Source organism: Helianthus annuus, chromosome 4 (assembly GCF_002127325.2).
Source record: "Helianthus annuus cultivar XRQ/B chromosome 4, HanXRQr2.0-SUNRISE, whole genome shotgun sequence".
Classification (NCBI taxonomy): Eukaryota; Viridiplantae; Streptophyta; class Magnoliopsida; order Asterales; family Asteraceae; genus Helianthus; species Helianthus annuus.
In genome coordinates this window covers 9,580,173-9,724,351 of record NC_035436.2, presented here as the reverse complement: position 1 = coordinate 9,724,351, position 144,179 = coordinate 9,580,173, and the positions used below count along the sequence as shown (strand labels likewise).

The window sequence follows — 144,179 nt, the reverse complement described above, 5'->3', positions numbered from 1 at the left end:
AAAAAAAAACGTTTCTTTATGGTAACAAAATATAGCAATTTTTTTAAGAAAAATATTAAAAAAAATAAAAAAATATTTTGAGTGCTTTTTTGAATTTTTTTTTAGAATTTATTTTGTGTTCACATTGGTTCTCGCAATAAGGGTGGTTCGAGTAACAATTATCGATGCACATGTGCATATGTATCATATCTTTGACAAATTCCGTAATACATTACCAGTATTATACAATTGCACTTTCATTTACACTACTATCCGTAATACACTATTTTTTACATTAACAATATTAAAAATGCAAATGTGGATCATTATGTATAACCATATGATATAACGTGTTTTGGTACAAAAAATTGTGATTTTGAATGATGAAGTAGGCTCATATACATGTTTTTGGTTCTATCTAGTGGTTGATGGTTTGGTCATGTTTGTCACTTTATGATGTAATATGTTGTTTGGATGGTATGAAGGGCTTTGATGTACATGTGCATAAAGTGAAAATATTATACATATTGGTAATGGTATTGTATTATAGATGATAGGAGGTAATGGTAGTGTATTATGGATGGTATGATAGATGAAAGAGAAAGTGTGTATTCAAATTAGTGTACAAAAACACGTTATATCATGTTCATACATATAGATGCACATGTGAATTTCTAATATTAGTAATGTAAAAAGTAGTGTATTACGAATGATAGTGTAAAAAAGTGCAATTGTCTAATACTGGTAATGTATTACGGAATTTGTGAAAGAAATGATACATATGAACATGTGCATCGATAATTGTTACTCATTTTTTTAATGAGGAAATATAGCAAAAATTTTTTAAATATTAAAAAAAATTATGTGTTTTTTAGATTTTTTTTGGTATTTTTAGTTGTGTTCACATTGATTCTCGGGGTTCTCGCAATAAAGGATGGTTCCTAACGGATCCTTACCCTCTCTCTCTCTCTATATATAGGGGAAGGTTCAAATGAAAACCACTAGTTATTGTGGAAACTCGAAAACTAATTAAAAAAGCCAAAAAAAACATACCAAAATTTTTTTTTGTATACCAATTTTCGCCACTTTTTATATATATAAAAAAAAAAAATTTGTAGTGCACATGTGTAATACTACACATGTGTATGTGTACTACAAATTTTTTTTTTTTGAAAAAAACTTTTTTTTATATAAAAAAACCTGCAAGTTTTATAAAAAAAACTGAAAAAAAAATTAGTGTATTTTTAGGCTTTTTTTAGTTAGTTTTCGAGTTTTCACAATAAAAGTGGTTTTCATTTGAAGCATCCCCTATATATATATATATATAGGGTGGGGTTTGGCTACGAAGTCCATTTTTCCTACAAAGTGTACAAAGTCATAAAACACCACAATTTCAACCATAAAACACACTCAAAACACAAAAATAACAGAGTGAAGATCACTAAAGCACAATATTCAAACCTTAACATTCCACAAAAACTTCAAAACACACCATCGTAGAATATAAAACACAACATGATGATCATCATAAAACACACTAATGTTAGTCATTCGAAAATCAAAGCCTTATCTTCCAAAACACAACACAAAACCCACAAATATGACGTTTTAATAATCTTCACTTTGTTATTTGTGAGATTTGAGTGTCTTTTATGGCTGAAATTGTGGTGTTTTTTGACTTTGTACACTTTGTAGGAAAAATGGACTTTGTAGTATAGAGTAGGAGTTGTGCGGAAAGTGCATTTTTCCTAGAAAGTCTAGGAAGCGATCTGGGCACTCCGATTGGTGTTTTTAATGGCTTAGATCAAATGGATGACATTTTCGTAATATCTTAGTTATATAATTTGAGACTTTTAATATAGTGAGGGTATTTTGGTAATTGTAAGTGTTTTAAATCAAGAAACTGCCATATCAATAACCAATCCCTAAAATTATGGGATTTCCTCTTTCTTTCTCTCTCTCTCTCGATGGCGATGTATGTTGCGAAAATGCCAGGATTTCTAGGAACAATCACAAAATCATCATCAACACTTGTTTTTTACGGCAGCCAGATGTTGTGACAACATCATACATCATCATCGACAACAGGTTTTGGAGGGCACGATTTTTTGAGAAGAAAAACATGATCATCATTCATATTAGCGGCAACATCATATCAAGTATTAATCATCATCACGTGAATAAGGAAGATTGTAAGTTATTAATTTTGTCATTCTTCTTTTATATTATATTATGAGGAAGATGATGATTTTAATTGTTGGTCGGCCGGTCATGTTTCCCTATCGGTTGTTGTTTTTCATACATGTTTCAATTTTTTTTTATCTATCATTGAATCAGGTTCTTTTTTTGACATCTGAATATGTTGATGATGGCAGTGTGTTTTAAGATTTATATGTTTACCAATTTAATGTTGATGATGAAAGTGTGTTTTAAAATGACATCTGAATATGTTGATGATGGCAGTGTGTTTTAAGGTTTATGTGTTTTACCATTTTAATGTTGATGATGGCAGTGTGTTTTAAGGTTAAAGTGTTTACCAATTTAATGTTAATGATAAAAGTGTGTTTTAAAATGACATCTGAATATGTTGATGATGGCAGTGTGTTTTATGGTTTATGTGTTTTACCATTTTAATGTTGATGATGACAGTGTGTTGAAGACGAAGACACTGGGTTGTGTTTGAAGACGAAGACACTGACAGTGTGTCCAGCAATATGCTTGCTGTTAAAACACAATGTCAATAAATCTGCTTGATGTTAAAACACAATGTCCATCAATCTGCTTGTTGTTAAAACACAACGTCAAGGAAATCTTCTTGCTGTTAAAACACAATGTCAAGAAATCTCTTGCTGTTAAAACACAATGTCAAGAATCCTCCAACAATCTGCTTGCTGTTAAAACACAGCGTCAAGAAATCTGATTGCTGTTAAAACACATCGTCAAGAAATATGCTTGCTGTTAAAACACAATGTCAAGAATCCTCCAGCAATCTGCTTGCAGTTAAAACACAGCGTCAAGAAATCTGCTTGCTGTTAAAACACATCGTCAAGAAATCGGAATCTGCTTGCTGTTAAACACATCATCAAGAAATCTGCTTGCTGTTAAAACACAATCGTCAAGAAATATGCTTGCTGTTAAAACACAACGTCAAGAAATCTGCTTGCTGTTAAAACACAGCGTCAAGAATCCCCCAGCAATGTTGTAAAATCCTTTTTTACGAATTCCTGTGAATATGTTGTATGGATTTTATGATTTAAATTGAATTAAATGGAATATTTAGTTTCCATAATTATAGGTTAGTTAGTTATCCTAATAAAATAATCCATAATTAAAATAATATTTAAATTACACAATTGCCCTTTTAGTTAAAATCCTTCAATGCCACATGTCACGTTCTTATTGCTTCCTAGACTTTCTAGGAAAAAAAAGCATCCCCTATATATATATATATATATATATATATATATATATATATATATATATATATATATATATATATATATATATATATATATATATATATAGGGTGGGGTTTGGCTACGAAGTCCATTTTTCCTACAAAGTGTACAAAGTCATAAAACACCACAATTTCAACCATAAAACACACTCAAAACACAAAAATAACAGAGTGAAGATCACTAAAACACAATATTCAAACCTTAACATTCCACAAAAACTTCAAACACACCATCGTAGAATATAAAACACAACATGATGATCATCATAAAACACACTAATGTTAGTCATTCGAAAATCAAAGCCTTATCTTCCAAAACACAACACAAAACCCACAAATATGGCGTTTTAGTAATCTTCACTTTGTTATTTGTGAGATTTGAGTGTCTTTTATGGCTGAAATTGTTGTGTTTTATGACTTTGTACACTTTGTAGGAAAAATAGACTTTGTAGTATATATATATATATATATATAGGGGGCTGCTAGAATGAGAACCACCCCGAGTTGTAAGAACCGCGAGAACTACACCCCACGGAGCGCCGTTCGCCGCGATTTTTTTTACAAGTAGATGTGTGCATTATAAACACGGCCGTAAAAAATCACGGCGAACGGCGCTCCGTGGGGTGTAGTTTTTTACACCTCAAGTTTGGTGTTTTTTAATTTTTTTTTTCTTTTTTTTTCACCAAACTTGAGGTGTAAAAAACTACATCCCACGGAGCGCCGTTCGCCGTGATTTTTTTACGGCCGTGTTTATAATGCACACATCTACTTGTAAAAAAAAATCGCGGCGAACGGCGCTCCGTGGGGTGTAGTTCTCGCGGTTCTTACAACTCGAGGTGGTTTTCATTCTACCGGCTCCCTATATATATATATATAGGGGAAGGTTCTATGCAGAACACTAAATATTGCAAGAACACGCAGAACAAAATGAATCACTCATTTTTTCAATCATAAAAGCCAAAAAAGTAAATGAAAATGTTATAAATGTAAGATTTATCGTTTCTCACACTAGAATTTAAAATAAATTATGAAAAATCTTCGGTTTTTAACTAACTACACACATGTAGGTTATGTGTAGGCTAAATTACCTACATGAATGTAGACTATGTGTAAGGAAAAATACATGATTTTTTTATGTATGTATAACACACATATAAATGTACGAAACATAAAATTCAAGAAATATGAACCTTAAATCCCAAAATTTAGTGATTTATAGTTGTTCTTTTTGTTCTCACAATAATTAATGTTCTGTAATGATCCTTATCATATATATATATATATATATATATATATATATATATATATATATATATATATATATATATATATATATATATATATATAGGGAGCCGCTAGAATGAGAACCACCTCGAGTTGTAAGAACCGCGAGAACTACACCCCACGGAGCGCCGTTCGCCGCGATCTTTTTTTTACAAGTAGATGTGTGCATTATAAACACGGCCGTAAAAAATCACGGCGAACGGCGCTCCGTGGGGTGTACTTTTTTACACCTCAAGTTTGGTGAAAAAAAAAAGAAAAAAGAAAAAAAATTAAAAAACACCAAACTTGAGGTGTAAAAAAGTACACCCCACGGAGCGCCGTTCGCCGTGATTTTTTACGGCCGTGTTTATAATGCACACATCTACTTGTAAAAAAAAAATCGCGGCGAACGGCGCTCCGTGGGGTGTAGTTCTCGCGGTTCATACAACTCGGGGTGGTTCTCATTCTAGCAGCCCCCTATATATATATATATATATTCTCAATTTACAAGAATGGACCATTTTATAAATGTGTCCAAGTTGACCATTGACCTACCAAGCATTATGTCATATCCACAAAGTAAAGGTTGTGTGACTCGAAATGCATTTGTCTTGATAACAAAATTGTGATTTATATTTTTTGAAGTATTATGAGTCCTTCCTTTATGAAGTATCATTAATATTTTATTCTTTAAGATATGACTTTTGTTAGAGTATTATGCTTTGATATTATAGAGTTAATTGTCATTTTGGTCTATATAGTTTGTTCAATTATAGCAGTTCAAATAAATTTCAAATTTGTACCATTGACGTTCAAGAAAGCATGTGTTAACTGTCATTTTTGTCTCTGTGATTTGTCCAATTATTCGATTAAACCTTAGTTTTTTGGATGGAAGTGTCATTTTTAAGAATGTAAGAGACGAAAATGGTGCAAATTTGAAATTTAGCCTGAATTGTCGTAACTGAGCAAACCATAAAGATGAAAATGGCAGTTAACTCGATATTATAATATTCATAGTCACTTTGAAACACATATTAACCCAAGTTCCTAATATTTATCTTTATCGCAAAAAGAGTTCGTGTGTTGGCCTATTCAATAAAACGTAAATCATAATTCTTTTAACCATGAGACTAGTAGTATCGAAAACTCACTCACATGACTTTCGATACATGTAAAATGCGGATGCACTTGTCAGGTGGATTCAAACCTGCCTTATAGTGTGTTAACAACATAAAACCAGTGAAGCTGGATTCAACCCTAAGACTTTAGATAGCGTTGCTCAATTGCTTTACCACTTTGCCACCTCTGAACAATTCAAAGTATTGGTACATCAAAAAGTTTTGTTGTAAGGTTAGGTCTTGTGGTGTACTCTAACACCTGAGGTGTTAAGGCGATATGACATGTTAATTATATGGCACACCACTCGTTTCTTTTGTTAAGAGATTTTGTTAAGAGACGTTAAAGGGTTTACTTCCCTTTAAAAAAAACCACTAAAAAATAAGATTATGTGGATTTTATGGGAGTAAATTAACCATTTCCCTAGGATAAGATTAAGTAAAATAGGGAGAAGTGGGTAATGTGACATCTATATGGATATGGAGTTGAGAAAGCTTAAAGTGTACCATAAGGCCTTATACTATTTTCCTTTTAAAGCGAATATTTAAGTAACTGGGTAGGATCAAATTTCATCATCTCTTTAATCATAAAGTCAAGAACGTTTTGTGAGGTTATTCTTAGTATTATATTACAAAAATCTTAGTTAAACTGATTCAGTTGACTAGTCTACTGTGAAGTCCATGTATTTCCTATCCTATAACACTATATTCTTTTTAGGCGAAAAATAATTATCATTTATTATTAGTTATCATAATTAAATTGTTTATCGGCGAATTTTGTTATAATGTAGCCAAGCCAACTTGTATTCAATATGTCCACTGTGCCGGTAATTTCGAAAATTCAGATTCAGAGGGTTTCGGGTAATTTGTAAAATTGGATGCAATCTTATCTGTACAAGAGGGACACATATGAGAGTGGCTGGAAAAGGATTAAGCAAGCATCCATTCAAATTGACTACTGACTTGTTGACTTGTTCCAATGCAATCTTATCTCCACAAAATAGACAACATGTGACTAACATTGTATCGAGGCGCATTTTGTATTCGGAATAGACTTTTCTTTTTATTTCATGGAGAATTTGTGAAATAATAAGATAAAACAAACTAAGATTTATATTGTAGTTGGATTTTTTTTATATTGTTTTCAAAATAACTTTAGATAAGAATGATCCAAATAGGTGATATTACCTTATTAGTGTCACATCCAGTTATTATATGGAACTTCAGCTTTCTTTACTTCAATCATTGAATGCCGCATGAACATCAATCTTTAGATGACTTTCCATGACCGCATATAGCATGTTGAGCTGATTATCTTTCATTACTTTATCAGCCTTCATGGCTTCCATCTTCAGCTTCATTGCTTTCATTTCATTCACTGGTGCTTCAGAAAGTTCACTAATCAATTGGTTCATTGTCTGATTGATGTCGTTCATCTTTGCTAGCTTTTTATTCATCTCAGAAATTTCTTCTTGCATGACATTAAAGAGCTTTGTGTTGTCTTCAACATCATCTTCCATGTTATTTATCTTTTCTTCTTGATCTATCAAGACCATTCTAATTTGATCACTTGTTTTCATCAGTTCTTCAATCTGCATCTTTAAAGCATCATGCTCTGCTTCAGCTTTAGCTTTTTCCTTTTCTAGTTCAACAATCTTCTTTGATAATTCTTTCACAGCTTCATTGTTGAACATATCATAGTCTTCTTCTGGAATATCTTCTCTGAATACTCCAGTTGCAGGTGGAAGATCTCCAAATATATTTTCAAAGGTTGTATTCTTTTGTTGAGAGGATTCGGGTTGATCTAGTGGTGGTGGTGGAGGTGTAGCAACTTTATACCCCGTGATTTCAACATAATCATCACCAACTGTTTTCTTTTGAATTTTAACCTCAGGTACTTCAACATTCCGCACCTCTGGTTCCTTCAGAATCTCAACACTTTGAATCTTTTATGTTTCAGCAACCTTTGACGTTTCAACATGCTTTTCTTTCTTTCCATCTTTGTCTTTAGACAATTCAGCACCAGTTTTCTTTGCCCGTACTCTTCTAGGAATCACACCTGTTTGAACTGACTTTCGCTTTGCTCTTTGCTTCTTTGGCTCATCAGGTGGCACATAAGTAGAATCTTCTTCATCAGATCCTTTTGGCTTCTTTGTAGGCTTCTTCTTTAACTGTGCCTTGCCTCTTCCAAGTGCTGTTGGGTCCAATTCTGATTCTGACTCAGTAGCCTCAGAATCATCTTCACTTGAATCATCTTGAACCTCACCTTCAGGCTTTGCAGCTTTGACAACTTCAGCTTGAACATTTGAACTTTGATCTTTCTGAGTAGCACGTGCAGCTTCATTGAGCTGTATGAATTGTTCCAATGTTACCATTGCCAGATCAATACTTTCTTGTGGAATGTTTGAAGGATCTATCAGTGTTTCATCCACCAATCTTTGTTGTGGCTCTACAGAAGGCCCTGCAAAACAAGCATTGACAAAATTAGAAACATATAACAAATTGAATTTCTAACTACCTTATGACTCCCCCTTGCACTATACCCTTTACTACAATCTTCGGAACTGGTTCCTTTGGAATAGGAATTGCAGGGGACGTCTTTGGCATTCTCTTTCTCTTTACATCTCTTACAAACCACCATCTGTTTTTCTTCTTAACCATCTCACTCATCCTTTCGTCTTCATTATCAGAATCACTTTTCTCATGTCTCCATCTATCATTTTCTGGAGCTACATAAGCTGGCCGGCTGATTTTACATATCATCCCCTTATCTCTTTCATCAGTTCCTTTGGTCAGTCTAGTAATGGTTTCAGATGTCATGTTTCTCAGACCCAAAATATCACCATTTTCCTTCGGAATATCCTTGAACTGATCGTCAATCATCATCATGATGAATCGTGGATACATAATATATCTATTACTTCCAGCTCGTATGTTCTCCAACATGTACTCAAATATCACTTGTGAAACATTGTACGGTATATTCAGTATCAGATATGTGATTGTGTTCATGATGTAATCGGATGCTTCGTCGTATGCTCCCTCCTGTGAGATAGAGCATGTATCACACTGTGAACCATGAACCTGTAAGCACTAGAGAACATTGTTTTTATCATCTTTCCATTGGTATGCCCCATGAATCCTATTCTGCACCATAATCCTTTAGCTAGACGTTCAGGAATGATAGTCGGATCTTTTTCAGAATCTCCTAAGTCTAAAACTCGTCTAAGATCTTCAACACCAAACTTCATTTCCAAGTCAATACCGTTTCCATTCTCATCCTTCTTTGTTACGACTGAGTATATCATTTTTTTGTCTGACTTTTCATATCTTGCTGAGTTCCAGGACTTTCTCACATGAGATTCATACACGATGGTCTTGTCAGTTAAAGCTTTACCAATCCTGCTTTCTCTCAAGATCTTGGCTATTTTCGCAACTACAGTTTTGTCTTTAAACGTTGCGTCTAACAAACAATAAATGTTATGACCCTTGTCCCAGTCTGAACCTTTTCCCTGCAAAAATATTCATTTTAAATCATTATGCACAAGGTTCAAGACATAAAGGTGAATGATAAAATTTTTTGAAAACTTCAAAATTTTCTAACACATGAACTCTCTATGTGACAGTACTGATGGATCGGACTGTTGTCTGATCAGATTGCTGTCCGATCGGATTGCCATTCTTGTGCAATAAAGAAGTCAACATAGTTAACTGTACATGAATCGGATGATCGCTCGATCGGAGTGCTGTCCGATCGGGTTGCCACTTCACTTTTGGCAAACTTGAAACAGTTGAAGTGTTTTGTCGTTTAGTGATTGTCCGATCAGATTGCAGATGTTGTCCGATCGGTTTTCCACTTGTCATGAGTGCACAATTTTCAAGAAATAGAGATGTGGAATAGAATGGTTGTCCGCTCGGACCGTTGTCCGATCGGATTGTCACTCTTTCCATGACATGTAACGATTAGTGACAAAGTGTTTTGAGACGAACAGCTGCCCGACCGGATTGTCGTCCGATCGGGTTGCCAGTTTCAATGATGGCACACAAAACAAGATAAACATTGAATATGAAATGTTATGAGGTTTGGAGCCACCCGATCGGAGTGCTGTCCGATCGGATTGCCACACTTATTCAAAACACTGTGACAGTTAAAGGCACCCAATTCAAGGCAAAAATCATTTTAACACTTTAGGCATATGTTCCTAGACATGCATACTTTAGGCATGTATAGAATCTGGTGGTCGCCCGATCGAACTGCTGTTCGATCGGGTTGCACCTCTTCAAGCACAGTTCAAGAACAACTATGAACATCAAAAATTATTCTAAGTGTAATCATCAAATTGAACATAGATCTACGTAGAGAATATTATCGCGATCAAAAACCTATGTTCATTGTGTTCTAATTCAACTTAAACATTGACCAATTTCACTAAAACCTAGCCGACTACCGTATCGTTCAAGCATCAAATCTGCTAGATTTAAACATGTTATGACACAAATTGGACCAGTAATCTTGTAGATCTAGTCATTGCGAACAAGACCTCATGCTTGGATTTCATTAAAACAGCCTAAATCTTCCTAGATCTAACAATGAAGATCCGACAGATGACGTCATGAAGAACAAACATACAAAACATCAATTTCTAACATATGTGAGCAAGAAAAGCTTTCCTTTGCCATTGTAAAAGTTATGCTAACCAACAATCCAACGTTCTTGTGCAAAGAGAAAGTGAAGAAATCAGATCAAATGTGACAAAGTGTGAGAGAGAATAGGGTGGTCGGTCGAACGATTGAAAAGTTTAACTTGAACCCTTGACTCCCTATTTATAGTGTCATTAAATCAGAGTGCTGTCCAATCGAACAGCTGTTCGATCGGGTTGCTGCCCGAGCCAAGTTCACTTTTGACTTTCAAAACTTTGACTTTTTGACCGTTTGACTTTAATTTTATCAGATTTTAGAAATCCACTTAAGTATCTAGGTCCAAGTTAATGACACTAGGCACTTTATTTGCCGACCAAGTCCAACTTAATAACCTTGGTTGACCCGGAACAAAGCACACTAACGTTTTGTTCAATCCTTTTCAAACATTTTTGTTTTGAAAATTACAAGTTTCAACTTAATGAACTTGCATTGACTTTGCATTTTCTCAGGTTTAATCATGATAAGCTCCCAACCCATCTGTCCAGGTCAGAAACTTCCTGCATCTGCCTCAAATTGCGAGTCTGAAGATCAGCTTTCCACTTTGGTTTGTCGATAAAACAAAGTAAAAATGTAAAATCTTTTTGGATTTTAAGAAAGTTTCTATACTAGAAAGCTATCAAACCTTTTTGGGTTTTGAATGATAAACTGTAATGAAATGCAATAAACATAAACTATTTACAAACATGTTTTTGGTGAGCGTGTTAGGGGATCATATCAGCTGCCGACAAGCTACTAGTACCGTTAAGTTGTATTTCATACTAAGCATTAAACAAATCACAGTGATTGCCGATATATTGATCTACTTTAAATTTTCACACAAATTTCAATCTATTCAGGATATGAATTAGTGAATTAAAAACTTAACTTATACGCGTGTACCACCTCAGAATATACTCCCGTATCCAGACTTTCTATATTCAGTCTTACAGGTGAACGTACAATAATGATATCTGTAAACGAGTAATGCGAGGCCATGAGAGCTCAGGTTGGAACTTCCGTTCAGACAGATAGATGCTCAACTCTCGGTGTGTCCCGTTTGGGGATCTTTTCTTCAACAGCACATGATTAACATTTTTCAATGTTTCATCATTTTTATGTTGAGGGTGAGCTTTATGAATAAAGAAGTGCAGAGTATTATACGAGGACTAGGCTATTGCTTCCGCAAAATCAGAATTCCTGGTATAATACCCCAGATATCATTACGCACATAGACCTAGTATGTCAGAAATAGAGTCTTTCAAACAGGATTTCAGGGGTTACCTATATATCCGAGAGATGTTCCCCACGTAATAAGCAAGAAATGATTTATGTTTATATCCCGAACAAACTTACTAAATGTGTAAAAACCTATCGGCATATCATTAGTGAGACTGCTTAGCACTTTTAAAGTTTACATTTCTTTAGCATACTGCAACTATCTAGCTGATGTACTGTAAGGCCTGCTAATCCAAGATCTCACTCAGCTAAAGCAACCAACAGGTGTGCGGAATCCACCTGATGATCAACCACTGTAGATGAAACACAAGAATGCAAGGATTTGAGAGAGAAATCAAGAATACACTGAGTATTCTTGATGAAGATGAATGGCGTCACTCACACAAAGCAGCCGCCAGACAAAACACAATGATTAGGGCACAGAAATTCACATAGAAATCGTTACCTTGTCTATTCCATATTAAAGTATATATACAAGGTGAAACCCGGACTTTCAAGACTAACTAGAAAGCCCAGACAAACATAGAGCACAAAGCTCAGAGCTTTTGCCACAAAACTCAGACAAAAGCTACAACTATACAAAAACTCTGACTAAAGAAAATCCTTCCAAAACTTGGACAAATTGTCCCTAGGAACTTCTTGGGACTAACTTTGGGCACTTGTACAATAAAGACCCTAAATATTGGAAGACTTGAACTTATCACCAAAAGTGCATTAACAAACTCCCCCTTGATCAGTGCATGGTCTTCATTGGACTTGAGATCTTCATCCTTTCATTGGTAACATGGGAGTCATGCACTTATGACCTAAGGTGCATTAACAAACTCCCCCTTGATCAGTGCATGGTCTTCATTGGTCTTGAGATCGTCATCCTTTCTTTGAGAGCTGCTTCCTGCCCAGACCTTGCTCTTCACACAAACTTGAACTACCTTGATGAACTGATCAGCTAGCACACGATCTTCTTCAAGCTATTTCAGAGGAAGGCGACGAAGCTTCTTCAAAACTTCCATCTTGAGATGAACGAACCGGATACACACAGCTTCTCCAAATCTTCCATCTTGAGATGAACGATCCAGATGCACACAGCTTCTCCAAACCTTCCATCTTGAGATGAACGATCCAGACCTGAAACACTTAACCCCGGATTAAGAAACTTGACCCTGAAGACATCGGCCCCAACCCTGGATCCCAAAAATAAATTCCAATACCCCAGAATAAACAATTGAAATATTAAACAACCAACATTTAATAACTTATATAAACGATTTTCACAACCCTAGAGTATTCTTAATAAGATAACTCGCACATAGAAACAAGAAAGCAAAATCTTTTTGTGATTTTTCAATTTAAACAAAATTAAAGATTAAACCTAAGAACATATTTACACTAATTATCTTTTTGTGAAGTCGGAGCAAATGAATCATATCGGTTTTACTGTCAGTACCCAACACAAGAACTATATCATTTAGCTTTAATCTTTTAGAATGATGTTGACAGTTCAAGACGTTCAACGGTATTGTGGTCCACTTAAGTTTTAGCACGCTTTCGAACACTGTTTTTGAGATATGAAATTAAGTGTATTAATAGCTGACAGTAACCATGTTTACCCACCTCAGAATATACTCCCGTATCAAGGTATGCACGAGAGATCATCTTACTGCTGAGTATACCATTTATCATCTGTTTTTGACGTATAAGCCAATGTGAGATACTCACTTATTTGGATTTCAGATGCAAAGGGCACAGGAGCAAGTCATTTGTGATAGGATCACTTATTGAAGATAAACTTGACTCCCGCATGATCTTGTGGGACATGTGATTGTTTATCACTTATTTGGGTCGGATGCATCAAGAATTAAAGATATTTACACGTATGTATGGTATCATGGAAGATCTAGACTTGCGTCCCCGTTATTTTCCGGTAAAAGAAACAACCATGATACACAGATGATAAACAGCATAAAGACCACGTATCTCAGAACCTCGGCAATCTATCAAACAAAATTACGGTACCAAGACCATATATCCGAGAGATGTGCCACACAAGTTACGCAGTTCATTATGTTTATATACCAAAAACAGGTTCTTATTTACGCGTAAAACCTACCGAAGCAACATATAATGAAGCTGTCACACTTAACGGTTAATTTTATATATATAACCATAGTCCTGCACCAGATACGACTAACCGATGTACTATCATTTCCCTTATATCTCAATACGACTTCATTTTAAATTTTTCAAATGTTTTTGTATTTTTTCTGAAATTTATCCTACAACTAAGTAAAATATTTTTGGAGTTTTTCAATTTTTCGAAAGCGGTAAGAACTGTACAGAAGGATAAAATAAAGTTTCTATGCGAGTTTTTGAAAGCATTTTACTCTGGGTTGATCATGCCAATCATTCGGACCAGATTTTCAAATCTAGCCCGATCGAATGTTTTTGTAAACAGGTCGGCAAGATTATCCAAGGTGTCTACCCTAACCACTTCAATTAAACCCTTCTCAGCACAGTCGTGAATAAAGTGATGCCTAACATCTATGTGCTTAGTGCGTGAGTGATTAACTGGATTGTTTGTTATGGAAATGGCAGAGTTATTATCGACAAGGATAGGAGTTCGAGTAAAATTCAAACTGTAGTCCCTCATTTGCTGCTGAATCCACAAAACCTGAGCACAACAGCTTGAAGCAGCAATGTACCCGGCCTCGCACGTGGATAAAGAAACGGCAACTTGCTTTTTGCGTTGCCAAGAGACAAGACGATTTCCAAGAAGTTGTGCGCCGCCTGAGGTTGACTTTCTATTCATCCGGCACCCTTCGAAATCTGCGTCAGCATACGCCATCAAATCCAGACCACCTTCAGCTGGATACCACAATCCAAGCTTAGGCGTCCCTTTAAGATATCTGAAAATACGCTTGACAGCTTTCAAGTGCGACTCCTTCGGAGTTGATTGGTACCTAGCACACAAACAAACAGAGAACATAATATCTGGTCGTGAAGCAGTAAGATACATCAATGAACCTATCATTGCTCGATATAGAGTCGGATCCACTTCAGGATCTTTCTCATCATCGGGTGAAAGCTTGAGATTTGTCGGTAGAGGCGTGTCATAGGGTAAGCTATCTTCCAATCCAAATCTTTTGAGAATCTCGTGGACATACTTTGTCTGATGCACGTACGTCCCGGTTTTTTCTTGACTCACTTGAAGACCTAAAAAGAATGATAACTCGCCCATCGCGCTCATTTCAAACTTTGACTTCATCACCGTCTCAAACTCACGACACAACTCTTCATTTGAAGAACCAAAAATTATGTCATCAACGTAAATTTGCATAATCAGAAAATCTCCCCCTTTCTTCAAAATGAACAGTGTGGAGTCAATCGCACCACGCGAGAACCCATGCTCCAAAAGATGCTTTGACAACGTCTCATACCATGCTCTAGGAGCCTGATGGAGACCATAGAGAGCCTTGTCCAACAAATTGACCTTGTTGTCTAACCCTGGAGCTTCGAAACCCGGCGGTTGGGACACATACACAGTTTCATGCAATTTCCCGTAAAGGAAGGCGCTTTTCACATCCAACTGATAGACTTTGATACGCATGTGTGCAGCAAAGGCTAGAAACAAACGAATAGCTTCCAGTCTTGCCATCGGTGCATAAACTTCTGTATAATCAATCCCTTCTTCCTGATTGAAGCCTTGAACAACCAACGGTGCTTTGTTTCTGACAACGACACCCTTATCGTCTTTCTTGCACTTGAAAACCCATTTCGTGTTGATTGCATGCTGGCCCTTTGGAAGATCGACCAAATTCCACACTTTTAACTTGAGGAACTGAGCTTCTTCTTGCATCGCCTCACACCAAGAATTATCCTTCAGAGCCATTTGATAGTTCTTCGGCTCTATCTGAGAGATAAAACTTTCGTGCAGGCTAAGATTGTAGATTTCTTCTTTCTTGATAGCAGAGAACAGACATTGCATCTCTAAAATACTCCTTCGCGTTTGCACTCCAGCACTTGGATTCCCAATAATATTATCAACAGGATGATGAACATTTGTTCTAGGAACTGGGATTGCCGGAGCTTGAAGATTGTTTCCCAAATTCGATTGAATCTCCCCCTCAGCATTTGCATTACTACTAGAAGCTCCACCATTACCAGAAGACGCATTAACATTTGGATATGCTGAAAAGTCAACGTATAGATCTCCACTTGTAGTTTGAGCAGCTGCATTGGGGATCTGCTCGGCAACAACATCATTTACGGTCGAAGAATCAGCGACTGGAACATTCGAAGACACATTTGTAGGAATACTTGCTCTCCAGCTCGCATCTACTTCATCTTTGTTCACAAGATGTGTGTATACAACCTCCGAATCTTCTTCTGAAACATCAGGAAGATCAAACGAATCAAATAATTTATCATAATCATAACCGCTTTTGGGACCGAATTCGGACGGTGGAGGATCGAAACTTAAAGGAGTTATATCAAACACGATCTCCATTGTTCGCTTTTTGATGTTATAAACGCGTTTGTTTGGAGCTCCATTGGCATAACCCAAAAAGAACCCAATTTAACCAACTTCCCCCATTTTCGGAGTATCTTTGGTGCGTTTGATAACACACTTAATCCCAAAAGGCTGAAAACCGGATAAGTTCAGTTTCCTGTTTTCAAGCAATTCATAACAAGTTTTATCTTCTATTTTGACAGTAAGCACATGATTTAACACATAACATGCAGTGTTTACCGCATCGGCCCAGAAGAAAATTGGCAATTTTGATTCAGAAAGCATAGTGCGGGCTGCCTCAATTAGGTTACGATTCTTCCGTTCTGCAACTCCGTTCCGTTGAGGAACATATGGAGCGCTGAACTGATGAATTATTCCCATTTCATGACATAACTCATCCATATACTGATTTTTAAACTCAGTGCCATTGTCACTTCGGATTTTCTTAATAGGAAGTGAATAATTTTTCTCAAGTTGTTTGAATAAATCTCTTAAAATACCAGCGGTTTGATCCTTTGTTTTTAAGAAAAATACCCATGAGTAACGTGAGAAATCGTCAGTGACAACTAAGCAATAAGACATACCACCAATGCTAGCAACATGGATCGGGCCGAAAAGATCCATGTGAAGCAATTCAAGTGGCTTTTGGATTGAGTTAACTATTTTCGGTTTATGAGGCTTTCGTCTAATTTTTCCTTTTTCACATGATTCACATTTGTTGTGCATATTGAAACTACGTAAAGGAACCCCCAACACCAAGTTCCTTTTCACTAAATGGTTCATCTTTCGCAGATGCACATGGCCCATTCTCCTATGCCAGAGATACGATTGATCTTCAGTCGCCTTTGAAAGTAGACAAGTCACTGGAGCAGATGAGTTAACCAACGGGCGCATGTCCATGACATATGTGTTATTCACCCTTGGAGCCCTCATAACGATCCAATCTTCAGGAACGACAAATCCCGGACACAAAACAAAGCAAGCTTTATCAGTGAACAACATCGTGTACTTGTTATCACAGATTTGAGAAACCGACATCAAGTTATGCTTCAGTTCTTCAACATAGTTCACTTTATGCAGCGTGATTTTTCCATTTGACACAGAGCCTTCACCGGTGATGTAACCACCCTTTTCACCGGCAAAATTCACATAACCACCACGAAATTGTTTAAAATTGTTCAATAATTCTTTATTTCCTGTCATGTGTCTGGAACAGCCACTATCGATATACCAAATATAGATAGCCAGGGGCGGACCCTATGTGTACCAAGCCGTAGCACGGGCTACGGCTCAACTTTTTATCGGTAGCGTAAAAAATTATTTTTTTTTCGGTTTTTATACCAAGGATACCCCTGAACAACTACGAGGACACCCCTAAAAAAAGTATGTAAGCCCAAATCAATGGAAAATAATAGGCCCAAATCTCAATTGCCCAATATGTTAGCCCAAATCAATTGAAGATTGTAAATAATAAGCCTAATTGCCCAATATGTTAGCCCAAAATAATAAAAGATTGTAAATAATTGTCCAATTGCCCTGAAGTTTTAATGCACGACACAACTACGAGAATACCAATTAATTGAAAATAATAAGCACAAATCCCAATTGCTCGTTTCGTCACACTATAAGCGATGATGATAAATTTGCAAACTTGAATGGAATAAGTGATCTAGCGCGTGTTATGGTTGAAACGGGAACGCATAGTTCTTGTCCTTCAGTTTATCGGGTAGTGAAGCTAGCTTTGCTTGACCAATTGCAACCGCAACCGTTGAAATATGTTTTTTCGAAATTGAAGCTTGTCAAAACGGATTTACGCAATCGAATGGGCCCAAAATTTTTGAACAATGCTATGGTTTGTGCGGTCGAAAAGGATTTTTTACGTGAAGAAAAAGATGACGATGTGATGAAACGATTTCAAGCTATGAAAAAAAGAAGAGGACAAATTTATTAGGTATTTGTTTTATTTTATTTATTTATTGTCGTTTTTTTTAGTATTGTATGATTGCACGGTGAAAAAAAAATTTGGGATACCCCTGAGTTAATGTTCTAGTTCCGCCACTGTAGATAGCCCTCTTCAGCTGCTCCTACACTCCCCAACAAAAATTTAGTTAGAGTGTGGGACCCAAGCCATGATGGTCTTGGGTCGTCCTGATTCGTCAACATAAGAAAACTCTTTGAAATAACCGTCATCGCCTCTGTGTCCACCATTTCCATTTTGGAAATTGTTGGAATGAGTCCCCGCAAATCGTGGATTATACGGAGTTGACAATCTGTTGGTATAACCAGAGTTTCCATACCCTCGGCTTCCATAGTTTTGGTAATTGTAATTTTGATTCCTGGGAGGCTCAAAATTCCTACCAAATCTAGGAGCATCTTCGTGTCTTGAGAATGATCGTGGATGATTATCCGAATGCGGTCTTTGATTTGGAAATCGGGGGGGTGACACATTTCGATCATTCACGAATCTGTTCTGTGCATGAGGTCTAGCAGAGTTGTTGTTCGAACCTCCAGAACGTTTGTCATTCTCAACTCCTTGAAAGGTGACATGATTTTGTCGTCTGTGAGGGGTTTTCTGACGAGTATCATGTCTTTGAGGTACATTTTCTGATCTGTCCCCACGGTTAATAACAACGGGTTTCTCCTCTTGATCCTGATTTTGTTGTGATTTAACAACTGGTTTTACTTCTTGTTTAATCACTTTCTTTTTCTCAACCTTTTGATTTTTACCATTTTTCTTTTCAACATTAACTGATTCATTTTGTGGCTTGTCAACAAAAGGTTTCTTTTGATCAGGATCAACAAGTGATTTACCCCTGTCATCAGGACAGTCTGCTGCTAAGTGTCCTTTCCCACGACACTTGTAGCATTTGCGAATTTTCGCAGCGTTCTTCGGACGTTCCTCATGATCGGTCGAAGAGGATGAGGCGTTGGTGGAATTTTTCAAAAATTCGTTCACAAACTGAGAGTTGGAACCTGTTTCAATTTTTACTTCTTCTTTGACAAAATCCTCCCCTTTAACAAACTCAGTTTTAGGGACATTTTTCAAAGCCTTTTTATTTTTCCCACGTGACTTTGGTTTTGATTTCTCATTTTGAACTTGATTGAAAATTTCCAAAATCTTGTTGCTTATCAAATTTTCAATGTTTTCAAGGTTCACCTTATTTTTCTTAGAAATTCCACTCTTCTTCGACTGATCTGAGTCTGTAACTTCATCTGGCTCAGATTCTGACTCACTTTGTGGTTCAACTGTCAGAGGGGTTGTTGGCACAAAGTTTGCCAATTCAGGATCAATGCTTGGCATTGATGTATAATTATGGTTTACCGGTGGAGGCACCTTATTATAACCAATGCCGAACATTCCTTCCTCAGAAATTCATCACTTCAGATGAATCCCTGAACTTTTCAATCTTTCGTTGCAAATCCAAAATCAGATTATCTTTTTCCAAAATGATTTTGTTCTTTTCCAAAACAGAATTTTGACTTGTTTCAAGTTCAGAGTTTAATTCCTGATTTCTAAGATTTCCCTTAGCCACTAGTCTCTCAAATTCAGAGATATCATTTTTCAGCGCTTTTATCTTAATTCGGTGTTCTTTATCCGAATTAGACAAAACCGCAATGAGTTCTCTGGATTTTTCTAAATCTGCAATTAAATTTGTGTTATGAAGTGCATATCTATCAATCTTAGTCGCAAACTCAACACATCTAGCACAACGCTTATCTACAGAAGATGATTTTACCTCAATGCCAGCCATGAATGCACAAGCCTCGTTTTCTACGGAGTTTTCTTCCTACCTTTTAGCTTCTGCATCCGCAAATTGCTGCATTTCAGCTGTGGAGATGTTGAATTCAAAGCGTTCTCCCTTTTTCTCCATCTTCTGTCTTGCTAGACTTCTCAACAGTCTCTTCGATCGAAGGACTTTCATTTTCAGCAACATTTCCGGAATCCAACTCTTCCCCTAAAACCTCAGCTACAACCGCAAGTTCCTCAATGCTAGTCTCTTCAACAACCTCTTCACACACTCCTTCGTTCACAATTTCAGCTATGAATGCTTGTGACACGATTGCTCCTGAGATGTCTTCCAAAGCACAACCCCAGTCATAAGGCTCAGTCACACTCTGTAGAGGTTGAGCCACCATAGCATTGTTTGTCGAAGGTGTAAGATTTTCAGACCCACTTGAACGAGCACTTGAGTTAGAGGCAGCATTTGATGCATTGTTTTGAGGTCTTGAATTGTTTCCTCGGGAGTTGTTGTCTCTATCAGATCTTTCCATCTTCGGTTTTCGACAATCACGTGCGAAATGCCCGTAGATACCGCAGTTGTAACACTTTACTTTGGACATATCGACTCCCATTCGAGTCTTTGTCTGACCTCCTATGAACTTCCTACCCGTCTTCAGCAGAAACTTCTTCGCTCTACGGACTAACAGTGCCATATTGAGTTGTAGATCAAGTTCTTCCATTTCGTCTTGATCTATTTGATCAAAGTCCTCATCGAGACTTGATGGTTCAACGAGTTTCCCAAGACAGAAGTTCTCGTATGCAGTCATGAAGGACGCCAACAGACCCATATTTTCTTCAATCAACTTCAAACCGCTTGCATCTATCTTAGGAATGTTCACACTTGTTCCTTGAGATTTCTGAGCTCCACTAGAAGAGTACATCCCTTGATTTGAATTGGTTGTTCCACTTGAACTGACACTGTTGCTTATAAAGGCGTGTTCACTTGCAGAGCCTTCATTTTCCGAATACAAAGCAACACCGACACCACCATTACTACCCTTATCCGTTGGTTTCGAAGCCTTATATAACTGAGGATCTTGGATCTTCTCAAAATCAGATGCTTGATCTTCCATATTCCAAGCATAACCCCTCAGTTTCTGAACAGTTTCTTCCAATGAAAGCTCTTCGTAGAGAACACCCTCTCTGATCAAAGCGGTGTACATATTCCATTCTCTGGAAAGACAATTCCGAAACTTCTCAACCTTCTCGAATTCAGTGTAGATATCCTCTTGACTTCTATCAAGTTCGCTCAGCAGATGATAAAATCGATTCACTGTGTCATCAAATGATTCATTCTTCAAAGCCTTGAACACAACGAATTGAGTCTTCAAACGTTCGAGACGTCGTTTCTTGTACATTTCGTTTCCTTCATATCGCTGGATCATACTATCCCATAATTCCTTTGAGCTATTTCTCTTACGGAACGTATGAAGTATAGATTGTGTCATTGCCATTGTTATCATTGACATAGCTTTCTCTTCACAATCATAAAATTTCTTTTGATCATCAGTGAGAGCCAAATACGTATCAATCGTCAACGTACGTACCGGAGTAGCTCCACATCCTTTAACGATACACAACCAGATTTTGATGTCTTTTGCTCGTACATATCTTTCAAAACGCTCCTTCCACTCAGGAAAATCAAGCTCGTTTATCAACAAAGGAGGTTTGTCGTTACTCCCTACCTCAGCATTGTGCTTGAGGTTTTGCACCATTGTAGTCAGATTGTTGTTTGCCATTTCAGAAAACAACAGAAGACCTTTTCCCAGTTCAAAGTGAAATGTCTGAGCTTTTATCAGAGTGTGAAACCCGGATCACAGAACCTGAAATAAAACACAAACAAACTCGGACTACACTGTTAGAAAAAACACAAACAAAGCTCGGATCCAATTCGGACAGATTCGGACTTTAAACTCAGACACCTATTAATATTCGGACTTACTTTTAAAACCAAAAAAAAAATCGGAGACTGATTAATTATAAAAGTCGGACTTAAATAACTTAAATAAAACTCGGACACTAGACCCTTTAATGAAGTTCGGACTATATATCTAAAGCAAAACTCGGACTAGGATATGTTAAAAACAAAAACTCGGACTAGAATATATAATAAAAATCGGACACAATATAAAAATAAGATTCGGACTCTAGAGATCAAAACTTGGACAGAAACTATATTTAAAAATTCGGACTTAAATTACTGAAGAACTCGGACTAAATATATCTATATAAAACTCGGACCCTAATTACTGAAGAACTCGGACTAAATATATCTATATAAAATTCGGACCATATAGCTAATAAAATTCGGACTAGACAAACTCAGACACTAAATTACCTAAAAAAAGGAAAAATTCGGACAAAGCTAAAAAGAAACTCAGACTCTAATAACTCTAAAAGGAAAATTGGGACTAGGACAAAGCTCAGACTGAATGATTTAAAACTCAGACAAGTCTCAAAACTCAGAAGGAACCAATCTTCGGACTATCTCCCCAATGTGACTACACACTGGTTCAACAATACCCCGGAGACACAAACATAAAGTGTAAACCACGGACCAAGCTTTCCAAAGATCAAACTCAGAATCTTTTTCTCCTTCAAAGCTCTGTATGAACAAGAACAAAAACCCCTGTAAAACCCAGATGAAGAAAACACTAAAAACTCACTAAACTACTCAAAATCCATCATCAAATCACTAGAAATGAATGAAGAATCATGAATAAAACACAAAAACTCATTAAATCTCACTAAACCCTATCAAAGTATGAACTATTCTCACCAAAACCTTCAAACTAAGAACACCTATAGTAGTATGAGCACACTGCTCTGATACCACTTGTAAGGCCTCCTAATACAAGATCTCACTCAGCTAAAGCAACCAACAGGTGTGCGGAATCCACCTGATGATCAACCACTGTAGATGAAACACAAGAATGCAAGGATTTGAGAGAGAAATCAAGAATACACTGAGTATTCTTGATGAAGATGAATGACGTCACTCACACAAAGCAGCCGCCAGACAAAACACAATGATTAGGGCACAGAAATTCACACAGAAATCGTTACCTTGTCTATTCCATATTAAAGTATATATACAAGGTGAAACCCGGACTTTCAAGACTAACTAGAAAGCCCAGACAAACATAGAGCACAAAGCTCAAAGCTTTTGCCACAAAACTCAGACAAAAGCTACAACTATACAAAAACTCTGACTAAAGAAAATCCTTCCAAAACTTGGACAAATTGTCCCTAGGAACTTCTTGGGACTAACTTTGGGCACTTGTACAATAAAGACCCTAAATATTGGAAGACTTGCACTTATCACCAAAAGTACATTAACAAACTCCCCCTTGATCAGTGCATGGTCTTCATTGGACTTGAGATCTTCATCCTTTCATTGGTAACATGGGAGTCATGCACTTATGACCTAAGGTGCATTAACATGTACTATCATTTCCCCTTTTTACACAAGCTCTTTTACGGTTTTCTAATGTTTTTGGATTTTGAAATATCTCATATTTTTGTGTTTTTGGATTTTTAATGTTTTTGTATTTTTTGAAAATATAACCTATCTCCCCCTAAATACCAAAACAGCTAAAAAATCAACAAACCATTGCAGATTGCTTTTCAACATCATCTACAGTGGTACCTTTATCTACGCCAATAATCCCCTCCGTGACCGATAAAAGGCTTCATACCATTAAGTTTCAAAAGATATTGAAAATGAGTTTTGTCAAATGCTGTGGTATGTAAGTCAGTTTTTTGTTCATCGATGTGGATTTTTTCTATTCGCAGTTGCTAGCAGATACATACTCAGCTTTACATGTAGATAAAGCAACAGAGGTCTGCTTCTTACATTGCCAGGTAACCAATCAGGGTCCGAAAAACAGGCATCCCGCAGTTGTTGATTTAGCGTTCACTTTGCAGCATCGGAAATCGGAATCCGAGTACCCTTAAGCTTGAAATCGCCATCCTTTGGATACCACAACCCCAAGCTAGGAGTTCCTTTCAGGTAGAGCAATATCCGTTTGACGGTCGTCATATGCGATGCTCTAGGACTCGATTGAAAATGGGCCGCGAGGCAGGTTGGATACATAATATCCGGTCTTGATGCCTTTAAATACATCAGCGAACCGATCATGGAGCGATACAACATTTCATCCACCCTTTCTCCGGTGAGATCAGGGTTTATTCCATGGTTCGTCGCTAACGGTGTGGAATTTGGAGCAGTTCCAGACATCCCAAATTTCTCTAAGACATCGTGAACATACTTCGTCTGATGTATGAACGTTCCCTCGGGCAGTTGATCAACCTGAAGCCCTAAGAAGAACTTCATCTCACCAATTGATGACATTTCAAATTTCTGCTTCATCACTTTTTCAAAGTGTTTGCAGAGATCTTCATTTATCGACCTAAAAATTTTGTCATCCACGTAAATCTGGACTATCAGAAGATGGCCGTCGACTTCTTTGTGAAGAGGGTGGCGTCTATCTTGCCTCGGATGAAGTTGTTGGCTAGCAGATGTTGAAAAGGCTGGTAGAAGAGGTGAAGATTCTGGCCAAGAATGATGTTGAAGAAGAACGGAAGATGGAAGAAGAAGAGAAGAAAGAAGAAGTCCAGAAAGTTGAAACAAAAGAATCATCGGTGCTGAAAGAGACTGAGGTAAATGAATCTTCTGATTTATCAAATGCTGAAACTGTTGATAAAAATAAAAACAAGTGCATGAATTGCATAGAAATGTGCAAAGCCTGTACTGAAAAAGATGAATTGATAAAAACAAAAGATATTGAAACAAATAAACTTGAAAATGTTTTCAAAATAAAATGTTAAGAAATGATTGAAAAAGAAGAAATGTTGAAACAAAAGGTTGAAAAGCTGACACTGAAATGTTAAGATTTTGAGAAGGAAAATGAAATTTTAAGACAAATGTGTATAGCAAAATGTAAAGGTTGTGTTGAAAGAGATAATGAGTTTCAAGATTTTCAAAAAGAATATGATAATTTGAAATGGTCAAATCAGAGGGTACAAGAAGCTTATGATACTTTGAAGAGACAAGTCAAATGCTTTGTTGAAAGATTGTCTGAAACATTAACAACCAAGGAACTTTATGAGGAAACGTTTAACGAAAAGCAACTTGAACTAAACAAGTGTGTTGATGAAGTTTCTAATCTCAAACAATTATGGTTGAAAAAGAAAAGATTGTTACAAAACTTCAAAGTTATCATAACTCTTCGTACATTCTTGAACGCATTTTCAACATCACACCAGATGACAAAGATACTGACAAGAATAAAAAAGGTATTGGTTCAGAATATCATCGGGTACCTCTACCATTGAGAAATAACTATACTTTTTATGATGAGGAAAAGGTGCCAAAAGGTCTGAATATCGTTGACCAATTACCTGAAAGTATCGATGTGACTTACCCCAAATCTGATGAAGCTAATGATTCAGAGGTGGTAAGTAAGGTTGTTGAAAGCATTTTAAAAGATGAGTCAACCAAAGCTAAGTCTGAATCACATGATGAAAATGAGGGAAATTTTCATGATGACTATATTAAACAGTCAAAATCTGAGAAAGTTGTGAATGATGATTCAAAAGGATTGGTTTATACCATGATTAGATCAGACAAATTATTCTTAGATATTGTATTCCCGATTCAAAATGTGATTTCAGAAAAGATTGATAAAGTTTTAAAGATGGTTTCAAAAAGAAGAATATAAAGGCTGGTTTGGGTTATAAAAAGAATCAAAATTGGAAACAAAATGAAAAACCGAATTTTCAGCAAAAGACGAACTTTGTTCATGGGAAAAGTTCTGAAGAAGAGAAAGAACTCCAATTTAGACGATAATCTAATGAAGAGTTCTATGCTCAGAAAAAGAAACAACAACAGGATAAAGATGTTTCAAAGAAAACGTGTTTTAAATGTGATCAAATTGGACATGTTACACGCAAGTGTCCAAACAAAAAGCCTGTTAATGTTGAAAAACAGAAATCTGAGAGTGTGAAACAAAGAACTACCAGACTTGATTCAAAACAAACTTGGAAGTACAACACAAACAAGTTTGCTTCGAATCAAACCTGGAAATCAAACCAGACTAGGTTTGATTAAAGACAAACTCGAAATTTTCACACATCCAGATTCAGAACAACACAAAGTTGGCAAACATCAGTTGATATGACAAAGCCTAATCAATTTTGGAAACCAAAAAGTGTTGTTCAAAATCAAAACACAGAGTCACGATTTTACAAACAAAATGCGACAAAAGGTCAAAACTGGGTGGTTAAGAAACAAGTGACTTCTGTGAAAGAGGAAAAAGTTAAAGTCAAAGATGAAAAAGTTTTTGTACAAGATGACAAAGATTTTCCATCATTAAATGAATATTGTATTGAAATGTCTAAGGTCAAACAGTATGGGTCAAATTGTTCAAGTAATTGAGTTGTTGTGAATGTGTAGGTGCTCATGAAGTTTAATTGTCAAGAAAAAGAATTGATGAGCAGCCTGGCACAGGAAGAGAAGGCTGCTGAACTCTGGTTTGGTTGAACAGAGAGTTTATCCGTTTCTGTACATAAATAAACAATATTTCAAAAACCTTAAAAATTGAAAAATTTAAAAAAACCAAAAATATGTTTGTTTTTAAATTTGTCAAAAATCAAAATTTAAAAAATATGTTGATTGAATATGCCGAAACCCTCACGACGGAACAAACATGATTAATTTCACATGATTGAAAAACGGTTTTCAAACTATAAAAATCAATGTGTTGTAAATCATGGGGGTACGTTATATTTTCTGCAATTCGAGAAGCAGAAAATGGATGGCGAGACAAAGCTATCTACAACGGTTTATCAAATTTTCTTTAAATGGTTTTGAATTTTAGGGGGAGTAAGAATATTTTAAAAAATCCAAAAACATTAAAAATTTGAAAAAGCCAAAAACATGATAAAATTCAAAATGAGTTTTGTGTAAAAAGAGGAAATGATAGTACATAAGTAGACAATCATAGTACGCTAAAGAAATGGAATGTTTTAATGTGATAAACGGTTTCACCGATGATATGCCAGTAGGTTTTTCACGCTTAATAGATTGTTATATAAACGTAAATATCAATACTTTACTTATCTCGTGGGGAACATCTGTCGGATATATGGGTAACCCCCGAAATCTTGTTTGAGCGATTGCCTGATTCTGAGATACTAGGTCTTTATACTATTTGATATCTGGGGTATTATACCTGGTCTTCTGATATTGCGGAAGCAATGGCCTAGACCTCGTATAATACTTTTCGCGCTTTTAAAGCTTACCCTCTGCATAGAAACTGAAAAATATCGAAAGATATGAATCAATTGCAGTTGAAGAAAAGATTCCCTAAAAGAAACACACCTAAAGTCGAGCCTTCATCTCTTTGACTGAACGGAAGTTCATACCTGAGCTCTCAAGGTCTCGCACTAACCCAGAGAACAGATATCAAATTGGTATACTCACTTGTAAGACTGAATCTAGGGAATTTTGATACGGGAGTATATTCTGAGGTAAGACACGTGAATAAATTTAAGTCCTTAAAACATTAATCTCGTATCTCGAATCAGTTGAACTTTGTGTGAAAATTTAAGTGGATCAGTACACTGACAATCTAAGTGAATCGTTTAGAACTTAAAGTGTTTAAAGCTCAACGGTGCTAGTGATTTGTCATAAACTGATATGATCCTCTGACACGAACTCAAACAAAAATATTGTCTGTAAATATTTCTTTATTGCTTTATATTTCAGAAAACTACAAAAAGATTTTGATTTCTGCTTTATTTTCGACAACCGATATCTGAATGCTGAATTTCAAAATCTAAGTATGCTAATCATGTTTCTGAAAATAAATAAGTTCATTAACTTGAAACTTGTAGTTTTAAACTCAAAAATCAAAAATAGTTTGTGATATCTCCAAGGTTATTAAGTTGGACTTGGATGATAATCTGTGAGGGAGTTGGTTGCTTAATCTGTTAAAATTTGTTATATAGAGATAGTTTTAGATTTGGTTGCTTAAATCGTCAAATCTTTGAAGTTTGTTGATAGGGGAAGTTGAAATGTTTTTAAAAGTGCCAGGTTATGATTCCTAGACAACTGAAAATGCTTTCAATGTAAAAATATTTTAGCATATGTTTGTAAGAGCCAGGTCATAAATCATGGACATTCTATTTGATGTTACTTATAAATGTTTGAGTGTTGCAGATGGTATTCCAGATTATGATCCCGACAGCTGAGTCTAAGGGGGAGTCTGAACACAAGCTCAACGAAAGGGAGAGCGTGCATTCAAGGAGCCAGGTAACTATCCTGGAGGAGCTTGTATCCGGAAAACCTGGTTTCGATCCCAAAAGCATGGAAGCATGACGAAAGGGGGAGCCTGAAGGAAGAGTCTATCGAGAGAGAGTGCAAGGGATGCCCGAAGACAGATCCATAGGGATTCTATTCGAGAAAGAGGGAGTCTATGGTTGTTGATTCCGTCAGAGAGAGAGAAAAGACAAGACGCTACAAGATTGACTGCGGCAATATCCAAGGGGGAGTCTGTTAGTGCAGTATGTCTGTCGCCTCCGTTAATCAGAACCGTAGTAGAATTAGAAGAGAACTAGAATTTATGTTAAGAGATGTAGTTATAAAGACAAGGTGACAATCTTGTAAATAAGGAGAAATCCTTATAAGCCTTGGCCTATAAATAGATGCCTTAGGGATTAGAATTAGAACTTTTGGCTCATTTGGCATTTGAGAGGTTTGGAGGAGCTTGTTCTAGAGAGAGAAAGTCTAGAGAGAGAAAGTTCTCCAAAGTGATTCACGGTATTGTACTCGTCATATCTTTCAATAGAATCACGTTTATATTACGTTCTTGTGTTCGGTCACATTCGTGTACGGATTCCGCACGCCACACGTTCGGTTCACAATCGTTTCGGAGTCTAAAACCGGTCCTAACACCATCCGATCGGACAACACTTAGTATCCTCCTGAGTTGCCTATAAATACCCCATCAGGGTATGTCATTTAGAACTTTTAGATCTTCTGACACTTTGGTGTACTCTGTCAAGTCTGACCTCTACTTGCACTCTTGTACTTTCATATCATCTTAATAGAAAGTTCAGACGGTGTTTAAACGTTGAATACTTTGTCGTACTTCTGTGACTTGATCTAAAGGATTCCGCACTTTGATCAAGATCGGTTCATCTACGTTTGTGTCAATCAGATACAGTACAAACCGGACCTAACACTATGTGCCCCAATGATGTAATGTTTTGAGTGAATCAGATGATGGTTACAAGTATTGTTTACAAAGAAACAACTTTGTATTGATTACAAGATCTTTACAAAGGAGAGTTTACAAGTACAAGTATGATAACTTGCTAAGATGTTGGGTGATCTCCAAATGAGACCCCATCACCTATTTATACTAGTCTTAGGCTAGTTCTAGAGAATTCTTCATCTAGAGATTTCCTTGCATAATACTACCTCCGTCCCACTAAAAGTGTCCTATTTTGAATTTTCAAAGTCTTTATTTATAAACTTTGACTTTCATTATATATTTTTGTGTTATATAAAACTTGATGAAAATTAACCCGATAAAAACACTTGTAAATCACACTCAAATCATATAACTTTCATCAAGTATTATCTAACACAATTAAAATTATTTAAGGTCAAAGTTTATAAATAAAGACTTTGAAAATTCAAAATATGACACTTTTAGTGGGACGGAGGGAGTATATTTCTAGGCTGGTTTTTATGGGTTATTCTAGAGAATTCCATGGCCTAGAATGACCTAGATGATCCTTGCATCGTTCTTGAAAGTTCCAGCAATATTCTAGCCCATTTCTAGCCCTTTCAAAGCTGATCTAGAATGTTCCAATGGTGCCGATATGTTCCAATAACTTGTAGGCTGTTCCAGAAACTTCCGGGCAGCACTAGACACCTCTTTAGTGTTCCGGAATCTTTCGGAACTCGCGAAAAAAGTTTTGTATTTAGGCGATCGTGACATTCTCCCCCACCTAAATTCACGAGGTCCTCATCGTGGTATTTGCGTGGCTGATGCCTTGTTCTCACGATCCGCATGGCGGATAATGCTTTGCCTTGGTACCTTGTATCCGTCTCCAAGGGTGTCGTGTGAACTTCTTTGCCCTTAATGATGTACATTGTGTTGAGAAAAGTTGCTGGAATGGCGTCGGTTCTCCGGAAGAATGCCCCACCGAGCACAATCTTGTAGTCATCCAGGGGAACGAACGAAAAAGTGACCTTGCCGTTCTATGTCCCGACCTTGTCCTTAGCGTTATAGGTGACTCCTTCGATTACTTTGGGGTCTCCGCCAACAACCTTTATCATTAGTCCTTCTTGTGTGTTGATTCGTAAGACAAGTCTTTTTTCCTCGTCCCTAGTAATGAAGTTGTGACTGGCTCCGCTATCAACTAAGGATTTAGCGTGTTTCCCATTAATCACAAGTGTTATGAATCGGAGACCCTTTGGGTCCTCATTTGGAAATTTTCCTTATTCTTGCTCGAGTGGTCATGAGCTATTCTTACGGGCTTTCCTTGTAGTGTCCTTAAAGCATTAAGGACTTGAAGCTTCATTGCTCCTAGGCGAGCCTCCCCGCTTCCCTCCGCTTCATCATCTTCAATCCTGATAAGGGCTGCTAACTTATACTTCTTTGGACTATCACGTGCATCATGCGACCCTTCGCAAATGAAGCATTATCCCCTTGCGGGCTGGTTGTTGTTATATCTTGGGGGTTTTAGACCTTCTGTCCTTCGAGTGTAACTTGGTTTTGCTCCCCCACCTATGTTGTCATCAGGTTCTTCGACTACGGGTTTAGTTGGGCATTTTTCCTTAAGATCGATCAAGCTTTCAGTTATGGCGATTGCTGTAGCTAAGTGTTAAACGTTGCGACGGTTTAATTCTGTTCTAGCCCAATATTGTAACCCATCGAGGAAGTAGAAAAGGGAACCCTTTTCCGATAGATCGGGGATTTCAAGGACAAGTGTTGTGATTTCTTTGACATAGTCCTTGAGGGTTCCGGTATGCTTGAGCTTTCTCAATTTGTTCCTAGCTTCGTGCTCAACATTGACCGGGTAAAATTGTTTTTGGAGTTCTTGGATGAATTCAGCCCAAGTGTTAATAGTGCACGTACCTTTCGTGATGTCTGTGTATCGACGTCTCCACCATAGTGTTGCCGTGTCTTTCAGGTACATGCTAGACGTCTTGATTTTGGTGGCATCATCCTTGATTTGCACCCCACCCAAGTATTGTTCCATCTCCCACACAGAGTCGTCAACCGCTCGTGCTTCTCTTTGGCCAAGGAATGGAGTTGGCTTTGGGATCTCGACTCAAGGAGTGAAGAGATCGGTATTGGCTGAATGCACAACTACTTGTTTATTTTCCTTCACTTTTGCTTCTAGGTCCAAAAAGCTGTGGTGACGATCTCGAATACTATTCTCTACCGCATTTCGTAGCTTCGACATTTCCTCCTTGAACACTGTCGTAAGCTTGTGGCACCAAACGATCATGAGTGACTTGACGTCTTCCTTGAAGGTTTCAAAATCAGTTTCCAACGTTTGTAATCGTTGGAATGCATGATCGACTTGTGCACCCAATCCGGTGACCGCTGCCTCGGTATCACCAATGTGCTTGTCATATGTTGCCTCTCATTCTTTCTTAGTTGTAAGTCTTTCATCGCCTTTTGTTTCGGTCGCCATCCCGAATGAATCGTCCCGCTCTGATACCACTTGTCACGGAGTAAACTTCTAACTCATGTGTAGCGACTTACAATCTATCTAAGTTAAGCTTTGTGCCCCAACGATGTAGTGTTTTGAGTGAATCAGGTGATGGTTACAAGTATTGTTTACAAAGAAACAACTTTGTATTGATTACAAGATGTTTACAAAGGAGACTTTACAAGTACAAGTATGATAACTTGCTATGATGTTGGGTGATCTCCAAATGAGACCCCATCACCTATTTATACTAGTCTTAGGCTAGTTCTAGAGAATTCTTCATCTAGAGATTTCCTTGCATAATATCTTGGATATTTCTAGGCTGATTTTGATGGGTTATTCTAGAGAATTCAATGGCCTAGAATGACCTAGATGATCCTTGCATCATTCTTGAAAGTTCCAGAAATATTCCAGCCCATTTCTATCCCTTTTAAAGCTGATCTAGAATGTTCCGATGGTGCCAATATGTTCTAATAACTTGTAGGCTGTTCTGGAAACTTCCGGGCAGCCCTAGACACCTCTTTAGTGTTCCGGAATCTTCCAGAACTCGCGAAAAAAGTATTGTATTTAGGCGGATCGATTTTGCTAATTTGATGATTTTATGGGTTCATTTTGATCTATTCATGTTATACAATCAATCAAAGTCAGTTTTTCTTATGATGTTTGCTAACTTTGAACGATCAAATTGACCAACACCACCCATCACCAGTCTCTGGTGCCACCAAATATCTTCGCTGACACAAGCCAGTCGCTGAAATTATCACACATCTCCATAAAAATAAAAATATCCAGGTAAAAAAACTAAACTTAAAACCTCCAGACATAGAAAAGGACTACTCTAAATTAACTAATGGGGTGGTGGTTCATTGGCACATAAAAAATCATTAAACACCATGAGAGAAGAGGTCTTGGGTTCAATTCTCACAAATAACAGTAATAAAAAATTTAACGTTTAAAAAAATTTATTCTAAATTAAATACTCTGTTAATGCATTTAATAATTGTATTTAATATGATTATAAAACAATTGATATTGTATTCCCCATCTTTAGCTAATTTAATTAAACTAATAATTCATTTTCAAATTATATATCTTTTCAAAACAAACTTAGTTTATAGTGAAGGATAAATGTCGGTATGTGTAGGAGAACAGGTCCAGGATATCAAATCTGTCGAATATCCCGGATAGTCAATCATGATCCAGAATATTGGCCGAAATATTCACCCATAACAATTATCCCAAAAAATAGGACATCTGGTATATCTATTTCCAAGGTGGCCTATTTTTCAAACTAACTCATATGTTTTCAGGTGTATGTAGAAGAATTAGACCCGCTGCAATTTCCCATACACAAAATGCTATTGTTTTGATTCAAATTCATCTATATTATCTCATTTAATATCCCTACTTCAACTCATATTGTGACAACTCGTACATTTAACCCTGGCCGTCGAAAGAAGGGTATTTGGTTTTTATTATTACTCTTATTATCATTATTATTAACTATTAAGTAATAATAATACGCACTCGCATGTCGAATTTAACGCGCGCACACTCACACACACACATATATATATATACATACATACATATATATATACATATATACATAAATATATATATGTATATATATATATATATATTTATATTATTATATATACATATATATATATATGTATATATGTATACATGTATATGTATGTATATATATGTATATATATGTATGTATGTATATATATATGTGTGTGTGTGTGTGTGTGTGCGCGCGCGTTAAATTCGACATGCGAGTGCGTATATATATATATATATATATATATATATATATATATATATATATATATATATATAGGGGGCTGCTAGAATGAGAACCACCCCGAGTTGTAAGAACCGCGAGAACTACACCCCACGGAGCGCCGTTCGCCGCGATTTTTTTTTACAAGTAGATGTGTGCATTATAAACACGGCCGTAAAAAATCACGGCGAACGGCGCTCCGTGGGGTGTACTTTTTTACGCCTCAAGTTTGGTGTTTTTTAATTTTTTTTCTTTTTTCTTTTTTTTTCACCAAACTTGAGGTGTAAAAAAGTACACCCCACGGAGCGGCGTTCGCCGTGATTTTTTACGGCCGTGTTTATAATGCACACATCTACTTGTAAAAAAAAAATCGCGGCGAACGGCGCTCCGTGGGGTGTAGTTCTCGCGGTTCTTACAACTCGAGGTGGTTCTCATTCTAGCGGCTCCCTATATATATATATATATATATATGGTCAGGATTTAGAGAAGACGGTGAATAGTGTGAGAACGGAGAGGACGGTTATGGATTGTCAGATCAAAACAATCTATGGACTAGATGGCGCAGTGGCGTTTTCGTAAATTACCGCCATCTAATGAATAAAATGCCATTAAATTACCGCCTAAACATACATAGTGTCACACCCAACCATCGGGGTGAGGCACTGAGCGAAGTCCAGGAGAAATCCGTAACAACTAAAATTACCGGATATTTAACGTTATGTCTCATACCATACCATAACATATCAAATAAAAGCAGTTATTACAGACATAGTTATCTCAAAGACAAATCATAGCTTCGACAACTCATAAATTAATTGTTTTGTTTCTAGACTCCCCTATGCTCGATTTCCAAAACATCCAGCAATCCTAGCATATTAAACACCTGCCACATACGTTAAAATAGAGGTCAATACACATAGTGTAAAGGTGAGCATACAAGTTTAATATTATAATAGATAGCGAAAGTCAGTTTATGCATAACCAACATTAACATTTTGAAAAGTGAAGCTAGCATATTATCGACAATGAAATATGCACAAACCCGACTGCGAGTTGTAGAATGCGTAACACATATCACCACTGTGACACGTGAAGTAAAACCCTTAACAACCCCTATCCACAAGAGGTGCTGAGTCCAAACTATAGTACTGTCGTTGCTAAGGTGTCAGCCAACAATCACTGTGTAAACATAACAAACAAGCATTCATCGAGTAACACGTATAACATGCAATAACGGTCAACGTATAAAAGTGTTTGCGTTGTGTGTCGATTGTGATTTGAAATAGGTAACGTATGTAACACCCAAAAGTCCGTAAAGCAAAAAGGGTGTGAGTATACTCACAGATTGTCTTAAATGAATAATACGGCCTTGGATTGGATTGGATTGAAGGGAGCATTGGAAAGTTACAATAATTACAGAATGATAACATAAGCGATGAACGGTGTGTTAAACGGTGTTGATGGAGTAAATGACGGATAGTAATCCAATCGGATGACCTTCCGGATGGATGGTCATCCGGACGGATGTCCATTCGGTCGGAGGGTCGTCCGTCTGGGATGGATGTGTTTGTGTATGATGTGACTTTGAAGTTTTCGTTGTAGCATTTTATAAAAAGAGAAGTATCTCTACCTTTCAGGTCGTCCGGTCGAACGGTCATCAGGTCGGAGGGCCGTTCGGTCGGATGGTGATCCATCCAAGTGAAACATTTCTCATATTCAAGTTTCTTGATAGAATAGTCATGCGATCGGATGGTCATCCGATCGGATGACTATTCGCTGGAAACTGATGTTTTTGAAAGTTTCAAAATAGTTTAAGTGTTGAACATCATAAGTCACCCGGTCGGATTATCGTTCGATTGGACGGCTATCCGATTAGACGGAAATCCATTCGGTAACCTGTTCATTGTGAAATCTTGTAAAAATTGTTAAGTTAGAAAGTTTTGCGTTTGAACTGAGACGGTATGACAACGTGTCAAACAACGGGAACTCCACCAAGTCCAAGTCATTCGATGGGATGGGAATCACCCCGTCCGATCAGTTAACTGTTCTTGACGGTTGTTCATGTTCAACCCGTTAAGTCGTTCATCTCTTCGATAGAAATTTGTTCTCAAACCGGTACTTCACTAGAGAATGAGTAGAAGGCCTGAACGAGGTCAGATTCTATCGGGTTTTTAATGAAAACTTAAGAACACTTGAAGAAAAGTGGAAATCAGTTGGAAAATGTTTGGATTATGACGAAATCAATGTTTAATCATGTTGAAATCTCTTAGATATGAGTTGTTCTTGGTGAGATGAGGTTACACTTTGAAGTTCATGAGAACCCATGATGACATCATTCTAGAACAGCCCAAATCAGCCGATTTCATGGTGAAAAGTTTAGATTTGATGGTGAAAAGTTTAGATTTGATGGTGAAAATGATGAGAAAGAGTGTGTAGATGATAGAAGTACAAGATTTGAGTTGAAAACTTACAAGAATCGCGAGGAATCGAGAGCAAATAGGCCAAGAGTGTGTTGGTCGAATGAGAGCTGTCACATCACATGAACATTGATGTGACAGGTGATATTTATAGGTGGTGAGGAAGAAAGGCGGTGTAGGTGCTTCGATCGGAGGGCCTTCTGATGGATGGTCATCCGAACGGATGACCATCCGATCGAATGATCATTCGATCGGATGGTTGTTGCGAGTTGGTGTCGGACTTTTGTTTCGTGCGTTGAGCGTTACGATGCGTTTTAGCGAGTGTCGATTAAGCAATGTGATAGTTTTAAATAATAGTTACACAAATAACATAACCAACATACAACAACATAAATAAACTTGCGTTTCCAGTTCGTGATGAGATTGCGCTGCGATAGAGTTGCGATTGCATTTGCGACTAATCACCACAAACATATTATAAACATGCACATGTAACACATAATAACACACACACGTAAAACAATATCCAGAACATGCGATTCGAGTTGCGATGAGATTAGCGTTAAATAGATTAGTGATAAACTCCGATTAATGTATAGATACTCCACATAATACAACTAAAGTAACACAAATTAAAGTATCAAATTACAAGTCAAAGACTACAATCAATAATTAAGCAAGGAATGATAGATCAAATTAGTAATCTTTTCTTCCTTTGACTTTGACTTTGACTTCAAAAAGGCGGGTTGTTACAGCCTCCCCTACTTTAGGGAATTTTTCCCGAAATTAGGATGCAGGCATAACGAATAGCTGTGGATACCTAGCCTTCATGTCACTTTCGAGTTCCCAGGTGAACTCTGCACCGTGTTTGCCTTCCCAACGAACCTTCACTATGGGAATGCGTGAGCGTCTAAGCTTCTTGGTTTCTCGATCTATGATCTCGACAGGATTTTCCACGAAGTGTAATGTTTCGTCCACTTATAGATCCTCAAGTGGTACGTGTAAATTCTCCTCAGCCAAACACTTTTTGAGGTTCGAAACATGGAAAGTCGGGCGGACGTTACTAAGTTCCTCCGGTAGTTCGAGTCTGTAGGCCACCTCGCCAATCCTTTCCAGAATTTTAAAGGGTCCAACTTATCGAGGCACGAGTTTTCCTTTCTTGCCGAATCTGATCACCCCCTTCCAAGGTGAAACCATTAGGAGTACGTGATCGCCAACGTCAAATTCAAGGGGCTTGCGGCGTCTATCGGCGTAACTTTTCTGACGACTCCGAACTTTCAGCTGGTTATCTCGAACCTGAAGGATTTTTTCATTTGTTTCTTGCAACAGCTCAGGACCGGTAATTTGCGCGTCTCTGATCTCGTGCCACACAATAGGCGATCGACATTTTCTTCCGTACAGTGCCTCAAATGGTGCCATTTGAATGCTAAAATGATAACTGTTATTGTACGAGAATTCGACCGAAGGTAAGTGCGCGTCCCAATTACCACCGAAATCTATGACACACGAGTGAAGCATGTCTTCAAGGGTATGTATCGTGCGTTCCGTCTGACCGTCGGTTTGGCGATGGAAAGCGGTACTTAGATTAAGAGTAGTACTGAGAGAAGATTGAAACGTTTCCCAAAGACGCGAGGTAAGCCGACCATCGCGGTCAGAGATGATATCACGAGGCGTCCCGTGTGGACAGACTATGTCGTCGGTGTAGATCCGTGCTAATCGTTCTACCTTAAAGTCTTCTTGTATCGGTAGAAAATAAGTAGATTTCGTAAGACGGTCCATGATAACCCAGATGCTATCAGGATCTGACGGCGTGCGCGGAAGTTTCGTTATAAAGTCCATGGCTATACTCTCCCATTTCCACATAGGGATCTCAGGTTGCACGAGTAAGCCAGAGGGTCTTTGTTGTTCAGCCTTGACTTTCGAACAAGTCAAGCACTTCGAAACGTAGACAACGATATTCATTTTCATTCCAAGCCACCAATACCATAGATGAAGGTCATGGTACATTTTGTCAGCACCAGGATGAATAGAATATTGAGACTTGTGCGCTTTAGTCAACAATATATCTTGAAGGTTATTGCGACTTGGAATCCAGATACGATCTAGATAGTTGTAGATACCGTTTGATTTGGTGACAATGTGCGATTTAGCACCACACTTCTTCATTTCCTCTCGCAAGGTATTCTTAATGAAGCAGGCGTGCTGACTATCACGAATCAAGGCTTCGAGGTCGTGCTAGGCGTGAGTATCACGAACGCTATGCAAATAGCTTCGTCGACTTAGAGCACCGGCCACGACATTTGCTTTGCCAGGGTGGTAACGAATCTCACAATCGTAATTGTTGAGAAGTTCTACCCATCGGCGTTGGCGCATATTCAGTTCCTTTTGGTTGAGGATGTGTTGTAGGCTCCTATCGTCGCTGAAGACCGTACACTTGGTACCGTATAGGTAGTGTCACTAAATCCTCAACGCAAAAACAACTGCACCCAGCTTGCGATCATGGGTTGTATAGTTCTTCTCGTGGATCTTGAGCTGACGAGAGGCGTACGCGATAACCTTATCCCGTTGCATGAGAACACAAATGAGACCAAGGTTCGAGGCATCGCAGTAGACAACGAATTCATCATTTCCATCGGGTAGCATGAGAATAGGACCATTGCAGATCATATGCTTCAGATTTTGAAAAGCTTGCTCTTGTTCAGTTCCCCAAACAAAAGACTTGTCTTTATGCGTCAGAGAAGTAAGCGGAACAGCGATTTTAGAAAAGTCAGCGATGAATCGACGGTAATATCCCGCCAATCCGAGGAACGAACGAACTTCGGACAGTGATCTTGGTGTAACCCAACTCTTAACAGCTTTGATCTTCGTGGGATCAACGTGGATGCCTTAACTATTGACGATGTGACCGAGAAATTGAACCTCCTATAGCCAAAATTCACACTTGGAGAACTTGGCATAGAGTCGATTCCCTTGGAGTAATTCGAGAACCAAACATAGATGTTGCGCGTGTTCGACTTTCGACTTCGAATAGATTAGGATATTATCGATGAACACGATGACGAAACGGTCAAGAAATGGTTTACACACGCGATTCATCAAATCTATGAAAACCGCGGGTGCATTGGTTAAACCAAAGGGCATTACGACGAATTCATAGTGGCCGTATCGGGTTCGGAAAGCGGTTTTAGGTATATCTTCCTCCTCGATTAGTAACTGGTGATAGCCTAAGAGTAAATCGATCTCCGAGACGCACGTGTCACCTTACAATTGGCCAAACAAATCATCGATTCGGGGTAGGGGATAGCGATTCTGGATAGTAAGCTTATTCAACTCTACAATCGATGCACATCCGGAACAACCCGCCCTTCTTTTTGACGAAAAGAACTGGTGCGCCCCAAGGAGAGGTGCTAGGGCGAATGAAGCCTCTGTCAAGCAATTCCTCGAGTTGACTCGAGAGTTCGCGCATTTTAGACGGAGCGAGGCGATAAGGAGATTTAGCAACAGGATTAACTCTGGGAATGAGGTCAATACGGAAATCAATATCACGACTCGGGGGTAAACCAGGTAAATCATCAGGAAATACGCTAGGAAAATCACGAACCACAGGAACCTTATCCATTGCCTTCTTTTCCTTTTACTCCGCTACTACGATGTGTGCCAAGAAAGCTTCGTATTCGATACTTGCTCGCCTGGATACACGACATAAGTTTGAGATTCTTCGATGCGACTTCGCCAAAAACACAAAGTTGATCACCATTAGCGAGCGAGAAACGAATCATTTTATCAAAGCAAACAACTTCAGCACGATTTTCACGAAGAAAATCCATGCCTACTATGAATATCAAAACTACCAAGCTACATTGGGATAAGATCGATAGGGAAGACGTGATTGTTGAGTTCAAGTGTACAATCACAGAGAACAGACAAACAGTAACGGTTCTTCCACTGGCAACTTCAACGTCAAATGTCTTCGGGCGGTTAGCGCGCTTAAGTTTTAGGAGCTTTTCGAATTCTAACGACATAAAACAGTTATCGGCTCTAGTGTTAAATAAACACGAAGCAGATATACCATTGACAAGTAACGTAGCATTATCCACGTTGTTGTCTGCTTGAGCCTGGCGGGCGTTGATGTTGAAGGCATGCTCGCGAGCTGCTGGTTGCTGCTGAGGCTTGTCAACATATAAAACCACATAAATCACATAATCCCACATAAAAAGCGATATATAAAAGAGTAAGCGGTTGCAGGCTCTGAATCGAAACACATAATTTCAGCGATTGCTGCTCAAAGGTTGCAGGCTCAAAATCGCAACACATAATTTCAGCGATTGCGGCTCAAAATCGAAAATAGATTGTCTCGGCTGATAGACGTCGACTACCCAAAGTGATCTGGCTATTCTCAAGGACTTCGAGTATACGCTTTGGCCTAATAGACTGTGCTTTATCACCGACATATGGTGAATGGCACGCATCCTTTCGGTTGTTTACGCAACTCGAGTCATTGGAATCCATCGAGACTTTGGTGAGAGTTTTTGTAAAACCAAAATAGAGAGCGGAAGAAGTCATCAAGGTTCCCGTGCTAAGAAGAAGGGACTGCAGCCCCAAGGCGGTTTCACCCCTAGCTTAATCGACTTTATTCCTGTTTGTGTGATAGAATCACGAGATAGAGAGGAAGAACTGCGTTGAAGTATGGATTTCACTCCTGATTCAACGCAAATTCTCGTGTTTATAGTAACAATGCGCATCGTACAAGCGATCTAATCGAGAGTTTGCGGTTTTCACACCTAGTCTCGATCTAATCACTCGTTCATTTTCGAAAAATAGTGTGTGGCGTGCCTGCCTTAGGAAAGGCAGAGTGATAGTGCTCGACCTTAGGAAAGGTCGATGGGATGTTAGTTGATCGATTAACAGAAATAAGCTTGCGCGGAACCTCTACCGGGTTCGCACAAGGCGGTCTGCTGGTACTTAGACTATAGACTAGGTTGTTTCCAAGACATCGACCAGGACTAGGTCGAGTCTTGCCTAATTCCCTATAGTTATGGCTCTGATACCAATCTGTCACACCACAACCATTGGCGGAAACATCGGGGTGAGGCACTGAGCGAAACAGATTGTCCAGGAGAAATCCATAACAACTAAAATTACCGGATATTTAACATTACGTCCCATACCATAACATATCAAATAAAAGCAGTTATTACAGACATAGTTATCTTAAAGACACATCATAGTTTCGATAACTCATAAATTAATTGTTTTGTTTCTAGACTCCCCTAAGCTCGATTTCCAAAACATCCAGCAATCCTAGCATATTAAACACCTGCCACATACGTAAAAATAGAGGTCAATACACATAGTGTAAAAGTGAGCATACAAGTTTAATAGTATAATAGATAGCGAAAGTTGGTTTACGCATAACCAGCATGTAACATGTTGAAAAGTGAAGCTAGCAGGTTATCGACGATGAAATATGCACATGACTGCGAGTTGTAGAATGTGCAACACATATCACCACTGTGACACGTGAAGTAAAACCCTTAACAACCCCTGCCCACGACAGGTGCTGAGTCCAAACTATAGAACTATTATTTCTAAGGTGTCAGGCAACAATCACTGTGTAAAGATAACATACAAGCATTCATCGAGTAACACGTATAACATGCAATAACGGTCAGGGTATAAAAGTGTTTGCGTTGTGTGTCGATTGGGATTTGAAATAGGTAGCGGTTGTAAGAGCATTCACATCCATTGCATCATATTTTCACCCTAAATTACACTAAAAACACTACATTTTCTCTCTCCTTTTCAATTAAATAATATTTTTTATTCCTTTATCATTACCTTTCCTCTCTCCTTCACTCACAACCACTTTCAAAGTATATTAAAAATTTATAGGGGGTGAACATTGTCCCCCCAAATATACAGATGAACAGTAACATTTTCTCTATCCTCCACTCACAACCACTTTTTATACTTTTTATATTTTAAAAACACCACACACACAATTTGATTATTTGGATGTGAATGCTCTAACACCCAAAAGTGTGTAAAGCAAAAAGGGTTCGAGTATACTCATAGATTGTGTTAAATAAATAACACAGCCATGGATTGGATTGAAGTTAGCGCTGGAAAGTTAGCCTGATTACAGAACGATAACATAAGCGATGAACGGTGCGTTAAACGGTGTCAAGGGAGTAAGTGACAGATAGTAATCCGATCGAATGACCTTCCGGACGGATTGCCATTCGGTCGGAGGGTCGTCCGTCTGGGATGGATGTGTTTGTGTATGATGTGACTTTGAAGTTTTCGTTGTAGCATTTTATAAAAAGAGAAGTATCTCTACCTTTCAGGTCGTTCGATCGAGCGGTCATCCAGTCGGAGGGCCGTTCGGTCGGATGGTGATCCGTCCAACTGAAATATTTCTCAGATTCAAGTTTCTTGATAGAATAGTCATTCTATCGGATGGTCATCCAATCAGATGACTATTCGTTGGAAACTGATGTTTTTGAAAGTTGCAAAATAGTTTAAGTGTTGAACATCAGAAGTCATCCAGTCGGATTGTCGTTCGATCGGACGGCTATCCGATCAGACGGCTATCCGTTCGTTTTGAAATCTTGTAAAAATTGTCAAGTTAGAAAGTTTTGCGTTTGAACCGAGAAGGTATGACAACGTGTCAAACAACAGGAACTCCACCAAGTCCAAGTCATTCGATCGGATGGGAATCACCCCGTTCGATCAGTTAATTGTTCTTGACGGTTGTTCATGTTCAACCCGTTAAGTCGGTCATCTCTTCAATAGAAATTTGTTCTCAAACCGGCACTTCACTAAAGAATGAGTAGAAGGCCTGAACGAGGTCAGATTCTCTCGATTTTTGAATGAAAAGTTAAGAACTCTTGAAGAAAAGTGGAAATCAGTTGGAAAGTGTTTAGATTATGACGAAATCAGTGTTTAATCATGTTGAAATCTCTTAGATCTGAGTTGTTCTTGGTGAAATGAGGTCACACTTTGAAGTTCATGAGAACCCATGATGATATCATCCTAGAACAGCCCAAATCAGCCGATTTCATGGTGAAAAGTTAAGATTTGATGGTGAAAAAGATGAGAAAGTGTGTGTAGATGATAGAAGTACAAGATTTATGTTAAAAACTTACTAGAATCGCGAGGAATCGAGAGAAAATAGGCCAAGAGCGTGTTGGTCGAACGAGAGCTGTCACATCACATGAACAGTGATGTGACAGGTGATATTTATAGGTGGTGAGGAAGAAAGGCAGTGTAGGTGGTTGAATCGGAAGGCCTTCCGATCAGAAGGCCATCCGATGGACGGATGACCATTCGATCGAATGGTCCTTCAATCAGATGGTTGTTGCGAGTTGGTTTCCGACTTTTGTTTCGTGCGTTGAGCGTTGCGATGCGTTTAAGCGAGTGTCGATTAAGCGATGCGATAGTTTTCACTAATAGTTACACAAATAACTTAACCAACATACAACAACATAAATAAACTTGCGTTTCCAGTTCGCGATGAGATTGCGCTGCGATAGAGTTGCGATTGCGTTTGCAATTAATCACCACAAACATATAATAAACATGCACACGTAACACATAATAACACACACACACATAAAACAATATCCAGAACATGCGACTCGAGTTGCGATGCGATTGCGATGAGATTAGCGTTAAATAGATTAGCGATAAACTGCGATTAACGTATAGATACTCCACGTAATACAACTAAAGTAACACAAATTAAAGTATCGAACTACAAGTCAAAGAGTACAATCAATAATTAAGCAAGGAATGATAGATCGAATTAGCAATCTTTTCTTCCTTTGACTTGTACTTTGACTTCAAAGAGGCGGCTTGTTACACATAGCACACACCGTCCTAATCTAAAACGCTATTAGATATAAAGCACCAAAATTTTTTTAAACGATAAAGCTAAACAAACAGTTACTGAAACGACGAGACTTAATTACTAGCATTTATTATAATAAAGTCCCGCCTAAGACAACCGTCAAAAAACATCCTATATATACAACATCTCAGACCTTCCATTAAATCACACAAAACCCCAAATGCCATATTCATTATATACCATTCGTCTTAGCAACGCCAAAAAACCCAAACATCAAATATCCTCTAAAACAAAACGTTTATTTGAAATTCAGTTTGGTTGTCGGTAAGGTTTCGCTCAATGTACTGGACAAAATCCTTAAATAAGGATATTGTCCATTTCATTGAGTAAAATCTAACTGACTTTATCCTCAACTTCCATCTAATTTATAACACCAAAACATAAAAAAAATTATTGAGGTTTGTTCTCAATAAAGTTTAGATGTCTGGGGTGGACAACATTGTTAGACATCTTTCTTAACTGAGGTTTAACAATGTTGTCCATCTCATACTTCAAAACATTATTGATTTTAGCATGATCAAATTTAGAGGTTTAATGTACTTTTGTTTAGTGGCGTTCTTTTTCTCGGTAAAACACCAAAAAGTTAAAAAATCAAACATCGTTCCTTGGAAATTCAATATTGTTCTACGCGAAGTTTCGCCGAATGGATTGTTAGCTGAAGGGTGTAACTCAATAACATGTTGACATTAATAGTACACAAGTCAACATGTCTAAAATAACATGTTAAAAAATCGCGCACGGTGTCGAATGTCTAAAAACGTTTTCTATCACACACGATAAAAAAAAAATTTATACCCTTGATTGCCGGCCTAAGGATAACGAACAAAAACAAGAAGATCAAGATCAGGGATTGAAGATATTTTCTTTTTATTCATGTTGTGTAATTTTTTTGTATAAAAATCATGTGTTATAATTAATTATTTTTTTTAAATAGATGAACGTAATTAATGTGGACCTGAAGAGTGATGTAGTCTATGATGTTTGATTGTCAGTTTGACAAGTTGACATGGATAATACACAAGTCAAATTGTCTAAAATACCCTCCGTGTACTATTTATTCTTTTTTAATCAATAAAATCACTACAAGAAAATCAAACTTAAACAATTCAATCTCAACCACTCATACATGAGAGATCTAGTGTGGATAATGGTTCCTACGGTTCTCGCATCAAAAGGTGGTCCTATTTTATCCCATCCATATATATATATAGGATCAAGATCAAGAGAAAACTCCACCGAGTTGTGAAAACTTATAGAACTTGACCTTCGTATGCGAGTTTTGCCCTCATTTTTTTCACACACCCCTAGATTAAAATGATAGAAAAGACTGTCGTAAAATAAATTAAAATAAAAATTTCGAAGTGGTGTTTTCGGTCCTTACAGTAGCTATAAAAAGGTGATAACATAAGCATGATCTCACTTTTTATAGCATTTACGGCTGCCGTAATTAAAAAAATATTTTTTTTTGGAAAAGATGATTTTTTTTAGCATTTTTGGTAAAAAAAATTTCGAAAAAAACTTTTGTAAGATCGATTTATCTTAGTTCTCACAACTCGTATATGTTTTCATTTTACCCTAATCATATATATATATATATATATATAGGGAGAGAGAGAGAAAGAGAAAGAGAAAGAGAAAGAGAAAGAGGGAGAGAGAGAGGGATAGGGAGGGAGGGATGATTAGACTTACGCGTGGAAAGTTGAAGATTGACTTGATCAATGACGTAGAGTTGCTATCAAATGCGTAAATGCATTTTTGCCTGGTAAAAATAGTTCATTTTTCTTGCTGGTGAATATTTTCCTGTATTTAAGAGCCACCCAACAACAGAAGTTCAACATTTATTCACGAGTCTTTACAAAGCCACAAATACAAATTCAACCCTTTTATGTGTCGCACTATAATGGAGAGTCCGTGTATAAGTAAGCACAACTCATCATTGTTAGTATTAATGATGTTACTGAGTTTCATGGTTGGATGGATAGAGGGTGTTTGTATGGAAGATGAGAGGAAGGCACTCCTTGAAATCAAAGCCTCCCTTCGCGAGATACCATACTTTTCTAAAAGCGACTTTCTTGGTCTCTCCACATGGGTTGGTAATGGCACTAGTGGCGAATGTTGTGATTGGGAGAGGATAACATGTGACCCAACCACCGGGTATATCACAGACCTATATTTGAGCGACATCACCTCCATGGAATACGACGACTACTCATATTATGTGAGGGCTCAGACTGAGAGAACTTGGTCGTTGAATTTTTCATCCTTCGCTCATTTTAAAGAGTTAAGAAGTCTTGATTTGTCATGGAATTATATTAACAATACGAAAGGTATCATGTTTGCCAATTTATGTGGCATATATTTCCACTCATGCCATTCAACCTTTTCTTATCATTGAGGACATCATAAATTGTTTTTTTCTCAGGACTTGAAAGGTTGGAGAGTTTGAAGAAGCTGGAGATACTAAACCTCAGCACTAATTATATTGAAACCAACATATTTCCTTCATTGGGTGCACTTACTTCACTCAAAATTTTGGATCTCAGTCTCATGAATTGGGGCAGACAATTCCCACCGGCTCTCGGCATGTTCTTTCCCTTTTAAGTTTCTTAGATTTTGTTATAATATGTGTTCACATTCTAATTAAAGTCTGATACTCCTACACTTGTGCAGACATTTCTGAATTTTCATCTCTGGAAAACTTAGAGTTATTGGATCTTAGTGGATGCGGCTACAATGGTAGCTTTCAAAGGCAAGGTAATCATAATGTATCATCTTAAATCCCTTAACATGTTTTTTGGAGATGTTTAAGCAAATGCTTCCCCACTGTAGTTTTTGTCTCCTTTAAAATTCAATTGCATACTTATAAAACTAGTTTAAGTTCCAATGTCACAATCAACTATCGCTTGTGGGGCTGTTCTTTGCCTCACGCCCCTATTCACATAATCTAACGCCCATAGCGGCGTAACACCTCTTCATTAACTAAATGGAGGGGGCATTATAACTATTAAGCTTAACCTTAGGACATAAGGGTTTTTTAGGGTTTTTTACTGTTTAACATAACACTGTTTAACATAACACTTAATAAATAGTTAAAAACTACAAAAATGAATACTCTGAAACCACAAAAACAAATACATGCACATTAACAAACGAAATTTGTTATCGAAAACATTACAGAAACTGAAAAGCATAAAAATGAATACATGTACAATATCAATATAATTTTGTCGGTATTGGTTCGTTAAACTTAATGATAAATGAAATATTATAATAATCTGAAACCAGAAAAAGAAATACATGTACATTAACGATGTTGTTTACTCGGTATTAGTTTGGTATGGGGTTGATACGGTAATGGTACTCAATATAACTTATGATATCAAAAAAAAATTATTTTAAATATAGCTCCGTTTTAAATTAAATTAATATCATATATTGAGAGAACAAAAGTTAAACACAGTTTGTGTTTTAAATTTTTGTAAAGAAGCTTAATGAACAAAATTTATTAAAGAAAATAAAATTAAATAATAAATAGAAAAAAAGTACAGAGAAACATGAGGTGAAAAAAGTTAAAATGGCTTTTCTAATTATAAAATGGCTTTTCTAATCATATATTGTGAGGTTTATTAGGAGACACTATAAAATGGGAAATCATGAATTACTGTATTTAAGATGTTAAATAAATCATAAAACTTCAAAAGCTCTGAAAAACATGTATTTATTAAAAATGTTTCTACGTTTATTTACATGTAAAGGTTCCAAAAAACATTAAAAAATGTTTTTTTACATATTAAGTTGATTTTTTAACATGTTAAATACATGGTTTTCGATTCCTCACTTTTTTAGTGTTTCCAAATGAACCCATGATATATATATAGGGTCGGAGTTGGCTCCAAAGTCTATTTTTCCTACAAAGTGTACAAAGTCATAAAACACCACAATTTAAGCCATAAAACATCCTTAAAACCCACAAATAATAAAGTAAAAATTACTAAAACGCTATATTTGTGGGTTTTGTGTTGTGTTTTTGATGATAAGTCTTTGATTTTCGAATTACTAACAATAGTTTGTTTTATGTTGATTATCATGTTGTGTTTTATGTTCATAGTTCTATGATGGTGTGTTTGATGTTTTTATGGACTGTTAGGGTTTGAATATTGTCTTTTAGTGATTTTCACTCTGTTATTTTTGGGTTTTGAGTGTGTTTTATGGCTGAAATTGTAGTGTTTTATGGCTTTGTACACTTTGTAGGAAAATGGACTTTGTAGCTGAACCCCACCCTATATATATAGGTGAGGGTTCAATTGAAAACCATTAATTAGAGTGAAAACTCAAAAACTAACTAAAAAAGTCTAAAAAACTTACCAAATTTTTTTAGAAATTCTTTTATAAATTTTCGCTACTTTTTTATATATAAAAAAACTTTTATTTCAAAAAAAAAAAAATTGTAGTGCACATGTGTAGTACCTGTTTTTTTTTAAAGGTTTTTTTTTATATAAAAAGTAGCGAAAATTTGTAAAAAAATGGCATGATTTTTAAGTTTTTTTAGTTAGTTTTCACTCTAATTAGTGGTTTTTAAGTGAACCCTCCCATATATATACATACACACACACACATATATAGAATTGCGCTAAAATAAGAACCACCTCGAGTTGTAAGAACCGTGAGAACTTTTTGATCCGGGGCGAGGTGGACCAAAATTTTTTTCGGATGCATGTATTATAAACACATTTGTAAAAAAAAATTCAAAAAAAAAACGTCGTATGTGTAGTTTTGAGCACCACAAGTTTGTGTTTACGGGTACCCTAAATTTTCCGGTTAGATTTACGGTACCCGTAAACACAAACTTGTGGAGCTCAAAACTACACACCCGACATTTTTTTTGAATTTGTTTTTACAAATGTGTTTATAATACACGCAACTACGTCTATGAAACAAAAATTTTGGTCCACCTCGCCCCGTACGGCGTAGTTCTCACGGTTCTTACAACTCGAGGTGCTTCTCATTTTAGCGGTCCCATATATATATATATATATATATATATATATATATATACTACTTTAATAAGGATATGTGAAGGACAAGATGGTAATTGAACAAGGTGTTGAAAAAACACTTAATGCACAATGTACAACTGTTAAGGCACAAGAAAACACAAACCCTTTTACCCTTTACAAGGGTATACATCTGCCGTCCAAATGTTTTACTTTCTCACACGGATCAACATCGGGACCGTCCATTTGACTTCACACGGATCACCATATGCTTTCTCTCTCAATGCTCACACATCTCACAAAACAACATCAGATCTTCTTCTCTCTCTCTTCTCTCTCTCTTCTCGGCGATCTAGGGTTTCATGAGATCTATCACCAGATCCGTTTGAATCTATCACCAGATCCGTTTCATGAGCAGATCTAGGGTTTCATGAGATCTATCACAAGCTTTATCTGGCAAGGGATCCGTTTGATGTTCTGATGTTGTTGCAATGAGTGTTATATATCTTACCATGTTCTTTTGTGATTCTTACTTTTCTGGTGAAGCGGTTGACGGATGTTCGAACGACGAAATCTGAGGTTTACGAAGGATTTTCGCATGTGTTTTGTGATGAATCGACTCAGGTTAGGTTTATCTTTAATCTTGATGTGGATTTGTTAGTAGATAGATGCGGTTATTTCAAATTAGGTTGAAATTTTTGTGATATTTGAATTTGTATTTTTGGTGATGATAGTTAGGTTAATTTCAGATATGACATAGTGAAAGGATAAATTATTTTTGTAGTTTTGATTTTACTTTGTTCTGTTATATTTTGATCTTTTCCTTCATTTTTGGGACTGATATGTGTCATGGTTTTGCGAAAATCTGAGGTTTACGAAGGATTTTCGCATGTGTTTTGTGATGAATCGACTCTGGTTAGGTTCTAAATGTTGATTTATCTTTAATCTTGTTGTGGATTTGTTAGTAGATAGATGCGGTTATTTCAAATTATGTTGAAAGTTTTGTGATATTTGAATTTGTATTTTTGGTGATGATAGTTAGGTTAATTTCAGATATGACATAGTGAAAGGATAAATTGTTTTTGTAGTTTTGATTTTACTTTATTCTGTTATATTTTGATCTTTTCCTTCATTTTTGGGACTGATAAGTGTCATGGTTGTGTGATAATTATGATATTTAGGTCATTTAGATATGGAATAGTGAAAAGATAGATTGTTATGTATTTTTGATTTTAGTTTGTTCTGTGGGATGCTCGATGAGCAGATCTAGGGTTTCATGAGATGTATCACGAGCTTTATCTGGCAAGGGATCCACAGATTTGAACAAGGGATCCGTTTGATGTGGATTTGTTAGTAGATGCGGTTATTTCCTACATCCGATGTTTTAGTTAGGATTTACCTTTTTAATTTTTTTTATGTTTACTTGTTTGTTTATATGTCACATGCAGATTAGTAAGACAAAGGTGTTTCTAAGGGCCGGACAGATGGCAGAGTTTGATGGTTGTCGGACTAAGGTCCTAAGTTATACGACCTAGATGGCTTGGATAAGCTGAGCCTGTGAGGGTATGATGCATAAGCTGAGCCTATGAGGCTATGATGCATAAGCTGAGCCTGTCGACTCTATGATGCATAAGCTGAGCTTGTGTTCTTAATATGTCTGAACTGAAACTGTTAAGGCTATGATGCATAAGCTGAGCCTGCGGGGTTACATAACACAATAGACTGTGATGATGATTGTATTTTGAGGGTACATAGAAGATCCGAGTAGCATCTTGGCGGGGCAATATCCAGGTTGCATAGTTCTCACTTTGCAACCGTGTGTTGCAGCCATGGCTTTACCTGTAGTTGTGTTCATCTCTCAATTACATGTCTGAGTCTTCCAGTTGTAAAAGTATTATCACAGATTCACAGATCTAAAAGTACATGTCTGAAAGACAGATGTTGATTTATCTTTAATCTTGATGTGGATTTGTTAGTAGATGCGGTTATTTCAAATTAGGTTGAAAGTTTTGTGATATTTGAATTTGTATTTTTGGTGATGATAGTTAGGTTAATTTCAGATATGACATAGTGAAAGGATAAATTGTTTTTGTAGTTTTGATTTTACTTTATTCTGTTATATTTTGATCTTTTCCTTCATTTTTGGGACTGATAAGTGTCATGGTTTTGTGAAAATCTGAGGTTTACGAAGGATTTTCGCATGTGTTTTGTGATGAATCGACTCAGGTTAGGTTCTAAATTTTGATTTATCTTTAAGGCTATGATGCATAAGCTGAGCCTGTGAGGTTACATATGTGTTTCTTGTGCTTAAAACACTTGTACATCATGCTCTAAAGGTTGTTTAAGTTTAGTGGAAAATTACTCTTGTACATCATGCTTTAAAGCGGTGTTACATAACACAATAGACTGTGATGATGATTGTATTTTGAGGGTACATAGAAGATCCGAGTAGCATCTTGGCGGGGCAATATCCAGGTTGCATAGTTCTCACTTTGCAACCGTGTGTTGCAGCCATGGCTTTACCCGTAGTTGTGTTCATCTCTCAATTACATGTCTGAGTCTTCCAGTTGTAAAAGTATTATCACAGATTCACAGATCTAAAAGTACAAGTCTGAAAGACAGCTTGCTTGCTGCAGTCTCTATAACGTACTATACGATATATCACTTGGATGTTTCCCAAGTGTTCTATGATGCATAAGCTGAGCCTGTGAGGCTATGATGCATAATAGACTGTGATGATGATCCAGGACAAGATGGTAATTGAACATCCGTCAGGCTCTTCCTCACTGTGATGATGATCAATGGAGAAGATCTGATGTTGTTTTGTGAGATGTGTGAGCATTGAGAGACAAAGCATATGGTGATCCGTGTGAAGTCAAATGGACGGTCCCGATGTTGATCCGTGTGAGAAAGTTAAACAACCTTTAAAGCATGATGTACATCATGCTTTAAAGGTTGTTTAAGTTTAGTGGAAAATTACTCTTGTACATCATGCTTTAAAGCGGGGTTACATAACATAATAGACTGTGATGATGATTGTATGTTGAGGGTAATAGAAGATCCGAGTAGCATCTTGGCGGGGCAATATCCAGGTTGCATAGTTCTCACTTTGCAACCGTGTGTTGCAGCCATGGCTTTACCCGTAGTTGTGTTCATCTCTCAATTTATCCGTGTGAGAAAGTAAAACATTTGGACGGCAGATGTATACCCTTGTAAAGGGTAAAAGGGTTTGTGTTTTCTTGTGCCTTAACAGTTGTACATTGTGCATTAAGTGTTTTTTCAACACCTTGTTCAATTACCATCTTGTCCTTCACATATCCTTATTGACGGATGTTCAAAGGACGAAAGCTGAGGTTTACGAAGGATTTTCGCATGTGTTTTGTGATGAATCGACTCAGGTTAGGTTCTAAATGTTGATTTATCTTTAATCTTGATGTGGATTTGTTAGTAGATGCGGTTATTTCAAATTAGGTTGAAAGTTTTGTGATATTTGAATTTGTATTTTTGGTGATGATAGTTAGGTTAATTTCAGATATGACATAGTGAAAGGATAAATTGTTTTTGTAGTTTTGATTTTACTTTGTTCTGTTATATTTTGGTCTTTTCCTTTAATTTTGGGACTGATAAGTGTCATGGTTTTGTGATAATTATGATATTTAGGTCATTTTTGGGGATGATAAGTGTTGTAGTTCAATGAAAATTATGATAGTTAGGTCAATTTTAGATATGGAATAGTGAAAAGAAAGATTGTTATGTACTTTTGATTTTAGTTTGTTCTGTGGGATGTTTTGATATACTTTTTCATTTCCCAAGTGTTCTATGATGCATAAGCTGAGCCTGTGAGGCTATGATGCATAAGCTGAGCCTGTGAGGCTATGATGCATAAGCTGAGCCTGTCGACTCTATGATGCATAAGCTGAGCTTTGTTCTTAATATGTCTGAACTGAAACTGTTAAGGCTATGATGCATAAGCTGAGCCTGTGAGGTTACATATGTGTTTCTTGTGCTTAAAACACTTGTACATCATGCTTTAAAGGTTGTTTAAGTTTAGTGGAAAATTACTCTTGTACATCATGCTTTAAAGCGGGGTTACATAACACAATAGACTGTGATGATGATTGTATTTTGAGGGTACATAGAAGATCCGAGTAGCATCTTGGCGGGGCAATATCCAGGTTGCATAGTTCTCACTTTGCAACCGTGTGTTGCAGCCATGGCTTTACCCGTAGTTGTGTTCATCTCTCAATTACATGTCTGAGTCTTTCAGTTGAGTGTAGTTGAGAGTTTGTAAAGTGTGAGTAGAGTGTAGATATCTCTGAATTATTTATAGAGACTGAAGCAAGCATGCTGTCTTTCAAGCATGGTGTCTTTCAAACAGTGTATGGAAGAGTGTTGATATATTATAGAGACTGCAGCAAGCAAGCTGTCGATCACACAAAATTAAAGTGTTGCTTTTTCCTGAACTGAATTTAATTAGTTATACCTTTGGTTAACGACTGTCACGATCACTATTATTACAGAACAAGCTCACTCCGATCTTCTGGCAGCCGGAGAAAGTGTATCTGCTTGGAGAGTCTCGGAATCGGCTTTAGTGACGCTGAACGCTGCTTCATTAGAATAAAGGTTTTTATATTTGCAACTTGACAAAATGTGATTTATATTAAATTTATTTTAAGTTAATAGTGTACTGGTTATAACTAATATCAAATCTTTACTAATACTTGATTTCTTTTTATGATGGTTGACTTTGCGAGAACTAACGGAGCTTGTGTTCTTAATATGTCTGAACTGAAAGTGTTTGAGGCTATGATGCATAAGCTGAGTCTGTCGGGTTACATATTTGTTTCTTGTGCTTAAAACACGTGTACATCATGCTTTAAAGGTTGTTTAAGTTTAGTGGCAAATTACTCTTGTTGTGTACTCCGGATTTTGTGTTCTTAATCTGTCTGAACTGAAAGTGTTTGGCTGTGATGCGAAAGCTGAGCTTGTGTTCTTAATCTGTCTGAACTAAAAGTGTTGAGTCTATGATGCATAAGCTGAGCTTGTGTTCTTAATCTGTCTGAAGTAAAAGTGTTTTGAGGCTGTGATGCAAAAACTGAGCCTGTGTAATCTATCTGAACTGAAAGTGTTTGAGGTTGTGATGCAAAAACTGAGCCTGTGCAAGGTTCGCTCGGTCCAACAACTCAAGCAAATGTTTTCTTTGCATTTTAGGGGGAACATGGGTGCTTCTCTCCACAGGGCATACAAAACACAGGTTATTGGCGGCAACCCGCCATATTTAACACATAAAAAAACTTTATATGTTAAATTTGGCGGGCTTCCGCCAACAACCTGTGTCTTGTATGCCCTGTGGAGAGAAGCACCCATCTTCCCCCTAAAAAACATAGAAAACATTTGCTTGAGTTGTTGGACCGAGCGAACCTTGCATAATGCGTCAAGGGAAACTATTGGTCGAGCGAGACATTTGTTCAGGTATCCTTATTTCATGATAAAATGATTATGAATAGCTGTGCATAAACTAATCGCAAGTTTGTTTGGTATATGCAGGGTAATAGGGAACAGCAGTGTTCAGCACTGTGTCATTCTTGCTTGGTGCCATCACCTCAGTTGTCTCTGGCTTACCATCCGTGTACTTTACTAAAATTTGATCGGTGCAGTGAGCATGCGAGCGCAACAAGTGCAGCCGCAGCGGCGCGGTGAGGGCAGCCGCAACGAGCGCAGCGGCATGGCTAATAAAAAAATAAAAAAACTGCCACCTCTAAGTAGATATGTATCAGAATGTACAAATTCATATTTATTGTTTTGTTTATGCGTTTAATCGTTTGATTAACGACTCGATTGATTTGTTTGTAACCATTTGTCTGTAAACGAACTTATTTATCTTACTTTAATTTTTGTATTAAGCATCATCTATCGCGCCTTTGCTGACTGACTTTTATAGATCACTACTTTAGGGAGAATGAACAATTATCCAAATATGGAGATACTAAATCTGCTCGAGGTATGATGCTGGTTGAACTTAAGAAACTAATTGAAGGAAATCCTTTATTTTGTGACAAATTTCAGTTCCAAACCTTAGGAATTCAAGATTAAGGACTCTTACAAACCTAAGACTGTTTGGGAAATTTTTGACTATGTTTTGTACATCTTACAATATAGTAGTTAATGTTAGTTATTTGTGAATTTGTATCACAATTTGAACCAACAAAAGCCTAGGTAGTCCGTCTATTTCAGGTAACATAACTAGAATCAAACAATTTTCTTTGTTTTCTCCTGAGTCGCACAATAACCACCAAACGCCATCACGAAACCACCAATCGCCGCAAATCGCTGATTCTCGCCGCTGAAGAAGGCCTCAACCGACCATCACATTCTGCTACACTACCACCATCGTCGTCACAAGCCACATTGGAAACTACATCCCCGTAGATAGCCCTAAAGTCACCAACTTAAGTGATACCACTCCCGCCGCATCGCGCGGGTAAGTGACTAGTATATATATATATATATATATATATATATATATATATATATATATATATATATATATATATATATATATATATATATATATATATATATATATATATATATATAGGGGAAGGTTCTATGCAGAACACTAAATATTACGAGAACACGCAGAACAAAATGAATCACTCATTTTTTCAATCCTAAAAACCTAAAAAGTAAATGAAAATATATAAATGTAAGATTTATCGTTTCTCACACTAGAATTTAAAACAAAATATGAAAAATCTTCAGTTTTTAAATAACCTACACACAAGTAGGTTATGTGTAGACTAAATTACCTACATGTATGTAGACTATGTGTAGGGAAAATATATGATTTTTTATGTATATATAATACGCATATAAATGTAAGAAACATAAAATTCAAGAAATATGAACCTTAATCCGAAAATTTAGTGATTTAGAGTTGTTATTTTTTTGTTCTCGCAATAATTAGTGTTCTGTAATGATTCTTATCCTATATCTATACTACTTTAATAAGAATATGTGAAGGACAAGATGGTAATTGAACAAGGTGTTGAAAAAACACTTAATGCACAATGTACAACTGTTAAGGCACAAGAAAACAGAAACCCTTTTACCCTTTACAAGGGTATACATCTGCCGTCCAAATGTTTTACTTTCTCACACGGATCAACATCGGGACCGTCCATTTGACTTCACACGGATCACCATATGCTTTCTCTCTCAATGCTCACACATCTCACAAAACAACATCAGATCTTCTTCTCTCTCTCTTCTCTCTCTCTTCTCGGCGATCTAGGGTTTCATGAGATCTATCACCAGATCCGTTTGAATCTATCACCAGATCCGTTTCATGAGCAGATCTAGGGTTTCATGAGATCTATCACAAGCTTTATCTGGCAAGGGATCCGTTTGATGTTCTGATGTTGTTGCAATGAGTGTTATATATCTTACCATGTTCTTTTGTGATTCTTACTTTTCTGGTGAAGCGGTTGACGGATGTTCGAACGACGAAATCTGAGGTTTACGAAGGATTTTCGCATGTGTTTTGTGATGAATCGACTCAGGTTAGGTTTATCTTTAATCTTGATGTGGATTTGTTAGTAGATAGATGCGGTTATTTCAAATTAGGTTGAAAGTTTTGTGATATTTGAATTTGTATTTTTGGTGATGATAGTTAGGTTAATTTCAGATATGACATAGTGAAAGGATAAATTGTTTTTGTAGTTTTGATTTTACTTTGTTCTGTTATATTTTGATCTTTTCCTTCATTTTTGGGACTGATATGTGTCATGGTTTTGTGAAAATCTGAGGTTTACGAAGGATTTTCGCATGTGTTTTGTGATGAATCGACTCAGGTTAGGTTCTAAATGTTGATTTATCTTTAATCTTGATGTGGATTTGTTAGTAGATAGATGCGGTTATTTCAAATTATGTTGAAAGTTTTGTGATATTTGAATTTGTATTTTTGGTGATGATAGTTAGGTTAATTTCAGATATGACATAGTGAAAGGATAAATTGTTTTTGTAGTTTTGATTTTACTTTATTCTGTTATATTTTGATCTTTTCCTTCATTTTTGGGACTGATAAGTGTCATGGTTGTGTGATAATTATGATATTTAGGTCATTTAGATATGGAATAGTGAAAAGATAGATTGTTATGTATTTTTGATTTTAGTTTGTTCTGTGGGATGCTCGATGAGCAGATCTAGGGTTTCATGAGATGTATCACGAGCTTTATCTGGCAAGGGATCCACAGATTTGAACAAGGGATCCGTTTGATGTGGATTTGTTAGTAGATGCGGTTATTTCCTACATCCGATGTTTTAGTTAGGATTTACCTTTTTAATTTTTTTTATGTTTACTTGTTTGTTTATATGTCACATGCAGATTAGTAAGACAAAGGTGTTTCTAAGGGCCGGACAGATGGCAGAGTTTGATGGTTGTCGGACTAAGGTCCTAAGTTATACGACCTAGATGGCTTGGATAAGCTGAGCCTGTGAGGGTATGATGCATAAGCTGAGCCTATGAGGCTATGATGCATAAGCTGAGCCTGTCGACTCTATGATGCATAAGCTGAGCTTGTGTTCTTAATATGTCTGAACTGAAACTGTTAAGGCTATGATGCATAAGCTGAGCCTGCGGGGTTACATAACACAATAGACTGTGATGATGATTGTATTTTGAGGGTACATAGAAGATCCGAGTAGCATCTTGGCGGGGCAATATCCAGGTTGCATAGTTCTCACTTTGCAACCGTGTGTTGCAGCCATGGCTTTACCCGTAGTTGTGTTCATCTCTCAATTACATGTCTGAGTCTTCCAGTTGTAAAAGTATTATCACAGATTCACAGATCTAAAAGTACATGTCTGAAAGACAGATGTTGATTTATCTTTAATCTTGATGTGGATTTGTTAGTAGATGCGGTTATTTCAAATTAGGTTGAAAGTTTTGTGATATTTGAATTTGTATTTTTGGTGATGATAGTTAGGTTAATTTCAGATATGACATAGTGAAAGGATAAATTGTTTTTGTAGTTTTGATTTTACTTTATTCTGTTATATTTTGATCTTTTCCTTCATTTTTGGGACTGATAAGTGTCATGGTTTTGTGAAAATCTGAGGTTTACGAAGGATTTTCGCATGTGTTTTGTGATGAATCGACTCAGGTTAGGTTCTAAATGTTGATTTATCTTTAAGGCTATGATGCATAAGCTGAGCCTGTGAGGTTACATATGTGTTTCTTGTGCTTAAAACACTTGTACATCATGCTCTAAAGGTTGTTTAAGTTTAGTGGAAAATTACTCTTGTACATCATGCTTTAAAGCGGTGTTACATAACACAATAGACTGTGATGATGATTGTATTTTGAGGGTACATAGAAGATCCGAGTAGCATCTTGGCGGGGCAATATCCAGGTTGCATAGTTCTCACTTTGCAACCGTGTGTTGCAGCCATGGCTTTACCCGTAGTTGTGTTCATCTCTCAATTACATGTCTGAGTCTTCCAGTTGTAAAAGTATTATCACAGATTCACAGATCTAAAAGTACATGTCTGAAAGACAGCTTGCTTGCTGCAGTCTCTATAAAGTACTATACGATATATCACTTGGATGTTTCCCAAGTGTTCTATGATGCATAAGCTGAGCCTGTGAGGCTATGATGCATAATAGACTGTGATGATGATCCAGGACAAGATGGTAATTGAACATCCGTCAAGCTCTTCCTCACTGTGATGATGATCAATGGAGAAGATCTGATGTTGTTTTGTGAGATGTGTGAGCATTGAGAGACAAAGCATATGGTGATCCGTGTGAAGTCAAATGGACGGTCCCGATGTTGATCCGTGTGAGAAAGTTAAACAAACTTTAAAGCATGATGTACATCATGCTTTAAAGGTTGTTTAAGTTTAGTGGAAAATTACTCTTGTACATCATGCTTTAAAGCGGGGTTACATAACATAATAGACTGTGATGATGATTGTATGTTGAGGGTACATAGAAGATCCGAGTAGCATCTTGGCGGGGCAATATCCAGGTTGCATAGTTCTCACTTTGCAACCGTGTGTTGCAGCCATGACTTTACCCGTAGTTGTGTTCATCTCTCAATTTATCCGTGTGAGAAAGTAAAACATTTGGACGGCAGATGTATACCCTTGTAAAGGGTAAAAGGGTTTGTGTTTTCTTGTGCCTTAACAGTTGTACATTGTGCATTAAGTGTTTTTTCAACACCTTGTTCAATTACCATCTTGTCCTTCACATATCCTTATTGACGGATGTTCAAAGGACGAAAGCTGAGGTTTACGAAGGATTTTCGCATGTGTTTTGTGATGAATCGACTCAGGTTAGGTTCTAAATGTTGATTTATCTTTAATCTTGATGTGGATTTGTTAGTAGATGCGGTTATTTCAAATTAGGTTGAAAGTTTTGTGATATTTGAATTTGTATTTTTGGTGATGATAGTTAGGTTAATTTCAGATATGACATAGTGAAAGGATAAATTGTTTTTGTAGTTTTGATTTTACTTTGTTCTGTTATATTTTGATCTTTTCCTTTAATTTTGGGACTGATAAGTGTCATGGTTTTGTGATAATTATGATATTTAGGTCATTTTTGGGGATGATAAGTGTTGTAGTTCAATGAAAATTATGATAGTTAGGTCAATTTTAGATATGGAATAGTGAAAAGATAGATTGTTATGTACTTTTGATTTTAGTTTGTTCTGTGGGATGTTTTGATATACTTTTTCATTTCCCAAGTGTTCTATGATGCATAAGCTGAGCCTGTGAGGCTATGATGCATAAGCTAAGCCTGTGAGGCTATGATGCATAAGCTGAGCCTGTCGACTCTATGATGCATAAGCTGAGCTTTGTTCTTAATATGTCTGAACTGAAACTGTTAAGGCTATGATGCATAAGCTGAGCCTGTGAGGTTACATATGTGTTTCTTGTGCTTAAAACACTTGTACATCATGCTTTAAAGGTTGTTTAAGTTTAGTGGAAAATTACTCTTGTACATCATGCTTTAAAGCGGGGTTACATAACACAATAGACTGTGATGATGATTGTATTTTGAGGGTACATAGAAGATCCGAGTAGCATCTTGGCGGGGCAATATCCAGGTTGCATAGTTCTCACTTTGCAACCGTGTGTTGCAGCCATGGCTTTACCCGTAGTTGTGTTCATCTCTCAATTACATGTCTGAGTCTTTCAGTTGAGTGTAGTTGAGAGTTTGTAAAGTGTGAGTAGAGTGTAGATATCTCTGAATTATTTATAGAGACTGAAGCAAGCATGCTGTCTTTCAAGCATGGTGTCTTTCAAACAGTGTATGGAAGAGTGTTGATATATTATAGAGACTGCAGCAAGCAAGCTGTCGATCACACAAAATTAAAGTGTTGCTTTTTCCTGAACTGAATTTAATTAGTTATACCTTTGGTTAACGACTGTCACGATCACTATTATTACAGAACAAGCTCACTCCGATCTTCTGGCAGCCGGAGAAAGTGTATCTGCTTGGAGAGTCTCGGAATCGGCTTTAGTGACGCTGAACGCTGCTTCATTAGAATAAAGGTTTTTATATTTGCAACTTGACAAAATGTGATTTATATTAAATTTATTTTAAGTTAATAGTGTACTGGTTATAACTAATATCAAATCTTTACTAATACTTGATTTCTTTTTATGATGGTTGACTTTGCGAGAACTAACGGAGCTTGTGTTCTTAATATGTCTGAACTGAAAGTGTTTGAGGCTATGATGCATAAGCTGAGTCTGTCAGGTTACATATTTGTTTCTTGTGCTTAAAACACGTGTACATCATGCTTTAAAGGTTGTTTAAGTTTAGTGGCAAATTACTCTTGTTGTGTACTCCGGATTTTGTGTTCTTAATCTGTCTGAACTGAAAGTGTTTGGCTGTGATGCGAAAGCTGAGCTTGTGTTCTTAATCTGTCTGAACTAAAAGTGTTGAGTCTATGATGCATAAGCTGAGCTTGTGTTCTTAATCTGTCTGAAGTAAAAGTGTTTTGAGGCTGTGATGCAAAAACTGAGCCTGTGTAATCTATCTGAACTGAAAGTGTTTGAGGCTGTGATGCAAAAACTGAGCCTGTGCAAGGTTCGCTCGGTCCAACAACTCAAGCAAATGTTTTCTTTGCATTTTAGGGGGAACATGGGTGCTTCTCTCCACAGGGCATACAAAACACAGGTTATTGGCGGCAACCCGCCATATTTAACATATAAAAAAACTTTATATGTTAAATTTGGCGGGCTTCCGCCAACAACCTGTGTCTTGTATGCCCTGTGGAGAGAAGCACCCATCTTCCCCCTAAAAAACATAGAAAACATTTGCTTGAGTTGTTGGACCGAGCGAACCTTGCATAATGCGTCAAGGGAAACTATTGGTCGAGCGAGACATTTGTTCAGGTATCCTTATTTCATGATAAAATGATTATGAATAGCTGTGCATAAACTAATCGCAAGTTTGTTTGGTATATGCAGGGTAATAGGGAACAGCAGTGTTCAGCACTGTGTCATTCTTGCTTGGTGCCATCACCTCAGTTGTCTCTGGCTTACCATCCGTGTACTTTACTAAAATTTGATCGGTGCAGTGAGCATGCGAGCGCAACAAGTGCAGCCGCAGCGGCGCGGTGAGGGCAGCCGCAACGAGCGCAGCGGCATGGCTAATAAAAAAATAAAAAAACTGCCACCTCTAAGTAGATATGTATCAGAATGTACAAATTCATATTTATTGTTTTGTTTATGCGTTTAATCGTTTGATTAACGACTCGATTGATTTGTTTGTAACCATTTGTCTGTAAACGAACTTATTTATCTTACTTTAATTTTTGTATTAAGCATCATCTATCGCGCCTTTGCTGACTGACTTTTATAGATCACTACTTTAGGGAGAATGAACAATTATCCAAATATGGAGATACTAAATCTGCTCGAGGTATGATGCTGATTGAACTTAAGAAACTAATTGAAGGAAATCCTTTATTTTGTGACAAATTTCTGTTCCAAACCTTAGGAATTCAAGATTAAGGACTCTTACAAACCTAAGACTGTTTGGGAAATTTTTGACTATGTTTTGTACATCTTACAATATAGTAGTTAATGTTAGTTATTTGTGAATTTGTATCACAATTTGAACCAACAAAAGCCTAGGTAGTCCGTCTATTTCAGGTAACATAACTAGAATCAAACAATTTTCTTTGTTTTCTCCTGAGTCGCACAATAACCACCAAACGCCATCACGAAACCACCAATCGCCGCAAATCGCTGATTCTCGCCGCTGAAGAAGGCCTCAACCGACCATCACATTCTGCTACACTACCACCATCGTCGTCACAAGCCACATTGGAAACTACATCCCCGTAGATAGCCCTAAACTCACCAACTTAAGTGATACCACTCCCGCCGCATCGCGCGGGTAAGTGACTAGTATATATATATATATATATATATATATATATATATATATATATATATATATATATATATATATGTGTGTATATAGGGTAGGGTTAATGCGAGAACCACCTTTATTGCGAGGACCGCGAGAATCAATGTGAACAAAACAAAAAAAAACCTAACACCCCAGTCGGTCGGTCAAAGCCGCCCTAGTCGGCCCATTTGAAATCCTTACAAAACAGGCCCAAGATTATAACTTTAGCCCATTTTCCTTATCCATTACCATAATATGACCAAGAATTTGAGTCAAAGAAAGAGGATGAAGTAGACGGGGAGATTGAATACGAGTCTGATGGTGTCGAAATCATTGAACACTATGGGGAAGACGATTACATTTTAGCTATTTGCTAATGTTTGAATTTTAAGTACAGAGATTTGTTATGTTATGACTTATAGGTAAGCTTAGTTTGTATTTTGAACTACTTTTACCTTTTAAGTATTTTATTGATATGGATGTTTGAGTATATATATACATATTTATAAAAATACTAAACTTTACATATAAAATTTCCGATCCGATTAATCCCGAGTAATCACGAGTAATCCTGAGTAGTCGCTAGTCCCTACCTCATCGGCCAACTAGCGACTAACGAGTTCTCCAACCTAGGTTTTTGTAAAAAAAAATTGTAAAAAACTTTTTGGAAAAAAAAGTTTAAAACCGTAAAAAAAGTATTTGTAAAAAATGTAAAAAAAATTAAAAGCGTGTGCGTAAAAAAAGGTTTTTGTAAAAAAAGGGTTAAAACCATAAAAAAATTTTTGTATAAATTTTTGTCTTTTGTAAAAAAAGTTTTTATTAAAAAAAATTTTTTTGTAAGAAATTTTTGGTAAAAAAGTTTTTGTAAAAAAAAGTTTAAAACTGTAAAAAATGTTTTTGTAAAAAAAACGTAAAAAAGTCTAAAAACGTGTGTGTAAATTTTTTTTTTTGTATAAAGGTTAAACTGTAAAAAAATTTCCGTATAAATTTTTGGTTTTTTGTTAAAAAGTTTTTGTAAAAAAAATTTGCAAACGTTTAAAACCCTAAAAAAATTTAAAAACGTGTATGAAAAGAACAGAACAGCACGTAAATACGGGGTGAAAAAACGACATGTAGAAAACGACGCGTAAAAAAATAACACGTAAAAAACAGGGTGTAAAAAACGGCGCGTAAAAACGGTTCGTAAAAAAACCGGGTGATAAAACGATGTGTAATTACGGGGGGTGAATACGAGGGCGTAAAACGTCGCGTAAAAACGGCGCGTAAAACCGGGCGTAAAAATACGGCCCGTGAAACCGGGCGTAAAGAACGGCTCGTCAAACCGGGCGTAAAAATAGCACGTAAAAAAACGGGGCGTTAAAACTGACTCGTAAAAACGTTTTTTTTTTTAAAAATCCTGACAAAATTTTTTTTGTTAAAAAAATCAGAGTTTAAATTTTTTTTAATTAAAAAATCTGATTTTAATAACAAAACAATTAATTTAATAAGACAAAAAAAGTAATAAAACAATATATACAATAAGATAAAACAAGCAAATATACTAAGCTAGCATTTTGACATTAAAATATTAAAAACATAATAAGAAAAAAAAATTAATATTGTTTTTATAACTTTTAATCTCATCCAATCATCTTCAAAGATCAATGGTTGTAAAGTGCTTCTCGTGGTTCTCTTAACAGGGGGTGGTTTTCATTTTAGCGCCCCCTATATATATATATATAGGAGAAGGATCCGTTAGAAACCACCCTTTATTGCGAGAACTAGTGTGAACATAAACAGTAATACCTAAAAAAATCTAAAAAACACCAAATTTTTTTTACTATTTTTTTTGAAAAAATCGCTATATGTCGTTCATAATAATAAAAAAATTCAAAAAACAAAAAAACAATTTTGAGTCACAATTATCCATGCACATGTGCATTTGTATCGTTTCTTTGACAAATTCCATAATTCATTACAAATATTAGACAATTGCACTTTCATTTATACTGTCACATGTAATACACTACTTTTTACGTTAACAATATTAGAAATGCACATATGCATCTATATGTATCAAGATGAAATGAGGCGTGTTGATACACTACTTTCTCTTTCATCTATCATTCCATCCATAATACACAAACATGCACATGTGCATTTGTATCATTTTTTTTGACAAATTCCGTAATTCATTACAAACATTAGACAATTGCACTTTCATTTACACTACCACGTGTAATACACTACTTTTTACGTTAACAATATTAGAAATACACATGTGCATCTATATGTGTATCAACATGAAATAAGTTGGTACACTAGTTTGAATACATTTTCCCTTTCATCTATCATACCATCCATAATACACTACCATTACCGCCTACCATCCATAATACAATACCATTACCTCCTACCATCCATAATACAATACCATTACCAATATTTTCACTTTATTACATGTATGTAAACACCATTTATACCATCCAATCAACATGTTAGATCATAAATTGACAACTATAACCAAACCATCAACCACTAGATATAATAACCAAAAAAACATGTATATGGGCCTACTTCTCCATTCAAAATCACAAATTTTTTGTACCAAAACACGTTATACCATGGTTATACCTAATGATACACATGTGCATTTTGAATATTGGTAACGTAAAAATTAATGTATTACGGATGGTATTGTATATTAAAGTGCAATTGTTGATAACGTATTACCGAATTTGTCGAAGTAATGATACATATGCACATGTGCATGGATAACTATTACTCGAAAAAAAGGTTTTTTTGGTAACGAAAAATAGAGAGGTTTTTCAAAAAATATAAAAAAAAAATTTGAGTGCTTTCTTTATTTTTTTAGATCTTATTTTGTGTTCACAATGGTTCTCGTAATAAAGGTGGTTCTCACATGAACCTTACCATATATATATATATATCTATACTATATATAATATACATATCCAAAGGACTTCTTAAAGTCATTAAAATTTCTTTAAAACACCCCTAAAGCATGATGTACAAGTCTTTTAAGCACCAGAAAACTTCACTTTCCACTTATACCCTTTCACTAAAAACTAAAAAAAAGGACACGGATGATCTTCACCACCAGATCTAGGGTTTCACATCCATTCATTTCAAAACGTTTCAAAACATATCGCCGCTCCCTTGCTCCTCTCTCTCTCTCTCTCTCTCGCGATTTCACCAGATCTATGAAGTTTCAACAGATCGATGAAGATTCAGACCTCCTGGTTCCGATTTCTGGCTTTTATTGGCTTTATTTCATCCCTAATTTCTCTTCCCTTTCGTCTTCCTTCTTACGAAGAGCAATATCCATCTTCAAGAGGTTACTCATAGGCTTGCTCAGGTATTCCTTGTATGATTTCGTATTCCTCGTATGATTTGTTGTTGATTGTTGTTATTTCCTTTGAAGATTTGATGATTAAACATGTGTTCACCACAGATCGACGGAGAAGAGTTGCAACGGAGAAGAGGTGCAACTGAGACTTTTAGATCTGCGATCCCCAAACCCTATCTATACTATATATAATATACATATCCAAAGGACTTCTTAAAGTCATTAAAATTTCTTTAAAACACCCCTAAAGCATGATGTACAAGTCTTTTAAGCACCAGAAAACTTCACTTTCCACTTATACCCTTACACTAAAAACTAAAAAAAAGGACACGGATGATCTTCACCACCAGATCTAGGGTTTCACATCCATTCATTTCAAAACGTTTCAAAACATATCGCCGCTCCCTTGCTCCTCTCTCTCTCTCTCTCTCTCGCGATTTCACCAGATCTATGAAGTTTCAACAGATCGATGAAGATTCAGACCTCCTGGTTCCGATTTCTGGCTTTTATTGGCTTTATTTCATCCCTAATTTCTCTTCCCTTTCGTCTTCCTTCTTACGAAGAGCAATATCCATCTTCAAGAGGTTACTCATAGGCTTGCTCAGGTATTCCTTGTATGATTTCGTATTCCTCGTATGATTTGTTGTTGATTGTTGTTATTTCCTTTGAAGATTTGATGATTAAACATGTGTTCACCACAGATCGACGGAGAAGAGTTGCAACGGAGAAGAGGTGCAACTGAGACTTTTAGATCTGCGATCCCCAAACCCTAATACGGTAAAACTTTTAGATCTGGTATGTTTATATGCAGGTTGGGGGATTTTGATTTCAGGTTAGTGGTCTGATTTATCATATTGCGATTTTATACATGTTTAATTACATGAGCGAGTTTAATACCTGGGTCAATTTTGTTTTTTCTTTCAGGTCATTTCCGGCTGTTGTTCTATCTTTATCGCAAACTTAAAGGTATGCTTTAAGATAAACTGAACAATTACGATTGTCTCTTCATGAATTCAGCTAATATTTGCAGTTGTGATGTAGTTTTGTGGTTTTATAATGCGACTCTGAGTTTTTAGTGATTTTGTTGAGAATTACAGTTCAATGTCTGGACCACTCGATTGATTTGAAAGACCTTGTAAGTCCTGAATTTTATTACTTGATCATGTTTATAAATAACAATGTAATTCTAGGGATTCATCATAGTTAAGTTATAGTTTTTGTTATACGAGTCGGATTGCTGTATAATTTTGTATTTATGTGTTTGCATTCTGGTGGTTTGACTAGATGTTTGTATTATTCTGGTTAGGTTTTGTTTTCCGTGTCAACACGGTCAACGAATATGCATCTTTTGTTCTGAAGGATGTGGTGAGAACCAAGACTTATCTAAACATCTTCTGCAAGAACAAATTTTTATTCAAAGAAAAGATTGTTCTTGACGTTGGTGCCGGGACCGGAATATTATCCCTCTTCTGTGCAAAAGCTGGGGCAAAACATGTTTATGCTGTATGTATCTTTTTCTCGCTGTCATATGATTCAGATAACATTTAAATGTTTTTTTTTGGTTGTTAATTTGACCTATATAGTAAACACTAATATGTTACGCTACTTGTTTGTAGATTGAGTGCTCACAGATGGCTGACATGGCACCAGAGATTGTTAAGGGGAACGGTTTTTCAAATGGTAATTAGCATCTTTAAAATTCAAGGTCTTACATTTTTTAAAATCTTGGTTTGACAAGTCAACTGATTTCTCATTTTTGCGCTTTAAATAGTGGAGGTTGTAAATGGTGGAAAAGACCTGCACATCTCTGCTACCATGCCCTGCCATGCCATTGAGGTATTCATAGTTCACCATTAATTCTACGATATTTTCTATTTCATTGCCAATTTTGATTTAGATATATGACATTAAATGTACACAAATATATAATTTCATTTTTTTTGAAAGGAAATTATATAATTTCAATTAACATCTTAATTTTTTGAGTAAAGATTTAAAAAGATTTTATGCATTAAAAATATACAAATGAGGGTATTTTCTGACTTATTTCGACCCATATGACCTGTTCCTCGCTAGCTCTTTTTATTTAACCCGTTTGTGACCACAAAATTTAATTTATGACATAAACATGGTTAAACGGATCGGGTTGACACGAACCCAACTTGTTTAATTGATAGCATGTTCCGAACTCATTTTCGCTCCAATCGATGAAATGTTTCCCGATGATGCATCGCTCATACCATCGGGATTTCGTATAATCGCATTAGATTCCACATCAGTTGAGTTCGTTAATCATAATTTCATTTTTCTTTTTTTTTTTGCAGCCTGGTCCGGATTCGGTTGGGATCTTTACGATTTTATAGAGTTGTAGTGGAGTGGCAGCTAGAGCCTTCGGTATTGTTTCTTAGCTTTAACAAGTATAAAAAATCTATTCGACATTGTTTTCGTTTAATAGTTTAATAGTATGATTGATTTCCATGATTTTAGATTTTAGAGATTCTTAAAGATGTGGGCGCCTTATGCGCGTATCGGAAAGCAGTCGGTGATTTGGTCCAGCGGTTTGTCTAACGAGTGGATTGAAAAGGGGCGGCAACTGGCAGAGGTGCTTCCTCATGCGGCATTTGTCACACATTCTGGTGGCTGCTGGCCACAGGTGAGAATTTAGATCTTTGGCAATTGGCAGGAACTTGCAGCCTCAAAACCCATTTCGCAGCTGCCCCATAAAGCCCGAAATCTTCATAAGTTTTCATCTGGACCAATCCGAATTAATCAACAATCACCAGAAGATGTTCATGGAGAGGGTGAAGCAACTGAAACACTTTTATTATCGATTTCATGCAATTACTGTGAATAGAACAGTGAAGCAAACTGTTTGAAATCGTTCTATTTTGATTTTCAGACTCGCGATTATCTAATGAATCTGTTTTTGCCAGCTGTGAGGATGATCGTTGAAACGCCTCAAAACGTTGCAAAGAGTCAAGAGCCTTCAGTTCTGGCGAATTGAGACCGTCAGTTAATTCCTATAACCATGAGGATAAAGGAAGTGTTGTGGTTGATAATGTTAAGAAGAAACTGTGTAAAAAGGGTTTCAGGTTCCTCCTCCCCCGAATCTGCGCGAAACGAAAGCCAAGGTTCATTAGAGCCAGTCTTCTGTTACTGAGTCTCCTGTACCTGTGCCACGGTTGTCGCGAAGAACTGCATACAATTGACCATTGACTCAAGTCTTGAGAAGGTAATCTTGAGACTTTTATGTTAAATTTTGTTTGAATGGTATTACTTAATCCGAATAACTGAATACGATAACGGGTCAAACGGTTGAATGAGGCTGTCTAATGTGTGTCCTAAACACATTATTATATCACTAACGTTAATGCACTTACCTTTTCAGCTAAAACAATGCCTTGTCTCTTGCCATTGTTTCATCGGGCAGTATGATTTAAGTTTTGATTTTAGTTGAGGGTATTTTGGACATTTGGTAGTTACTAAAACAATTTATGTTTTTTTATTGTTTTAGATACTTCTGGATCTGGTTTTCAGGCTAAAGATTTTGATTCAATAGTCTGATAACTTGCTTTGGTCAGTACTTGTAGCACTGTATCACTTCAGTTCAGGGCAGGCAACTTGTAATTGTGAAAACTCTCCTTTTCTTGATTATTTCCAACTTTTAGTAAATTAAAAAGGTTAGTTATTATGAAATGCATGAATCATTCATAAGAATAAGTCTTGCAGGTTTGATACAGCCATTCTATCAGGTGTGAAACTAACACTAATGTTGTTCGCTTGGTATAATTGGAATAACCATCAAAGCTATTGTCAAAAGATCAAGTTTAAGAGCAGAAACAGTGTCTCAACTTATAGCAACTTATAGCTGGCAACGTTGAAGATCAGATATCAAAAAAAAAAAAAAAACAAATTACTTTAGGTTGCTACTATTTTAATTAAAGAATTATATGAATCTCATGGGGTTTTAACGTTGGTTGGGCCGAAAATCATGCGGGGATTATTTAATTGTGCTATATGGGCCATGTTATATACCAGGTTCAACCGTTCAAGTGTTTAGTTAAATGAGATCATATACATGAAATATGGGGCTTGTATACTTGGAATAAACAGTGGGCTTACAGGCTATAATTGAGTCATGGGTCTTGTATACTTGGAATAAACAGTGGGCCCTTCCAGATTTTCATGTAGAAAGCTGGAGTCCAATGTTTAAGTGTTCATAATGATTGGACTGATTGTGTTAGCCACAAGTGATTGGATCGTTTCCTTTATTGGAACAAAGTTCAAACGTCGTTCGAGTGTATAAACATGTTGCGAGGGTGTGAGGATTGCAAAAATCAATGGGCTTAAATTTATAAAATTTGTTGGGGCTGTGCTCCCTTTACCAAAAAAAAAAAAAAAAAAAAACCTAAAGATGAGGTACCTTAAAACTATTGTTTATGCTAGAAGTTGTAAAATGGACAAGTCGATATCGGGTAGTGGGTAAAAAGGGTTTGTATGGATTGGCAAACACTTATTTTGTCCGGTTTTATGAGTTAATTATGTTTATTGAAACCATAAAACGTATATTGAAGAGCAACGTGAGTAAACCCAAAGCCTTTTCAATGTAACATTGGCCCATTGGCTAAGAAACCAGTATGATGACAAGGATTAGTCTTTAGATAATGAAGGTTTTCAGTCTTAATTTTTGGTTTTAACCTAAAACCAAACTGAGCTGACCCAAGTTATATAACCGATAGCTGATTTAAAATGTAAGCAGATGATGAAAGGTTGAAATTTAATAGTCAGATTTTTATTATTTTCTAACTAAAATGAAAAGAATAAGAGAAATAAATTAATTAAAAAATGTGAAAATATAAGAAATTACATAACAAGTTGTCTTAAGCTTTTGGGCAGTCTTATAAACATGCATGTGTTTTCAACTCTTTTTTTTAAATAAATTTTCTAAAAGATATTATTGGTATGTTAAGCAATGTGTTTGATTTACATGATATAAATAACCAATTTTTTTTAATTGGTTCTATATATATTTTTTAAATTAAAATTACAACATATTAGTAACAACAATGGCGTTTTTCATATTCTACCTACCATCCATTTGAAATTTTGAATCGTTCCAGTATTATTTACGTTGCATCTCAATCTTGTTAAGTAGTATTAACTAGATTTTATTTACGTGGCATTTAAAAAAAATACTTGTTCAAATAATATAGATATCGGTAACGATGTTGTTCGGTTAAAGTCAGTCTGAGCGTTGTGTTTTAGTAATTTATAATAATTTGTATTGATTAAAAGATTCAATGGGTCTAATGAAACCCGATTCCTTGTACCGTTTTGAATGTATGAATTTTTTAGTTATTTAATTATTATCTATAAAGCTCATGACACACCAATGCTATGAATAAAAAAAGCCAATAGAAATAGTAAGCAAAATATCACAAGAGGATTGATAAACTAACAGAAAACGAGTACCGCGTCATGAATTGTAACCCCGCCGGTTTTGAAGTACCTTAACCGAAAATTTAGATTTTAGTTATGACACAACTGAACTGAACCTTCTCATGCACACCGTTAGAATTACTAACAAGTGTTGTGTTTTCCGTTGCATTGCGAATTTGGTTTTAGTCATGGCTCAAAACTGAACCGCCCCGTACATAGCCCTAAACTCACCAACCTAAGTGATATGTTTCCCGCCGCATCGCGCGGGTAAACGACTAGTATATATATATATATATATATATATATATATATATATATATATATATATATATATATATATATATATATATATATATATATATATATATATATATTCGCTACAAAGCCAATTTTTGCTACAAAGTGTAGGAAGCCACATCCTAATAACATGTGGATTAGTTATTTAAATGAAAAGGGCAAGAATGTAATTTGACATTTATTTTATTTTTTGGATTTATTATATTCTAAACTAACATAGGAAAAATTTAAGAATACCAAATATCTCATTGATTTCGAACTGATGGTTATATTACGACTGATACCATGTTTATCATTCCATTCACAAATAATCTTCTTCTAAATCATATTCAATTCGTCTTTCATCTGGTTCGTCACATTGTGTTTCATCACTAAAATACACTACTAACTACTATGAACACATGCAGTATTCAAATTCAAGTGTAGTAAAACACAATACTATTATCAAACTTAAACAAAACACATTGTCTTCAACAAAACATATTGAATACGTTGTATATGCAGGATCTAATAACAATGTAGCTTAAACACACCAATTCTTAAAACAATATCAATGTAAAAAACAATACTTTTACCAAGACAGTCACTTTGTTGGTCACATTGTGTTTTATCACTAAAACACACTACTATGAACACATCTAGTATTCAACATCAAGTGTAGTAAAATGCAGTATTATGATCAAACTTTAAAAAACAACATTGTTTAAAAAAAACATATTGGATACATGTATATGCAGGATTTAATCACAATGTAGCTTTAACACATCATTCCTTTAAACAATATCAATGTAAATAACACTGTCGTGACGTTGTGTTTTATCACTTTCTTGTTTCTTCACATTGTGTTTTATCATAGTATTGTGTTTTACTATACTTGAAGTTGGATACTGGATGTGTTTCATAGTAGTGTGTTTATTTGATAAATCACGATGTGACGAACCAGATGAAATACGAATTGAATGTGCTTCAGAAGAAAATGATGAATTGCGAATGGAATGATAAACATGGTCTCAATCGTGCTTATATATCAATCTGAATTTGTTATCTTGATCCATGATTCTAGCTTTTTTTGGTATGAAAGAGGGTTTTCTATAATTGGTGTTAGAAAGAGAGGGGAAATCATGAGATTGTAGGCTCGTGTCTTATTTATGATTTGATTGATTTAAAACACGTAAATGACCACACTACCCCTAACCTATTACGAAAATTAATTAATGACACGCAAATATTATAAAAATGTCACTGACTTGATCTCAACCATTAAACACACCTATAGGAGGGTCCAGATTGCTTCCTACACGTTGTAGGAAAAACACACTTTGCACAGGAACCCTACTCTCTCTCTCTCTCTCCCTCTCTCTTTATATATATATATATATATATATATATATATATATATATATATATATATATATATATATATATATATATATATATATATATATATATATGGTGGAGTTCTAGAGTAAACACTAGTGTATTTGTGAACTGAGTTAACAAAATCCTGGCCATTGATTTACATCATCAATTATAAAAATGATTTGATGTGTAAAAACTGTATTAGCAACAGTTATTGACTTTTCTCAAGTTTTTTTGAAAGGCAAACAAAAACCATTTATTAATCACCAAAAAAATTGAGAAGCTATCAGACATGTTAATTAGCACAGCATGATATAACAGAAGAGAAACAAAAATACTTCTTAAATCCCCAAACATGTTAACCAATACTTAAGCCAATTTTTCCAGGTTATTGCCCCACCCTTTGACAAGTTTCTCATCAACAAAAAAGCCAATTGTAGGTCCCTCTTCGGAGGATGACGAACCTAAACCTTGTTATACAAACCCACTAGCGAGTGCGGAATCCAAGCTAGCGAGCAAACCGGGATGAAGCAAGTATAAACACAAACACACAAGGGTTCACCGATTAACACCACTGTATTAATACGTATGAAGGTTCCGGTTACAAGCACAATGTTTACAAATAAGCTTTGCAAACTCTCAAAGTGTGTGTGTGTGTGTTTCGGACAGAATGCTCTCAAGAATACTCTCTATCTCTCGGTGTGCACTCTTCTTACCAGTCTCTCTAACACATACACTGCATGGGTATTTATATACCCAGCCCAACATGTCTGATCCGAAAGATCCGATAGATGGTCCGAAGGATCATCTATCGATGACAAAGTGTTCGAATGATCTCCAAATACTTCGAAGGATTGCATATCCTTCGAAGTCCAACAGTAACCTTCGTAACATATCTTTCGATGTCATCGAAGGATAGATATTATCCTTCGATGAGCTATCCTTCGACACAGAACATATTCAACCAATATTCTAACTGTTTGACCAAGTCAATCCGGAGGATGGTTGACTCTGTCAACTTACAGACTAACTAGGACATCGTTTACATACAGACCGAATACAGACAAAGTACAGACACAAGTGCACCAACAAACTCCCCCTTGGCTGTAGCTTTGTCTTTATCTTCTATAGTTGTAGACTCGTCTCGAACTTCGATGGTCTTTGGTCTTCGAGTTCTCAAAACTCTGATGTCCTTTCAAGTCTTCAATGTCGGAGGATCTTCAAAGTCTTCACGTCTGGAAAGCAGAGAGTGTATCAACAAACTACCCGTATCATGTAGGAAGTGTGTTGACAAACTCCCCCTTAACATAAGCTCCCCCTTGAGTTATTCTCGTGAGATACTTTATCTTTATGAAGTGAGATCCTCATGGTGTTGATGATGGCCAGCGGCAACTCGATCATCTTCATCACTTGAGTGCCTTCACATCGTGTCTTCATTCCGAAGCTTGTTATCGACCATGTTCTCCTTGCCTTTAGAATCTGCACATGCAAGAAATCTAAACGCGTAATGAGAACAACTGCTTGGAATATAGCTAACATAAACCAATGACACAAATGACCATGTCACAAATCAAACACCGTCCGACAGTTGAAAGTTTAATAAAAATTCGACAATTTCAGCCTTTAACTTTCAAAAACTTGCAAATTCCGACCGTTTATGAAGATTTAGTCAATTTCGGTTTTCGTTCAGGTTTCAGGCAACGAAGACTCGAGTTCCAACATCATACGATCGAAAATAAAGTAGAAATAAAATCTTTTTGGTATTTTTGAATTTTTCAAATGTAAAGACTGAAAGCAGTAAATAAATATATACAGACATTCTTTTTGCGAGTTTCGAGGGTAAGAGAATCATATCAGTGTACGGTCATGCCAAAACACTCTTGTTGTTCAGTTAGTTAACATTAAGATAAGCATCCTATAACAATTATCGGTATTGTTGTCCACTTAAGCTCAATTTATCAGATGTAATCATGTTTAGAAGATACATTAAGGTATGATTTATACTTACCGACCGGTGTTCATCCACATCACGACACATTCCCGTATCAAGGTATGCACGAGGGTTCATCTTACCGGTGAGTATACCGATTATCATCTGTTTGACCGTATATGATGTGAGATTCTCACTTATTTTGATTTGAAAACAAGCCCTATGTGATAGAATCACTTATTGATGAGGAACTTGATTTTCATATGCATGAGGGCACAGGAGCAAGTCCGTGAACAGGTCAGTACTTTCGTACAGCAGAGAGACGAACTTGACTCCCGGATAAATGTGATATTTTATCACTTATTTGAATTAGACATGTGATTGTTGATCACTTATTGAGGTCGAATGCAGTATGTATTATGTACACGTATGTATAGTATCATGGAAGATCTTAGACTTAGTCTATTTATAGAAGCAACCATGATACCCAGATGATAAGCAGCATAAAGACCGAATATCTCAGAACCTCGGCAATCTATCAAACGAAATTTCGGTACTAAGACCATATGCCAATGAATGGTTCCCACCTGGTCTTCAGTCGGTTTAAGATGTATATCACCCTGCACACTTTAAAATGATTGTGAGCCTACCGATACATCTTATATAGAGTTGCTTATCGTTTTTCATTTAAGGTTAAAAAGAGGTTTGGATAGACCACTGATGTACTATCATTTTCTCTTTTTCTCGCCAGGAAACTCATTTTTTGATTTTCTATTGTTTTTGTGTTTTTGAAATTTTTCGATGTTTTTGGATTTTCATATTTTTGGATTTACTCCCCCTAAAATCAATAAACTAAGACAAATTTAAAAACACAAAGATATTTACAAAAAAAAATGATTTTCCGATGTTGGTTTTACTCTTGCTTGACCTTAATGCCGTTTACCAATAATAAAAAGCCAAATCTTGATTTGTCAAATGCTTTGGTAAATAAGTCAGCACGTTGGTCATCGGTGTGGACCTTAACAACATCGATTAATCTTTTCTCAAAGCAATCACGTATGAAGTGATATTTGATTTCGATGTGTTTGGTCTTTGAATGCTGCACAGGATTTCTAGTGATATCTAAAGCAGCAGAATTATCAACGTAAATAGGAGTAGTTAGGAATTCAAAACCGTAGTCCCGCAATTGTTGTTGGATCCAAAGAACTTGGGAGCAACAACTTGAGGCAGCAATGTATTCAGCTTCGCATGTTGATGTAGCGACGCATGTCTGCTTCTTACACTGCCATGTGACTAGGCGATTTCCTAAAAACTGACATCCAGCCGTTGTGGATTTGCCGTCGATTTTGCATCCGCCAAAATCAGAATCACTGAATGCAACCAATTCAAAGTTATTATCCCTAGGGTACCACAGACCGGTGTCCGGGGAAGCCTTCAAATAACGAAAAATCCTTTTAACAGCTGCAAGATGTGAGGCCTTCGGATTAACTTGATATCTGGCAAGCAGGCACGTTGGGAACATTATGTCTGGCCTTGATGCTGTGAGGTACATAAGAGATCCGATCATTGCGCGATAGTTTGAGGGGCTAACAGCTTCACCCTCGTCTGGAGTAATTCCGTGATTAGTTGGCAATGGGGTACCAATGGGCGTTGCATCAGACATCTGGAACCGGTTCAAGATGTCACCAACATATTTAGTCTGATGGATGAATATCCCAGACTCCGTTTGTTGCACTTGTAGGCCCAAGAAGAAGGTCATTTCCCCCATAGCACTCATCTCGAATTTATCCTGCATAATGCGCTCGAATTCCCTACACAAGACATCATTAGTGGAACCAAAAATAATATCATCAACATATACCTGTACCAGAAGAAGATCTCCATCTTGTTCTTTGATGAAGAGAGTACAGTCGATAAGACCCCGTCGAAAACCGTTCTCCAGCAGATAGTGTGATAAGGTTGCATACCAAGCTCGCGGTGCTTGATGTAGACCATAGAGAGCTTTGTTGAGCAACCAAACCCGATCGGGATGGATAGGATCTTCAAAACCTGGAGGCTGTTCGACATATACCTCTTCTTCAACCACACCATGTAAAAATGCACTTTTCACGTCCATTTGGTAGACCTTGAATCCCTTGAAGGACGCATAGGCTAGAAAGATTCGAATTGCTTCAAGACGTGCCACTGGTGCATACACTTCGTTGTAGTCGATGCCTTCAATCTGACGAAAACCTTGAACGACTAAACGCGCTTTGTTTCGGATAACAACTCCGCGGTCATCCTTTTTGCATTTGAAGACCCAACGGGTACCAATCTTCTTGTATCCAGGAGGTTTCTCTACAAGTTTCCAGACACCCAGCTTCTGGAACTGTTGCAATTCTTCCTGCATTGCTTCCACCCAAGAGTTATCTTTCAAGGCTTCTTTCCAAGTTCTTGGCTCTTCCTGTGAGACATAACACGCGAAAGACCAATCGTTTTGTTGCCCGGATTCTCGAATGGCTGCATACAGACCTGCATTGTTGTTGTTCCGCAACATGTTTCTCGTTTGAATGCCACTCTGCACATTTCCAATGATGTTTTGTTGAGGATGGGTATTGTGAATCCTTGTTTCAGGATTATCTCTGACTGGAATATTTATACCCAGGTTGTTGAGATTAAGATCAATAACCAAATCAAGACCCGGAATAGACGAAGAGGATGATGCAGTAGCTTCAGCTGTTCTGTGGGCATCCACTGGAGGAGTACCCTCTGAAGTACCATGAACAGCTGTTGTAGGAGCTTCTTGATCTGCATCTAAAAATTCATCATCCTCTGAAGATTCGTTCAATTCGGTTGCATCATGAAAATCCTCATTGTTGAGAGTGTTATTGTTCACCGAAGAAGATGCTTCTTGATTAACAAGAATTGGACGAACCACCGGTGAAACTGTTGCATTGTCACTCTCGAAAAACATCCTTGCCGCAGCATTTTCTTCAACGGCTTCAACATTGATCGAATTGAAAAAGTCATCGTACTCAAACATCCAAGGTTGACCGGGACATTTGACTGGCAAGGTGTGCCTTTGTACTCTGACCTCAGACCATTCTTCGACCCTTTTTGTCTCTAGATTCCAGACACGTAAGTTAGGGGTGGCATACCCAAGAAAGTATCCCTCAATTGCTTTTGCCCCAAACTTTCCATTAGGATCGATCATTGTGCAAGGAGCTCCAAACGGTTCAAGATAAGACAGATCTGGTTTCCGTTTGTTGATAAGCTCAAAGCAGGTCTTGTTGTGCCTTTTGACTGTAAGGACTCGGTTCAATGTATAACATGCAGAGGCCACAGCTTCAGTCCAGAATGGAATGGGCAACTGTGACTCTACCAACATTGTCCTAGCAGTCTCGATCAATGTGCGGTTCTTACGTTCAGCGACGCCATTTTGTTGAGGAGTGTAAGCTGCACTAAACTCATGAAGAATACCCTTTTCAGTGCAAAACTCCGCCATGGCATGATTCTTGAATTCAGTACCATTGTCGCTACGTATCCGCCTAACCTTTAGCTTGTACAAATTCTCAATCTGAACAATCAAGTTTTTGATAATTCCAAAGGTTTCACTCTTGTGTGCCATGAACGCCACCCAAGAAAATCTTGAATAATCATCTGTAATCACGAGACAGTATTGATCACCCCGAATACTTTTGTGCTTGACAGGACCGAACAAATCCATATGCAAACGTTCAAGGGGAACTGCCACCGTGTTGATCTTCTTTATAGGGTGCTTCTTCTTCGCTTGTTTACCCTTCTAGCACGAAACACAGACGTCTTGAAGATGGAAATTTTTGAGTGGAACACCATTCACCAATTCATTTGAAACCAAATGATTCATTTAGCGCAAGTGAATGTGACCCATACGTCTATGCCAAGAGATAGTGTCTTTTTCTGTGGCTTTGGAAACGAAACATGTTGCTTGTGCAGACGTAGTAATAGCCTGGCTCATATCAAGCACGTACAAATCATTTATCATTGGAGCTGATAAGAGAATCCAATCTTTTGGAATTTTGAAGCCCGGCTTCAGCACATAACATCCATTAGCATCAAAATGCACTGAGAATTGCTTGTCACAAATTTGAGAAACACTAAGAAGATTGTGATCAAGTTGTTGCACGAAATTGATCTTGTCAAAGCTGACAATCCCGTTGGATATCATTCCTTCACCTGTTATGTATCCACCTTTATCTCCAGCAAAAGCAACATATCCGCCTCTAATAGATCTGACGTCGTAGAGAAGCTTCATGTCGCCTGTCATGTGCCTGGATGCCCCACTATCAACAATCCAGTGACTACTGATAGTTCCTCCTGGAACACCCTGCACATGAACTCAAATGATTAGTTGGAGATGGGGACCCAAGCCATTGTGGTCTTGGGTCTTCCATTTTCATCAATAACAATAACTTCTTGTCTTTGATGATTGGTGTATTGTGATGGTCCCCCTGATTTAGTAACCGTTTTTGGTTTCCAAGTCTGTTTTATGTCACCAGTGTTTTTCTTTAAAATTTTAACTTCTTGATTGTTTGAAGTTTTAGAATTGTCTGGTTTTACAGCAACAGATTGTTTTTGAACCACATCGGTTTTAATTGCCTTTTCAATTCTTTTTACCTGTTGGCGTTTCTGCTTCTTTTCCTTTTCTTTTACAAGGCGGGGATCTGGTCTCACAGAAACAGATCGCTTACGGTCATTTTGGTCACGGAGAGCATCAACTTTCTCTTTTTGCTTATGAAGATATGGGCAATTTCGAATTATATGCCCAATGGTTCCACACTCAAAACATGATCTTCGTTCAACAAACCCCGAAGTATCATGTATTTGTCTAGCCGATGATGTTGAACTTTGTGAACCCGAGGTACTAGGTTTTGAACTACTTGGTTCATTTCTTTTCTGTACAATCGCTTTCTTGACAAAATCTAAGTTGGATTGATTTTCAAACTTTTCAATTTTGTCTGTTCCCGTCGACTTCACAAAGTTAACATTTTTCTTCTTTTTCTGATTCGGCTTCTTTTGGGCTTGAGCCGGTGATTTTCCTTTCGGCTTGGTGTGATTTTGCTGTTTTGGCACTGTTGGTAATTTCTTGTTGCCAAATTGTTTTCGAACTTCAGCCTTTGGAATAGGAGGACACTGTGTAACTGTAACATTAAGCCCTGTCTTTCCCAAGAACCTACTCGTCGAATTTTCAAAAACTTTGCTGATTAAAGATTGATTAACGTTTTTAATCGGAAAGTCTTTGTCTGAATAAATTTTATCATCACCAACCAAAGTGTACAGCAAATTCACACTCTCCGACTCTTTCTCAGACACAGGCTCGAATGCAACAGTCTTAGCGGGTTTGGTAGGAGGATCACATAGAATGTAATTCTCGAGAGGTATGTCCTCATCCTTGACTACCGCATCAGACTTTGCTGAATCAGTATCATCAGATTCATCATCAGAAGAATCAGCATCCTCAATCAAACTGGAGGATCTTGATTCTGTTCAGCATTTACAAATGTATCTGCTGACACATCTGAATCTGAGGATACTTCTTTTTTGTATCCGAGCCCAGAGGCAAACTCCTTCACATCTAGAGGAACAGATGGTTCAAAGAACACTCTATCCTCTTCATCAGGCATGGCATCATAATTGTGTCTAACTGGTGGTGGACATTTCTTGTAGCCTATGCATGTGACATCCCTCTTTTCCTTCTGAACATCAATGATGTGATCCAACACATAACTAGAACTCAAATAACTATCTAGCTTAAGCTGGATCGCATCACTTTCAGTTTTCACACAAGCCATCTCTTTTTGCATAATCTCAAGGCGAGATATATACAAGTTAATGTCAGTTTGTTTTCTTGAAACCATTTTTGTCAGTTCAGTTTTATCTTTCTTTAACGTTTCAATTACTGACTTAAACTCTTTTTCATGGTTTTCATAAAACATGTTGGCTTCTGTGCATTTGGAGAGATCCACAGTCAATTTCTGATTGTGGATGAATGTCACATCATATTTCTCTTGCAAAGCCTCATGCTTGCTTTGCAAGTCACACCACTCAGCACTCAAGGAACCATGTTTGTCTTGCAAGTCAAACAAACTAGCTTGTAAAGCATCATGTTTGGCTTGCAACTCAGACATGTTTCCCTCTAATTCAGCACATTTAGCATGCAAACTATCACAGTTAACACAATTAGCAGTAGTGGGTTCATCGACACATACCTGACTTGATGAACTGTCGACATTAGCCATAAAGGCTGAATGAAGAGAAGACGAAGCATAAGCAGCTTGATCCACCAAAATAGATCTTCTATCAGTTTTGGCTGCAGCTTCCTCTAAAAGTTCATCAATATCTGCACCGATTGCTGCATTTGATGTCTCACCCACATGATCATCACCAGAATTGGATGATTCTTCATCAACATTCCTGCTGTACCCAGAAGAGTCTTCATCTTCCGACGATTCACCACCACTGGCGGAAGATTCTCCACCACTGGTGTGAACTAACTCCTTCACAACTTGAGCAAAACACGCCGTTCCATCGGGAGCATCACCACCCAACTGGATTGACCAGTCACAACCTTCATCCACCTGAACTGCAAGTGCCCGGTTAGTTTGGTTGTTGACAGGCACCAATGTACGCTCATTGTTTATGTTCTGCTGGTTGCCTTGGTTTCTGAAGGGGTTTTGATTCCCGTGCTGGGCTGGCTTCGTACATTCCCTCTTAAAGTGACCCCGTTCACCATAGTTGAAGCACTTAACTGCCTGTTTATCGAACCCATACATGGTGTCTCGCTTACTTTCCAAGCTGGTTCTGCCAGTACTTTCCATCCAATCCTTTGCCCTTCTCACAGCACTAGCAAAGGCCCACTTGATATCCATCAGATCCATCTCTTCCTTATCAATCTGCCGATAATCTTCTTGTGTCAGATTAATGTTGCCAATCTGACCTTCTATTAACCCGCAGTACGCGCTCACTACAGTGTTAAGTAGCTCCATGTGTTCCTTAGCTACTTCTACACTGACTTTGGAGAAGCTTGAAGTGTCGAGCTGCACTGTACTTGGCTTTGTTTGTTGACCAGCAGATGGTGTTCCTCCATAACAAGCACGTTGTGTTTGAGCAGGAGGAGGAGGAGGTGGCTGTATTGGATTTCCATACATGTCTGTGGTTGGAGGAGGCTTAACAGGAACTTGCACTGTGTTGCCATACATATCAGTGCTTGTGACAAAGGCTGTCTGAAGAGGAGCATGAGAACCAGGGTTGCTTGGCACAATGGCTCTTGAAGAAGAAGTACTTGTAGTTCCATAATACATTTCTGGATTCTGTGGCACTGGAACTCTCTTAGCTTTCAAGGTTTCTTCTTGATCCTTGTTCTCCAACAACTGCACGAAGTCGTTGATGTTTGTAGTTGCCATAACCCTATTATACTTCAAAATCTCCAGAAAACTGTTCCATTGGGGTGGCAATGCATCAGCAAACTTCTTCACAACTTCTGTCTGAGTTGTTGTCACGCCAAAATTGTTCAACTCAGTAAGCAAATGATAAAATCTGCTTGTCATATCTCCCAAAGACTCCTTGTCTAAGCATGCGAAACCATCAAATTCCTTCTTGAGTAGATCATGACGCAGTTGACGTGTTGCCTCATTCCCTACTCCTCTGGTCTTTAAACCGTCCCACAACTTCTTCGTAGTCTTGAAGCTGACAAACTGGTGATAAATATCTTTGCTTAACGCCTGAGTGAGAATGGCGTAAGCTTTCTTCTCCAGATCATATGTTTTCTTCTGATCTTCTGGAAGATCTGTAAATGTGGCAGTCGAAGAAGCAGCAACCTCGATAGCTTGATCAAAATCTGTGGTGAACCGTATCCACAGCTCTGTATTCTGACCCAGAACATATGTACGGAACCTGTCAGCCCAACCCGGATACTCGTTTAAATGCATCAGCTTAGGAGGTCGATTCAAACTTCCAGTTTCGCTTTCGCTCAATAAAATACTCTGAATGCTCCGAGTTTGATTCGAAACTAATGCCCACTGATTTCCCTGAGAAGATGTCGATACCGGAGACTCGGCCCATGAAGGCGATAGACTTGTAGACGTGTACTTTCCACTGTCTGGAGCCGGTGTACCCCACCATGAGGGAGTGGAACCAGAACTTGTATATTTACCACTGTCTGGGGCCGGATTCCACCAATTTGGATTCATGATTAATAAGAAAAATAAATGCTAAGTGAATAATCCGAAAGATCACACACCCGAAGGATCCTGGTTCGAAAGATCTGAAATCACAGAAACTTGTTAATAATAAACAGACCACAATCGAAAGATCAGATCTTGTTCGAAGGATCAACAGTTCTCGAAATATCACTGTTGAATCTCGAACAATGATTTCGAAAGATTCAAGAACTCGAAGGATTCACAATTTGAAAGATCCCTATCTTTCGAGTATATATCCTTATCTTTCGAATAACAGTCTTTCGAATAGATTCCCTAATCGAAAGATATGTTTCGGACTTCGAAGAATGGGTCGAAAGATGATGATCTATCGAGCCTTACTTGATCGAAAGATGGTCTTTCGATGTCGAAAGATATCTTTAGAGCACACTGACACAACTGACACTGATGTGAAAGGTTGGTGAAAAGGTGATGGGTTGGTAACGGTCAACTTTCGGCAAAAAGGATATGGCAGGCCTTACTTTTCCTACCAACTTTGATTTTGAAATAAAATATGCCCAAAAAGGAAACCCTTATCCACAAACTCAGTCACCGGAATTTTGACCGGAAATATGACCGGAAATTACAAAAACCCTTAAAAACAAGTTTTCAAGTTACCCAACCCAACCTTGAACACTCCCGAAGGTTTAGATACCGTTTTTCAGTTTAGAGATGCAAGAAAAACCACCAAAACGGGTGCTAAACCAAGTGTCCAAACACACCAAGAACTTGAACAAACCCGGTTTTAAACAAGGTAAAGAGCCAAGCTCTGATACCACTTGTAGGTCCCTCTTCGGAGGATGACGAACCTAAACCTTGTTATACAAACCCACTAGCGAGTGCGGAATCCAAGCTAGCGAGCAAACCGGGATGAAGCAAGTATAAACACAAACACACAAGGGTTCACCGATTAACACCACTGTATTAATACGTATGAAGGTTCCGGTTACAAGCACAATGTTTACAAATAAGCTTTGCAAACTCTCAAAGTGTGTGTGTGTGTTTCGGACAGAATGCTCTCAAGAATACTCTCTATCTCTCGGTGTGCACTCTTCTTACCAGTCTCTCTAACACATACACTGCATGGGTATTTATATACCCAACCCAACATGTCTGGTCCGAAAGATCCGATAAATGGTCCGAAGGATCATCTATCGATGACAAAGTGTTCGAATGATCTCCAAATACTTCGAAGGATTGCATATCCTTCGAAGTCCAACAGTAACCTTCGTAACATATCTTTCGATGTCATCGAAGGATAGATATTATCCTTCGATGAGCTATCCTTCGACACAGAACATATTCAACCAATATTCTAACTGTTTGACCAAGTCAATCCGGAGGATGGTTGACTCGGTCAACTTACAGACTAACTAGGACATCGTTTACATACAGACCGAATACAGACAAAGTACAGACACAAGTGCACCAACACCAATCATTTTAATCTCTTCTATAAGATTTGTCACCAACACACAATTAAACGTTACGTTGTTCCTACACTTCCAGAGGCACCAAATTGCAGCTTGGATGACAAGGTAAACCACTTTCTGCCATGTTTTCGACCCATGGTTCCGAGTTTGAATGCAAGCCAAATCTTTCAGCTCCAAAATAAATATCGGATTCAACCTACACCAACTTGCAATGGCGTCCCAAACCTGTTAAATCACTCGGCAATACCCGAACAAGTGTAGCTCCGTTTCTTTCTCTTCATTACACATCTTGCCTGTTGTTGAAGGCAGATTCACATTTATCCTACGAAGAGCTATGGCAGCAAGAATTCAATCTTGGATTAGCCTCCAAACCAGGAAATTTACCTTGATGGGACTACAATTATTCCACTCATAATTTAATTCCCAATCCGTGAACCTCACTCACTGGATAGGGTATTAGTTTTTCAAATAATTACACCATTTATACGATATATGGCAAATTGGCCATGGGTACTATTTGTTCATATAACACTTTTAATGTTATTCAATCTTGTTTAAAACTGATCACGTAAAGATAGATATTTCTTTATGCATATAGTTTGCACATTAACTGAAGCTTTGTGTGTTGCAGGTTCTGAGAGTGTTTCAATATTGAATAAATTGAAAATTCTAAATCTTAATGGAAACTATTTCAATGAAAGCATTATAACATCTTTAAGTGCGCTGCCATCACTTACAGTCCTAGATCTTTCATTTAATCGTCTATCTGAATCATTTCCATCTCAAGGTGTGTTTTATGTTTATGCCATTTTTTAAATATTTAAAAAATGAAAGTTATGTGATTTGAACATATAATTGTTTTATCTTCCAAATACATAGTTCTACACTATATTAAAATTAAATTAAATTAAAACAAAAAATTAAAGACATAGGATCTACAGTAGTAGATCCTTATCATTGATCCATGTTACTTTGTTATTGCTTGACTGGACATTCTTTTTGTTTCTTTACCTGCTCTCTTGTTTGGACTTTCCACATTCTCCACACCACCACCCTCTTCTTGGTCCTTCTAAACCAGTTAGGGTGGATCTAGCATGTAATTAGCGGTAGCTTATTCTATCTCTCAATTTTGTCAGCAAAGTGCCAAGTCAGTGCTTTTTTTTTTCTTTTCTCCATTTTGTGTGTCGTGTACCCATACCTCTGAGCAAAAATTAGGATACTCCTAGGTCTAAAGAATTTTTTATGATATCTCTAAATTTTTCTTCTAAATTCAACGCTACAACCAGTACTCACATCTCTGGCCATTACGTCGTTGTATTCCTTCAAGGCGGCTCACCAACTGTGCAACCAGTGGGGCTTTCAACAAGTGACATGAAACCCAACCGAAATTATGAAACGCAACCACTTTTGATCCTCTTCTTGTGCGGAGGTTTCGTAAGCAAATTTTGGATGTCTTTAAACAGTTGAATAACCTACGTAGCAACGAGTGTTGTTGATTGCGATTTTTAAACTCTATAGAAAATGAATATGACGACAGTTTGTGTTTCGTCTTTCTCTTGTTTTTTTTGTTCATGTGTTCCTTCATATCAGTCCATGCATGGGTTGTTTAATCCCAATATATAACTAGTGGTTTACCCGTACGCTGAACCTGGTACCCATGATTAACAACATCCAAACTCTTTGTATATTTAAGATCATAATGACTTCTTATCTAACTACGATTAGTAGGTACATTAGTTATTCAATTGTCATACATACTAATTCAAATATTTAGTTGGCACAATTTAATATGTTTAATTAAGTATTTGTAAGTTGATTAATATAGGAGTTGCTACCACCATAAAATTAACAAACAAGAGATCTATACATATTATATGTCTAAGAAAATAGTAAAAAATATCAACAAAAATTGTTGACAATCAAACATATAATATGTTTAATGACGCAATAAATTATACGCAACATTTCATAAGTTGTATAAATCATGAAAATAGTTTTGTATACTTCAGATCACTTAATGGAATCAACACTAACAAATGTATTCTAAACAAAGTAGACCCAATTAAATTACCACATTAATTACTAATGGTTGAATATCCATATAAGAAAATACACCAATCATAAAAAACAATCATAAACATAATAGTAAGTAGCGTTACCCAACGGAAACAATAAAACAACTAAGACAAAACCATAACTAATCATGTGGTGAAACTATAGTTTCAGTATATATTGCACCAGTGATGACTTTAGTAAAGATGAAAGGAAAAAAAAAACCATGCATTTTCTTTATCCTGACGTTTATCTCCGCAACCTCACCCATTCTTGTACTATAAGTAACTTGTTATTTCCATTAATATAGTGCACATATGACCCAATCCTCAATGGCATAGACACATCGGATAGAAAAGAAAACACTTTCGACCATGTTTCATTTTGCACTTTCCACAATTAAACATCTACGATAAACATTCCAATATTAACCAACCTATGAAGTTCATCTCGTATACTAACCAACAGACCTATATAGTTTGCACACTCATCGTATCTGGGAATCCTACATGATTAATTACCTTGGAATCAACATCTAAACGAAGTACTGCTGCATTACCCATACACCAGAATTTGGTCAATTTGAAATAGAAACTATTTACGCAAAACCTTCCAATAGACCAACTAAAGATGTCAACATCATATGGATTATACTTTATGAACCTTGGAGCTGATCATGAACCTTCCCTAACGAAATAAATGGTTAACATTCAACTTGATATGTGAGCGTTTAATGTGCACAATATTGTAATCGCCAAAAAAGTCAACACAAAAGCCAAGACTATCATCATCCACACTTTAAACGCCCTAAGAATTAAAATTTGACAGCATCTTAAACATACGAGTTTGTAGATTCCAAACAACCAACTCACGGGTATTGATTAGGCAAACACATACCATCCCATCCAAACTTGCTAGAAATAACACATTGCACGGATGAGCGCCAAAGAGAATGTGAAGATTAGTGCCTAACATATACACTACTAGAAAATAGGGCTTTTGCCACCACTTTTTCGGTAACAAAATGGTCACAATTAGCATGTTGCCACCGTTTAGCAACCAAAAGTGCGGTGGCAAAAACAACTGTGTCAATTGCCCTGCTGCCACCAAATAGCTACCACTTTTATATATTGCTACCGGATTTTTGCCACCACAAAAACGGTCAAAATAATTTGCGTCCGCTCCTTGTTTGCCACATGACCAGGACTTTTTGCTACCAAATTGCTACTGTTGTTTTGCCATGGTTTTGGTACGATTTAGCCACCAATATTGCCAATATTTAGCCACCAATATGCTACCATTTATTTGTAGCATTGAACATTTGCTACCGATTAGCCAGCTCTTGCATTGAATATTTGCTACCATTTAGCAACCACATTGAATATATGCTACCACATCTCTTTCCCTATTTCCACATTTCCAATTTTTTTCCTGTTGTTTTCATAACAATTACATTTCAATAAAATTGCAAAATTATATAAATACTCCAATAAAGTTACGAAATCCCAAAATTATATAAAACATTTTTGTTATAGTTTTTCATGTTACAAAATCATATAAAAAAATTTAAAAATAAATACCAACTAATATGTTAAATAACTGGAATTATCCTAATATGTCGAAACATTCAATACCAAGTGTTTATAACATATCTTAGAACAATAGCTATTTACATAGCTTCAACTTGTGATATCCTATTGAGCATAGTATCTTTATCCACCTATCTTTTTTCTTTTTTCTTTTTAAGCCGACGGCCCCGCAATAATTCTATTCAACTTTTCTTCTTCTTCATCATTTTCCTCAACGAGCTCCTTGATAACCAAGTTTACCTTTTCAATCTACGAAACAAGCAATAAAGAAAATCCAAAAGTTAGAATTAAAGAAAACTGATAACGGGTCAAGTTGGTTGAGGAAGAACAAAATCCAATCTCAGTTATACACTTCTAGTTTGTATAACTAGTTTATCAAATTCATCTGCTTGGAGAGTTGAGACCGTTAAACAGGTAGTTTTTGGTCTTGTCTTCTATCCTACCTGTGGACCACTAGCGATACAAGCACACAGGATCTTATAGAGATAGATAATCCCGTTCATTTCTTGTTATCATAATTTAAAAGGATGGGGACTCTATTAACATAATATCAAGTGAAAAATAGTCTTCAACATCATTATTAGCTTGTAGATGGTGAAAGTTATAATCCCTACACATCCTTAAGTTCGTGGGTTGTTCGGTAAATAGTTAATAGATAGTTTGTATTGTAATAAGATTAGAAAGATAAGTTCGGGAACTGAAAGTGGCAAATTGAAAGTCTATAACCTACAACTAGATGGAGCGACACATCCAAGGGACGCATCTCTTCCCAATCGACTCCTACACCACAAGATCATCAGACGCGATGTTTCAAGAGGAGACACGTCCTTTCACTCGCATCTATTCAATTAGTATAAATAGGCTTGTAGATTTCAATTGTAATACAATCCCTGTACACATTTAGAATCACATGTAAAGATATTCGGTTTTATATTCAAGTTCGATTCATGTCTAGAGATCAAAGATCCAGTTCGGGCCAACAATTGGTATCAGAGCATCAGGCTCTAGGCTCTAGGCGTGGAAATCGCAAGGCATCGCAGGGAATTCGCGATCAGGTTTCATCATTCTAATTTTTGAATTCGCAAGTTTTAGTTTTTTCGGTTCAAGGTTGTCGAACCAGGGTTCTGTTCGAAATCTAGGGTTTTGATTTCGGGGTTATAGTGCGAATTAGATTGTCAGGAATTCAATTAATACGCGTTGTGGTTATTCGCGAGATAAAGATTTGAGAGTTTGTTGAATTCAAGGGAATTGAATTTTACCAGTACAGTGGTTCGTATTGGTGGTCAGGAAATTTTAGAAACAAGAAAGTAAGGGTTGTGAGAATTCTAAGTTAGCAATCAGACTAGGGTTCGTGAGTGAATGAAACCGAGTACAGGAGCACAAAACAGGGTTGTTTTCTTGTTTCGTTGGAGTGCTAGGAAGAATCAGAATTTAATCCGGTGGTTATTCAAAGTTTAAAAGAAAATTGAGCGAATCAATTGGGAAAAAGAAAATCGAGTGAGTCGATCGTGAAGAAGAAGCCAGTAAAGACGGAATCATTCGAGTGATTCGAAGTGTGTTCGAAGAATCTAGAATTACCAAGTCAAGGCTCGAAGGTTTATGCAATCAGAAACAAAGTGCTATCACTACGTCAAAAAAGGGCTATAGCCACACATTTTCCCAAACTGTCTTGCCACACACTCGAATAAATGTGTGGCTAAAGGTCATTCAGAACACTTTTTGTCACATACTTTATTTTTCATGTAACCATTGTATAACACTTCAAACCTTTAGTCACATTTAAACAAAAATGTGTAGCATTTACTTGCTACACTTGAAAAAGTGTTGCCAAATGTGACCAACAACCACAATATTTATTTGATTTTTGATTCATGTGACAAAAACATATCAGTTCGAAACTTTTAGCCACACTTAACTAGAAAAATGTGACCAAATACGACTAACAGCCATGATATTTTCTTAATGATGTGACTAAAAACAATAAATATGGTCACTTATTTTAGTTTATGTGACCAAAACGTATTGTTTTTTAGCCACTTTATAAGTTTTTATGTGTGGGTAAAACGAGATATATGACTATTAATAGTATACGGTCACACATTAATTGCTTCATGTGACCGACCATCCACCCTCACCTCCCAATTGGAACCCTAATCTCACCTGCTGCCATACGTTCACCTTCACCACATATCCTTGATAATTACCAATTTCAACAGTGCATCAACATCGAATTGAAGCTCATCTTAGTTTGGTAGGTGATTTACACCAAAAATTTTAAAAAGTTTTGAGATTATAACCGAAATTTCTGGTTGATTCCATGGCAATAATGTGTTATGAATTTAGTTTTGTTCGTATATGGTTTTGTCGGTTTTTTCTGATGATAATCTTTTATGCGGCCGTGAATGGTTGAATTACTTTGAAGTTTGAAAATTAGGGCTTGATTTGGATCACTGTTGGTATGATGTTATTTGTTAAAGTCTCTGCAAGTTTTGTAATTCTATATATATCATGTTTGCTCAGGCCCTTTGCCAATAGATTCAGTACATTGTTCGGTATAGATTGTTGGGTCTCTCTTTTGTGTGATTCCACATTAATGTTGATGTTTTTAATCAATTGATAACTTCCAGCAGAGTTTGCAACAAATCTCTTCTCAATTTCATGTTTCTCTAAGGCTGATTAAGGGCGTGATGATAGATTTACAACAAATTAACAGTATAATTAGATGATTTTACCGAGTGTAAAAGTTTACTGCAGTGCAGAACAAACAATTCTTGCTTGAAGTTGGACATAAATATATGTTACAAAGTCAACAACCTTTATTAGTGTCTCACAAAGTTAGGTTCTGTAAGGTGTATTTTTGCATGTTCTTTTCGACCCTAAACTTATTTTCATCTTGTCTGAAAGAAATATGTTTTTTGAAATTTATAATCTGGGTTTAAGGTTAGTCCGAGTAGTTTTACCATTAAAAGTGGTTGAAACTATTCGTTAGCTGAAGTTATCCTGACTTTGAACAAAACGAGTAAATAACCCTGCTAGTTACAATGTTGAAAAGATAAATTTACACTCTTTCATTTTGATCCTCGACTCAGGTTGGACTATGGATATTTGAAGGCATGCTGAATGTTGATGCTGTTACGACTGTTGTTCTTGGACTGTCTGTTCTCCTTATAACCGGAGTCGTGACATGGAAGGAATGCTTGGCTGAAGCTATTGCATGGGATACCCTTACAAGGTTTGTTGTACCTTAACGAATATTTGTCAGGGTATGTCTTTATATATCAAGATGTTGCCCTTTAGAGTATTTTTCATATAAAAAATTAAAGGACTCTTAATTCAGATAGATTAAGTAACTTTTTGAGGGACTCTTGATTCTATATGTTTTACATTGCTTCTAATTTGTCTTAATTTTAACTTTTTGCACCTTTGTTCATTCTTTACTTTTACTACCTCTGTAATCTAATGACCCTCTCCTCCGCCACAGCAGCTCATTCAGGAGTTCTAATGGTAAACCTCTAAAAAAAGGTCCTTTTTTACATTTTGAAGATACTACATTAAGTGAACTGCCACTTTTGTTACATTAACCCATTTACACATACAAATATTGACTTTCCATTATTTGACTTTAATTGCATAATCACCATGTCTCTTTTTGACATTGAGTAAAAGTATGACTATAATATTGCAGCCATTTACAGTTTTACTTTTAACTAGTGCAACCCAACAAGATAATTTATTTTGTTTCATGATGACATTATGTGCACTATAAATTCTGCAACCATTGTTTGACTTTTGACTTTCATAAGTGCAGTCATTGTTTGACTTTTAATTGCAATCCACTCCCAAGTTCCTTGGACTTTTGTAAGACTGCATCTGCATACACTAGTTACTGCTCTGTAACTTTGACTTCTAAATAAATGGTTACCACGTTAGAACAATCTACTTGCAAGAAATGCGAAAGACTCTGCGAAAGACTCTGTCATGTAAATGATGTCTTTCACTTCAATGTATGTATGCATGAAAAACTGGTTGTAATTCACAAATGATAAATTAGCCAAAATCTAAACGAAAATAGTACAATTGTGAAACATTGGTCATGTGAGCATCTACCATGGTATGGGGTGTGAATCGTGCCGGGTTGCGGGTTGGTGGGTTGAAATGTTCAACCCAACCCATATTGTTATTCGGGTTAAAGATTCAATCCTAACCCGCACGCATATAAATTTGGATCAAATCCAAACCCGACCTGTTTAACCCGTTTTTTTAAATGAGGCATACAAGTTGACGATTTATAAATGAGCTATTGGGTTTTAAGCGGGTTATCCATAACAAATTTAGTGTTGAGTATGAGTGTCACAAGTAAAAAATATAATGTGTTTATTATAACTAACATTATTATGACTAACCATGTAAAATAGGAACGAAAAAAACAAAAAGGAAAATATAAAAGCTTTTTTTTTAAATAGTTAAACGGGTTAACGGGTCAACCCGAACGCGACCTATTTTTAATAAGGATCAACCTGAACCCGACCCGTTTTTTTTTAAAAAACAGGTTGTGTTAGTCGACCAAACCGGTTATTTCGTGTCGGGCTGGCGGGTCGTGTCAAGAATTGCCACCCCTAAGGTATATGGCTGATTGGCTGAAGATGTACAATCTTAGGTTCATCCTAAATGGCTTGCTCATTGTTTATTTCAACCATCTGTTGTCAACTCACATTTGTTATTCCAATATTACATGACTATTGTAGAAAACCGTTATTTGTAGTTTTGGTAGGATATCAAGTTTGACCTAAGAAAGTCAAAGAACATCTATTACTTTCAAATAGCAGGTCTGTTTGCAAATCATGTTGGTTTTTTTGTTATTTTTTCATAAGGTTATCAGATGTTGCCATACATGTTTTTAGCCAAATTGTTTGATGTTTTTAGTCCGCTGTGAATTGTTGGGATGGTGCTTAATTATAACCTGATATTGGCTGTAAGCCTGTAAATTTTGGTTATGTTTGCTGGTTCAAGACTAAAGTATATTTGTTGCCTTTTCAGTTCCTTTGATGCTACATGTAGGTGAGAGTGCAACCATTAAAAACTCATGAAACCGGCTCGGGCTCAAAGCTGGACGTTGTCTAGCTCGCCACTTAAGTTTCTGGTCTTCACAAAGATAACAAGCCTGAACGACATACTTGCAGTGGCATAGCCAGGGATTCTTTTTAGATTGGTTCTTGTGCTATTAATAAAACGACAGTTACTTGTAGTGGCGGAGCCATGAATATTTTTCGCTGGGTCAAAAAACAATTATCGAAGTTTGTTTATATGAAGTACTTTTTACCGGGTCATGTCAACAGGTGTTTTTATGTTAGGTCAGGTCTGGTGTTTATCCAAATATTACCCAAAAGTAATATAAATTAATAATGACTTTAAATTAAGCTCCTTCTATCATTAGTAAAAATCTACATAAAATTTTCCAAATACCAGCACATATCCTTGCCTGTAATCTTTATGTACAAAATGTGATCATTATCTCATCTTCATAGTTGCCGTTTTTTTCCTATTGCATCAACGTGTATAGAATTTCGAAAAATTGTAATAAAAAAGTGGGGCTAAAAAGGAGAAATAACCAAAAAAATATGTTTAAAACGAGTTTCGAACAAATGACCTGCAAGGCTAAAAATAACTTGAAAGCAATGAACTAAACACTCGACCATAAACGTTTTGATGATATAATTCTCTACTAAAGAGGGTGTTTGGATTTATGTTTGGAAATGACTTATTAACTTATATAAGTCATCTCCAAAAGTCTAGATTGAAGTTTTCCCAAATGACTTGTTGACCTATTAGTTCCAGTAAGTTAATAAGTCATTTTCAAACTCAATCCCAAACACCCTTATGATGGTATTGAGGTCAATCTTTTACAACCCATGGAGTCGAAAGATAACCATTCATGAGTTAAGCTTTTACTTTATTATTAGTGGAAAAATCGAATCTAGCTAATAAATAAAGTTTAATCACTAGAAATAAGAAATGTATGATTTATTATTGTCTATTGTAATCCACTAAGGCTTAACATTGTTCATTACAACTAGGGATGATAATGGGCCGGGTATGGCTAATCCCATACCCATACCCGGCTGTAAAATTTTGTCACATACACGGCCCATTATCTGTCGGATATCGGGTATACATGTTGGGATTTTAATGTATATATATTTTACTTTCCTTTATAGTTTTATGTTTTAAAAATCTATATAATATATTAAATATGATAAATGATATACATATCATCATCACTTATTAATCTCAAAAAATTATTCCGTATTTTATAGCATATAAATATGAATAATGTCATCAACATATATATTTCAAACTAAAAGTTTATTTTTCAAATAATAAAGCCACCGGAATGAAACATTACTAAACAATAGTTAAAGGAAAATAAATATAAAACTTAAAAGTTTTCGTGTAAACGGATATATAGTATCGGATAATCGGATCGGGTATAATCTAAAGCCCATTACGACATATATGATCTACTATTGTCCATTGTGATCCATTAAAGCCCAACATGGTCCATTAAGACAGACATCTATTATGCACTATTGTCCATTGTGATCCATTAAGACCCATTATGCCCCATTAAGACACATATGATCTATAATTGTCTGTATTGATCCACTAAATCTCAATATGGCCCATTAAGACATGTATGATCTACTATTGTCCATTGTGATCCATTATGACCCAATATGGCCCATTAATACATGCATGATCTAGTATTGCATGTATTGATCCATTAAGGCCTAATATGGCACATTAAGACCTGTATGATCTACCATTGTCCATAGTGATCCATTAAGCCCAAAATGGTCATTAAGATATATATGATCTACTACTGCCCATTGTGATCCACTAAGACCTAACGTGATCTATTGAGACATGTATGATCCACTACTATCTATTGTGATCACTTAAGTCTCAAAAAGGTCCCATAAGACATATGTGATCTAGTATGTTTATTGTGATCCAATAAGGCCAGCATGGTCTATTAAGATACGCATGATCTACTATTGTCCATTATGATCCATTAAGGCCCATTAAAACATGTATATATTAATGGATTATACCGGGACTTAGTGGATCACGATGGATAATAGTATATCTCTTAATGGATCATATTGAGCCTTATTTAAAGTTACTTTAGTGTAATATTAGTTTTATTAACATTTAATAACGCTTACCATTATTTAAAGTTGTCTAGAAAACGAGCCAAGCCGAGTTGGAACAAGAAATAAGCTTGTTTAGTAAATGAGTCCAAGCTTCACTTATCGAGCTCGCGAGCCTAAATGAGTCTAATATTTATATTATCTTTATTTACTATATTAATTAATAGATTATAAATGAACTGAGCTTGAGAAACTAACAAAGAGCCGAGTTTGAGCTCGGGTTCGGCTCGACTCGTCTGTACTCGTAACCATAATGTACTGTGGTTAAATTTAGTTCAAATTATACCATACTAAATTAATAACTTGTACAAATAATTACATTGACAATTGCCGTTTATCCCAATTTTAGCCAATTCTCCTCCAAAAATGAAATTATTTAAAACTATTTTAGTTCCCCGCCCAACTTTTCCCTCTTAATCAAAAACCCAAATTCCCCCTTTTTCTCAAAACCTAAACTTGCCTCCAGTTCAAATCAACCAAACCAATGGGCGGCACAACCAATATATGAAGGGCATATAATTCAGACCTCCATCTTCACCGCCCTGCTCTCGCTCACACAAGGTCGGAGGCCTAGCTCTCATCACCATCACGTTCTTCACAACCAGACCGTTGGACCAATCATTCACACCTCAACAAATTAGAGTTCGATCGTACCGTTTTCCAGTGACGAAGGTGGTTCTATACGGTCGCCCGCCGTGGATACGGTTCTGAGATCTTTCTCAAGATCTATGTTTACGATGAGAATGAAATAAGATGGCGTTAAAGAGCCATTTTACGGATGTGACTTAAGGATAACGCCCAAATCGTATCTCAGGTACTTCGACTAGTTCATCATTTGATACGTTCTCGTTTTAGTGTGATTAGTTATGTTTTTATTTGTTTATCTACATAGAAAAAGGCAAAGTACGAAGCTGTTAAGTAGGTCTCTTTGACTTCGGTTTTTATTTTGACCACCATAAGGTTTATTGTTGCTAATAATTGCTGACTTTATTTTTACATGGTTAAATGCTTAGTTTTTTTTTTAACATGCAGACACGTTAAAGATTCTTGCCATGTATAGAAGGCCAATTCCTCAAGTTGCTGCAACAAGAGGGGCCTGGCGTAACATATTTTGACTACTAATTGACTTGAATAGGTCCTTTGTGTCAACTATTTTATATTATAATTCTTTTTTGTTTTGGTTATAATTTTAATTTTTAATCTTGAATTTTTATTTTTGATAGTTCTATCATTATGCACCAACTGCATACTTCTACTGTGTTTATACACGGTATAGGGAGGGGAATTGGAGTAAATCTTCTGGACTTGCAGCCATCCTCATCATGGAACATATACTTCTTCTCATCAAATTTGGCATCCCAAGGATTGTACTTGAGGTACAATATTTAGTTATTTGTTCGGTCAATTTGGTTTAATGTTATTACGTTTATTATTTTGGTGATGGGTTTTGGAGAGTAAGAAGTTGTAAAGGAAAGTAGTTGTAGATATTTGTATGTTTAAGGACACTAAATTTGATTTAGTTTGCTTACACTATGCTATTATATGTGAGTAAGGTAATTAGTTTATGGAAATTAGGCTTTAATTTATGTTAGTTTTTTTAACAAGTACATATATGTATTGGCATAGAATCCTAGTGTATTATAGACAGACACAATCACAAAAAGGCGTAACATTGCTATGTCTAACTTTCAGCAAATCTTGTAGATGAAGGTGGAGGTTTATAGATGATGCGTCTACATCTGGTGCTGGGGATCTTGCAAAAGATGAAGAGATGCTACTTGTAAGTTATTGTAATTAAATATGGATATAAGATATGTAGGTCTAAAATGAGCGAAGTTATATTAAGTCTAACAAAGGTTATGCAAGTCTCAGATTTCTTACTTCCATATTATTCCTTATACATAGCAATCCAACTCATTACTTATGTGGATTAGAATGTGTGTTTATTAACACATTGAGTAATGCAACTTGAATATAAAGCAGCATCTAGATGGACAAAACTGAACATGTTCTTCATATCAAGTATGGTCAATTATGTTTACGCTTATGATACTTAGCATGCTACAGCAGAATTCACTTACTATGTCTGTGGTGGCTCACTTCTTTTTTAACACCTCCAACCTAATCATATATTCAGCCAACACTAGAAGGAAAGATTGATCCTGCAAATTTAGCTTTTTTACCGCCCTCTATGCAACTTGATCTTCTAGTGCAAGTAAGTACATATATCAACATCAATCACTTCTGTGATTTTCATATCCTTTTTTTTACTAATATATCTCTAATATACCTTGCTATATAGATGAGAGAACGGTTGGTGGCAGTGAACCGGAAAAAGTATTAAAAAGTTAAGGCATTTGTTTTCCAACTTGGTGACTAAATGTTTTAATGGCCCTTTAAGATCTTTTGACCTACATTTTTTGTGTATGTAGGTTCCTTCAAGATTTTCTGAATTTAAAATGGAGTCTTATTTTTAGATGTCTTCAGCATGGAGATTAACGAAGTGCAGAAAGTAGCTGGTGGAAGGGGAGTTAGTGGTGTTCAGATTTCATTCACGGATAGCATCTGAAGCAAACAAAGTATTTATTGTCACTCAGTAACTAACTAACTGATTAAGGTTTGCTTTAGGTGATTATGCATTAGCTCCTACAACAGGCACCATTATGTAAGCAATTGGAGGAGATGGGTTTGTTGCTGTTGCAAGTGCTGCTAGTAGTGATGTAGGTTTTGTTGCACTATCATTTGGAGATATCTTTTGATTAGAAGCTTATGTATTTGGTTTTAAATTTTAAACTTATGTATGGATTTTGGTTTATTATTGTTAATATTATTTGGTTTTTAAGTTTTCTTTTGTTTGGTATTTTTTTCGTTTTACAAAAAAATGAATATAAAAAGGCTAATTATACGAAAATGGCCACATGGAACCATTATAAATATGTGTGATCAATGTTAGACAATAGCCACACATGAAAGTACAAAATTTTATGTGGCTTTACATGATCATTAGCCACACTATAGGTACTTTGTTTTTTGTTTGTGTGACGAAACCATATCAAACATCACAGGAAAAAAAGTTGTGTGACAAAAAGTTAGCCATTAGCCACACTTAAAAGCACAAAACTTCATGTGGCTTTACATAAACGTTAGCCACACTATCGTCTTTTTATTTTTGTGTGACAAAATGATAGCAAGTGTCATGTAAAAACAAATTATGTGTGACCAAAGGTTAAACAATAACTACATTTAAAATTATAAATTTTCATGTGGCTTTACATGGTCATTAGTCACATCATCGTCATGTTGTAAATTCTGGTGTGACGAAATGTTTGCAATTGTCATATCGTAGGTAAAACATATTATGTGTGGCCAAAAGTTATATAATAACCACACTTAAAATTACAAAATTTCATGTGGCTTTACATAGTTATTAGTCACACCATTGCCATTTTATTTATTTTGGTGTGACCGAATGATAACATACGTAATGCACAAAATGAATATGTGTGGCCAAATGTTAGATGATAGACACAATTAAAACTATAAACTTTCATGTGGCTTTACATAATCATTAGCCACATTATCATTACTTTGTTTTTTATGTGACAGAATGATAGCAAATGTCACGAGAAAAGTAAATTATATGTGACTAAATGTTAGCCATTAGCCACATTTAAAAGCATAAAAATTCATGGGGCTTTACATACACAATAGTCACACTATCATCACTATATATTTTTTTGTATGACGGAATAATAGCAAATGTTATGAGAAAAAAAAAAAGAATGTGTGACTAAAGGTTAGACAATAGTCACTTTTAAAATTACAAAATTGTTTTGTGTGTCTAGACTTAGTATTTAGCCACACTTATAGTAAACTCGTGTGACTAAATAATAAAATGGCCACACGTACAGTGAGTTCATGTGGCAACTACTATCATTTAGTCATACTTAATGAATGAATTGATGTGGCTAAAACAAACTTCTAAATGACTATATAATAGAAATGACCACACATACAATAAATTCATGTGGCTGTTGCTACTCTTTAGCCACACTTATTGTACAAAATTTTGTTTCTAGCAAGAAATAGTGGTACCCTTTAGCCACACTTTTAAGTTGCTACGGCCACTAAACGTGAATGTGGCCATATAATATCTATGATGACTAGATCTTTGGTCACACTTGAGTTCGAAAAAAAAAAGCGTGGCAAAAGGCGTATGGCCACACTTTTTTTGTGTGGCCGTAAGCCTTTTTTGACGTAGTGTATGCGGAATAGAAAATTGTAGATGCAGTGAATGCAAAGAAACACGGTGATGCAGCGAATGCAGAAAATGGAAAGAAAGTAATGCAGTGAATGCCGGAAGCAAGAAAAAAAGTGTAGTGAATGCAGAAAAAATGAAGCAAGGAATGCTGGGAAATACATGCAGTGAATGCAGAATTTGATATAGTAAGTACAACAAAACAATCTAGTGAATGGATCAGGAAAAAGTAAAGAATCCGCGAGGGAAGCAATCAATAATGAAGAACTCGTTGTGAGAGACAACCGTGAAGAAGATAGATCAAGAAGAAGAACATGCGTATCCTGTGACTGGGTCAGAAGAAGAAAGTGTTGTGTAATACAACCGCAAGAGAGATCTGAGTGAGTCAGTTCAGCAAAATCTATGCGAGATGGATTCCGATCATGTGATGTGATGGTAGGGAGTTAATCAAGACCGGTGGAGTTCGTGTTGATACAACTACACAAGAAAAGGTTCGTGTGATACAAATCAAGTACGGTCAAGACAAGTGTGAAGCAAGTTCGTGTGAAGCGAGTTCAAGTGAAACATGGTTCGTGAGGAGCAAGGTTGGTGAATGAGAAGATACATGTGAAGTGTTGGATACCGATGAGATTCGCGAAGATAAAGCTACTCGGAGTTCAAGATCTACAACAACTCAAGGATGTTCGTGATTAGGGGGGTGAATGAAAGTTATAATCCCTACACATCCTTAAGTTCGTGGGTTGTTCGGTAAATAGTTAATAGTTAGTTTGTATTGTAATAAGATTAGAAAGATAAGTTCGGGGACTGAAAGTGGCAAATTGAAAGTCTATAACCTACAACTAGATGGAGCGACACATCCAAGGGACGCATCTCTTCCCAATCGACTCCTACACCACAAGATCATCAGACGCGATGTTTCAAGAGGAGACACGTCCTTTCACTCGCATCTATTCAATTAGTATAAATAGGCTTGTAGATTTCAATTGTAATACAATCCCTGTACACATTCAGAATCACATGTAAAGATATTCGGTTTTATATTCAAGTTCGATTCATGTCTAGAGATCAAAGATCCAGTTCGGGCCAACAGATGGGTGTCAAAAAGATCCCATAATTTTGACAAGCTAGGTGTCAAAAAGATTAAATAAAATCTAATGATTTATAAAGCTAAATATATTAAATGAATAGCGATAAAGCATGCAGCTATATATACTTTCATACTAACCTGTGAGCCTCCTTCACCATTATCTGATGCTTTTCCTATATGCGAACTATCCAGTATGAACTCTCTTACTTTGAAGAGTGACCTCAGCCACTTTTTTGACTTTGGATGTCGAAAAGTCTACATGGTGTTTTGTTTTTGGTTACCCTCATAACAGACAAGTATATATAAAAACAAGTTATAGTAGAGAGGATGAGTGGTTTACCTTGTCAACTCTATATCTTCCATTTGTTTCTGTACGCTTATATTTCTTAACAGTCCACCCTTTTAAATTTTTTAGTAGTTCCAGCTGATCTATAGTAGTTTTATCAATTTGTAGGCGTGAAATTATCTGTTGAATAACAACTTCTTTTAGAAACAAATGGTAATGGTAATGGTAGCGTACATAAGCTGTATCAAATGCAAAAACATAAATCGAAGATTTGGTGACTCAAAAGCCAGGTTGAAGAAAAGGGTTTCTAGGACAATCCATCTTTATAACTAAACAAAATAAGTCATATTTACCTCCTGGATGTTATTGGATTCATACAATTCCTTAACGCTGAATTCTTTATCATTTTCCTCCTGCACTTCAGAAACGCATCTTTCTCTTTGTCGCGTTAATCCATCTCCCTGCATATGGTTTGGATTTTTTTTCTTCTTAGTATCATAAAAAAAGGTGACATTAAGTAGCAATGCTAAATAGGTTACATTTTCACTCAAGTCTAAAGGTGGAGACTAAAATAGGTTGCAAGGCTAAATAGACTACATTTTCACACAAGTGCTGCATAAATATTAATTGCTTTACTAATTAAGGTCTTTAAACAAAGTTATGTCTTCATCATTGTTAACTTGAGTTATGTCTGATTGTCTGAAATGCTTTAATCCTCAAAGATATATAATACACCTGGAACACTATTTATTCCATCCAAATTATGCTATCATGTAAAAACCAGATAGACTACACCATGCGTGCAGCAAGATCATCTTGTCTATCATCACTCGATTGTCCATGTCATCACGACTGCTCTGAGGCTCATAATCAGTTGCAGTATCATAAGGACCTGCAACAAACAAAGTTGGAAGGACAGTGAGATACAATCTTGTATTAGTTTAAGGAAAGGATAAAGGTCGTAACTTCAATGCATGTGTATACACACGTATATTTACGTTTTATCTCTAACAAGTCAGATTGGTACGATAAAAAAAGTAGAGTTTGTGCATCTCGAGTCTGCTCATGAGTACGGTTCAGGAACACACGGCCAGAAAGACCAAATGCTACCCCTTCCTTAGGATGTAAATAGAGTTTGTGGTCTGAACAACCTTTATGGTATGACTGAAGTTCTTTGTTGTTCCCCCAAAGGCCAAAAGGCTGACAATTAGACCTGGCAAACAGGTCGGGTCATGTGTCAAAACGGGTTCGGGTCAAAACTGGTCAATTAAAAAAAGGGTTGTTTTGGTTCGAAACGGGTTCGGGTTGGAACAGGTTCCAGTCGGAACGGGATTGGGTCAAAACGGGTTTCGGGTCGGGCCGGGTTGGTTAAAAAATGCTTTTTTTTAAAAGTGATTGTACATCAAGGGGCAATTTTGTCGGGTTAAAACGGGTCCGGGTTGGTAACCTTCGAATAATGTATCTACTTTGTCCAAAAAAACACAGCCTACTATACGCTCATATGAATATGCACACTACTAGTAAGACTAGCGTCTATAATCCAAGTAAAAAAAAAGAGACATATTATGTGACCAGTACTATAGAGTCATACTGAAATCAAGCAACAAATTTTGTTGGATACTAGACAAAGGACCACCAGCAGAAAGAAAAAAAAGGGTGTTCATTGTTCGAATTTCGTTTCCTATAGTTCTGTTTCCTTAGTAATTATATGACACCATAAAAACAAACTTAATCAAATAAAGCAACTTTGTTACAGTTTTTCTTTCAGGTTGACCAGAACTCATAAGACCGGTGGGTATGGGGATCGGCATAGAGCGCCTCCCCCCCCCCCCTTTAGGTCAGTCACACACCGCCCCCTAGGGGCCGTCCTCGGCACTTCCGTCACAATTGTAACGCCGGAGACGGGGCAAGCTGGCAGAGTCGTCCCTGAAAACTTTTGAAAAAATTTAGGCCTCGGGCGACGAAAAGAATTGAGCCCAAAATTATAGTTAAGGATAAATGAATTACAAAAATAAAAACTTAGTGATGGAACAAAGACTCGAACTTGAGACCTTTACATTATTTTGAGATGGTTTTTGTCAATACACCACCAATACTTTTTTTTTGCATAATAAACCGATAAATATACTAAATATATAATTTTAATAAATATATACAAGCTTATAAAAACTTTTCGGACCCTTTGAAATTTTGGGCCTCTGGCGTCGGCACGGGTTTGCCGGGCCCAGAGCCGGCCCTGCAAGCTGGTGGGTCCCCCATGTGCCTTCTCTCTCATCCTTTATATATATATTAATATAGTATTAATAGTGGGGTAGTCTTGGCTAGTCCCCACACCCTTGGATAGTCCCCAAGAGGAGCAGCCTCCTCATGTGATTACGTGGCGCCTACGTGGTGGGTAGTCTACAAAGAAACTATCCTCACCATACCCCCAGGTCTAATAAAATAACATCACCTAAAAGTGGAATAATTTATACCTCTCGAAGTAAGTGAAGTGCAACCGGCAACCAGGACCATTAAATTTGCAGAGATGACTTTGGTTGACCAGGTTGTTCTGGACTTACTGTGTGCTTGTATGGCTAGTGCAAACATAATGTACACGAAACTTTGTTTGCTGCTGCAATGATGGTTCTTTGTTAACTGCGTTTTCGTCTTGCTGTCATCACAAAAGATTGGTAAAACGATCAACTGCCAGAATAATAGACAAACAGAGCATTTGGACTAGTCAAGCTCATGATACTCATGTTGAGTTTAGGCATCAGATCAACCTATCTGAGAAGACATCTCATCTGTATCTGGTTCTCCTACATGCACACATCCATGAACAATTAACTAAACCAACATACCAACCAACAGAACACAACATAACACCAACATCAGGTTTCATATGTTTAATAACTGTCCTTCAATTGAATGTCAAAAACACCACAAAGTACCTTTGGCGGAAGGTTATACACCAGCATTTATCCGTCTACTACCTGATTGGTAGACGCCTCAACCTGCTTGACACCAATCAAATAAGATTACTTAAAGTTACAACCAGATAAGAAGAATCGTCAATGAACATGTTCAAATCCCTAATTCAAATATAGTGTTTCAAACAGAAGCTTCACAAATTATCTGAATAAATAATAAGTAACCAAAAACACATTTACAAAATGATTCAAAAAACCCTGTTCTTTGTGTCCTTGGGGAGAGTAAAACAACTTGCCTACATGAGCCCGCACAAGCCAGCCGTATACTTGTCAAGAGCCAAGCTCGCATCAAGTAAACCAAAAACAGAGACAAAACAATCAATTACAATGACACCAAACCCTAATTTCCTAAATCACCCAACCGTAATAAGACATGGTGGAAAATACCTTTACTAGAACCGAAGACTAGAACAGCGCTTACTAAACGAAGGTCGATCAGATCATCTATGAGTCCTTATTGGCAATAAAACCCTGAATCTCCACCTTTAAAAGTGTAAATTGGCTCAAATCAGACCTAGAAAAAAAAAAACAATCTTCAATCTAGAATAAATTGAACGAATTACAGCGAATTTTGTATACCTGTAAATTTCGTAATTCAGATTAGTGGAGAATATGGGAGGTAGGTCAAACGAACTGCTAAACCGAGATTAGCGTAAAATTCCTATCACGAACTAGTGATGATCGTAGAGCGAGAAAGCTATCCAGCTAGGGTTATGGTGAATTGTGGAGTGAGATGGGGATGGTTGTTTGAGAGGATTGATGAACAAGCGGCAATGTGGAAATATTAGAGGATTCAAAATCCTGCGAAAAGTTTGGCCTGCACTCGAAAACATAAATTACACGCTTAATCCACTGTTGCGACCACTAAGACCGTCACAACTAAAACATACCTTTTGATTTTTCGTATATTTACGATAAGCTAGCGACGTTATTTCATAAAAGGTTATTTCTCTCACGAATTTGTAACCATTTAACTATGTACAATAGTAATTACCCCCTCTTAGTTCAAACTGACCAAAGACACGTGCATAAAGTAAACTCCTATACTTTGAATTATATTTTTATACCCCCTCTTAATTAAAAGTGTCACCATTCTCAGCTTCCTTTTCAAATAAGTAAACTCCTCAGCCCCAAGAGCTTTAGTAAGAATATATGCCACCTGTTCCTGTGATGAACATGCATACAACTCGATTTCCCTTCCTTCAACTAAGTTTCTAATGAAGTGAAAGCTAGTATCAATATGTTTACTTCTTCAATGATTAGCTTGATTCTTGGAGAGATATATTGCTGAAGTATTATCACAAAAAATGTTAGTAGCCTTCTCTTGCTCATGACCCAGCTCAAACAAGATTTTCCTCACCAATGCAGCTTGACAAGCTGCTGCTGTTGCTGATACATACTCGCTCTTTGTTGTTGACAAGGCTACTATATCTTGCTTCTTAAAACTCCATGCAACCGCAACAGTTCCAATAGAAAAAACATGTGCTGATATACTCTTTCGGTCGTCATCTTAGCTTGCCCAATCACTGTCTGAGTATCCAACCAGCCTTACATTCTCATTCTTCTCGTACCATAGCCCAATCTTAACGGTGCCAACAATCTATCTCAGAATTCGCTTAGCCGCCCCCATGTGATTTACTGATGGATTATGCATATATCTTGACACAACACTTACAGCGAAAACAATGTCGGGCCGAGAATGTATCAAATATATTAGCCCACCAACAAGACTTCTAAACCGAAAACCATCTGCAGGAGCTCCACCATCTCCGGCTTTTAACTTCTCGTTACTATTCATTGACGTGTTCACTGTCTTGCATTGTTCCATTCCAAACTTCCTTAAGAGATCTCATGCATATCTCTGTTGAGACAAGAAAATACCTTTCGGCTACTGGTTTACTTCAAGTCCAAGGAAGTAGTTTAGTACACCAATATCTGTCATTTCAAACTCACTTATCATCTTTTGTTTAAACTATGCCAACAACTTCTTTGAAGAGCTGGTGTACACTATGTCATCAACATAGAGACACACTATAATAACATCCTTTGGACTTGTTCTTTTGACGTATAGAGTAGGCTCACTTTGACTCTGCTTGTAACCATGTTGGACAAGATAACCATCTATGCGACTATACCAAGCTCGGGGAGCCTGCTTTAGTCCATAGAGTGCTTTAGGTAACTTGTACACCATCCTTTCATCACCTTGCTTTTCAAACCCAAGAGGCTGAACCACATACACTTCTTCACTTAACACCCCATTTAGAAAAGCAGATTTTACGTCAAACTGATAAGCCATCCAACCATTTTGAGCTGCAAGAGCAAGAATCTGGCCACCGGAGAGAAAGTTTCTTCAAAATCTACCCACTTTGTTGTGAATAATCTATGCAACCAGTCAGGCCTTGCGCCTTTGAACACTCCCATCTACATTAAACTTCAACTTAAACGCCCATTTGAGGCCAATAGTTTTCTTACTCTATGGTAGTTGACTCAAGCTCCATGTTTTATGATGCTCAAGTGCCGCTATCTCCTCTTCCTTAGCACTCCTCCACTCGGTCTTCTTCATTACATCTTCATGTGAACTTGGTTCAACCGTAGATAGTGCAAACTTACATGCTTCATAATCAAGGATGGGTGAGGTCACATTATAAATTTGGTTAAGATCACCTACCCGATGAGCAGAATCATTTCCTCTAGAATCTGTGCCATCAGAAGTGTTTTCTTCACTGGTCCCTTGACTGTTTTCTCCTTCACTTTGACCAACTGAAGTGGGTCCACTGCTGGTTGATGAAGTTATAGGAGACTGAACTTGATTTGGCTCATTATTGCATGGAACTCTGTTGTTTGTACTTTCACCACCTTCTTCATTGTTGAATACCATGCCCTTTACAAAAGTAGTACCATCATCTATACCATCATCTTTTATTTCTTCATTCCACAATCCTTGTTCACAGAACACCACATCCTTGCTTGTGATAATTGTCTTCTTAACATGATCAAAAAACCGATAAGCCTTAGAATTCGCTGAATATCCAACAAAAATACACTTTTTAGACTTTGCATCTAATTTTTTTCGAACTTGTGAAGGAACAAGTGCCTATGCAATGCACCCAAAAACCTTTAAATGACTTACAGATGGTTTTCAGCCCTACCAGATTTCATACAAAGTTTTACGGGTTAATGCCATTGTAGGAGAAAGAGAAATCAGGTATACGGCTGTAGAAACAGCTTCACCCCAAAACCTGTTCGACAAACCATTAGCTTGCAGCATACACCTCGCCATTTCGACAACTGTTCGATTCTTTCTTTCTGCTATTCCATTCTGCCCAGGTGTCTAAGGGGCTGTCAAGTCTCGGTGCATCCCATTTTCTTCATAAAACTCGTTAAACTTTCTTCCGATAAACTCACCACCCCGGTCAAGTTTGTAAAGCCTTAATTGAGTACCCACTTTCTTTTTCAACCTTTCTCTTGAACTTTTTGAACATCTCAAAAGCCTCAGATTTAAGAAGTACACCCAACACATTCGAGTGTATCATCACTTAACAAGAAAAAATAGAAATTAACTCCCATTGAACGAGTTTGCATGGGTCCAAAAGATCAGCATGAACAAGTTGGCGTGGAAAGGTGTAGGTCCGGCTAGGAGGATCTAGTCGCCTAATCCTTGTATACTAACCAACCCGGTTGTGCGGAATCTAACCGGAAAGGCAAACCGAGATAGAACACGCAAATACACGACACGCAATATTCACCGATTAACACCACTGTATTAATACGTATGAAAGGTTCGGTTACAAAGCAATGTTTACAAATATATTTTGCAAACTCTCTCAAACTCTCGTGTGTGTGTTTGCTCTCTGTGTGCTCTCCTTGTGTTCTCTTATGTTCTCAGACTAATGATAGTCTATTTATACACACAGACACAACGAAACAGACTCTTGGCGAAAGTGACCTTGAAGAAACACCTTTTTGAAGAAACACTTTTTGAAGAAACACCTTTGAAGAAACACAATTGTTTCGTCAACAATACATTTGTTTCATCAAGGTTGGGCTTGGGCCCAAGTGTTTCCTCAACCAGATTAGCCCATGCCTTGTTTCCTTTGATTCAGCCCAAGGACTAGTTCCTATCCTTTAAGTCTTTTGGCCCATGTTGAAATCTCGATGCACACGATGGAGGAATGTCGTTGCCCGAGCCGACATGCGTCAAGCCGAGTCGCGTCCACAAACATGTATCAACAAACTCCCCCTTGGACGCTACTCGCGAGATTCGCCTTCAATGTCTTCTATGTCGGAGGATCTTGAAGGTCTTCACGTCTTGAAAGAAGAAAGTGTATCAACAAACTACCCTTATCATGTAGGAAGTGTGTTGACAAACTCCCCCTTAACATAAGCTCCCCCTTGAGTTATGCTCGTGAAAGACTTGATTTTTATAGATTGAGATCCTTGTGGTGTTGATGATGGTCAGCGGCAACTCGATCATCTTCATCTTTTGAGTGCCTTCACGTCGTGTCTTCATTCCAAAGCTTGTCATCGACCATGTTCTCCTTCCTTTAGAATCTGCACATGCAAGAAATCTAAACGCGTAATGAGAACAACTGCCTGGAATATAGTTAATATAAACAAATGACACACGAATGACCATGTCCCAATCAGACACCGTCCGACAGCTTGAAAGTTTAACAAATTTGTCAATTTTAGTTTCTAACTTTCAAAACTTGCAAATTTCGACCGTTTATGAAGATTTAGTCAATTCGGTTTTCGTTCAGGTTTCAGGTAACGAAGACTCGAGATCCAACATCGTACGATCGAAAATAAGATAGAAACAAAATCTTTTTGGCTTTTATAAAGTTTATATTAAAACACACCTAAAATCTTTTTGGTATTTTTGAATATTTCAAATGTAAAGACTGAAAGCAGTAAATAAATATATACAGACATTCTTTTTGCGGGTTTCGAGGGTAAGAGAATCATATCAGTGTACGGTCATGCCAAAACGCTCTTGTTGTTCAATTAATTAACATTTAGATAAGCATCCTATAACGATTATCGGTATTGTTGTCCACGTAAGCTCAACTTATCAGATGTAATCATGGCGAGGGGATACGTTAAGGTATGATTTATACTTACCGACCGGTGTTCATCCACATCACGACATATTCCCGTATCAAGGTATGCACGAGGGTTCATCTTACCGGTGAGTATACCGATTATCATCTGTTTGACCGTATATGATGTGAGATTCTCACCTATTTTGATTTGAAAACAAGCCCTATGTGACAGAATCACTTATTTATGAGGAACTTGATTTTCATATGCATGAGGGCACAGGAGCAAGTCCGTGAACAGGTCAGTACTTTCGTACAGCAGAGAGACGAACTTGACTCCTGGATAGATGTGATATTTTATCACTTATTTGTTTGGACATGTGATTGTTTATCACTTATTGAGGTCGTATGCAATAAGTACACGTATGTATAGTATCATGGAAGATCTAGACTTGCGTCCCCGTTATTTTTCGGTAAAGGATACAACCATGATACCCAGATGATAAGCAGCATAAAGACCGAATATATCAGAACCTCGGCAATCTATGAAACGAAATTTCGGTACTAAGACCATATGCCAATGAATGGTTCCCACCTGGTCTTCAGTCGGTTAATATTTATATCACCCTGCACACTTTAAAATGATTGTGAGCCTACTGATACATCTTATATAGAGCTGCTTGTCGTTTTTCATTTATGGTTTAAAGAGTTTTGGATAGACCACCAATGTACTATCATTTTCTCTTTTTCTTGCCAGGAAACTCATTTTTGTTTTTCTATTGTTTTTGTGTTTTTAAAATTTTTCGATGTTTTTGGATTTTTAAATTTTGATTTACTCCCCCTAAAATCAATAAACTAAGACAAATTTAAAAGACACAAAGATATATTTACAAAAATGATTTTCCGATGTTGATTTTACTCTTGCTTGACCTTAATGCCATTTACCAATAATAAAAAGTCAAATCTTGATTTGTCAAATGCTTTGGTAAAAAGGTCGGCACGTTGGTCATCGGTGTGGACCTTAACAACATCGATTAGCCTTTTCTCAAAGCAATCACGTATGAAGTGATACTTGATTTCGATGTGTTTGGTCTTTGAGTGCTGCACAGGATTTCTAGTGATCTGTAGTGCAGCAGAATTATCAACGTAAATAGGAGTAGTTAGGAATTCAAAACCGTAGTCGCGTAATTGTTGTTGGATCCAAAGGACTTGGGAGCAACAACTTAAGGCAGCAATGTATTCAGCTTCGCATGTTGAAGTAGCGACACAAGTCTGCTTCTTGCACTGCCATGTGACTAGGCGATTTCCCAAAAACTGACATCCAGCCGTTGTGGATTTTCCGTCGATTTGCATCCGCCAAAATCAGAATCACTGAAAGCTATCAAGTCAAAGTTATTATCCCTAGGGTACCATAGACCGGTGTCAGGGCAACCCTTCAAATAACAAAAAATCCTTTTTACAGCTGCAAGATGTGAGGCCTTCGGGTTGACTTGATATCTGGCAAGCAGGCACGTTGGGTACATTATATCTGGTCTTGATGATGTGAGGTACATAAGAGATCCGATCATTGCGCGGTAATATGAGGGGTTAACAGCTTCACCCTTCAAGTCTGGAGTAATTCCGTGATTTTGTGGCAATGGGGTACCAATGGGCGTTGCATCAGACATCTGGAACCGGCTCAAGATGTCACCAACATATTTAGTCTGATGGATGAATATCCCAGACTCCGTTTGTTGCATTTGTAGGCCCAAGAAGAAGGTCATTTCCCCTATAGCACTCATCTCGAATTTATCCTGCATAATGCGCTCGAAATTCCTACACAAGACATCATTAGTAGAACCAAAAATAATAGGAAAATTGGCCTGTAATAATCCCACTTAGACCTTATTGGCCATTAATAATCCCACCTCAGAATATTCCCCCCACCAGTCCCACATTTCACATATTTTTCCTACAATGGTCCCCTGTTAAAAAAACTTAACGGAGTTAAGCTTTTTTCCAAATCACAAACAGATTTTTTAGGGCTTTTGATTAGAACGACGATACGAGTCCATTGATGTAAAACTTGCCTCGAAACGGTGCTCCAAACGATGAAAATGGCGTTTCAATTCGGGTGTTTAAATTTCCAATTAACCAAAATCAAGTCACTTGGAGCACCATTTCGAAGTAAGTTTTACATCAATGGATTCGTATCATCGTTCTGATCAAAAGCCCTAAAAAATATGTTTGTAATTTGGAAAAAAGCTTAACTCCGTTAAGTTTTTTTAACGGGGGGACCATGGTAGGAAAAATAGGTGAAAGGTGGGACTGATGGGGGGAATATTTTGAGGTGGGATTATTAATGGCCAATAAGGTCTAGGTGAGATTATTACAGGCCAATTCCCCAAAATAATATCATCAACATATACCTGTACCAGAAGAAGATCTCCATCTTGTTCTTTGATGAAAAGAGAACAGTCGATAAGACCTCTGCGAAAACCATTTTCCAGCAGATAATTAGATAAGGTTGCGTACCAAGCTCGTGGTGCTTGATGAAGACCAAAGAGAGCTTTGTTGAGCAACCAAACCCGATCGGGATAGATAGGATCTTCAAAACCTGGAGGCTGTTCGACGTACACCTCTTCTTCAACCACACCATGTAAGAATGCAGTTTTCACGTCCATCTGATAAACCTTGAATCCTTTGAAGGACGCATAGGCTAGAAAGATTCGAATTGCTTCAAGACGTGCAACCGGTGCATACACCTCGTTGTAGTCGATCCCTTCAATCTGACGAAAACCTTGAACGACTAAGCGTGCTTTGTTCCGGATAACAACTCCGCGGTCATCCTTTTTGCATTTGAAAACCCAACGGGTACCAATCTTCTTGTAACCAGCAGGTTTCTCTACGAGTTTCCAGACACCAAGCTTCTGGAATTGTTGCAATTCTTCTTGCATTGCTTCCACCCAAGAGTTATCTTTCATGGCTTCTTTCTAAGTTCTTGGCTCTTCCTGTGAGACATAACACGCGAAAGACCAATCATTTTGTTGCCCGGATTCTCGAATCGCTGCATACAAGCCTGCATTGTTGTTGTTCCGCAACATATTTCTCGTTTGAATGCCACTTTGCACATTTCCGATGATGTTTTGTTGAGGATGGGTATTATGAATCCTTGTTTCAGGATTATCTCGAACAAGAATATTTGTACCCAGATTGTTGAGATTGAGATCAACAACCAATTCAATGCCCGGAATTGACGAAGAGGATGATGCAGTAGCTTCAGCTGTTCTAGGGGCATCCACTGGAGGAGTACCCTCTGAAGTACCATGAACTGCTGTTGTTGGCGCTTCTTGATCTGCATCTAGGAATTCATCATCCTCTGAAGATTCGTTCAATTCGGCAGCATCGTGAAAATCCTCATTGTCGAGAGCATTATTGTTCACTGAAGATGGTTCTTGATTTACAAGAATTGGACGAACCACCGGTGAAACTGTTGCATTGTCACTCTCGAAAAACATCATTGCCGCAGCATTTTATTCAACTGCTTCAACATTGATCGAATTGAAAAAGTCATCGTACTCAAACATCCAAGGTTGACCAGGACATTTGACTGGCAAAGTGTGCCTTTGTACTCTGACCTCAGACCATTCTTCTACCCTTTTTGTCTCTAGATTCCAGACTCGTAAGTTCGGGGTGACATACCCAAGAAAGTATCCCTCAATTGCTTTTGCCCCAAACTTTCCATTAGGATCGATAATTGTGCATGGAGCTCCAAACGGTTCAAGATAAGACAAATTTAGTTTCCGTTTGTGAAGAAGCTCATAACAGGTCTTGTTGTGCCTTTTGACTGTAAGGACTCGGTTCAACGTATAACATGCAGAGGCCACAGCTTCACTCCAGAATGGAATGGGCAACTGCGACTCTACTAACATAGTCTTAGCAGTCTCGATCAATGTGCGGTTCTTACGTTCAGCGACGCCATTCTGTTGTGGAGTATAAGCCGCACTAAATTCGTGAAGAATACCTTTTGAAGTGCAAAACTCCGCCATGGCATGATTTTTGAATTCAGCACCATTGTCGCTGCGTATCCGCCTAACCTTCAACTTATACAAATTCTCAATATGAATGATCAAGTTTTTGATAATACCAAAGGTTTCACTCTTGTTTGCCATGAACGCCACCCAAGAAAATCTTGAATAGTCATCAGTAATCACGAGGCAGTATTGATCATTCCGAATACTTTTGTGCTTGACAGGACCGAACAAATCCATGTGCAAACGTTCAAGAGGAACTGCCACCGTGTTGGTCTTCTTAGTCGGGTGCTTCTTCTTCGTTTGTTTTCCTTTCTGGCACGAAACACAGACGTCTTGAAGATGGAAATTTTTAAGGGGAACACCATTCACCAATTCATTTGAAACCAAATGATTCATTTTGCGTAAGTGAATGTGACCCATTCGTCTGTGCCAAGAGATTGAGTCTTTTTCTGTGGCTTTGGAAACGAAACATGTTGCTTGTGCAGACGTAGTAATAGCTTGGCTCATATCAAGGACGTACAAATCATTTATCCTTGGAGCAGACAAGAGAAACCATTCTTTTGGGATCTTGAAACCGGGCTTCAGCACATAACATCCATTAGCATCAAAGTGTACTGAGAACTGCTTGTCACAGATTTGAGAAACACTAAGAAGATTGTGATCAAGTTGTTGCACGAAATTGATCTTGTCAAAGCTGACAATCCCGTTGGATATCATTCCTTCACCCGTAATATATCCGCCCTTATCTCAAGCAAAAGCAACATAACCTCCTCTAATAGATTTGACGTCGTAGAGAAGCTTCATGTCGCCTGTCATGTGCCTGGATGCCCCACTATCAACAATCCAATGACTACTGATAGTTCCTCCTGGAACACCCTGACTTGATGAACTGTCGACATTAGCCATAAAGGCTGAATGGAGAGAAGACGAAGAATAAGCAGCTTAATCCACCAAAATAGATCTTCTATCAGTTCCTGCTGCAGCTTCCTCCAAAAGCTCATCAATATCTGCATCAACTGACGCGATTGATGTCTCACCCACATGATCATCGCCTGAACTCGAGGATTTTTCATCTGAACTCCTGCTGTAACCCGAAGAGTCTTCATCCTCAGAAGATTCACCACCATTGGCGGAAGATTCTCCACCACTGGTGTGAACTAAATCCTTCACAACTTCAGCAAAACACGTTGTTCCATCCGGAGTATCACCACTCAGCTGGATTGACCAGTCACAACCTTCATCTACTTGAACCACAAGTGCCTGGTTGGCATTTGATGGTCCTGCTTGGCTCTGGTTGTTAACAGGCACCAATGTGCGCTCGTTGTTCCTTACTTGATTCTGATTTGCCCTGTTGCCTTGACCTCTGAAAGGATTCTGGTTCCCATGTTGAGATGGCCTCGTACATTCACGTTTGAAATGACCACGTTCACCACAATTAAAGCACTTAACAGCCTGCTTATCGAACCCATACTTGGTGTCTTTCTTGCTTTCCAAGCTGGTTCTGCCCGTTCTCTCCATGAAATCCTTTGCACGCCTAACAGCACTAGCGAAGGCCCACTTGATGTCCATCATCTCCATCTCCTCTTTATCGATCTGCTGATAGTCTTCTTGTGTCAGATTAATGTTGCCAATCTGACCTTCCACTAACCCACAGTACACGCTCACTAAAGTGTTAAGCAGCTCCATGTGTTCCTTTGCTACTTCCACGCTGACCTTTGAAAAGCTTGAAGTGTCGAGCCGTACTGTATTTGGCTTTGATTGCTGACCAGCAGATGATGCACTTCCATAACATGCTTGTTGTTGAACAGGAGGTGGTTGAAGTGGATTTCCATACAAGTATGTGGTGGGAGCTGGCTTAACAGGGACCTGTATCTGATTGCCATACAAATCCGTGCTTGTGACAAACGCCGTTTGAAGTGGAGCATGTGAACCGGGTCTTGCAGACGAAGAACCAGAAGTTCCATAGTACATATCAGGATTGCATGGCACAATGGATCTTGTAGAAGAAGTGCTGTAAGTTCCATAATACAATTCAGGATTTTGTGGCACTGGAACTCTTTTTGCCTTTAAGGTTTCCTCCTGATCTTTGTTTTCCAGGAGAGCTGAACAAAGTCATTGATGTGTGTCGTAGCCAAAACTCCATTATACTTCAGAATTTCCAAAAAGCTATTCCACTGAGGTGGCAACGCATCTGTAAACTTTTTCACAACCTCTGCTGGAGTTGTTACTACTCCAAAATTGCCCAACTCTGTAAGCAAGTGATAAAACCGGCTTGTCATATCTCCCAACGATTCCTTATCCATACACGTGAAGCCATCGAATTCTTTCTTTAGTAGATCGTGTCGCAGTTGACGTGTTGCTTCATTCCCTACCCCTCTGGTCTTCAACGCGTCCCACAGCTTCTTCGTTGTCTTGAAACTGACAAACTGATGGTAAATATCTTTGCTTAACGCCTGAGTGAGAATGACGTATGCTTTCTTTTCCAGATCATACGTCTTCTTTTGATCTTCAGGAAGATCGGCAAACGTAGCAGTCGATGAAGCTGCAACCTTTATAGCTTGATCGAAATTTGTGGTGAAACGTATCCACAATTCTGTATTTTGACCAAGAACGTATGTACGAAATCTATCAACCCAACCCGGATATTCGTTCAAGTGCATCAACTTTGGAGGTCAATTCAAACTTCCGGTTTCGCTTTCGCTTAATAGAATACTTTGAATACTCGGAGTTTGATTCGATACGAGTGCCCATTGACCGGTTGGTATAGCATTTGCTTGCGAAGATGTCGACACGGGAGATTCGGCCCATGAGGGAGATAAACTTGTATTTGTATACTTTCCCCCATCCGGAGCCGGAGTACCCCACCAACTTGGATTCATTGTTGATATGGAAAAATGATCACCTGAAAATGACACCTCAAATAACCAGTTAAGCCACAAGTGTAAACCTTCTGTTTAGAATCACAAAGTGTTTCGACGAAAACAAAGTCCCACGAAACAGACTTTGTAATTTTAATCTTGACGAAACAGGTTCAACCCATATCCACGGAACGAAACAAAATGTTATATGGGCTCACGACGAAACAAGCACTTCACTTAGAAAAATTAATCGATGAAACAGAATATTATTTATTTTTTGTTTTGGGCTTTACGAAATAAAGTGATTATTTTCTTGGGTTTTATGATTGAAAGTCAAAGAAACAAGGAAATAAGTTGGTCGACGAAAATGGAATGGTTATGCAAGCCCATTTGATTTTGACGAAACAAAAATAAGTCCTTTGGGCTTTTTAACTTCAACTAAAATGATCTATTACTTTGGGCTTTATGTTCTTAACAAAAATTGGTCAACGAAACAAATGGAGGGTTAATTGTTCAAGTGGTGATTTAATAAAAGTCAACGAAATAGAAGATCCTTTTTGTCTTTTTGTTCTCGGCGAAACAAGGGGACTTTATGGGCTAAACGAAAAGGAAATAAGCCCAAGTCTCAAAAACAAAGCCCAATTGACTTGACGAAACACAAATTCTGTTTTGCCAAGAATGCTTATGACGAAACTGATATTTTGTTTCGCCAGGATGTGTTTCGTCGAAAAAGATGTCAGGGGTTGGTAACTTTTTCAAACCTTATCCTTTTCTTACACAAACAGAACACACTTTCGGCTCAGGACATGATGCTTTCACCAAACAATTATGGTATGTATATTTTAATCAAATGACAGTTTCCCATACACAAACAAGTTTCACTAATAATTTTAAGGATCAAAAAGTGTAACTTTTGAAGAACACTTTGAATGTATGAAGAACACAACCCATAAATATGAGTTTTCCGGTGAACTCACAAACTTTCGAACACAAAGTTTTGCTAAAATGTTTAATATAAACCAAAGACTAACATGTGAACATGAAAATAACACGGTTTTTAGTAAAACACAAAGCAAAACAACAAGATTAATCCCGATTTTAAGATGTTTTCCAGAAAATATAGACTTTAAAAACCCAAAAACAACCAAGAACACCTCGGTTTTAACAAGGAGAAGAGCCAAAGCTCTGATACCACTTGTAGGTCCGGCTAGGAGGATCTAGTCGCCTAATCCTTGTATACTAACCAACCCGGTTGTGCGGAATCCAACCGGAAAGGCAAACCGAGATAGAACACGCAAATACACGACACGCAATATTCACCGATTAACACCACTGTATTAATACGTATGAAAGGTTCGGTTACAAAGCAATGTTTACAAATATATTTTGCAAACTCTCTCAAACTCTCGTGTGTGTGTTTGCTCTCTGTGCGTTCTCCTTGTGTTCTCTTATGTTCTCAGACTAATGACAGTCTATTTATACACACGGACACAACGAAACAGACTCTTGGCGAAAGTGACCTTGAAGAAACACCTTTTTGAAGAAACACTTTTTGAAGAAACACCTTTGAAGAAACACAATTGTTTCGTCAACAATACATTTGTTTCATCAAGGTTGGGCTTGGGCCCAAGTGTTTCCTCAACCAGATTAGCCCATGCCTTGTTTCCTTTGATTCAGCCCAAGGACTAGTTCCTTTCCTTTAAGTCTTTTGGCCCATGTTGAAATCTCGATGCACACGATGGAGGAATGTCGTTGCCCGAGCCGACATGCGTCAAGCCGAGTCGCGTCCACAAACATGTTTGTAATAAGTAAAGGTTCAAGCATGTTCTTTTCAGTAACCATAGTTAGTTGGGGACAAGGTCAACACAATTCATGTAAGGCTACTCGGTATGGTGATGGTCCATCCTTGGAGGATGATCCGCCACGTAGGCGTCACATCATAGTCCTCCCAAGGATGGTCCATCCTCCAAAACTAGAGGGCATGGGAGGATGGTCCTAAATTAGCCTACCCCACAAAAATATGTACAAGTATTAAAGCATAATGTACAAATGTAATTTACAACCAAACAATCAAACAAAGAAAGGGGGCTCCACTTGATTGCTCCGTCCTGGACGTCGAGTAAACGACGGAGACGACGCCGACGTTGGGGGGCGGCATGCACGGTGGATCGGCGACGGATGGGGACGGTCCAAAGCCGATCCCCATACCGTATAGCCTAATTGTGGCCACTGTTGTAAATGTCCGGAAATGTCTGTTTTGACCCGGACAAAAGGGGTGTTTGCGTGATATACTACACTTAAAGAAAATATTATGTATAATAATGTAAGTTGTTAATTTTTTATTAAAAAAATATAGCAATATCGTACTCCACTTAAAGAAATTATTAACGTATGAAAAAGTTGTGGTCATTTAAAAATACTAGCGTATGAAAAATGTATGGCCATTTAAAAATATTATCGTATGAATAAATTATGGATGTCTAAAAATGGTATGGTCGTTTAAGGAATCTATGGTGACTAGGCCGATCTTGAGTTGCCCGGATATTAAAAAGCTATCGGATAAGGAAGCATCAGGTTTGGTTGAACAGTTCACCGTTAGAGAAATCAAAGACGTAGTTTGGGATTCTAGCGGATAAGGAAGCATCAGGTTTGGTGGAACAGTTCACGGTTAGAGAAATCAAAGACGTAATTTGGGATTTGGGGAAGTTAAAGAGCTGGGACCCGTTGGGTTTAATTTTCGCTTTACAAAGGGATATTCTCGGCCAGAATTTTGTAGCGACCGTGAATCACTTTTACGAGGCGTAATCTATCTATAGAGGTTGTTCCTTTTCCTTTATATCTAATTCCCAAAGTAAATGTCCTGTCAAGCCTTAATGAGTCTAGGCCCACTAACCTGATTGGGTCAGTTGGCAAGGTTTTCTCTAAGGTCCTTACTAATAGGCTAAAAAGGGTGATCGACTTGGTTCTTTCGCATTCTCAATCTACTTTTCTAAAAGATAGGAACATAATTGACAGGTCTTTAATTATTAACGAAATCGAATTTGGTTGAAAAAAAAAAATCGAAAGCACTTATTTTTCAAAAACGATTTTGAAAAGGCATTTGATATATCAACTGGAACTTCATTATCTCTATCTTGGAGCAAATGAATTTCCGGTTAAAATGAAGGAATTGGATTAGGGGGATTATGTGATGGGCTAGATCCTCGGTGCTTATTAATGGTTCCCCTACGTTTGAGTTTACCTTCCGAAAATTCAAGTATAATAAACGCCAAATAGTGGGTAGCAAATCCATACTGAAAAATTTTAGCACACGAAACTTGATAACGGTGCCAAATCTCAAATACTCATTGCTCATTCTGATTCATACTCCAATGGAGAGGTAGACTTTTTTTTATTTAAGCCGGCAACAATTCGATAATGGACAGGTAGATAGAGTACGTCAAAGGAGTAGACATAATTAATTAATTATGAATGGAAAATTGACCATTGACTTGATCAACGGAGCATTTATGAACAAAAAAAATTGTTATTTATCTGGCTTGCATTTGCCGTAGTGTGAAGAGGATCATTTCTCCTTTTTAAAAGCCCGCAAGCCAAATAGCCAATAACTGAATTTACGCGTTATTTGTGAGTGTGACTATAAAGCCATCTTCGCTATTATTAGCACTGTAGCTAAGTACCAAAATGAAAGATTGGTGTTTAGATAAGCGTCAATCATGGTTGTTAATATTCATGATGTTACCGTATTTGTATTTCGTGGTTCCACGGATACAAGCTGTGTGTGTAGAAGAGGAGAGAAGCACTACTAGCGATCAAAGCATCCCTTAATGATTCATACACTTATGATGTGAACCCTCTTCTCCCTACTTGGGTTAATCATGGTGAATGTTGTGAGTGGGAAAGAGTTAAGTGTGACACAACCGGGCACGTATCAGAATTGGCTTTGAAGAACGTGATCTCAATTGTATATGAAGACTATGACAGGGTCTGGCCGTTAAATATTTCTTTATTTCTTCATTTTAACGAGCTTAGAAGTCTCAATTTGTCATGGAATTATATTGACAACACGATTATCACCACAGGTATTCATCAATTCCAAGTGATCACTATACTTTTCCATTTCTATTATTTTGATCCTAGAAACTTATACCATGACTATATGAGTAAGTTTTGGTTCGTGGAATCCCAATTGGAATTTGAATTAATTCCCTCAAAATTTATGTTTGTGTTGAACATAAATCTTTATATGATTGATTTTAAGAACCCTTTAACCTGTTCAAAGATAGTTCTCATTCCATTTGAATGTTCAACAAAATGAAAATAATATCTTTACTTACACAATTTGATCCACATTTTGTTTTAATCAAAACACATTATTATTCCTGTAACAATCGAGTGTGTAGGTCCGGCTAGGAGGATCTAGTCGCCTAATCTTTGTATACTAACCAACCCGGTTGTGCGGAATCCAACCGGAAAGGCAAACCGAGATAGAACACGCACAAACACGACACGCAATATTCACCGATTAACACCACTGTATTAATACGTATGAAAGGTTCGGTTACAAGCTCAATGTTTACAAATGTATTTTGCAAACTCTCTCTAACTCTCGTGTGTGTGTGCTCTCTACAAATGTGTTCTCTTGATTTCTTATCCACAGACAGTCTATTTATAGTCACAGACACAACGATTCAGATCTTGGCGAATCACATCCATGTTTGACGAAATGGACATTGTTTGACGAAAGTGAATGATTGTCGACGCAACAGCTTTGTTTCGTCGACTCTCAAAGTGTTTCGCCGAAGATGGGCTTTGGCCCAAGAAGTTGAAGTCCATGCTGTATGCTGATTGGCCCAAGTTAATGAACATACTCATGCACGTACGTGAATTTCACTTGATTCAAATATGTGCATTTTAGTCAAAGTCTTGACATCATCATGACATCATGATGATGTCATGATGATGTGTCAAGCGGGAAGTGTTCTCGGCTCTCCGTGCTTCGCGTATCGAACTCTGGGACGCACGACGGAGGAATGTCGTGACGTCGGGCTTGAGCCGAACCTAACCGAGTCGAACCGAGCCAAGTCGAACCGAGTCGAGTCGCGACCACATAATATGTATCAACAAACTCCCCCTTGGACGCTACTCGTGAGGTTCATCTTCCATGTCTTCTATGTCGGAGGATCTTCAAATTCTTCACGTCTTGAAAGCAGAAAGTGTATCAACAAACTACCCGTTTCATGTAGGAAGTGTGTTGACAAACTCCCCCTTAACATAAGCTCCCCCTTGAGTTATGCTCGTGAATGACTTGTTCTTCAGTGCTTGAGATCCTTGTGGTGTTGATGATGGTCAGCGGCAACTCGATCATCTTCATCTTTTGAGTGCCTTCACGTCGTGTCTTCATTCCAAAGCTTGTCATCGACCATGTTCTCCTTGCCTTTAGAATCTGCACATGCAAGAAATCTAAACGCGTAATGAGAACAACTGCTTGGAATATAGTTAATATAAACAAATGACACACGAATGACCATGTCACAATCAAACACCGTCCGACAGCTTGAAAGTTTAATAAATTTGTCAAATTTAGTTTCTAACTTCCAAAACTTGCAAATTTCAACCGTTTATGAAGATTTAGTCAATTCGGTTTTCGTTCAGGTTTCAGGTAACGAAGACTCGAGCTCCAACATCGTACGATCGAAAATAAGATAGAAATAAAATCTTTTTGGCTTTTATAAAGTTTATATTAAAACACACATAAAATCTTTTTGGTATTTTTGAATATTTGAAATGTAAAGACTGAAAGCAGTAAATAAATATATACAGACATTCTTTTTGCGAGTTTCGAGGGTAAGAGAATCATATCAGTGTACGGTCATGCCAAAACGCTCTTGTTGTTCAATTAATTAACATTAAGATAAGCATCCTATAACAATTATCGGTATTGTTGTCCACTTAAGCTCAACTTATCAGATGTAATCATGGCGAGGGGATACGTTAAGGTATGATTAATACTTACCGACCGGTGTTCATCCACATCACGACACATTCCCGTATCAAGGTATGCACGAGGGTTCATCTTACCGGTGAGTATACCGATTATCATCTGTTTGACCGTATATGATGTGAGATTCTCACTTATTTTGATTTGAAAACAAGCCCTATGTGATAGAATCACTTATTGATGAGGAACTTGATTTTCATATGCATGAGGGCACAGGAGCAAGTCCGTGAACAGGTCAGTACTTTCGTACAGCAGAGAGACGAACTTGACTCCCAGATAAATGTGATATTTTATCACTTATTTGTTTGGACATGTGATTATTGATCACTTATTGAGGTCGTATGCAATATGTACACATATGTATAGTATCATGGAAGATCTAGACTTGCGTCCCCGTTATTTTTCGGTAAAAGATACAACCATGATACCCAGATGATAAGCAGCATAAAAACCGAATATCTCAGAACCTCGGCAATCTATCAAACGAAATTTCGGTACTAAGACCATATGCCAATGAATGGTTCCCACCTGGTCTTCAGTCGGTTTAAGTTTATATCACACTGCACACTTTAAAATGATTGTGAGCCTACCGATACATCTTATATAGAGCTGCTTATCGTTTTTCAGTTTAGGTTTAAAGAGGTTTGGATAGACCACTGATGTACTATCATTTTCTCTTTTGCTCGCCAGGAAACTCATTTTTGTTTTTCTATTTTTTTTGTGTTTTTGAAATTTTTCGATGTTTTTGGATTTTCAAATTTTGGATTTACTCCCCCTAAAATCAACAAACTAAGATAAATTTAAAAGACACAAAGATATTTACAAAAATGATTTTCCGATGTTGGTTTTGACTCGTGTTTTACCTCAATTCCGTTTACCAAAATTAATTTTAATCAGAAATGATTTATCGAATTTTGGAAAAATGAGTTGGAACGTCGGTAAGCGGTGCGGACCATGACAACATTGACGAGTTTCATAGTAAAACAATCACGTGTAAGGTGATATTCGAGATCAACGTGTCAGGTCAAAGAGTGCTGTACGAGATGATAATAATTCATAAAGCAGCTTAAAAATCGACAAGTAAAGGAGAGAATAGAAATTTAAAACCGTATCCTGCAACTGCTTCGTGCATTGCAAGGAACCTGAGTGCTCTCCAAAACTGGATATCCACCCGTTGTGGACTTCAAAGTCGATTTTTGTAGCTACTGAGAAATCTCTTCACAGCAACAAGATCAAAAACCTTTGGTTCCGGCTGGTCTTCCACATTGCACCAGCGAAGGTCTTTGTCTTCCTCTTGAGAAGTAATGTGCGGTTGTTCAATCTACGCCAAGACATTCGCACATCCGGTGTAGTTCGTTCAACAAACACATTTTCTTCGATCACACCGCGAAGAAATGTACACTACACGTCCATTTTGTTGATTTTGAACTTCAGACGTTCTGCAGGTGCGTACATTTCATTGGAATCTTTCCTGAGGACCCGATCAAAAACCATAACAACCAAATTTTGGCACGTTCTTCGTTTGGTCGAATTTTGCAAATTCATTCAACCACATTCTTTCACCAACATATTCTTCTTCTTTTTCTTTTTCTTTCCTCTCTCTCCATCAATGGCAACAACATTCTCCTAGTTTGTAACAATATTTTGGAGCCTTATGTTGCCAATCTTGTGCATGGACGCTCCACTATCAACAATCCTAAGACTATCAATAGTTCCTCCTGGAACATCCTGCACACTCATTCAGAGATTAGTTGGAGAGGGGGACCCAAGCCTTCACAGACTTGGGTCGTCCGTCATCATCGAGAATTGTAACATCCATTTCCCGATGATTCGGAATTGATGTAGCTCCCCCTGAAACAGTTACCGGTTTTGGTATCCAAATCTGTTTCTGTTTTTCATGTTTGACCTCCGATTTAACAGATTTTGTTTGGATGACCTCCGGTTTTAAAAACTTTTCAACTTCTTTTCTTTGTTTCCTTTTCTGTTTCTTTTCTCGTTGTTTAACAAGACGAGGGTCCTGTTTTGGTGAAACAGATCTTTTATGGTAATTGTTACCATGGGGGGCATCAATTTTTGACTTTCCCTTGGTGAGATATGGACAATTCTTAATGATGTGTCCATACTCACAGCATTCAAAGCATGATCGCCGCTCAACAAATCTTGGAGTATCATAACTGTAATAGCTGGATGATGAACTTCGTGATCTTGAGGTACTTGGTCCTACATCACAACCGTTTGTTTGTTGTGTGTAGTTGTTTTGACTGTTTCTTTTCAAAATTTTACTTTGTTTAACAGAATCCTTGTTGGATTTGTTTTCGAAAGTATCAATTTTATCAGTCCCTCTTGATTTCACGAAGTTATCTTCCGAACCTTTTTCTTGTTTTCGCCCTGTTTGCCTTTTTCATTCTCTTGGGCGGCATGATTTTGTTCACGGGGATCATCAACCTTTGCTTTCAACTTATGAAGATATGGACAATTTCGAATTATATGTCCAATTGTACCACATTCAAAACATGATCTTTGTTCAACAATCCCCGAAGTATCATGTGATCGTCTTGCCGATGATGAACTTTGTGATCTCGAGGTACTAGGTTTTGAACAGTCTGGTTCATTTCTTTTCAACACTGTTGCTTGTTTAACAAAATCTAAGTTAGATTTGTTCTCAAAAGTTTCGATTTTGTCTGTTCCCTTAGATTTCACAAAGTTCACATTCTTGTTTTTCTTTTGATTCGGCTTCCTTTGAGTTTGAGTCGTTGATTTTCCTTTGAGTTTGGTATGATTTTGCTGTCTGTGCACCGTTGGTAACTTCTGATTGCCATATTGTTTTCGAACTTCGGCCTTCGGAATAGGAGGGCACTGTGTTACAGTAACACGTGATCCTGTCTTTCCCAAAAACTTACTTGTCGAATTTTGAAAGACTTTACTTATTAAAGATTGATTAACATTCTTAATAGGAAAATCTTTGTCAGGGTATATTTTATCATCACCAACAAGAGTGTACAGCAAGTTCACACCCTCCGACTCTTGTGCAGACGAGGACTCGATTGCAACAGTCTTAGCGGGTTTTGCAGGAGGATCACATAGAATGTAATTCTCGAGAGGTATGTCCTCATCTTTGACTACCGCATCAGACTTTGCTGGGACAGCATCATCAGATTCATCATCAGAAGAATCAGCATCCTCAGTAATGACTGGAGGATCCTGATTCAGTTCAGCAGAAGACACACATGTATCTGCTAATACATCTGAATCGGATGATACATATTTCTTATATCCGAGTCCTGTTGCAAACTCCTTTACATCTAGAGGAACAGATGGTTCAAAGAACACTCTATCCTCCTCGTCAGGCATTGCATCATAATTGTGTCTCACTGGTGGTGGACATTTCTTGTAGCCTATGCATGTGACATCCCGTTTTTCTTTCTGAACGTCAATGATGTGATCCAACACATAGCTAGAGCTCAAATAACTGTCTAGCTTAAGCTGGATCGCTTCACTTTCAGTTTTGACACAAGCCATCTCCTTTTGCATTATCTCAAGGCGAGATATATACAAATTAATGTCAGTTTGTTTTCTTGAAACCATTTTAGTTAATTCGGTTTTATCTTTCCTCAAGTTCTCAATTACCGACTTAAACTCTTTTTCATGGTTCTCATAAAACATGTTGGCTTCAGTGCATTTTGAAGGATCCACGGTCAACTTCTGGTTGTGGATAAACGTCACATCATATTTCTCTTGCAAAGCTTCGTGTTTGCTTTGCAATTCACACCACTTAGCATTCAATGAAACATGTTTGTCTTGCAAGTCAAACAAACTATCTTGTAAAACATCATGTTTGCCTTGCAACTCAGACATGTTTGCTTCTAAATCAGCACACTTAACTCTTAATCTAGCACAATTATCACAATCTACAGCAGTGGGTTCATCGACACATACCTGACTGGGATCACTCTCAGGTGTTGGCCTTTCTGCATCAGAATTAATAACTTCCCTTGATGATTCACATTCAGATCCATCCTCGCTTGAACTTGAAGTTGTATCACCCTCAACTGAAGTTGAAACATCTTCATCTGAACTACTGTTATGTTCAGAACTGTCATTATTTCCCGAGGATTCACCATTGCTTGCATCTTTGACAATTTCAGCATACAACGCCGTTTTTGTCTGACTACAGTTCCTTGAATCAAGAGATGATGGTGCTACAGTAGAACGATGGCACTGTGAAGCAACTGGTGGTAATGGATTTCCATACAGATCTGTTGGTCCGGTAGATCGAACAGGTAATGGATTTCCTAACATATCAGTTGCTCTGATAGGTCGTTTCAGAACTATCATCCTCAAAATTTTGCGAACACCAGCTTCTAACTAATTTTGATGACCTAGACCAATTTTCACGAACCCCCAACTTCTAATTCTTTTGATGCACTCAGATGGGCTTTAAAGAAAATAATAACCCACTCACTTAGAATGTGATAAATCCTACAAAGTGTTTCGACGAAACAAGTTTTAAAACTTTATCTTGTCGAAACAGAAAAATTACTTTTAGTGATCAACGAAACAAAGTGAATATTGTGCTTGGGCTTGACGAAACAGTGAACTGACCCAACACACTAATCGGCGAAACAAATTACTTTAAAATGTGGGCTTCTAATTTGGCGAAACTAATTTTGTGCTTTCAAAGATTTTTTTTTTTAAATAATTGACGAAACTGATTTGCACTTTGGGCTTCCTAAGTCGACGAAACTGGCCCAAGTGCTTATCTTTGACGAAATTGATTTTGTTTTGGTGTTGGGCTTACTATCTGACTAAACAAGAAGGTGAAGGCCCAAATTCTTCGTAAGCCCAAGTCTTTGACGAAACTGATTTTTAATATGGGTTGTTTCTTCAAATTTTTGTTTCTTCAAAAATGTGTTTCTTCAAATTTTTGTTTCTTCAAAAATGTGTTTCTTCAAATTTATGTTTCGTCAAAAAGTGTTTCTTCAAATTGTGTTTCTTCAAATTTTTGTTTCGTCAAAAAGTTAACAGAGAGTTGGTAGACTTTGTGGTCCTTATCCTTTTCTGACACAACAGAACACTACTTTCGACTACCAACCATGCTTGTTTCACCAAACAAGTATGGTTTTGATTATTTTAATCACTTAACAAGTTCCAACACACAAACAAGTTTCACTCCTTATCCTCAAAGATCAAAACTATGAAAATATGAAGAACACTTTGAAGATTTCAAGAACACCACCTAGAAAAATAAGTTTTTCCGGTGAACCGAAACTCTCCGAACACAATATTTTGCTAAAGTTTTTAACAAAAACCCATAGCTAACATGTAAACATGAAAAATAACAAGGTTTTTAGCCAAACACAAAACAAAATAACAAGATTTAACCAGATTTTAAGTTGTTTTCCAGAAAAATATGAACTTTAACACCCGAAAAACAAACCAAGAACACACTCGGTTTTAACAAGGAGAAGAGCCAAGGCTCTGATACCACTTGTAGGTCCGGCTAGGAGGATCTAGTCGCCTAATCCTTGTATACTAACCAACCCGGTTGTGCGGAATCCAACCGGAAAGGCAAACCGAGATAGAACACGCACAAACACGACACGCAATATTCACCGATTAACACCACTGTATTAATACGTATGAAAGGTTCGGTTACAGGCTCAATGTTTACAAATGTATTTTGCAAACTCTCTCTAACTCTCGGTGTGTGTGCTCTCTACAAATGTGTTCTCTTGATTTCTTATCCACAGACAGTCTATTTATAGTCACAGACACAACGATTCAGATCTTGGCGAATCACATCCATGTTTGACGAAATGGACATTGTTTGACGAAAGTGAATGATTGTCGACGAAACAGCTTTGTTTCGTCGACTCTCATAGTGTTTCGCCGAAGATGGGCTTTGGCCCAAGAAGTTGAAGTCCATGCTGCTGTATGCTGATTGGCCCAAGTTAATGAACATACTCATGCACGTACGTGAATTCCACTTGATTCAAATATGTGCATTTTAGTCAAAGTCTTGACATCATCATGACATCATGATGATGTCATGATGATGTGTCAAGCGGGAAGTGTTCTCGGCTCTCCGTGCTTCGCGTGTCGAACTCTGGGACGCACGACGGAGGAATGTCGTGACGTCGGGCTTGAGCCGAACCTAACCGAGTCGAACCGAGCCGAGTCGAACCGAGCCGAGTCGAACCGAGCTAAGTCGAACCGAGTCGAATCGCGACCACATAATATGTATCAACAGAGTGGTTTTCTAAATGACGATTTATTAATTTCTTTAATTTCGAAATAATAATAATAATAATAATAATAATAATAATAATAATAATAATAATAATGATAATAATGATAATAATAATAATAATAATAATAATAATTTATTTAATAAATATTTTTTTTCTTTCTTCCATTGATTCTTAATAAGGAATATAACTCATACACTTTTTTTCAAAAATTGAAATATAAAACAGAAATTGGAACCATTCATCAATGAGTTCCAGTAATTCAAATAAAAAACCAATGAGTATGTGAGATGACTCCGAAGGCTGCAGATCGTGGCGGCGAGCGAGCGGCTGTGGCCGAGTTGAATCAATCTGGCGGCGTCTTGGGTTTGAGGTACGGCTGGTGGATCGATTTGGGGGGAATGAGTGAATGGTTTGCCCGCCACACGTTTTGTTTCAGAACCTGGACACGGATTGGGCTTTTAGCGACGCCTTCTTTGATGTCGCCGCTAAAGGGGTCGTCGCTAAAAGCCAACTTTCTTTTAGCGCCAGTTATTCATTTACCAAAGAAGAAATCAAACAGTGATAATAAATTGAAACCAAAATCAAATATATTTAGCGATGAGGCCGTTTGTTTGTTTAAAACAAACGAACCAGAAATTGAGCTTGAAATATAGACACCTATAGGGCAGTTCATTCGAAACGAACAAGAAATTAAGCAGAGCTATGGTGATTAGGGATTACGGTTAAACATGTAGATGAATTTAGGGAAGAAGACATTAAGAAAATAAATATTTATGACTTCTTGGTTTTTAACATTCCCATCCAATTAAAACATTTATTGAACAAGTTTAGATTTTTTTCAAGGGATTTCATTAAAATTCCAATTCCTATTCGATTTTCAATTCCTTTAGATAACATTTCGCGAACCAAACACACGGTTCAACCTATTGTTATCAACAAATCTCATTGACATCAAGAAACATTATAACTTCTTCTATTACAGGACTTGCAAGTTTGTCAAGTTTGAAGAAGCTGGAGAGGCTTGACCTCAGTAGTAACTCAATTGGAAATGGCGTATTTCCTTCATTGAGTGCCCTTACATCACTAAAAGTTTTGGATCTCAGTGACAACGGTTTGGGAGGAAACTTTCCTGCTCATGGCATGTCATTTTGCTTACAACCTTATTTTTTCGCACAAAATGAATTTTTGTTTCGAGCTGATGATTATTCGCTTCACATATATTGTAGAATTGGCTCCTTTGGAAAACTTGGAGGAATTGTATCTTGTTGGTTCAGTTCTGTTTATATATGAAGGAAAACAATAAAACATACCTGTCACCGCAGACAGTGCAAAGGATAATCCAGTGAGAGAAGACGACATGGAGTTCGACATCTTTGTCAGGGTGATCTGGTTCCTCCTTAGGGTGCTAACTGATGATGGGGACTTAGAAACCGAAAAGGGTATCGGTTAGGAGAGGAGGTCGACGTGATGATGTTATGGCTAATGGGGTGTGTGTAATTGTGTAACTGAGTAACCCTTAAACCTCCACATAATTCTCCTTATATAAGCACCCAGGAGGAAACCTAATTAGTTACTAAGGGTAATATGGTCCATCAACAATTACCAACTAATTATTTAATAGGTTCTAATATATTTTGATCTCTATAATGTAAATGATTATGATGGCTATAGATTAAATATTAATACGTAATATATTTAATCTTACATTCTCCCACTTAGCCGAGTAATCATTTACTATGAGTATTAGATAAGCCTGATCAGGAGTTAACACTCATTTTAGCCTTAAACAAGTACTATAGCAGAAAAATACAGCCGTTGAATCATTATGCGACTCAGGACCCCCATTAATCATACTATAGCCTTAATTTAAAACCTAATCATCATGATCAAAATACGTGTAAGCCCTTTGTTTGATTTGTAACTTTTATTTGTCTATATGCCATTATACCGGTTGAACATATTCTAACAGACATACAAAATCAAACTTGAGGAAATTTCATTAATCATAAAACATAAGCTAGTACAATATGCTCAAATAAGGTCTTTACTAAATCCCATATTCCGAACATGTTCTTCATAAACCTTAGGAGGGAGACCTTTAGTCATCGGATCCGCAAGCATATCCTTAGTACTAATATACTCGATACAAAGATTATTTTCCTCAACTCGTTCACGTACAAATAGATATTTCGTATCGAGATATAAACCAGCTCCAGTCGAACTGTTACTGTTCGAGAAACTAACGGCAGCTGAATTATCACAGTAAAGCTTCAATGGTCTAGAAATGGAATTAACGATTTTGAGTCCAGTGACCAGGTTTCTAAGTAACATTCCATGACAGGTTGCGTTATAAACAGCAATGTACTCTGCCATCATTGTGGAAGTTGTGGTCAACTGTTGTTTATGACTCTTCCAAGAGATTGGGCCGCCTGCTAACATAAAGATATAGCCCGAAGTGGATTTCTTGTCATCTTTGCATTTGGCAAAGTCAGAATCAGAATAGCCCACCACTTCTAAATGATCACTTCTTCTATAAGTCAGTTTATAGTCTTTCGTCCCTTGCAGATATCGAAGTACCTTCTTAGCTGCTTTCCAGTGATCTAGGCCAGGATTAGTCTGATAACGGCCTAGCATTCCAGCAATATAAGCGATATCTGGACGAGTACAGACCTGAGCATACATCAAGCTCCCGACTACTGACGCGTAAGGTATCTGGCTCATTTGCTCCTTCTCAACCTCTGTTGTCGGACACTGGAATGAACCGAAAACATCTCCCTTAACTACTGGAGCGACGGAGGGTTTGCACTGTTGCATGTTGTATCGTGTAAGGACACGATTTATGTAGGCCCTTTGGGATAATCCTAAGATCCCTTTGTGTCTATCTCGGTGAATTTCGATGCCAATGACGTAAGAAGCATCTCCGAGATCCTTCATGTCGAAGTTATGCGAGAGTAAACGCTTCGACTCATGCAACATGTCTAAACTATTACTTGCCAATAGAATATCATCTACGTAAAGGACAAGTATAGTAAAATTACTCCCACTCATCTTGAGGTAGGTGCATTGATCCACTTGATTCTTCATAAAACCTTGCCTCTTCATGACTTCATCAAACTTGAGGTACCACTGACGTGATGCTTGTTTTAACCCGTAAATGGATTTCTTCAACTTACAGACTAGATGCTCCTGACCCTCAGGTTTAAAGCCTTCAGGTTGTTTCATGTAAACATCTTCATCCAAATCTCCGTTAAGGAAAGCGGTTTTAACGTCCATCTGATGCAGCTCTAAATCGAAATGAGCTACTAGGGCCATGACGATCCTTAATGAATCTTTACGAGAGACAGGTGAAAACGTCTCTTGATAATCAATTCCCTCTTTCTGAGTGTAGCCCTTTGCAACCAATCTCGCTTTGTAGCGTTCAACGTTCCCATTCGGATCCAGTTTTGTTTTGAACACCCATTTGCATCCTATGGGTTTGACTCCGTTGGGTAATTCTACCAAATCCCAAACGTCATTTTTCTTCATGGATTCAAGCTCATCAATCATTGCTTTATTCCATTCAGAAGACTGATCACTGCTAATGGCTTCATTGTAAGAGATAGGATCATTGAGCTTTCCGGGATCCATTTCAGTCAGGTAGGTAACATAATCATCCCAGTTAGGAGGCCTTCTTTGCCTGGATGACCTCCTGAGTGGATTATCGGGTTCAGCGTTGTCGTGGTTATGAGCGTTTGATGTGCCTTCGTCATGAGGTATAATGGGTTCTGATTGTAGAGGTGAATTTGGAGTTGGTGCAGTAGCTTCAGGTGTAATAATTGCATTGGGTACAAGAGGAGTAATCGGAGTAGGAGTAATGGTAAGCGACGAGTCTCTCCCCCCCCCCCCCCCCGCGTCTTGTACTTCTTGCAATTCTTCGTAAGGATTGGTACTGCTCCCACTGACCTTGAAATCCTCCAGGAACGCGGCACGCTTGGTTTCAACAATACGGGTGACATGGGAAGGACAATAGAAACGATAACCCTTAGAGTTCTCAGGATACCCGATAAAGAAACAGCTAACTGTTTTAGGGTCAAGTTTCCTTAGGAAAGGATTGTAAAGTTTTGCTTCAGCAATGCAGCCCCATACTTTCATATATTTAAGACTCGGTTTCCTTCCTGTCCAAAGTTCATAAGGAGTTTTAGGGACAGACTTAGAAGGAACTCTATTGAGTATATGAACAGCTGCTTTTAACGCTTCAGTCCAGAGGAATAATGGTAAATTAGTGTTGGCTAACATACTGCGCACCATGTTCATAAGGGTACGGTTTCTTCTTTCAGCGACACCATTCTGCTGAGGTGTACCAGGCATGGTGTATTGGTTCACAATCCCCTGGCCCTTACAAACCTCATAAAATGGACCAGGAGCTTGACCCACATCAGTATGTCTTCCATAATACTCACCGCCTCTATCTGATCTCACAACTTTAATCTGACGATCTAATTGCTTTTCAACTTCAGCCTTATAATCTTTAAAAGTTGTAAGAGATTCAGATTTCTCCTTAATAAGATACAAGTACATGTAACGAGAATAATCATCAATAAAAGTGATAAATGAAGTATGTCCTGTTATGCCAGCGATTTGGTAGGGACCACTAATGTCAGTGTGAATGAGTTCTAATAAATTAGAGCTCCTAGTGGCACCTTTCTTATTCGCTAATGTCATTTTACCTTTAAGACATTTGACACATGTTCCAAAATCAGAGAAATCGAGAGGAGGTAAGACTTCATCCTTTACGAGACGATTTAATCGCTCTTTTGAAATGTGGCCTAAACGCTGATGCCACAACATGGATGAAGTCTCTAAGTCTCGTTTCTCTTCCATCTTTGTGAGTGATTCATTAATGTTATATGACAACAAAGATTTGGAAAAGCCATCATCTAGTTCTAATCTATAGAGACCTCCATCCAGAACACCAGTACCATAAAGAACAGAATCATAATGGATAGAGAGTTTGCGATGACCATGGGAAACAATAAAACCGTCCATGTCTAACTTTGGTCCTGATACAAGGTTCCGAGTTACCTCAGGAACATATAAGGTATCATAAAGTTTAATACATAAACCAGTTTTCATAACTAATTGTAATGTTCCAATGGCCTTCACTTCTAATTCTCGATCATCCCCAACCTTAAGCGTTCTTTGGTTTCTTTCCAGCTTCCGGATTGAAAGGAATCCCTGAGTAGAATTGGTAACATGAACCATAGAACCAGAATCAAACCACCAAGAATTAGCAGGAACACTTAAATTATAGGACTCAAGTATCATAAAATAATCGTTACCTTTCTTAGCCAGCCACTCCTTAAAGTCAGGGCATTCCTTCTGCATGTGTCCTGTCTTTTTACAGAACTTGCAGCGGATACTGCCTAAGGAGTTCTTAGAGCTGGAAGGTGCACTTGTATTAGAGTTGGGATTAGGCCTTTGGACTTTTGAAGCATTCTTCCTCTGATAATTGTTCTTCCTTTTCTTAGAATTGGAGGTAGTGAAGTTGGCAACATCAGTAGTGCGATCCATCCTCATGCGCTCTTCCTCCTGTACGCACATGGCGACCAGCTCACTCATCGTCCATTTTTCCTTCTGAGTGTTGTAGTTGATCTTAAATGCTTCAAAGGATGAAGGAAGCGAAGTAATGATGAAATGAACAAGGAAACCATCACTGATTTCCATTTCCAGCCCCTTCAGCTTATTGGCCATGTCATTCATCATCATGATGTGCTCGCGAATGCCGCTCCTCCCATCATACTTAGTTGTCACCAGCTTGAGAATAAGAGTACTAGCGTGCGCCTTAGACGTCCCTTTGAACTGCGCCTCCACATGTTCCAAGTAGGTTTTAGCATCTTTAGAATCAGGAATAGCTCCCCTGATTGCATTGCTTATGGATTGCTTCATAAACATGAGAGACATGCGGTTACACCTAGTCCACTTTTCATGAGTTAACTGCTCAGCAGCAGTACTTTGAGTGGTAAGGTCCGCTGGCTTTTTCTCTCTTAGAGCATAATCAAAATCAAGCAATCCGAGAGTAAGCATGAGAGCATCCTTCCATGCAGCAAAGTTATCACCAGTCAAAGGTGGAATCCCGCAGTTGGGTGCTGATAGTGGAAATAAGATGAGCAAGTTATGATACTAAGGAAGAAATCCTAATGTGATCTAAGGGCACGTTAAACTAAGGCAGGCAAAATAATGACCATTTTACATAATGAAGCTGTGATAATGTCTATTACTAACATCAAATAATAGACTTAACTAAAAATTCTACTTAAACGAAGACAAAACAGCTTTGGCCAGAAGTGTAATCATTTAAGCATATGTGCAAAGTGGTTGTAACAATCAGCTTTGGCCAGAAATTGAAACAATCACTTTAGTTATGCACTTGCTAAGTATGCCATCTATGAAAGAATTAAATCAGCTTTGGCTAGATATTAAAACATTCATGCTTATGATGCACACTTAGCATAGCTTTCGTAATACTTGAATGATAAGTAGATGTATCAAGTCAGCTTTGGCCAGAAATGATATATCAAAAGCTCATTCAAGTTAAGCTATTCTGGTTTTGCAAAACATTATCTGATTCTGATTAATTAACTAAGTAAATTACAAAACCATTTATTTAATACCGGTTTATCCTCAACGTCGAGACCTTTATCTCGAGTCATCACGTTACGGTCTCGAGTTGAGACCTTTGTCTCGAGTCATCACGTTATGGTCTCGAGTCGAGACCTTTGTCTCGAGTCAGCACGTTATGGTCTCGAGTTGTAGACCTTTTGCTCCCTTATGATTTCGAGTCGAGACCTTATGGTCTCGAGTCGAGACTGATGGTCTCTAGTCGCAATCTGATTATCTCGAAACTTCCTGTCACATCTGTTTATTGTGATAACATAACTGAAAATTCGAAATCTAAGGGATTATGAGATATTATTTCCTGTTTTAAGGTGATCTAATTTTATCAACATATCTTGAAAAAATAGTAACTGTTTATCTAATAACAGTTTTTTCGAAAATCTATTGAGGACAAAACAGATCAAATCAGGAAAAACACTTCATAATCCGAATCACATTCCTAATCATAACAGAATTTTCGAATTTTCTAAGAACATGCGATGAACCCTAATCATAAAAATAAAATTCTGGAACCCGAAACCTGAAACTTTTAAGACTTCTAAACAGATTTCGGTTAAAAAATATAATCCAGTTAATTCGGTGAACATATAATTAATCTTTTTCCCGAAAACAAAGATCTCGAGTGGACATGACCGACTCGAAACCGGCTGTTATATTCATAAGGTTTCAAAATTCCGTTTTCCAAGTTTCAATCCCAGAATTATGGATACAAAACAGAACTGACTAATCAACATATGCTCTGATACCACATGTTGGTTCAGTTCTGTTTATATATGAAGGAAAACAATAAAACATACCTGTCACCGCAGACAGTGCAGAGGAGAATCCAGTGAGAGAAAACGACATGGAGTTCGACATCTTTGTCAGGGTGATCTAGTTCCTCCTTAGGGTGCTAACTGATGATGGGGACTTAGAAACCGAAAAGGGTATCGGTTAGGAGAGGAGGTCGACGTGATGATGTTATGGCTAATGGGGTGTGTGTAATTGTGTAACTGAGTATCCCTTAAACCTCCACATAATTCTCCTTATATAAGCACCCAGGAGGAAACCTAATTAGTTACTAAGGGTAATATGGTCCATCAACAATTACCAACTAATTATTTAATAGGTTCTAATATATTTTGATCTCTATAATGTAAATGATTATGATGGCTATAGATTAAATATTAATACGTAATATATTTAATCTTACATATCTCTCTTACAGTAGCTATTACGGTACCTTGCAGGTTCAAGGTAATCAAACTCCAGTTAGTTGATTTTTATGAGAAAATAAAACTCCAATTAAAATTTAAACACAATAAAAAATAGCTTGGTTAACAATAAAATCTTCTTCTCCTCACAAACTATTTGAATAGTTGTTTTACATTCGTATTTCTAAATATTTTCCTCACCAGCTGCAGGTTCAGAGAGGGTTTCAGTTTTGAAGAAATTAAAAATTTTACATCTTGGGTATAATGATTTCAGTGAAAGCTTTATAGCATCATTAAGGCTTTTTCCATCACTTAAAGTCCTATATCTTCGTGGCAATTATCTACATGGGTCATTTCCTGCTGAAGATTCGTTATGGCTAACTTGATTTTTATTTCTTTTTTTCCATGATTTGTTATATTTGCCTGTATGCGAGCAAACTTTATGAAAAATAATTATGGAATTTGCATGAGCTTTGAGACTTCAATATATTTATGCTGAAAACATAGGCAAATGCGGGTTTAAAACTACGTGTGTCCTTGGTTGAAGATTATAGCGGAACTACATAAAAACAACAGAGAATCACTAAATGAACTAGGGCTTTATTAGAACTCAAGAATACGATTACAATGATCACATAGCACAAAGCTTCTTCTAACCATTATTTGACTTCCATTTAACTTTAACCTCAGGCATAACTATACCAATAATCTCCGCCTTTACGCCTAGGTCAAGCTGTAGAAATCAATCACCAACATCTAACAATTCCAACTATATTACATAAACTTAGAACCTGAAACTGCCTTTGTAAGCATATCAGCAACATTGTTGTTAGCATCAACATATTCCACCTTAATCTCTTTAGAACTGACCGCCTCTCTAATGAAATGCACTTGACATTGATATGCTTAGATCTTTTATGTAACATTGCGTTCGTCTAGAAAACTGCAATGCCATTTGATTATCACACAATATTGTTACATTAGCAACCTCAACACCTAACTGTGTTACAAACCCTTTACGACATATGGCTGTAAGATGGTAAAAGACTAATTGATTTCATTCATTCAATAGGGTTATAATATATAGAGATAACGAGGCCCGTGGCCTCGATGCTAAACCTAAATACCATATCCTAATAGTGGCTTGTTTCACTACTTCTATAAAAGCTACATATTCTCCTTCAGTAGTTGACTAGGCTACCGCATTTTGTAAGGTAGACTTCCAACTCACTAACCTTGTACCATGCTGATTGAAGTAGGATCTTCACCAAAAACCAAACCCACTTCCCTTGTACCATTGAGATACCTGAGTATCCATTTGACAACTTCCAAGTGCACCTTCCCTAGATTGCTTAGAAACAACTCACCAGAATAAAGACTTACTACATAACCATTGTCTGGTCTGGTATAACAATACCAAACCATTAAGTACATCAAGCTACCCACTGCACCTGAATAACGGTCTGCATCTTACTTAACCCACGACCCCCTCCACCTTCACCTGACCACCATCCACCCATCTGCCGCCCCTGCCATTGTTACAACAACCGCTGCCCCACGACTACCCCTGTCCCCGTCCACCATTACCCACCAGCCCATCCACCGTCACCCACACAACGCCACACCCACGAGCACCACCTGTTGCCTCTAGTTTACCATCACTATCAATTCCATACTAGTCATTAAACGGAATCACCGGGATGAATGTATTATTACACCGTTTTGGTATTTTTTATGAATTATTCACAATATGTGTGACGTAATATTATTATCGTCTAATGAAGAAATTATAAAATTTGTAAAAGAAATCTATATTATATATTTTGTAAAATTTAAATGATATTTTTGGTCTAAAAATTGTTAAGTATATAATATTATATGTAAAAGTACAAAATGGTTTTAAATGTATAAATATGTCCTTTTTGGTCATTTTACATTAACTAGTAGTGATACACGTGTGCAAACACGGGTGGTTTTTAGAAATTCATGCATACCACATTTTAGTAGAAAGTATAGATAGGTCATAAGTGTAATATTTTAATTTTTAGTTTAGTTTTTCTTTTGATTAATTCATATTAAATTAGTCATAAGTATTCTCACAAATCTTGCATGTTGATGCATTTGAACTCTGATTTTCAACTAAACAAATAATCAACCTAAACAAATAATTAAAAGTAGTCACTACCTTTCATCATAAAAAGCGAGAACTACTATTTTACTTTGCCGAATGTTCATATCTGTTGGAAATGTGTTTATCAACCTTCAATATAGAAGTTGTAAAACATCAAACGAATATACTAACAAACTTAAAATCTTTACTTTGAAAAAAAACAATAGAATTTGAATACAACTTTACTTTCAACAAACATTAACTACGATCACACGATCACCTGCTTCAACAACTTTCACCAAAGCCAAATCAAGAGTCTCTTACCCAGCAACATCTCCTTTGCTACATGTTGTGTCCTGGCTACATATGCTGCTGGAAGCAATGTCGCAACTGCTAATCCAAAAATCTCCCTATAGAACAGATGATGTGAAAACCATTCTTTATTACTGATCTTTATTTCTCATCAACATCTCTCTGATTTGTCCTTTGAATTGTAGTTCAAAGTCCAGGGATAACATGTCTTCTTCATCATCCCTTTCAAGTTGAAGGTCCAATAAATCTTGGAGATCGTATGCATGTAGACCATATGCACTCTTCATTTTAACCTTTTCAATACTACCATCTGACCTGATCAAAGTCAATACGTGGGTGTCTGAGGATGACTTCCACTTTACTATTTTTGGATCAGATGGTTTTCTTGGAACAAGACTTATTGAAGATGAGTTTGGTGATTGTGGTCTGCTAACCAAATTTACAATTGTTTCTCTGAGTTGAGCAGCAAGTAAGTCAGCAGCAGGGTCAATGTGGTAATCAAACAGACACTTTATTGCCTCTTTTCTGTGTTCTTCATACTTCTGCTCATCTTCCTCATCAGTCTGCTTTTGCCTTTTTGATTGTGTTAAGACGTATACGGATAAAGAAGATGATGAGAGAAACTTTTTGGGAGTATGGGTCTGTTGAGGCAAAGCAATAGTTGTAGGATAGACTGGCTTTTGAGGAACTTTGAGAACTTTAGCTCTGAGCTCTTCTAGCCTTTTGTAGGTCTCAACTATGTTGAGTTTAGACCATCTGGCAATAGATCTAGCTGACCATAATCAGCATCCACAAGCTCTGCTCTCATTCTTTTAAGCTTTAATGCCTCATCTGGATCCACTTGTTTGATTTTCTTCCAGTTAGGTGGAGTTAGCTTTACCAGAGGATCATTGCTTATTTTTGTGATTCTTTCACTTTCTTCTCTAAGAGCATCCGATGACCAGTCTTTGAATTAAGCTCTAGTTGCTTTATATGGTTTGCGCTTCATAATGTGTTCAACATAATCCTCCCTTAGTTTCTTCTCAAGCTCAGGATTTATTGGCATCTCAGACATGGATTTACTCAGGTCCTTAGGAAAGTCTTCAAGTTTTCTGACTTTGCTAAGCTCATGTGATAAGAAGCTCTAGTATTTCCTGTCATCCATCCCTATGCTATTCTCTCTTGCTATAAGCTCAGCCTGTGTTGCTTTTAATTTCAGATACTCATCTAAGTTTTGAGGCTGCCTATAGCCATAAAGAGATGGGAAGGATCTTTTTGAAGGATCCTCTATTGTGAAGAATGACTCAATTTCACCTTTAACAGTGGCTACCTCCAGAGAATATTGAGCTGCCAAGGGAATGCTTGATGGTAGTGTAGCAATTGGAAAGGATGAACTGGGTTTTCTGGGTGGAAGTGATGAGGATAGAATGTTTTGAATGGAGGCAGATGATATGAATATTGGTGATTTAATCTCCTCATCATCTTCTGACACAACATGAGTTTTTCTCTTGCGTGTGGACTTGATTTGTGGTGAAGGAGAACATTTTGGTGGTGAAGGTGGATGTGTGGGAAATCTTTGTGATGTTGGAGGTAGTTGGGTTGTTGGTGGTGTAGTGAAAATGATCATGGCAGACGTTTGACAAACATCTTCTGACACAACTGGTGTCTCAGCAGCTGTTTGGCTAACATCTGCTGATACTTTTGTTGTATCAGCATCTGTTGGGTGAATTGGTGATGATGGTGGTGAAGCTATGTTCCGCTTCTTTTGTGGTGGTTGTTGTGGAGAAGGGTTCGGTTTTGGGTTTAGTAGTGGATACAGATTTTGTAGGAGTAGCAGTGGTTTTAGGAAGGATGGCAATTGGTGGTCTAACTTTTCTAGTGGACCTCCTTCTTTTTGAAGTACCAATATTTTCCTTTTTTCCTCTGCTCTGCCTATTCTTTCAACTAAAGCTATCTCTTCAGCTTTCTTGTTTAGGGTCTCATCAATCCCTTTTTCCTTTCCAGCTTCTGAAGCTTTTGCAAAAGATTGTTGTTTAGCAGACTCTGGCTGCTATTGGACCTTTGGTTTTGATTTTCCTTTTGAATCAGGTTCCAACTTCCTCATAGAATCTTTCTCCCCTCTTTTGGCATCATCATCATCATCATCATCATCTTTCTCAAAGATTGGTGTAGGGTAAGAGCTAGTAAGTTTGAGCAAATGTTCCTTAATGCCCCGGATGTCTGCTTATGTATCTTTATACCTAGCATCAACCATAATTCTGATAAGTTCCATGTGAGTGTTGTGGTTGATTTCAGCCAAATTCTTCTGAGCATGAAGGATGGTTTGCACAGACTTCCAAAGCTCATCAGCAATTTGCTGAGTGCTAGGTTGACTTTTAGAAATTTCCATCATCTACTTCATCATATCTTTCATTTAAGCAATAGATGTTTCAATGGTAGACATTCTATCCGTCAAATCCTTATATCTTAATTCATCACCTAATTTAACAGGATCATCTGAATTCCCACCTGTGCTGGTTGTATTTGTTTTAATAATAGGAAAAGACTCCATATCATCATAAACAAATGCCCCTTTTTCTTGGTTCTGGGGACTTCCCACTGGAGCAGGGGTTACAGTTGTAGCCTCAACAGTAGTTGCCTTCAAGGGAGTCTTAATGATGTAACCACTGTCCAACTGATAACCAATGGGTTCAACAGTTGTAGTGGCTGCTCCACTTGAACTACCACCAAGATTTTCGTAAAACTCAAGGCGTGTAAGTTTCTCAAGTGTTTGTGGGATAGCAGATTGAATTGGTTCAGACACAGACATTTGTTGGGTTATACTCTCAGTAATGTGTGGTGAGAGGGACTGTTTTGAGTCTGAATTTCAATTGCTTCAAATAGAGGTAATATTGTTGGTGGAATTTGGGAAGAGGGTTGTGGTGTAGAAAGCGACATTGCCCTGGGAGAGGGGCTTTTAAGCATACTTTCATATGAAAGGTCTGCTTCATTTTGTGGTGTCCATGTGCTTACAACATGATCTTTTGTGAGGATACCTGAGGAGTTTGGATGGGTTGAGATCTTTCCAACAGCTGTGAGGAAGTAGCAGCAGTGGTTTCAAGTGACATTTGTGTTGTCGTTGGGTTAATCTCTGGGATCTCATCTTCTAGAGGACCCTTTTTATTTTGTTTGGTTTTGGTGGGCTTTTAGGATTTGCCAAGTTTCTTTTGGGTTTTGCTGGTATGCATTTCACAACACCGGTTGTGGGGTCATGATCACCAGGAGCAGTGGGCTCAACAACAGAGCTTTGAGTAACAGATGTGGACGCATCTAAAGCAGGCTCATCCCCCTTTGTTTGTGTTTTTGAAACTTTTGGTTCTTTATCCATAAGCCTAATAAAAGTTTCACTTGTAAGACTATTTATTTAAAAAACTACACCTTGTTCAAAATATGTTTGTGACACTTGTTTTCGTAGGTAGTAGCTTAGAAGTCTTTGATACAACAAAAAAGCATTATTAGCACCTTTTTTTCACTTTTTTCACATTTTTCACCAAATCATAAAACAGTGCTTGGGATAAATTGTAATTAGATTTTGTTAAAATAGCATATCCCAATTACTGAATTTTTAAAGGTATCTCATAAAATGCGATGGTCTTGGCTGAGAGACAAGTTAAAAGAGTATGGAAAAAAAATTTCATTGGCGGAGGGAAGTTTGGTTTGAAAATAGTAACTCCCTTTAATTGTGTATCATACCCTCTTTCAATGAACTTTGTATGAAGTTCATGTTTTTCAAAGTTGGTCTTGCTTGCCAAGTCGTCCAATGCAAACGTAGTGGAAATTGTAGATGGGGAAATTCAAACCAGACTTTTTCCGACTTTAGATGTCATGGCAACCAACTTATTATCTTCAGACTGTATTTCAGCATTAGCCCAAAATTGTCGGAGTGTTTCCATATGAACTGGAAGTAGTAAGGATTGTTTTGTATTTTGATGACATTAAAACGTCAATTATTGAATGAAAGCTGGTATTTTTGATGTTCAGAGCCATGATCGGAGAAGAAGGTGATAATGGAAACTGCTTTTGAGAATTTTGAATTCGAGACGGCAGTGGTAGAAGAAGGTGATAATGGAAACTGCTTTTGAGAATTTTGAATTCGAGACGGCAGTGGTAGAAGCTCGGTTTGGGGATGAAACAATGTTTATATAGAGTGAAAAGTGAATGCTGACATAGCAGCAGTTACAAAGATCTGATGGCTAACATATGTCTACGTCAGAACCTCTTTTGTGATAATGGATAATAGTTGTTTGGAAACCTCTGTTGGGCAACAACAGAGGTTAGGAACAGTGGTAAGTCAACAGTCGTTAGGATAAACAGAAGTTATGAGAACAGATGATACCTTTCAGCAGTGGATGAATTTTTAGCTAAGCAGAGGTTTCAAAAACTGTTGTTTTCAACAGACTTTTCAGGATTTTGAAAAAAAAAATTCAAAAATAGCTATTTTTTAAGAATGGACTTTTGTTTTTCTGAAGACATTTTATTGCTTTTAAATAACTAATTCAGCAGGATTTGCTGGGATCGAATTTGATTGACTAAACTCTGATACCAATTGTTAGCATCTGACTTTGATTGTTGTGACAGTTAAGATGATAACAATGGAAGAAGATAAAACATAAACGGAAATATGCAGCAGAACAATAAACTTTTTTCTCATAAGAATGACAAGAATGCTTTCATCATCATGCTTTTACAAAGAATGCAATTACAATGTTCACTTAGAGAGCAACATCTAATAGCCTAACAAACTCCCAACATCTGCTATTAGCCTAAGCACTGTTACTATGAAAACCTCTGTTGAGCAGCATATGTTGAATATCATCTGTTGTTCTTTAACATCTGTTGACCCATAGCAGACCTTTGCTTCTTCAGACTTTCTTTATCAGCAGAGGATCACTTCAAGCAGATGTTCTCTTTTGGCAGACTTTAGCTTTGACAGACCTTTATAGTAGCAAATATTGAGTCTTTGTAATTTGGAGGAGCAATTTCTTCAAAAACTGTTATTCATGATCAGATATTCTAGAATATTTTGGCTTTGTAATCATCTGTTCAGCCTTAAACCAACCTGAGGGATTTAAACCCCTGTTGACTTACTAAACATCTGTTCAGGCATAATTCAACATCAACATAATTTAAATCAAACTTAGACACAATTTCACATCTACATCAATATAGATTTGCAATCCTCAGATGATATTCAAAACTATAAAATAATACTTATGCTTGCTAAAATAAGTAAAAGTAAAAATGCGAAAAGAAAAATTAATAGAATTAAAATTTTTGACATTAAAAGATCAACAACTACATCGAGTATTGAATTAAGAAACTTTCAAATCTAACAATTACACCCAGAAATTTAAGAATCTAACAACAAGAATTAAGAAATTTTAGCTTCAACTCCATCGAGTGCTGAACCTCTCGATGTATATCCTTGAGCATCGCCATGAACTCCACGTCTCTATCAGTGCATGATGTGCATGAAGTGTAATATAATTTAAGTATATATTTTAAGCCCTTTTTACACTTTTTAGCCAAGTTTTAAATTTATAAAACACGATATTTACTAACACTAAACACACATATGGGCAAGTGCACCCATCGTGAACGTAGTATAGTGTTGGTAAGATACCGAGGTCGTCCAAAGACACAAGAGCTTTTAATACCGGTTTATCCTCAACGTCTAATCTAATCAAAATATAGAAAAATGTTTTTAAACTAAGAAAATAAAACTAACGAAAATGCTGAAAAATAAAATAAAAATAAAAACAGATAGACAAGATGAATCACTTGGATCCGACTCGTGTGTAGTGTAACCTTTGATTATTTTCGCACTTTTCCACTTGTTTAAGAGATTATCTTAGTTATTGTAGTAGGCCCCTCTTTTGAAGGTGACGTTACCCTCAACCCAGTAGTTTGAGTCAGCAAGGATACAATCCTAAAAGGTCGGATTA

At 37.2% G+C, this 144,179-nt stretch overlaps 1 protein-coding gene and 6 long non-coding RNA genes across 53 annotated transcripts; 6 read left to right on the top strand and 1 right to left on the bottom strand.

Moving 5' to 3' along the window:
- Positions 1-45,672: 45,672 nt before the first annotated feature.
- LOC110932900 (receptor-like protein 14) lies at positions 45,673-129,284 on the top strand. Its single transcript, XM_022176152.2, has 6 exons — positions 45,673-46,205; positions 46,301-46,459; positions 46,549-46,632; positions 84,962-85,117; positions 128,930-129,085; positions 129,174-129,284. Exons 1-6 carry the CDS (start codon positions 45,764-45,766, stop codon positions 129,248-129,250), a joined length of 1,074 nt encoding a protein of 357 aa, XP_022031844.2. The 5' UTR covers positions 45,673-45,763; the 3' UTR covers positions 129,251-129,284.
- On the top strand, positions 54,284-54,708 carry LOC118491707. Its single transcript, XR_004892028.1, has 2 exons — positions 54,284-54,344; positions 54,420-54,708. It is a non-coding gene; the product is annotated as an uncharacterized LOC118491707 (long non-coding RNA).
- Positions 61,223-61,647, top strand: LOC118491708. Its single transcript, XR_004892029.1, has 2 exons — positions 61,223-61,283; positions 61,359-61,647. It is a non-coding gene; the product is annotated as an uncharacterized LOC118491708 (long non-coding RNA).
- LOC110935736 lies at positions 65,415-69,627 on the top strand. Of its 38 annotated transcripts, XR_004892001.1 has the most exons (12): positions 65,988-66,261; positions 66,358-66,488; positions 66,581-66,622; positions 66,698-66,791; positions 66,963-67,159; positions 67,273-67,336; positions 67,428-67,492; positions 67,981-68,050; positions 68,144-68,457; positions 68,590-68,888; positions 69,171-69,279; positions 69,386-69,627. It is a non-coding gene; the product is annotated as an uncharacterized LOC110935736 (long non-coding RNA). The 38 variants fall into 38 exon arrangements; XR_004892007.1 differs by having other exon boundaries at positions 66,581-66,791; positions 68,144-68,309; XR_004891988.1 differs by having other exon boundaries at positions 66,581-66,791.
- Positions 88,128-104,810, bottom strand: LOC110935735. Of its 7 annotated transcripts, none has more exons than XR_004892025.1 (9): positions 104,676-104,810; positions 104,365-104,602; positions 104,173-104,318; positions 103,747-103,809; positions 103,288-103,614; positions 101,167-101,705; positions 100,868-100,993; positions 100,666-100,782; positions 88,128-88,220 (listed from the first exon to the last, which is right to left on the bottom strand). It is a non-coding gene; the product is annotated as an uncharacterized LOC110935735 (long non-coding RNA). The 7 variants fall into 7 exon arrangements; XR_004892023.1 differs by having other exon boundaries at positions 104,173-104,299; XR_004892024.1 differs by having other exon boundaries at positions 104,173-104,268.
- LOC110935732 lies at positions 90,048-93,300 on the top strand. Its single transcript, XR_002589363.2, has 3 exons — positions 90,048-90,222; positions 91,061-91,203; positions 93,009-93,300. It is a non-coding gene; the product is annotated as an uncharacterized LOC110935732 (long non-coding RNA).
- LOC110935734 lies at positions 95,547-98,029 on the top strand. Of its 4 annotated transcripts, none has more exons than XR_002589367.2 (6): positions 95,547-95,996; positions 96,215-96,317; positions 96,406-96,558; positions 96,875-96,962; positions 97,253-97,397; positions 97,485-98,029. It is a non-coding gene; the product is annotated as an uncharacterized LOC110935734 (long non-coding RNA). The 4 variants fall into 4 exon arrangements; XR_002589366.2 differs by having other exon boundaries at positions 97,250-97,397; XR_002589364.2 differs by having other exon boundaries at positions 95,570-95,996; positions 97,320-97,397.
- Positions 129,285-144,179: the final 14,895 nt, after the last annotated feature.

Coding starts and splice junctions, on each gene's coding strand:
- LOC110932900 (XM_022176152.2), top strand. CDS start 45,764: ATGTGTCGCACTATAATGGAGAGTCCGTGTATAAGTAAGCACAACTCA. Junction 85,118..128,929: donor TGAATCATTTCCATCTCAAG/GTGTGTTTTATG, acceptor CTTCTATTACAG/GACTTGCAAGTTTGTCAAGT. Junction 129,086..129,173: donor AGGAAACTTTCCTGCTCATG/GCATGTCATTTT, acceptor CATATATTGTAG/AATTGGCTCCTTTGGAAAAC.